Source organism: Trachypithecus francoisi, unplaced genomic scaffold (assembly GCF_009764315.1).
Source record: "Trachypithecus francoisi isolate TF-2019V2 unplaced genomic scaffold, Tfra_2.0 Lachesis_group4, whole genome shotgun sequence".
In the NCBI taxonomy this organism is placed as follows: domain Eukaryota; kingdom Metazoa; phylum Chordata; class Mammalia; order Primates; family Cercopithecidae; genus Trachypithecus; species Trachypithecus francoisi.
The window spans coordinates 22,931,827-23,076,005 of NW_022681469.1; the positions used below are offsets into that span (position 1 = coordinate 22,931,827).

At 40.3% G+C, this 144,179-nt stretch overlaps 2 protein-coding genes and 1 non-coding gene across 3 annotated transcripts; 2 read left to right on the top strand and 1 right to left on the bottom strand.

Annotated features, from left to right (window-relative positions):
• Positions 1–2,923: 2,923 nt before the first annotated feature.
• On the top strand, positions 2,924–58,739 carry MTPN (myotrophin). Its single transcript, XM_033194657.1, has 4 exons — positions 2,924–3,352; positions 28,610–28,723; positions 29,551–29,634; positions 55,514–58,739. Exons 1-4 carry the CDS (start codon positions 3,281–3,283, stop codon positions 55,598–55,600), a joined length of 357 nt encoding a protein of 118 aa, XP_033050548.1. The 5' UTR covers positions 2,924–3,280; the 3' UTR covers positions 55,601–58,739.
• On the bottom strand, positions 19,522–19,628 carry LOC117073801. Its single transcript, XR_004433368.1, has one exon. It is a non-coding gene; the product is annotated as a U6 spliceosomal RNA (small nuclear RNA).
• Positions 56,549–58,739, top strand: LUZP6 (leucine zipper protein 6). Its single transcript, XM_033192084.1, has 2 exons — positions 56,549–56,608; positions 58,044–58,739. The coding sequence occupies exons 1-2, from the start codon at positions 56,549–56,551 to the stop codon at positions 58,224–58,226; spliced, it is 243 nt and encodes an 80-aa protein (XP_033047975.1). The 3' UTR covers positions 58,227–58,739.
• Positions 58,740–144,179: the final 85,440 nt, after the last annotated feature.

A 144,179-nucleotide genomic window follows, 5' to 3' on the forward strand; every position in this document is an offset into this window, starting at 1 on the left:
TAACATCCCCATTCTGACACTAATTTCTGTGTTAGTCAAGATTGGTTCAGTGTTCCTCTAGTAATAAACACCACAATTTAAATGGCTGAAAACAATAAAAGTTAAATTCATATTCATCGTATATATCCATTATGGGATGGTGAGGGAGCTCTGTTCATTGTAGCTACGCGAGAACCCAAACTAACTGTGCAGCCACTATCTTGCATGTTGCTAGTTGCTGTAGTAGAAGGAAAGAGTTCTGAAGGGTCTTACAATGACAAGTCTGAAAGTGACTCATTTCACGTCTGCTCATAACTAATAGGCCAAAATTAGTTACATGATATTATTCAACTGCAAGCCAGGAAGAGCAATTCTCTCTTGAGCCCAGAATGGCAGACAAAGGAATTATTTGTTTAACACCATGAATACTTACCAAAATAAGTAAACAAAAAAGATGACTAAAATACTTGTGATATGTGCTGTAAATGGGGGGAAAGCTGGGCTATATAATTGAGGGACCTATTTAAAGTAGGTGGTCTGGGAGGTCTCTCTGAAGGTTTGCATTGAAACCTCAAAAGTCAGAAGGAATGAACAAGACTTAGACGAAGAACATTCCAGAGAAGAAACAAGAAGCATAAAGGCCTTAGGGTGGAATGAGCTTGGTTTAGCTTGAAACTGACAGAAGACAAGGTATTTCAAAATCAAAGAAACAATGGGGGCGCAAGGGAGTGTCATGAGATAGGAGATACTATCAACTACCATCAGCAGTCGGTGCATAGAAGGCCCTGAAGGCCATATCAAGTAGTTAGGATTTTAACCTACCTGCCGTAGGAAGTCTTTGAAAGATCTTAGGACAACAAGTGCATGTTTAAGTTTTAAAAGAGTAACTCCCAATGTTGGGGAATTCTCTAGAAAAGGATAAGTGAAAATAGGACACCAACTGGGAGGCTATCACAGCACATAGCATCATAGCAGTGTAGACACAGATGACAGTGGCAGGGGTGGGGGATATGTGAGGGTGCAGGGAGTAGTAATAGTGAAGATGGCAAGAAATGAACACATTTAAGACGTATTTTTGAAAGATTTACTGATGGGTTGAATAAGAGAAAAGTTGAGAGTGGGAAGAGCAATTATGACTCCCCTGTTTCTGGTTTTAGTGATAGGGTGGTTGGCAGGGCCATTTACAGTGATGGGTGGGGGACAACTAGGTTTAACATCTACAGGAGACCAGATCCTATTCTGGACATGTTAAGTTTGAGAAATCCAAATGAGTAAGAAGTTATATATAAGAATAGATCGCATAGGAAAAGTCTGGTTAACGGTTTATTTTTTATTTTTTATTTATTTATTTTTTTAGAGGATCTTGCTCTGTCACCCAGGCTGGAGTGCAGTAGTGCCATCATAGCTCACTGCAGCCTCAAACTCCAGGGCTCAAGTAATCTTCCCGCCTCAGCTTCCCAAGTAGCTGGGAAGGCAGATGTCTGCCACTGTACCCAGCTAATTTTTTTAATCTTTGTGTTTTGTAGAGACGGTGTCTCATTTTGTTGCCCTGGCTGGTCTCCAACTCCTGGCTTCAAGCGATCTTCCAGCCTTGTCCTCCCAAAGTGCTAGGATTACAGGTATGAGCCACTGCACCCGGCCAAAGATATAAATCAAGAGCTCTCAGCATGATGTAACTCAGAAATCACACAGGTGGGAGTGTGTTGGAGAAGGGATGGAGATTCTAGGACTTGCCTAACAAACTCCCCTTTGAGATTTGTTTCTGGAAATGTATCACTATTGGGTATGTGGACTTGTGTTTGTAATTGTCAGGGAGTAAAATTAACAAAGAACAATCTAGATAGCTATTAAAATTTGGAGGGATTTCTTTTGATTTGAAACCTATTTGCTATTCTATTCTGATAACAAAAAAAAAAAAAATACATTTCCAAACACTATTGACATCCCCATTTTACACATGTGGAAAAATGAAGCAGAAGGAAGTTCAGTAACTTGCCCAAGATGACACAAAATTAGCAAGAAGTGGGGCCTGTATCACAAACGAAGGAATTTGACTCCAGAGTCTGTTTGGAACCCCTACACTGCATGGCAATGGTGATAAAGTAGCTTGGTTAATGTGTTTTGGTGGGTCACAAATAATAATTATATATATGAGTTATATAAACAGTAAGTTATATATGTATATATATTTCTGGTTCCAATAAGAGCTTTTATTGGATCTATGTTCATGTGCGCATGCCTGGATCATTAGGGTTGTGAGGAACAATTCAGATGGTAGCTGTGCAGTATGGCATTACAACTAAACACTAGGAAGAACAGAACTGACTTCACTAGAACAGTCCTGAAGTTTCAAACCATTAAAAACAGTAAATTTAAAAAACGCAAATTGTACTAGATATTTTGGTTTGTTCCGCTTTATGGCATCAAACTGAATTCCTAGTCCTGGACGTCATTTGCTGGTCAGGAAGATGAGTTAATTTTTTTTTCCCTGCCACACACTTAAGTTTTTTGCTCCAGAGAACATTATACACAGTGTTAACAAGCTCAATTTACATTGTAGTTTTAAGTGTTTAAGATTTCCTGGATGGCAGGAATAGCGTTATTCCACCGTTTTCAGCCCAGTAATACTGGATAATGGAGAGAGGGAGGATGAAAGGGAGGGAGGGAAGGGGAAAGGAAGGCAAGAAGGAAGGAATTCAAATCAAACACTCTTATTAAACATTTTTAGAAGCTGAGCAAGATGCCCTCCAAGATTATGTTTTTTAAAAAGTAAAGTTTTTTCCATTAATGGTGGTGTAAAAGCGACATAACCCCTCGAAACTACTCTCACTCTTCCTCCACTCCTCCACTGTCTTGACCTCCCCTGGGCCCCCTTCAGTCAGCCTCCCAGTCCCGCCCACTCCTCCACTCCGGACTCCTGGCAGCCTGCATATTGCGCATGCGCACTAGTGGCGCTCGCGCCGGGGACCCAGAGAGGGGCGTTCCGCGGAGGAGAAGAGGAAGAGGAAGTTGGGGGAGGGTCCTAGTGGGGAGTGAACCGGAAGTGTAAAGGTTCCTGCCTCTCCTCGACCAGGCGGAACCTGCTCTGCTGGGCCCGGTGGCCGCAAAAGAACTTTCTTTCTCCCGCCCGAACGGTCGCCGCGGCCATCTGCCTCGCCCGCCTGGCAGCCTAACCTGCCTTCTCTTCTTCTGCTCTCCGGCTTCGCGCGGCCCTGCCTCCCTCTCGTCCGGCGGCATCCGCTTGCTGCTGCCACCGCCTCCTCATCTTCTGCCCGGCCAACCGGCCTGCCCCGCTGCAGTGATGTGCGACAAGGAGTTCATGTGGGCCCTGAAAAACGGAGACTTGGATGAGGTGAAAGACTATGTGGCCAAGGTAAGCGGGGATAAGAAGAGCAGGCGAGAACACGGAGGTGGGCTGGAGATGTGGCTGAAGAAGCTCATGGGAGCTGGACTGCGGGGATGGGGGTGGGCGGGGGGGAGAGACTTCCTGGGTGGAGGCGGCACCAAGGAGAGAGGGGCGTCTAGGGAGGAGCTAAACTGAAAGAAGGGTCCAGGTAACTTGGTAGCGTTCTGTGTCAGGTAAGTGCTGTGTTAATACAGGCAGGCTCTACCTGGCTTCTTGGCCTCTTGGGGGAGGGGAGGAGTGGTGTCTGGCTCATCCAGAGTTTCTTCTGCGCACTGATCATTTGAGTTTGGCCCTCTTCTACACCAAAGTTACTTGAACCTTTCTTTGAATGAGGTAATTCTCCATCTTGGACTTACCTATTACTAAATGAAGTAACCTAAGTAATTAGGATCAGTGGAACATTTTTTTTTGACGCTGGGCCTGGTGTGAAGTTAAAGAATTCATTGACTGTGAAAAGAGTACTGAAAATAGCAACAGTTAAAATTCTGAAACTGGGTATCACTTCACTGTGGTGTCTTAACTTTGGGTGTGGCCTTTTTCCTTTTCCCCACCACAACAAATGCATATTTGCTTCAGGTGGTAAGGTTGTCACCTGGCATCTGGAAATATTTGAGATGTCTGAATAGTTTTTAAACAAGCATGTTAACTTCAGTTATTCCATTCTTCTCCCTGATTTCACCTGAAATGCTTACATATGTAGTAAATAGCAATGCAGTTTAGTGGCAGTGTATTTGGGGGTAAAATCATGATGAAGAAAGCCAAACTCAAACCTCAGCCCCAAATACAAAACTGAATCCACATCGTGGCAGAGTGGGAAACTTGAAATTCCAAGCTAGTCTGCCTTTCCATCCTGAAACTGTGCCTTTGTAATTATGAGAGAACTTAACATGTGATTTTAATTTAGTGATATCTAAAAAGAATTTTCCAAAGCAAGGATAATTTTATGACAACCACGGATGGCATCTTGCTCACATTCTAAAAGTGTGAGAACCCAGTCTAGATTTTAATTCTTCAAAGAATAGGACCTGACCTGGGTTTTTGCTTCAGAGACTATGTTAGGAAGTAACCAGAAGCAGTTTCTTAAAACTTACCGGATTGTGTAGGGCAAACTGCTGATGGTTTTTGCTTTATTTAATGCCATTACAATTTAGACTTTTTGGATACTGCTTACCTGCTTAGTTATTTGCAGTGGAGTTTTAGGACAGGCTATCTTCTAGATACTGCCTTCTCAGCTGGTAGCCGACTGAAACTTGACTTACTGGCTATTTCAATAAAAAGCTAAAAAGAAGAAATTATTTGGTACACTTACCAGTGGTGAGACACTGCAATACTCTGGAAGTGAGTGGGCTTTTGTTTTCCTGTCATGGTGGAACCTAGGTTGTTTGATATACTTGAAATACAAAAATTAAGTACTAACTGAACTTACAGCTACCAAAATAACACAATGTATTTAGTGTTTTCCTGACACATTATTTTATATCATCCTTGTGAATATTGTGAAGTAAGTTCTATTATTGGTCCCATTTTACAGATTACTGAGATGCAGGATACTTAAGAAAAGTTATGGAGATGGTAAAGTGTGAAGCAAGCACTAAACTGCTGACTCCAAAACTGAAACTCTTTACCTGCTGCACGCACTCTCTCTCAGTCTAAGATCTAATTGTGAAAGCATATCATACGAAGATTTCTAGTAGGACATTCCCAAGGTCCACATTCAGGCAGGTAAATTGTGCCCAAAAAATTCTCAACTACACAAAAAAAGTTTATAAGAAAATATGTGCCAATAAAGATGGATTAATTTATTTCCAATTAGTTTTATAATTAAGTTAGGTTATCATGTTCAAATTGATTATTTTCCCTATATTACTACCATAGCCTGTCCTTCATTAATATAAAAAAATGTGCATAAGGGGGAGGGTTGACATTCAGAAAAAGCGAAAGGAAGTATTGAAAGTTGGACTCTGAAAAGATATGACTGTAACTGTAATGTAATCTGATGTACAGAGCATTGAGCTTTATCCTTTCTTAGTTTTGAAGATTTCATAAAGTATCTTTCAATTCATTAATGAGAAATAGTAACAAGCACTGAAGTTTGTACTGGCTCAGCTCCCTTATGGTGCCCATTTATACTTTCAGGTCCTTATTACAGTTTCTACTGCCCCACAGCTGTCTTCCCTGCTTCTTTATTGACTCACCTTTTTCATCTACCAATTTGTGAACACTCACTTTTTGAGTTTCTGTAATGTGCATCTATCTGAGTACGTATGTACAAAGAAAATACTGAAGAAACACTTAGACCTGTGTAGTCATCATTCTCAGGGGTGAGAGTCTATTTAAAAATCTCTCCTCAACATTCCTGTGAAGAGCTCTCATATCGTTAACATAAGAATCTACCTGTAAGAGTAAGAGAAGCATTTTAGTATGGCCCTCCTCCTTCTCTCTCTCTCTTTTTTTTTTTTTTTTGGAAACAGGGTTTTTTTGTTTTTGTTTTTTGGAGACAGGGTCTTTGCTTTGTTGCCCAGGCTAGAGTGCAGTGTCATGATCATAGCTCACTGTAACTTCAGACTCCTGGGCTCAAGTGGTCCTCCTGCCTCAGCCTCCTGAGCAGCTGGGACCATAGGTGTGCACCACAACACCCAGCAAATTTTATTTTTTGTAGAGATTGGATCTTACTTTGTTGCACAAGCTGGTCTCAAACTCCTAGTCTCAAGCGATCTTCTGGCCTCTGCCTCCCGAAGCACTGGGATTACACGTGTGAATCACTGGACCCAGCCCCTTTTTCCTTTATAAATTAGTATTTTTAAAAATCAGTAATTACATTTTTCTACCTGCTTCCGACTTCTCTTGAAATTTGAAGTGTGAATATCCCTAAATCATTAGTTTTAGGTGAGTTCTTGAACTTGGAAAAGTCAGTTCACAGTTCCCAAACCACTGAAAATTGTGTTTTGAAATGTAAAAGACAGTATTTAGAGAAAAATTTAGATTACTGTATTAAATGTTCATTTATAACTTTAAGTCAATACCTGAAGCAATTTTAAAGTCTTTCAGCACTACATTTGGCTTCTTGACTGACTTAAGGACCACATTTAGTTCATTCATTCATTTTTACTGGGCATCTTTCAGGTCTTAAACACTTTAGTAGTCTTGGGATGATAGTAAAGAAGTTGGGCACAGTTTTCAGGAAACGTAAGCATCTATGTTTAGCAGACCTACGTGAAAAAAAATTCAGACTTTTATAGTACTATGCAAATTATAAATAACGTCTCATTTTCATAAAATTCTGTTGTCCAATTGGAAAACAAGTGAAAGTCAGAAAATAAGGTATTCATGAGCAGCTATAAGAGATATCCATAGCCCCGTTTTTGATCTGGATGTTTCTTTTGGGTGACATTATTTTTTACTTTGTCTTACTGCCTTCATGTTCTCCTGTTGGAGTTAATTCTAGCCTTACCTGAGTTTCAGACTGCATAAGCTCTGTTCAGACAAATTCCAAATTGAGCTGTTTTCATCTCAAAAACTGTTTTTATTCCTATTGTGTCTCCATTTTGACTAATGGCATCATGACCCAACCATTTTCCCAAACTGGAAACTGGGAAGTTTTCCTAGGTTTCTGAGGGTTACCAGACTACCTTCTTAGTCTCCCTCATCCATTCCTCACTCTCCTTTCTTCTTCTCACTACTTTAGATCAGTTGCTGCTTCTTTCCAACCTGGACTATATTTTCTTTCTTGATTATTTTCTTACAGTCAAGAAAAATATAGTCCAGGCTGGAAAGAAGCAGCAAAAATTGACCCCTTCCTGGTCAGTTTACACAGTGTAGGTGGAGGGATCTCTTTATAACATGAATGTAAGCATGCAATCTTTTTCAGCCAATCTCCTTCACTGCCCTTAAAATATTAATACTTTTGTGATTTCTCATTGCTTATTTTAAAAGGGCCAACTCCTCCTTGGTATGGTGTACTAGACCACTATTATCTCATCTGGGCTTGCTTTTCTACACTTGCCTCGCTGTAAGCACTCTGCTCCAGATCCTACCATCCTGTTTCTTCCTTGTAGATCTTTTCATGTGTTCTTTCAACCTCCTTGACCAAGTCTGCTCACCTCAGTCCCTAACCCCCAACCTGGTAAACTCCTGTTTACCCTCCTAGGGTAAGTATCACCTCTTCCAGAAAAACATTTTGACTTCACATGGAGTGCTGCTGCTTTTACTGTTTTGCTCATCAGATTGCTGTGATTTTATTTACATCTGTCTTCATTAGACTCTGAACTCCTGGAGGGTAGATAATATATTCTTTTTCATCTTTCTGTCTCCAGCATAGCGCCAAGGAATTTTACCCATTAAAAGCATGTTTCTAGTAAGAAATTCATTTTATTCTTAACTTAGAAATAATTTCAACGTACTTCTTTAATTACAGAATAATAATTACCATTGACTGGATGACTTACATTGTCAGGTACCAGAAAGCACTCTGCAAGATGTTTTAGCTAAGTTTTTATTTGCTTCTTACCACAGTGTTTCAGTATAGGTAATAATCTCATTTTAAGGATGAAGAACCTGAGGCTTAGAGAACTGAAGTAACTTGACAAGGTCACAAATTAAGTAGCATAACTGGAATTTAAACCCAGAACTGTCTGAACCTACAGGCTCTGTGTGTGTGTGTATTTATAACCAGATCAGTTTGTTTTAAAATGGTTGTTTTTAGCTAACAGCACTTCGGAATTAAGAAAATGAGAAAGAGGCTTGTAAGAAGTAGGCACAACTAATTAGCTCTGACTGTGAATGAAGACAAAAATGGCGACCATATTTTTAAAATTGTAAATGTAACAATTCAGAAATAATTAGCATAGGGACAAACCTCTCTGTAAACCTAAACTCTCATCAGAGACTGTCATCACTCAAGATGTGTCCATAAGAGTGACTAATAGCCTGCAGAATGTTTTTTTGTATTTATAGTCACATATAATCTTACCTTATAATTTATGTTCCTAATTGTGATCCTACACAGTCCAGAAAAGGTTAAATTTTGTTTGCCTTTTTAGAAAGAAAAATAACTAAATTATTGAGATTTATGTTCATGATTATTTAAATAATACCAGTAACACTTTGAAAAAAGTGTGTTTATAAAATTTTATGTATTTGAGGATTGTGATGCAGTATACAGGTATTTCATTTACTTATCAACAGTAAGCCATGAGCATTATTAACAATGTTAACCCCATTTTAGAGATTTTAGAGGCAGAGATTAAATAACTTGCTCAAGATCATAAAGTTCTTAAGTGGTAAAGCTGAGATTTGAATTCACTTCCTTGGGTTCTGAAGGAGTTTCAAAGCCCCATGCTGTTAACTACTTCTGCATACCCTTGACCTTCATTTCTCAATAAGGCCAGATAACTAGGGGGGTACTATAATATTGAGTAAATAGTAAAAATAAACAATCACAGCAGGATGATAATCACACATTGAGACTACTAAAAGGTGAGCTTTGTGGTGGATTTTGAAGATCCAATGCCCTTACAGGTGAGTGCTTGTGAGTTGCATTGATAAATAGCCCCTTATAATCTTCAGCAGGTCTAATATATATATTCTCTTGTTTACGTGTACTTCCATTTCACTTGCTGTGAAATAGAAGCCTGGTCTCTAACTTCCCTTTCTGTGTGGTTTCCTTTCCTTCCAGCCTCCATTCTAATTACATCTGTCGTTGACACTCTAATAGACTTGAAAAGCAACAATTGTGCACCGTGTGAAAGGATAGAATCTCTTGAACCTGAGAAAGATATCAGTTCTAATCTTTAGAAATTGCAAGACTTATTGAGATCACTTTTCACTTTCCTAATAAAATAGCCAATTTAAAAGAGGCCCTGATTCAATCTACTTCGCATTTATTGGTTTTAGGCAGCTTCCTTTTTTTCTTCTTCTTTAAATTATTAGTTTCTTTCTTATAAAAATATATCACTATGTGTTGCCCTTTCTACGGAAGGGCTGGGCTGGTGACCCATTCAGAAAGCATATGTCAGCTTGTATAAGATACAAATGTCCTCAGTAGACAGAGAAACTTTAGTATAGATTCTTTTCTAATTATTAATGCTTTTAGTCTTTTTAAAAAATATATAAAATAGAGGAAGATCTTTTTTTACATTGGAACATAAATGTTCATTCAGATGTACAGAGGCTATATAAAGTGTTTTGGTTTGAGATTCTAAACATTGTCCTTTTATTAGTGCAGATAATTAAAATTGTAATGACTTAAGCTGATTTAAATTATGAAAATATTATGTGCTTGTTATTTTAAAAAGCAAAGCTGTATTGAATAAAGTAAAATATCCCATTGACTATTATTCCTATCTATGTGGTTCCTCTCTTTAAAATATAAAATTGATTAGGTGTTTTTAAAACAAAAAAGAATAAGGAAGACAAAAATTGGCCAAAATTTTACTATTTAGATAACTCCTAACTTTTAAAAAGTAAAATTAAATTAATTCAGATATGGATTCTAAAATGCCACAGTTAGGACTGAAAGTTAAAGGTCTCCCCTCCGCAATGCCTGTGAACAAATCAGCCATTCTTAACAGGTCCATGTAATTAATTTCAGAAAAACATTGAAAATTTACTTACTCATCTGTTTTTCCCTCTTAAAAAGCTCTGTAAACACTTCTGCACTTTGCTTTCCACATTGAAGTGTATTTATTCTTTCCTTTTTAAATGGTGAGTAGTATTCCATTTTCTGGATGTTCATTTAACTATTCCTGTGTGATAAACATTTTGTTTGCAGTGAAACAGGATTATAGTGATCACTTTTGTACATATACCTTGACAACTCTTGAGACTATATCTGCATGACTCTCTTCATGAGTTTCATCAGCTTAGGCACACATTGGCAGACATGAGACTGATGGTCCCCTCATACCATCAACAGCACTAAGCATCATCAGACTTTTTAGATTTTGCCATTTGGATAGGTGAAAAATGATTGTTTATGTATTTTGTTTATTTTTCTATTAGTTGGTCTGTTTCTTACTGGTTTGTATAAACTCTATAAATTGGGGAAATCAGTTTTTTATCATGTTTTGCAAATACTGTTCCCAGTTAGTCTCTTGACTTCATTTATTTTCTTGTTCTACAATGGTCTTTTACATTTTGTGGGGTTAAATGTATCGCTTTTTTTCTCTGTTTTGTGACTTGGATTTTGTATCCTGTTTACAAAGACCTATTCTCCTCTGTAAAATTACAAATAAATTTGCTCTTCTGGAACTTCATTTTTTCTTCCATTTTGGACATTTGACCTTTCCATTATTTATTTTGAAGTAAGGCATGAAATAAGTATATAGTTTTTGTGTGTGTGTGACAGTTCTCATACCATTTATTATTATAGTTCCTCTTTACTAATAGTTTGAACCATCATCTTTATTATAAACAGATTTCTTGCTCTTTTTCTATCTATACCAAACTAATTTAATGATGTGCAGTTTCAAAATATGTTTTAGTATCTCCCTGTCACATTCTCTTTAGGATTTTTGCAGGTGATTCCTTAAAATTTTTTTTTTCCCATAATCTCAAGAAAAATATTAGGATGATTTGAACCTACCTAAAACTTAACCTGTATCTTTTAATAAGCATTCAACATTTTTTTTTTTTCCTGGAATGCTGGGATCATGTGATCTGTGGAGCATAATACTTTAACTTTTAATTCTTTATGAATCATCTTGGGATAGGAGGTTGTCATGCACTGTGAGACTATGCCATGTCAAAGATTCAAAACAGAAGAAGTGTGTTTAGATAATCAAATCACAGCAGAGTTGGTAATTAAAGTTACTTTATGGTATTACATCAAAGGCCACCTTGTAATAAGAAAAATGACTGAAAGTAATTTTTTTGCAGCTATATCTTTACTAAATAATTCTGATAAGCTTAGAAGCTTGATTTTTTTTTTTTCAGTCCGCAGAAAATTACCAGTGTAAAAAGGAGCTATGATTACTGAAAGGAAAGAAATCAAAATGTAAGAAGCTGACCCAAGAAAGTGAAGGGCAAAGAGCCATATTTACCTTAAAGTTTCAGAGGCCCCAGGCAATAATTAATATGTATAAGTGTAACCTTGAGCTTCACGAAAAGTTTAAACTTGGTTACCTTTCCCTTATTTACAAAGTCAGAGACATGTATAACATATTTTAGGAAGATTTCAATTTGACATATAAAAAATAATGAGCATTTTGATACTTAGGCCTAAAGTAAGTATCTGAAAAATACTGAAAAATGTAGATATTAAAAAAAAAATTGTAGGCCAGGCATGATGAATCATGTCTGTAATCCCAGCATTTTGGGAGGCTAAGGCAAAAGGATCTATCATTTGAGCCCAGGAGTTCAAGACCAGCCTGGGCAACATAGCAAGACTTCCATCTCAACAACAAAAAAATTATAGGTAGTAAACACTAAACATAGTACAATAGATGCACATTATGGCACTGTCCTTTAGGGATTTGGAATTGCATTATTGGTGAAACCATAGCATAGAAGCTAAATGTGTTGGCTTTGGAATTAGATCTTCCAGGTCTGGCCTTCTTACTAACTAGACCCTTTGGGTGAATTAAGCACTCAGAACTTGAGTTTCTTCAATTGGTGAAAATGGGAATGATTTTAATGCCTACATAATAAGTGTAAACTGTGTACCATTGTGCCTGACATATGGTGAGTGCTAGTAAATGTTAGCTGTTGTTACTAAATCAGCATCCTCATAAATTTGTTTAGAAGCAAGATTACTTACAGAGCAACTAGTCCAGCTCCCTTATTTTATAGGTAAGGAAAAATTAGGTGTGAAAGCCCTTGACCAGTTCATACTGCTAATTGAGATTGAAATTTAAATGCAGTTTTCCTGAACTTGGATGAGGGTTGGTTGGTTGGTTGGTTTTCCACTACACCATTGTGTTTCCTAATGAAGTCATCTTATGCTAGATGTTACCTTTAATAAATTATTCTTTTTCGTCCCGCTACATCTGCTTGGCAAATTTCTTCTTATTCTTGAAGTTTTATATTCATGTCTATTTTGTTCTGCATAACTTTCCCTGACTGCTTGTGCAATTTATCATTTCTTGGTGACATCTAATATAGAACTTGTTTGTTGTGTTTATGTTCTGTTGTAGTTTCTTAAATTTGAGAGCTTACGGGCTTCTGGCTTGACTAACAAGTTATTAGACTTGAATTTGAAAAACAGTGGCTTAAGAAGCTTAAATCTTGTTCTGTGCGGTATGTCTTTAATTTTTAAACTGCTAAAATGAGTTTCGTCTTAATGACTGGTTAAGAAAAAACCAAGGTACATTTATAAATATGGATCAGTTATTACCATTTAGTCACTTAAATAGTGCCTCACAAACTTGAGAATTCAGAGGCTCTTCTCCACCACACCCTTCAGCCCCCTAAAAAAATGTCTGCAGATCTTTAAGCTACAGTGCTTATATTGGGGCATTTTTCTATTGACAAGGGTCACAGCACTTGAAGCTTCTTCCTGTGCTTGAGGAGTTCCCTACTTTTATAGTATGAATCTTGATCAAAGGCAAGGTCTGGTGCTCACCACAACAGAAGCCAAAAAGGGCAAATAAATTGCTTTCTCTTGCCCACACAGGAAAAGAGCTCATAACCCAAACATGACTAATGGAATGCATCTATCCAGAGCTGATACAAATGCTCAGGTACAATAAAAGATGTAGTGGCAGCAGTAAAACACCACTTTCCGAAAACAGCAGAGGTTGTGATGTGCCACTTGTAGCATCTCTTCTGTGCCCAGGTGGTTCTTGTGACAGATTTTGATTTCACAGACAGTCCCAGACTTAATTTTTTTTTTTTGACATTGCAGTGATGCAAAAGTGATAAACATTCAGTAGAAACTGTACTTCAGATTTTGAATTTTGATCTTTCAGAATCGAAGCTTTCAAAGTCAAAATCATATCACTGCTTAGGGATATGCATGGTGCAGGGAGCCGCAGCTCCCAGTCAGCACTCAATCATGAGGGTAAATAACTGGTACTCTGCTGTGTATTGTAATGCCAGCTGTTATTGCCCAATGGTAGTGTTCTGAGCACATTCAAGGCGGGCTAGGCTAAGCTGTGATGGCAGTTTAGGTGTATTATATGCGTTTTCAGTGTAACCCGATCATAAGTAGAGGAGCACTTGTATTTCTTGCTTTTAAGCATCCTTGTTTTCTGTCCATTTACTGAGTTTTGTTCTTCAGTCCTCCTCGCAGTTCTGGGAGCTATTTTTAATATCTGTTAATGTATTACATGTCTATTAATCAGTCTAATTTAGTTTCTGTTGCTTGAAATTAAGAACCCTATACTAATTTTTACCTATTTATCTCACCTAATATGCTGTGGGTTTGTTGAAGATAGCAATTATCTTTGTATCCTCAATAGTTATCACATTGCCTGTTATCTGCGATACAGTTTGTTACATTTGTATTTAATTGTTATTTGCAGAAACTATTCCTTCCTCTGTTTTCAAAGTTGGTTTACCATACACTGCTTTGTATGTTAACAGATGTTGTTAGTGTAAATGACGTTCTTTCATTTCCTCTCTTAGAAATAGTTCTAAATTTTCAAGCTCTTTGTTGTTTTAAACCCAATGAACTTTGTCCAACTTTCCACACTGTTGTAGTGACAACAGTTGTATTAGTGTAACCGCAACTTCCACTTGTAACCTCTCGTGACTATCATTTTAGAATTTCAGTTAAGAATTTTTAACACTATACAGTCTCACAAAAAGTAAAGATAGTTTTGTGCATGCTTCCTTGTGAAAAATAAGAATCATGAGTGCTTTTTACCTTGGTATTAAGAAACAAATGTTAAAACCTATGCTTAATGCCACATTACTTAGAACAATATAAAAGCATATGGACCCTAAAACTAAGTCCTTAGAAAACATTTTTTATTATTTATTATTTTGAAGTTCTCTATAAGAGATACTACACTTTCGTTTTGGATTTCAGTAGACTTGGGCTTGATTCCCAGCTCTGTCCACTTACTAACCTATTCAATTTCATCAAACCTCAGCTTTGTATCTGTAAATAGGGATTGTGATAATAATTCATGTTATGTACAAGTTTTAAAAGATAATGTAAATGTAAAATTTGCAAAGCATTGCTTAATACACTGAAATTCTGTAGTAAGTATTTGCTGTTTGTATTATTGTCTGTATAGATCTCAGAGGAGGATTAGAGAGGCCAATGCTTAATAGCAACAGTTGGCAGACATGTTTTGTAAAGGGGCAGCTAGTGAATATTTTAGACCTTGGCAGTCACACAGTCTCTATCATAACTATTCATCTCTGGTGTTGTGCAAAAGCAATCATAGATGATATGTCAACAAATGAGTCTGTCTGAGTTCCAATAAAACTTTATTTACAGAAACAGCATGCTGACTTTGACCCATGAGCCATAGGGTGCACACCTCTACATAATATTGAAGTTAGTAAAACTACTTTGTCTAATATAAGTTTCACTTTATTCTCAAGTTTTTCAGATATAAAAAATTAAAATGTATAATATAAAACTTATTTTGGGGGTCAGCATTTCCGAAAACATTATTCAGAAATCTTTATGATTGAAAGATGTTGGACTGGAAAAGCAAGGCATGGAAAGCTGCTTGTGGATAGATAGAAGAGAGAGGGAGTTTGAAAGAAATTCTCTAAAAGAAAAAGCATAGAATTTTTATACTAAATTTGAACCTTAGGCAAGAGGCCTAGATTTCTGAAAACGAGGAATCATTACTGTAATATATAAACAGGAACTAATTTAGAGTCTTAAACTGAAAGTAGATTCTGCAAAATCTTTTCAGCTGCATGAGATCACCCTTCACCAAAAACGTTCCAGAATTTTCTTCCTAGCTTTAGTGTGAGTCCCATCCCTGGCTTGATTTCCAACTCCAGAAGTGAAAGAGAAGGCTAGTTAGCAGTTTTCACTGGTTCATTCATAATTCATGCAGCAAATACCATTTGAGCACCTACAGTGTCAGCCACTCAGATGAGTTTTCTTTGGTAGGTTTAGTTAAAAGGGTTAGAGAACAAGCAGCAGATAAGATGGTTGTATGGATTCTAAATACATTATTTCCCTTATTTAATACATGAAATGTGGGTAAAACTTAGAAAGCAGCTATAAAGTTTGTTAAGATAAAGTTATATTTGGTTCCTTTCTCCTCTCTTCTTTCCCTCCCCTCCAACTGTGGAGCCATGAATTAGAATCTTATAAATGAAGGTACTTTTTGGTTGTCAGTCTTTTTTCCAAATTGACATACTACCGTAATGTTTTCAATGGATTTTCTTAATTTTGATAGTCTTTATTTATATAAACACATGTGTTTTGTTATTAAAATTTTAATTTCCCACAAGTAAGCTTTTAGAAAATACTTCACCATTTTCAGTTAGAAAATGTCTAAGTGTAATTAATTCCTTCTAAACCGTCCAAAGAAGAAAAATTGTGTGTATTTAATAGTAAATCAGCTGAAAACTAAAACTAAAATTTCTATAATTTGAATGACTGAAGTAGTCATTTTTGAAAGAAAAAAATGCCTAAGTTGAAGGTTGCAAGTAAATGTATAGATGGGCTAACAATACATAGCAAATGTATTGTTACTCATTATTTAAAATGAGTTCATATTTATATCATTGAAAGTTTGATGCATTTGGGAGGATGACATCAGCAAGAGAAAGTTCATTTGGTGTGACGTTAACATTTCAGAAAATATGTCAAGTAAGAGCAGGTTGATGTTATAACTTCGTCCTTTCAGACTTTCTTTTTTTTTTTTTTTTTTTTTTTTGAGACAGAGTCTCGCTCTGTCCTCCAGGCTGGAGTGCAGTGGCCGGATCTCAGCTCACTGCAAGCTCCGCCTCCCGGGTTCACGCCATTCTCCTGCCTCAGCCTCCCGAGTAGCTGGGACTACAGGCGCCCGCCACCTCGCCCAGCTAGTTCTTTGTACTTTTTAGTAGAGAGGGGGTTTCACCGTGTTAGCCAGGATGGTCTCGATCTCCTGACCTTGTGATCCGCCCGCCTCGGCCTCCCAAAGTGCTGGGATTACAGGCTTGAGCCACTGCGCCTGGCCCAGACTTTCTTTCTATTGTGCCATCTGTCTGTTTTTCTGTATTGTAACGTTCCAAATAAAGTATTAATGTATTGTCACCTTTCTTGTTTGCTTTGCCCCGTCAGTGGTAGATTTTACGTATAAACCCATTGCTGTGTTGTAATTTATAATTGTGGTATTGTTTGACACACTGGTATCAGTCCCCAGTACAGTAATATGTGATTCTTTTTTGCAAAGTTATATCCTAAGTAAGGACTTTTAACCTGGGGGATTGGGTAGGGAGGAGGACAAAGAGAATTAGGAAAGGAGGGACTATATTGTAACATTCATCTCAAATGGATCTGTCATTTTTATTAAACACTGCAGTCTTAAGGAATTCTGAATTCCCAGTGGGGAAGAATAATACTTAACTGTAATTGAAATTATTGGGGACTTCGACTCAACTATATAGAATTTTGTAAATTTAATACTTTTGCTGCTTGCTATTGTCAAGTGTCCAATATTTAATTTACATGCTGTGGTACAAAGTGGTTACACATATGCTAATTTAGTCTACTGTTTGTTAGGTAGCTTTTGGGACACTGATCTCTTGTGACAGTACGGTATGTACCTATGCCTTGGAACTCAGTGGCAGCAGTGCAGCAATGTGTACATAACTTACAGATCAAAGGAAGAGTATTTGTTTCTTTTCACCTGAAGAAAAGCCTAAAAAACATTCTGTGTAGGAGTCGACCATTTCACTTAGAAATAGCATAAAGAGTACTATTTCATTGTAGTGTTTATTATTCAAATAAACCTAATGCTGTATAATAGAGGCCTGTAAGAAGTACTAATCTAGTGAATAATCCCCACCAAGCCACACTGTGGAGGAGCATGAAAAGATTTTGCTGTTGAAGAGAAAATCTGAAACTGTTAAAAGCATACCACTTATTTGTTAATATGTTTGTGTTTCATTTTAAAACTAGTTAGGAGAGTAAGGGAGAAAAAATTGAAAAAAGCTGGGAAAAATCGAGTGAACAGTGGCAGTCTTTTAAAAACCATGTAATTTCATATTAATGTAACCGCCTCCAGATTGGTTTTTCACAGATTTGGTTCTGTCCATAAGTAATATTCTTGCCATTAATAGACTAATTTAATATTTTAACCTTTATTTTCAAAATGGTCTGCAATTCTAGTATTGAGTTCTTTGCTCCATCAGTAATTTAGAAGATTTAGTATTGGTTTGGTTGTATGTGTTTTGTGTGTTGTTTTTGTTTGTTCATTTGGTTTTTTTTTCTTATGTTTACTTTGTGCTAAAGCTTTTGGTATTAATTTTGCCTTATTGCATTAGGATTAGATAATGGATTCTATAAGGTTTTAGACTTTGGAATGTACTGAAGTTTTGTTTGTTCTGTTAGAATTATATTTTATTAATATTCAGTGAAATAGTAACGTACAGTTTCCATAGAGCACAAAGTTAATATACATTAACAGTCTCATTAATTATTAATCATGCCTGCTGTGTCCTTACCTGCCAAAGACTGAGATGATTATCATAGTCCCTCTGTGCAGTACTACTTTTGTCAGTTGTTTTCTTGCCGTTCTTCAGACAATTCATAACTAGCTTCACATTTTTTAAATGTAAAATGAACATCTTTCCCACTTACTTTTTTTGCTTTGATTCTACTTTATCATGTACTAATATTACTCTTCCTAGCTTTTTAGATTTATGTGCCTAGTGTGTGTGTGTGTGTGTGTGTATATATATATTTTTTTTCTTTCTGAGACAGAATCTCGCTCTGTCACCCAGGCTGGAGTGCAGTGGCCAGATCTCAGCTCACTGCAAGCTCCGCCTCCCAGGTTTACGCCATTCTCCTGCCTCAGCCTCCCGAGTAGCTGGGACTACAGGCGACTGCCACCTCGCCCGGCTAGTTGTGTTTTTTTTTTTTTTTGTATTTTTTAGTAGAGACGGGGTTTCACCCTGTTGGCCAGGATGGTCTCGATCTCCTGACCTCGTGATCCACCCGTCTCAGCCTCCCAAAGTGCTGGGATTACAGGCTTGAACCACCACGCCCGGCCGTGCCTAGTATATTTTTGACCATTAAAATTTTTTTTTTTCACATTTTCATATTTTGCTTTTAGGTATCTCTCAATAGCAGCTTCTGGTTGGCAATTTGTTTGCTTCTCTTTTTGTTGTTGTTTAACAAAATTCAAGATTCTTCTTTATCTTTAAATTTGACGTTAAGAGCCTAGCACATTGAACCTGTAATCCCAGCTACTGGGGAGGCTGGGGCAGGAGGAGTACTTGAGCCCAGGAGTTCAAATCCAGCCTGGACAAGGCAGTGAGATGTTGTCTCAAAAAAAAAAAAAAAGAAAGAAGAAAAGAGGTATATATCTCAAACTCTATCCAAATATCATTGCTATAGATAGTTTCTCTGTGTAGTCCTCTGGAATTTGGTGTTCTAAGGAAGCCACAAATATGAGACCAGTCTAATTTAATTTTTTTGGCGTTAGTGTGATTTTGACTTTTTAATTTTGGGATCTTTTTGCTTTATCTAAAGAAATTCTAAAACTGTATTTTTGGGAGGGGGGAAAATCAGCTGAATTTTTGCCTACAATACAGTGAGTTCTTACAATCTATCGGCTCAGGCGTTTCCTGAGTTCAGAAAACTTTTTAAAACTTTCTATTCTCGTTCTGGTTCTGTATCATTTGTAAGTTAGAACTTTACACTCCTAATACCAATCATCTTTTTCTTTAAACATTTGTACTACTTTATTACCTCGGTATTCTGGGAAAATTTCTTAAGTTTGTCCTCAAGTCTTTACTTGAGTTTTCTTAATTTGAATAGTGTTTCCCAACTCTACTGACTTTGGTACATATTTTAATTTTGCAATTGCAGTTTTAATTTCCTTGGTATATGTCACTTTCTCTGCAGCTTCCCTTTCCTATCAGCCTGCACCTCAGTTTGTTTACTTTGTGTGTTTGCCTGTTCTCTTCTTAAGACACCCTTATTGAGTCCATGTCTTTTGGATTCCATTTTGATTACTCTGTAGATGTTTTCTAAAGTTAAGTTTCTTTTCTTTTTTTTTAATTAAAAACCAAAAAATGGAGACTGCTTCATGAATTTGCGTGTCTCCCTTGCAGAGAGGCTGTGCTAATCTTCTGTGTATCATTCCAATTTTAGTATATGTGCTGCCAAGGCAAACACTGAAGTTAAGTTTCTTATATTAAATCATTTCAGAGGTATGTATTTCCTTAGAGTTTTTTTTCTTTATTTTCTTTTTCTACTACATTTTAGAGGAAATGATTTTCAATATATTTCTTTTGCCCTATGATTAGTTTTTATACACCTACCTCCATATTGGTTTTCTTCGTTACCTATCCTTTAAAGAGGAAATACTTTCCAGAGTTAGGGTGTGCTAGCAGTTAGGATGTGAGGATTGCCTCTGACCACACTTAAAACCTGCTTATGTACTAGAAGAATCCTAGTGCTGGTGGTTCTCTTATGTTCTCTATTGCCTAAGGCATAACTTCATTACATTGTTTTAAAAAACATGAAATCATGAAGACTGAAAAAGAGAATTTTTGTTTTTTTAAAGAAAAAAAGTATTAGGCTTAGCCCAAGCTTTATTATCTCTTCGTGGTAGCTTGATTAGAACCCTCCCAGGCTGGGCTACATCTCCTCTTCTGTATTCCCAAAACAAACTTGTAGCCTGTACCGCAGCTTTAATCACTTGATATAATTTAATCACATTGTATGAATGGTTTACTTGTTGTCTTGCCTTTTATGGCTACAAATTCCTTATAGGGAATGACTCCTTTTTCATCACTATCTCAGATGCTTGCCACAATTCCCAAAACTTTATAAGCTATCAGTAAATGTTTCATGAATGATTGAGTAACCAAATTGATGTCTTTGGAAAATATTAGAATAAACTATTTAATAAGCATAAAATACTAGAAGGAAAAAACAACTTGGCATTGTAAAGAGGAAAGTATACCATATAAGTTTCATTTCATTCTGTTGTTGCAGTAAAGCAGGAGGCAGTACACTTCTTTTATCTTGATCTTAAAAAAACAGATGTTCCCTTAAAAAAAAAAAACAAGCAGATGTTCCTCCTGAATAATACTGACAAAGTAGAAAAATCTTCCCTTTCTTGTAGTACTGTTAAAAAAAGCAGATAACTCAGTGGGGATAGCCAGGTGGCATATATTAAGCTCTAGGGATATTCCCTGTACAGCCAATAACATTGCTCTCAGAAATTAGATCTAAGACGTGTTCTATTTAATATTTAATTTCTCTTCTCTGGATTAAAAATAGTTGACGGCACACTTACCAAATTTTCATGAGAATAATATCATCAGATTGAATCAGTGAATTTCACCATTTATGTTCTTCAGAGTCAGCTTAATCTAATTCTATACTTTACACTCTAACATCTTAACCCACCCATGTATAGGTTTCAGTAGTGAAACCAGGCATAGGCAATGATTGTTAGTGTTTCCACAAGGTACATTATCAACCCGTAAGTACTTTTTCCCCCAAACTCCAAGGCAAAGTGGTGTCTGTGACCCTATTTTAGGGACATTAAAATACAGAAAAATGTGTGCTTTGGAATCAATGAAATATGGAACTGTTATGTTCTGTAAAATAAGAATTTTAGTGTTACAGGATATTTGATATTTATTGCATGTCTAGAATTAGACTAAGTAAACCACGGTACATCCATTTGATAGAATATATGTATCTTTCAAGAATGATGTCTCATGTGAAAGAACACATAGTATAATGACAACTTTTTAAAGCAACTATTTTCATAGAAAAGGATTAAACACATTTATAGCAGAGTGGTAACAATGGTTGTATTTTGGATGGTAGGCCTTGCTAAAATAATTTGTACTTTCCAGATTTTATTTTATAAGTGGGTATGTGGTGGCAATGGGGTGGTTTATAACACTTATCAGGGGATCAGTTAGAAAGCATGCTATACTGATTTTCTTTTTTTGAAGTTTCTAGACTGTTATAAAGCTAATCTGAAATACTTCACTGAAATTTGAATGTTTCAAAGATATCCTTGGGGGAATGATGGGAAAGGATGATTGGCTCAAAGTGTCATGAACTAAATCAGGGATCAGCACATGAGAGGTCTCTCTGACCCATTAGTGACTCAAATTCAGGATAACAGCAAATCAATGAAAATATTTAGTTGTAGTTACAGTGTGTTATGACTGCTAAACACAATTAATAACCTAATGTAAAAATAAGAATTGCTTGTGCCGTGTGTCTGCAAGGGATAGAACCATAACTAGTAAACAGTGAATTTTCCAGTACTGAGAGCAGGAATGGACTGATCAGCAAGGTTCTGAATTACCTTTCATTAGAGATACTCAGTTATAGGTTGGGCAGACACAGGCAAGGATGGAAACATAGAATGGGTAGCTGAATTAGATGACTTTCAGAGCCCCTTCCAATACCGAGATTGTATAACTTTCAGAGACCCTAATAACGTTTTTAAAATACCACTTTTTGAAGTAATAGCTGTTTGGTAGGCAGCAGGTTGCATTGTGACAAAGCTGTTATAAGTGTCTGTAGGAATTATTAAAATAAGACTGCTATGCACAAGTCACCCACAGACATTGTAGGCAGTATATAAACAAGTAATACATTGTTCTTTCATTGTCCTTTCTTTAATGAAGTTTTTATTAAAGTATATAAATAACAAATACCTGATCAAATAGAGGTAAATGTAATGAGATACATATAAACAAGAACTATGAGGATTAAAGGAAGGCAATTATATATCAAGAATATCAGGAAAATACCAATAATATTTAACTTTTTTAAGTTGAAAAACCTGTCCAGTGCCCAATCCTAAAATGCCACGTGTCTTAGTCCATTTAGGGTTGTTACAAAGGAATATCTGAGGCTGAATACTTGATAAAGAACAAGGTTTATTTGGTTCATGATTCTGTTGTCTAGCAAAGCTTAAGATTGGGCACCTGCATCTGTGAAGGGCCACAGGCTGCCTCCACTCATGGCAGAAAGTGAAGGGGAGCCAGGTGTGGAGAGATCACATGGTGAGAGAGGAAGCAAGGGAGGGAGGAGGTGCCAGGCTCTTATTAACACCAGCTCTCAAAAGAACTAATGGGATAAGAACTCATCCCACACCCAGTGAGAACATTAATCTGTTCATCAGAGATCCCACTCCCATGACCCAAACACCTCTCTTTAGGCCCCCACCTCCAATATTGGGATCAAATTTCAACATGAGATTTTCCTGGACACACATCAAAATTATAGCACTACACTTTGCCATTGGAATAAATGATAAAATAATTAGTTTCTCCTCTAACATGGAACTCACCAACTTATTGATGTAAACTGGTAGTGCATTGTCACTTTTTTTTTTTTTTTAATTTTTTAACAGTAAGAGGAATTCAGGTTAGGACCAAGGAAGACTCAGAGAAGCCAATCTTGGGTTGCCAGAATGTAATCTTAAGACGTTTCTTGGGTTCCATTTGGTTTAGAATTTCACATAGACTTTCTCCTTTCCACTATAATCTAAATCCTCATCTTACTCTTAGAGGCACCAGAAGTCAACCCATCCTAAAGCATGTTATGGTTTCTATGGTGGTTCCAGATAGAGTGTATGTATTTAATTTAAACTACTCACCAGAATATGCTATGAAGTAGTAGAGTTTCATATATATATTATGTGTATACATTACATACGTTACTTAGATTACATGTATGGAGTATACCATATTTAGAGAAAATAATAGCCTCAAAACAACTTAGTTTGTTTTAATATAATACAGTCTAGGTTGTGTATTTAATGACTGACAGACTTCATTTTGCAATGAAAGGAAAGAGTTTTAAGAGTAAGGGGAAGCTTTGTATTTGCAACATGGAGACCCCTGACCTCGGCATAAATGGTGATGGTAATAGTGTTGAGGGTGGAAGCCAAATTAGAGTGGACAGTGAAACACTGGAGATAGCAAATATAGACAATCCTTTTGTAAAGTTTAGCCCTGGAAGGGAGGAAAGAGAACAGGAACTGAAGGGCAGATGTCAAGTCCAATGAGAGGTTGCTGCTGTTGCTTTCTTAGTGGAAGAGCTGTGAATGGCACATGCTGGTGAGGAGCCAATGAAACAGAAGAGGTTGAAAACACCGTCAAGAAAAGAAATAAACATGAAGTTTCCCCAAAAAAACAAAGAAGGGATGATATACAGAACATAGGTGAGGGATGGCTTTTGATAGGATGAGAGGATGGGTCAGTTCCAAAAAGGTGTGGTAGAAGTTCATGAGGGAGATCATGTCTGAAGGCAGTCTTCTGTATAAAGAAGGATATGGGCTTATCTGCTGAGAATGAAGGGGAAAGAGAAGACAGAAGTCTATTGTCTGTAATAAGTAGAAGAGGTTTAAAATAGTCTCTGTGGAAAGTGGAAGAGCCAGAGGAAAAGGAAAACATGGTAACATTTCCATGTGAGCTAAGGAACGTGTTAGGATTGTGTATCTCTCTTCTCTATCCCCAGAATTTGGGAAAGAAATTAGGGTTTTGTTTTTCTCTGTAGCTGGTAATGTTTTATGAAGTTAGAGTGAAGATTACAGAATAGATGACTTTATCTCTGCTGATGTCACTAAGGCCTAGAGTATAGGCTAGAGGCAGGGAAGAAAGGAACTATATAGAGCACTATCTTCCTTTCCTATTTCATCACTGCCACCCATCAAGAGTGCTGGTGAAATTGTCATTCAGCACCCCCTAACCATGGGATCTGCAGATAAAGACAGCTTTAATTCTTCCTTTTCAAAATGGATGCCTTTTATTTCTTTTCATGCCTGGTTGTACTGATTAGAACTGCTAGTGCAACACTGAAGTGTTAAGAACAGTCATCGTTGTCTTGTTCCTGATCTTAGGAGGAAAGCATTCAGTCTTTCACCAATTAAGTATGATCTTAAATGTAGGTTTTCTGTAGGCCAAGGAAGTTTCTTTCTTATCCCAGTTTGCTAAATTCCAATGAGAAATGCATATTGGGGTTTTTTTTAATCCATTGAGATGATCAATCATATGGCTTTCTCTGTTTGTTAAAATGGTAAATTATATTCACTGACTTTTCGATTATTAAATCAACCTTATTCCTGGGATAAACCCCACTGGGTCACGGTATAATAACCTTTTTACATAGTGTTGGATTACTTTTGCTAAAATTTTGTCTAAAATTTTTCCATCGCTTTTCATGAGGAACATTGGCATACAGTATTTTCTTATAACATCTTTGTCTTGTTTTAGAATCAAAGTAATGCTGAACTCTAAGTTGAGATGACATCCCATCTCTTCCATTTTCAGGAAGAGTGGGTAGAATTGGTATTACTTCTTCCCTTAAATGTCTGGTAGAATTTACGGTGGTGCCATGTGGAGTCTGAAGGTCTCCTTGTGGAGAGGTAATCTGTCTGTCTGTAGACCGATATTGGTACGTTGTCTCTTCGCCCTGTTCCTGATGACGTTGGTAGAGGCTTATCAGTTGTATTGATCTTGAAGAATCAGCTTTTGATGCCTCTCGTTTTTCTGTTTTCTGTTTCTTTGATTTTTACCCTGATCTTTATTCTTTTCTCTTGCTTATTTTGGATTTAATTTTTTTTCTAGTTTCTTATGATGGAAATACAAAGATTATTCATTTGAAATCTTTCTATTTTTCCAGTACAGGCATTTAGTACTATAAATTTCTCTATAAGTACCGCTTTGCTAAGGCCCTGCTGACAAGGATTTTTTTCTGTCAGTCACACAAAGCCTTTTCAGTCTCATCGTCTTTTTGTCTGCTAAAATAAGAATTGTAATGTAAATGTCTGAAGGGATAAAGGAGAAAGTTTAAACTCACAGCTCCATTTCATAGGCATTTTGCACTCGTATTAAGAGTGCAAGGGAGGAAATAACATTTTTTATTTTTTGAGACGGAGTCTTGCTCTGTCGCCCAGGCTGGAGTGCAGTGGTGCAATCTCAGCTCACTGAAGGCTCTGCCTCCCGGGTTCACGCCATTCTCCTGCCTCAGCCTCCCAAGTAGCTGAAACTACAGGCGCCCGCTACCATGCCTGGCTAATTTTTTGTGCTTTTTAGTTGAGATGGGGTTTCACCGTGTTAGCCATGATGGTCTCGATCTCCTGACCTCGTGATCCTCCCACCTCGGCCTCCCAAAGTGCTGGGATTACAGGCGTGAGCCACCGCACCTGGCCCTGGAGGATGTAACATTTTTGATTCACGGAAGTATCTTTGACAAAGATCTTATTGATGATTTCTTGCACTTATTTATTTGCTTTGTCTCACTCTGAGGTCTCGTCCAGTTAATCCTGTCCAGCTAATATTAATAGAAAGGAAATGTTAATAATGGGAGGAAAACTAATTTTATCTGAATTGTTAAGCATTCTTTGCCTCAACAACATTTTTGTAGTTGTGAATAAAGACTAAGGTGGTGTGCCAGTTTGCCCTTCCTATTTAAATTTGATTTTGAATATAAAGAATGTTACAATAAATGTCTTTAATTATTCATATTTCATTATGCAGAAACCTGCCTTAATCCTATTTTGAATAATCTTTTATGTCTACTATAAGCCAGTACCAGGAATCCACAAAAATAATAGTTAACCTGTATTAAATATAATAGCCTTCATTAAACATTTATTAAACAATGTTTCAGGCACTATGCTAAACACTTTGCATGAGTTATGAAACACTGAAACCCTGTGAAGTGTAGGTATTTCTAGTCCCATTTTACAGATAAGGAAACTAAAATTTAGAAAGTACCTGGTCTCTGGTCCCACAACTAAGTGGTAGAGTTGGAGTGCTAACCTGGTCTCCAGTGATTTTAGGCACATTATACATCCTTATATATATCTTATATATATACATTATATTACATGTATATACATTATACATTCCTTCTATATCCTGATTTACAGGAGGCTCTGTTGTAATGCATATATCAGATACTGACTTAAGTAAACAATCTATTAGAAATTATTGCTTTGCATTATTGAAATAGTCTTAACTTAGATTGTTTTATCATCTAATATTTCAGAATAGGAAAATGCTTTCTGATGAAACTCTTGATCCTCCAAAAATATATATATTTGAAATACACATGTGGGCTTGAATTTGGAAACACTCTATAATTTAGTTCCCTTAGTGCTTCACTGATACCATTGGTTGCTATGGTAGACAGTTGATATCACCCTTCTCTCAGAATGCTTAAAAATAAGTAAATTCATATTTGAGTATACCTATTGTGTACATAGATAATAGCTAACCGTATTTCTATTAATATTAGCTAATATGATATTTAAGTGCTTTACATGGATCATGTAGTTTAACCCTAACAACTCCGTGAGCCGTAGGTACTGTCATCTCTGCACATAGAAAGTAACTTGCCCAAGGTCTAATGGTGATGGAGAACCTGCTCTTAACTCCCACATCATACTGTAGGATAATATAAAGAAGAAAACATAATTTCTACTGTCAAGGAATTTGCATTCTGTTGGGAAAGAAGGCGTACACGAAGTTGTAAGGGTACCATATATTTAAATACTAACTGATTCTTGTGAGTTTTACGAGAAGGAGAGCTTACCATTATCATGGAAAATTTCATAACAGAGTAAATCTTAAATTTGAGGCTTGTAGGACCTATAGTATTTAAATTAATGGGAAGGTAAGTGACAAAGGGGAGGGGGAGTTTGGAGTATGTGTGTTTCAAAGAATGGTTTATAGTGGCTGTAAAATGATAGGGCTCCAAACATCTTGATTCAGGGTATGGCTTGATGAGTTGACCAAACTATGGTAAGTGAATAATACAATTGTTGAGAAAATAAACTTTGTTTGTTTGAGCCAGGGTCTCACTCCTATAACCAAGGCTGGAGTGTAGTGGCAGGGTCATGACTCACTGCAGCCCTAACTTCCTGGGCTCAGGTGATCCTCCTACCTCACCTCCCAAGTAGATGGATCACAAGAGCATGCCATCACGCCTGGCTAATTTTGTATTTTTAGTAGAAACGGGGTGTTGCCATGTTTCCCTTGCTGGTCTTGAACTCTAGGCTCAAGTAATGCACCAGTCTTGGCCTCCCAAAGTGCTGAGATTACAGGTGTGAGCCACCACACCCACCTGAGAGGATAAACTATTTAGAATGTTTTGCTCCTCAGTAAAATCTGAACTCTCCTAAGAGGGAAGGGGCAAATACTGAAATAGAAGCAGCATGCTGGTACAGAAAGAGAATGGGTTTAAATCTCTGTTACTAACTGAACCACAGTAAAAAGTTATTTAACCTCTTTCAGCTTTAGACTTTTCATATATTAGATGGAGGTTTTCTCTTCTTGGGGTAGTTTGAAGATTAGAAATAATGGGTGTATCACAGTGCCAGATGTGTTGCAGCAGGTCCATAGAGAAAGTAGTCATCATTTTTAGTCTCTGTTAATCTTCAGTGAATGAAAATGACTTTTTTAGACTTAAGTTCATTTTTCTGGCACTATACCTCCATTCATCACCAGGATTGTCATGTTCTTCTGAAAGCCCCGAGGTCCTTTTTTTATAGCACTTGTATTTTGAAATTATATGTTTAATTATGTGATTACTAATATCTGCCCCCCAACCCCAGATGGTAAGCTTCATACAGTCAGGAGTCTTGTCTGATTTTGCTGACCACTGTCTTCCTACTGTCTAGCACAGTGCCTACCACACAATTGGGCTTTACTGAATGTTAAATGAAATAAATTCTTAATACCTAATACTGGAATTACATTATGATATTGATGACTGCCTACCTCAAAGTGGGAATACTTTCTTTGAAGAATTTAAATACGTGTAATATGAACTGTGTAAAATATCAGTGCTTGAACTCACTAGTCTGTTGTGGTCACATATTGACATTATGCTGATTGAACTCCTTAGAAATGGAGGACAGTAATGTATTTCAGTACATTTATCATTGTTGTATATTGTTTTCAGCTTAACTAATCGTGGCTTGAATTCCCATCATACTGTATGTTAACTCTTGTGCAGAATTTCAAGTTTTTGGTTATTTTATTTTGCAAGAAATGTTGTTTCATGAAACACGGCTTTAAGAAAGTGAAAATATCAGGTGCCTCGGTTCACTTCTTCAGTCTTCCATTCATATAAATATTTTTTTCATTTGCTTTTCTTATAAGGGAGAAGATGTCAACCGGACACTAGAAGGTGGAAGGAAGCCTCTTCATTATGCAGCAGATTGTGGGCAGCTTGAAATCCTGGAATTTCTGCTGCTGAAAGGAGCAGATATTAATGTACGTAGAGGACATGATCATTCTTGAAAAAAATTTCTGTTAATATGCTATAGGTAATTGTTTTCTATAGATTATAAAACAGTTATTTGTAGAAACTTCATTCTAAATAAGAATACAGTCTGAAATTATGCCAAATTGCCTATAACGTAGAAATACAGAGGTGGGATTTTTAAAAATAAGCCAAAAAACCTGACTTCTTAAAGCTGACAAAAATTGAAGGTTAGGACGTTTCCCCCGTGGCTATTGCTTTTCAAGTTCTAAAGCTTAGGGAGTTAGCACTATCTGTGGGTAACAAATGGCTATGAGGTAATAGAGCATAGGACTCTGCAGTCATAGGCTAAATCTGAACTGGATTATTGGACAGAGGTCAATGGGCAAGTGATCAGAAAAGTGCAGTCATCTTCCAACTTTAGCCTTTTGTAGCTTCTGTATTTCAAGGGATGCCATGCTATCTGGCCCTTTTACCTCGTCATTGGCTGTGTTTTACCCCTGTCTTCTCTTACTGGACCACATTGGCATTTCTACAGTTGTGGGGAATCAAGGCTTAGAGAGGCTAAATAACAGTACCACAGTAAGTGGCAGAGCCAAGATTTGAGTTGAGGTCAAAGCCCTGCTCCCTATGCTCTACTACTCCGACTCCTAAGGAAAGACATTGTTCATGGGCCTGGGTCTCTGGTGGCTCTAAGAGACTAGACACTTGACTCTGTGGATTTATTTATTTATTTGTAGAAAGGCAACTAGGTAAATCTAGTAAGAGTTTTCTAGTTAAAACTAGAAAGTAGGAAGAAATGAAAAACGGATAAGGTTATCTCTTTATTATTTCGTAGGCTCCAGATAAACATCATATTACTCCTCTTCTGTCTGCTGTCTATGAGGGTCATGTTTCCTGTGTGAAATTGCTTCTGTCAAAGGTGAGGTCAATTGCTAATTGTATTGCTTTTTCTATTACTATGTTTAAGCCAAGTATTTACTTGTTAATTTATTTGAATTTTGTGTGACAGCAGGGACAGAAAACTGGAAGCAATATACAAAATTGAGGTCTAATGCTTGCTACTCAGAATAGCTGGCCCATAAACTGTTACCAGTTTGTGGTAGGTAAGGAGCTTGGGTGAATATAAATCATCAGTCCCTTTGTCAAGAAAATATTTTACACACACAAAAATCAGCTTGAAATAACCATTGTACTTGATGATATAGAAGAATGTCATTTTGGACAGTAACGCTTTGTGGAGTGACACCAGGTTCATAACACCACGCTTTGAGTAGCACTGGTTTGAAATGAATACATTTCATTTTCTGGAATATACACCAAGCAAAATGGTTTAGAGGTAGTTTGCTGTAAGTAAGGACTCTCCAAGTTATCTGGTTTCTTGATATGCTTAAGATAGTGGTAAATTCGGAGTTTTCCTACCTTTTCTGTCTTTGCTATTATAAGCCCTTAGATGGAGTTCAAAATCCAGACTCAGAAATTAACCATTTAGTTGCAACCATTCTAGGTGTATTAGATGGATCCTACAGATGCTGGAAAGCAAGAAATCTTCAGAAAATATTACCAGTTACAGTATTATCACTAGTATTTAATTCCAGCCTTGTCATTTTATGACCATACTCTGGAAAGTGTTGTTTATACTATTTCATTTGGGATCTTAAGTCCTGCTAAAAGAAGCAAGAGAAAAACAGAAATTAAATGAGTAGATGTATATAAAGCATTTGGCCACAGTGCCTGATACATAGTAAGTACTCAATAAGTAGTAGCTTTTATTATAACTAAGGCTGAAGAGGATTTTATGCTTTGTAGTGCAGCTTCAATAAGATACAAAGAAAACTGGGAAAGAAGATAGCACATTTATCTCTTAACACTTCATTGACAACTTTGTAAAGACATGGTTCTAAACATAGTTAATTTTAGTCCTCTAATTAGAACTAGGGTTTTTCTACGCATAGCTTCTTGTTAACCACAATTGCTGGATTTCTTTAAATATGTTTGTTGTTGTTTGGGTTTGGGTTATATATCAAGAGCAATTTTTATACCTTACTGATATGAATGATGCATTTGTCCAAAAGCCAAAATAAATGGAAATATTATTATTTGCCACTAGTGGATCCAGCATCTGTGACAGGGTGTGTTCACAAAGATTTCCAGTCACTGTCTTTCTCTTTACTCTTCATCCCTCCCCAAGATCCGTGAAAGGATTACAAAGTACCTTTGAAAACTGCTAGATAATTTCATCCCTGGGAAATATTTTTGCTTACTGTATGAAAAACAGATTTGCTGTTTATGAAAGATTTACGTAATTTCAATATTGTATTAGTTAGGACTCTGTCTTGCAAGTAACTGAACCCAGCTCAGACAGGCTTAAACAGTAAAGAGACCTTATTAATTTATATAACTGTACAGTTGAGGCACAGCTTGACCCTGTATTTAAGATCCATGACCATGATCTGATTTTTTAATTTTTATTTTTGGCCTGTCTCAGGTCTCTTCCTCAGCATTGGCTTTATTTCCGTGGCTTCAGCCTATCTGCTAGCTCTCAAAAGAAATGGAGGACTCCCTCCTTACCCTTCTTTCCCTCTCTTTTCCTGACCTTTTTTTCACCCAGCCAAGGGTTTTGTTCTCTGAAAATAAAAACCCCCGTGGGATCATTTTTTGCTTAGGTCCCTGGTCATTTACTCAGCGAGCTGCCCTCAATGTACTCTTTCCTTCTAACCGTATCTCAAACTGTAGATCAGAACAATTTTTCTTTGTGTTAGACCTCTCTCTCCTCCTAGGAAAAACACAACAGGATATAATTTTTATGCTATAGAGAACCCAAACCATTGTTCTGTATTCCTTATTCCCAAAACATGAGGCTTCAGGTCATTGAGACCTTGTGGTTTTAAGTTTCCATTGTTAAAAGAGTTGAAAACACTAAATGAGTTCCTGAAAAGTTGGCTTGATTTGCATGTACATTAGGCCCTAAGATGTCATCCCGGAAGGTTCTCTATGTGTGTACTGTGTTGCTAAATTATTGATTGTGAGTTGTCTTACTTTTAACTAGTTTGTTTTTTCTTTTGCTTATGCCCATTTTGTTCTTTTGTGTCTGAACCTTGACTTTTTTTAGCCAAATAAGTGACATCTGGAGATAGCTATGTTGGTAGCAGACCATTTGTAACCATGTAGAGCTGTTGTATTATATGAAAGAGATTTTCTTCTTACCTTTTTGAAATCAGCATAGTACATTTTAGTTCTGCTTTTTCAAAATTAATTACTTTGATTTTATTATTGCATAAGCTTCTGTAATGGATACCCTGTAGTTTTTGTTAGGCAGATTTTTTTTTGAAAATTGATTATACTCTTTCAAAAATTCTTAGTTGTTAAAACAGAGCTGTTCCAGTGCATCTTTTAAAAGTTATAATCAGTGTTTATATTAAGTCTAGTTTGTTCTACCTTTTATCAAAAGTAGAATTCTTATGGATTATTATGACTTCACTTGAAAAGACTTGGTTTAAGAACTTTCCAGATTCATTGGCATTTCCAATACATTATCCAGTTGATTTATCCTTAGCGTAGGAAAAAAGGCAAAATAATAAACAGGGATTTAGAAAGTCAGTATGACCACAACTAATGGGGGAGAAATCAGAAAAACATGATTGCTAGAATATTTGAAATCAAACTTTATATGATACGCTGTATCATTTATAAATTATAAACCCAAATACTTAGGTGTTATTATCTCTCTTTTATGGATAAGGAAATAATTTATCTCAGGGTGGTCTAACTGCTTGAAAGTCAAATACAATGCAATGGAATCAAGATTTGTTCCAAGATGTAGGATTCAGCAGCCTGTTTTCTTACTATTACTTGAAATTGCCCTTCAGAATTACTGTCAGGATAGTTAATGAGAAATGGAACATGTACATATCTGCAGGTAAAAAGACTTGTGGCCTCATTTTTAATTGGCATGCTGGTAAATGAGAAAAATGTAGAGATCAACAGATGGGAGGCTTCCATTTCAAAGTTTAGGTCTGAGCACATTCTGTGGTATTCCCTTTTTGCCCCTAATGACAGAAAAGATATTTTTAAAGTGAGTTGATCAGTATCTGCTTTGGACCAGAAGAATTGGATCCATCAAACAAGAAATTATAAGGAAACCTTGAAAGACAGAAAACAGGCAGGGTAGGGCCAAAGAAATTCCCAAATATGAGCAAGACAGTATTGTTGCAAATGGTAAGAGCTGATCCAGGGCCACTCCCAGAGGTGCCCAGTACCCCCAAACAACAAATGGAGTGATAACTTGGATGCACTTCAGGAAGAAGCAAATTAAACCCAAAAGGAAAGACTGAGATGCAAGAAGGGGAACGATAAGCAAGAAGTTAGTATGAATTAGTATGTGAATAACTCTAAACAAATATTTAACACTGAAGTTTTTAAAAAATAAGCTGGAACCAAATAAGGTAAATAATATGAGATGATCAAAGCTTCTGTTATTTTCACCAAATCCAGAGTACCTGAGAAACATGGTAAAACTAGCAAGAAGAAACAAGGGAAAGGAGGCAGATAATGCAGCCTCAAGAAGCATCCTAGAAGAGGTAGCAGCAGCAGAGGAATGAGAGTGTGAAGAAGCTGATGTGAGTGTGTGAAATAGACACCCATAATAGAAAAGTAGCAACTGACCAGTACAGCAGTCTGTGGAGAGGCCAAGCCCAATGCCTGTTTTTATCAAAGCAATAATAGGCAGCCTGTATAATCATGTGTCATTTAGAATTATAATTATCTCAGTGAAATAAGTTTCCCCTTTATTTGCCCTAAAAAATCTTAACCAAGAAGTTTTTGGAAGGAAAAGGGTACTTTTTAAGGTGGTATTAAAAAAACCCTTCAATTGAAAAGTTGGCAAACTTTTTCTTTTTCTTTTTTTTTCTTTTTCTTTTTTATTATTATACTTTAAGTTCTAGGGTACATGTGCATAACATGCAGGTTTGTTACATATGTATACTTGTGCCATGTTGGTGTGCTGCACCCATCAACTCGTCAGCACCCATCAATTCGTCATTTCTATCAGGTATAACTCCCAATGCAATCCCTCCCCCCCCCATGATAGGCCCCGTGTGTGATGTTCCCCTTCCCGAGTCCAAGTGATGTCATTGTTCAGTTCCCACCTATGAGTGAGAACATGCGGTCTTTGGTTTTCTCTTCTTGTGATAGTTTGCTAAGAATGATGGTTTCCAGCTGCATCCATGTCCCTACAAAGGACGCAAACTCATCCTTTTTTATGGCTGCATAATATTCCATGGTGTATATGTGCCACATTTTCTTAATCCAGTCTGTCACAGATTTGGGTTGATTCCAAGTCTTTGCTATTGTGAATAGTGCCGCAATAAACATACGTGTGCATGTGTCTTTATAGCAGCATGATTTATAATCCTTTGGGTATATACCCAGTAGTGGGATGGCTGGGTCATATGGTACATCTAGTTCTAGATCCTTGAGGAATTCCCATACTGTTTTCCACAATGGTTGAACTAGTTTACATTCCCACCAACAGTGTAAAAGTGTTCCTATTTCTCCACATCCTCTCCAGCACCTGTTGTTTCCTGACTTCTTAATGATTGCCATTCTAACTGGTGTGAGATGGTATCTCATTGTGGTTTTGATTTGCATTTCTCTGATGGTGAGTGATGATCATTTTTTCATGTGTCTGTTGGCTGTATGAATGTCTTCTTTTGAGAAGTGTCTGTTCATATCCTTTGCCCACTTTTTGATGGGGTTGTTTGTTTTTTCTTGTAAATTTGTTTGAGTTCTTTGTAGATTCTGGATATTAGCCCTTTGTCAGATGAGTAGATTGCAAAAATTTTCTCCCATTCTGTAGGTTGCCTGTTCACTCTGATGGTAGTTTCTTTTGCTGTGCAGAAGCTCTTTAGTTTAATTAGATCCCATTTGTCAATTTTGGCTTTTGCTGCCGTTGCTTTTGGTGTTTTAGACATGAAGTCCTTGCCCATGCCTGTGTCCTGAATGGTACTACCTAGGTTTTCTTCTAGGGTTTTTATGGTATTAGGTCTAACATTTAAGTCTCTAATCCATCTTGAATTAATTTTCGTATAAGGAGTAAGGAAAGGATCCAGTTTCAGCTTTCTACTTATGGCTAGCCAATTTTCCCAGCACCATTTATTAAATAGGGAATCCTTTCCCCACATCTTGTTTCTCTCAGGTTTGTCAAAGATCAGATGGCTGTAGATGTGTGGTATTATTTCTGAGGACTCTGTTCTGTTCCATTGGTCTATATCTCTGTTTTGGTACCAGTACCATGCTGTTTTGGTTACTGTAGCCTTGTAGTATAGTTTGAAGTCAGGTAGCGTGATGCCTCCAGCTTTGTTCTTATGACGTAGGATTGTCTTGGCAATGCGGGCTCTTTTTTGGTTCCATATGAACTTTAAAGCCTTTTTTTCCAATTCTGTGAAGAAAGTCATTGGTAGCTTGATGGGGATGGCATTGAATCTATAAATAACCTTGGGCAGTATGGCCATTTTCACGATATTGATTCTTCCTATCCATGAGCATGGTATGTTCTTCCATTTGTTAGTGTCCTCTTTGATTTCACTGAGCAGTGGTTTGTAGTTCTCCTTGAAGAGGTCCTTTACATCCCTTGTAAGTTGGATTCCTAGGTATTTTATTCTCTTTGAAGCAATTGTGAATGGAAGTTCATTCCTGATTTGGCTGTTTGTCTGTTACTGGTGTATAAGAATGCTTGGGATTTTTGCACATTAATTTTGTATCCTGAGACTTTGCTGAAGTTGCTTATCAGCTTAAGGAGATTTTGGGCTGAGACAATGGGGTTTTCTAAATATACAATCATGTCATCTGCAAACAGGGACAATTTGACTTCTTCTTTTCCTAACTGGATACCCTTGATTTCTTTCTCTTGCCTGATTGCCCTAGCCAGAACTTCCAACACTATGTTGAATAGGAGTGGTGAGAGAGGGCATCCCTGTCTTGTGCCAGTTTTCAAAGGGAATTTTTCCAGTTTTTGCCCATTCAGGATGATATTGGCTGTGGGTTTGTCATAAATAGCTCTTATTATTTTGAGGTACGTTCCATCAATACCGAATTTATTGAGCGTTTTTAGCATGAAGGGCTGTTGAATTTTGTCAAAAGCCTTTTCTGCATCTATTGAGATAATCATGTGGTTCTTGTCTTTGTTTCTGTTTATATGCTGGATTACGTTTATTGATTTGCGAATGTTGAACCAGCCTTGCATCCCAGGGATGAAGCCCACTTGATCATGGTGGATAAGCTTTTTGATGTGCTGCTGAATCCGGTTTGCCAGTCTTTTATTGAGGATTTTTGCATCGATGTTCATCAGGGATATTGGTCTAAAATTTTCTTTTATTGTTGTGTCTCTGCCAGGCTTTGGTATCAGGATGATGTTGGCCTCATAAAATGAGTTAGGGAGGATTCCCTCTTTTTCTATTGATTGGAATAGTTTCAGAAGGAATGGTACCAGCTCCTCCTTTGTACCTCTGGTAGAATTCAGCTGTGAATCCATCTGGTCCTGGACTTTTTTTGGTTGGTAGGCTATTAATTATTGCCTCAATTTCAGAGCCTGCTATTGGTCTATTCATGGATTCAACTTCTTCCTGGTTTAGTCTTGGGAGAGTGTAAGTGTCCAGGAAATTATCCATTTCTTCTAGATTTTCTAGTTGATTTGTGTAGAGGTGTTTATAGTATTCTCTGATGGTAGTTTGTATTTCTGTGGGGTCCGTGGTGATATCCCCTTTATCATTTTTTATTGCGTCTATTTGATTCTTCTCTCTTTTCTTCTTTATTAGTCTTGCTAGCAGTCTGTCAATTTTGTTGATTTTTTCAAAAAACCAACTCCTGGATTCATTGATTTTTTGGAGGGTTTTTTGTGTCTCTATCTCCTTCAGTTCTGCTCTGATCTTAGTTATTTCTTGCCTTCTGCTAGCTTTTGAATGTGTTTGCTCTTGCCTCTCTAGTTCTTTTAATTGTGATGTTAGAGTGTCAATTTTAGTTCTTTCCAGCTTTCTCTTGTGGGCATTTAGTGCTATACATTTCCCTCTACACACTGCTTTAAATGTGTCCCAGAGATTCTGGTATGTTGTATCTTTGTTCTCATTGGTTTCAAAGAACATCTTTATTTCTGCCTTCATTTCGTTATGTACCCAGTAGTCATTCAGGAGCAGGTTGTTCAGTTTCCATGTAGTTGAGCAGGTTTGATTGAGTTTCTTAGTCCTGAGTTCTAGTTTGATTGCACTGTGGTCTGAGAGACAGTTTGTTATAATTTCTGTTCTTTTACATTTGCTGAGGAGAGCTTTACTTCCAATTATGTGGTCAATTTTGGAATAAGTGCGATGTGGTGCTGAGCAGAATGTATATTCTGTTGATTTGGGGTGGAGAGTTCTATAGATGTCTATTAGGTCCGCTTGGTGCAGAGATGAGTTCAATTCCTGGATATCCTTGTTAACTTTCTGTCTCGTTGATCTGTCTAATGTTGACAGTGGAGTGTTGAAGTCTCCCATTATTATTGTATGGGAGTGTAAGTCTCTTTGTAAGTCTCTAAGGACTTGCTTTATGAATCTGGGTGCACCTGTATTGGGTGCATATATATTTAGGATAGTTAGCACTTCCTGTTGAATTGATCCCTTTACCATTATATAATGGCCTTCTTTGTCTCTTTTGATCTTTGATGGTTTAAAGTCTATTTTATCAGAGACTAGGATTGCAACCCCTGCTTTTTTTGTTCTCTATTTGCTTGGTAGATCTTCCTCCATCCCTTTATTTTGAGCCTATGTATGTCTCTGCATGTGAGATGGGTCTCCTGAATACAGCAGACTGATGGGTCTTGACTCTTGATCCAGTTTGCCAGTCTCTGTCTTTTAATTGGAGCATTTAGTCCATTAACATTTAAGGTTAATATTGTTATGTGTGAACTTGATCCTTCCATTATGATATTAACTGGTTATTTTGCTCGTTAGTTGATGCAGTTTCTTCCTAGCCTCAATGGTCTTTACATTTTGGCATGCTTTTGCAATGTCTGGTAGCGGTTGTTCCTTTCCATGTTTAGGGCTTCCTTCAGGGTCTCTTGTAAGGCAGGCCTGGTGGTGACAAAATCTCTAAGCATTTGCTTATCTGTAAAGGATTTTATTTCTCCTTCACTGATGAAGCTTAGTTTGGCTGGATATGAAATTCTGGGTTGAAAATTCTTTTCTTTAAGAACGTTGAATATTGGCCCCCACTGTCTTCTGGCTTGTAGAGTTTCTGCCGAGAAGTCTGCTGTTAGTCTGATAGGCTTCCCTTTGTGGGTAACCCGACCTTTCTCTCTGGCTGCCCTTAAGATTTTTTCCTTCATTTCAACTTTGGTGAATCTGGCAATTATGTGTCTTGGAGTTGCTCTTCTGGAGGAGTATCTTTGTGGCATTCTCTGTATTTCCTGAATTTGAATGTTGGCCTGCCCTACTAGGTTGGGGAAGTTCTCCTGGATGATATCCTGAAGAGTGTTTTCCAACTTGGTTCCATTTTCCCCCTCACTTTCAGGCACCCCAATCAGACGTAGATTTGGTCTTTTTACATAATCCCATACTTCTTGCAGGCTTTGTTCATTTCTTTTTCTTCTTTTTTCTTTTGATTTCTCTTCTCGCTTCATTTCATTCATTTGATCCTCAATCGCTGATACTCTTTCTTCCAGTTGATCAAGTCGGTTACTGAAGCTTGTGGATTTGTCACGTATTTCTCGTGTCATGGTTTTCATCTCTGTCATTTCATTTATGACCTTCTCTGCATTAATTATTCTAGCTATCAATTCTTCCACTCTTTTTTCAAGATTTTTAGTTTCTTTGCACTGGGTACGTAATTCCTCCTTTAGCTCTGAGAAGTTTGATGGACTGAAGCCTTCTTCTCTCATGTCGTCAAAGTCATTCTCTGACCAGCTTTGATCCGTTGCTGGCGATGAGCTGTGCTCCTTTGCAGGGGGGAGATGCGCTCTTATTTTTTGAATTTCCAGCTTTTCTGCCCTGCTTCTTCCCCATCTTTGTAGTTTTATCTGCCTCTGGTCTTTGATGATGGTGACGTACTGATGGGATTTTGGTATCAGTGTTCTTCCTGTTTGATAGTTTTCCTTCTAAGAGTCAGGTCCCTCAGCTGTGGGTCTGTTGGAGATTGCTTGAGGTCCACTCCAGACCCTGTTTGCCTGGGTATCAGCAGCAGAGGTTGCGGAAGATAGAATATTGCTGAACAGCGAGTGTACCTGTCTGATTCTTACTTTGGAAGCTTCCTTTCAGGGGTGTACTCCACTCTGTGAGGTGTGGGGTGTCAGACTGCCCCTAGTGGGGGATGTCTCCCAGTTAGGCTACTCAGGGGTCAGGGACCCACTTGAGCAGGCAGTCTGTCTGTTCTCAGATCTCATCCTCCGTGTTGGGAGATCCACTGCTCTCTTCAAAGCTGTCAGACAGAGTCGTTTGCGTCTGCACAGGCCTCTGCTGCTTCCCCTTTTGTTGTTTAGCTGTGCCCTGTCCCCAGAGGTGGAGTCTACAGAGACAGGCAGGTTTCCTTGAGCTGCTGTGAGCTCCATCCAGTTGGAGCTTCCCAGCAGCTTTGTTTACCTACTTAAGCCTCAGCAATGGTGGGCGCCCCTCCCCCAGCCTTGCTGCTGCCTTGCGGTTAGCTCGCAGACTGCTGTGCTAGCAATGTGGGAGGCTCCGTGGCCGTGGGACCCTCCCGGCCAGGTGTAGGTATAATCTCCTGGTGTGCCCGTTTGCTTAAAGCGCAGTATTGGGGTGGGAATTACCTGATTTTCCAGGTGTTGTGTGTCTCAGTTCCCCTGGCTAGGAAAAGGGATTCCCTTCCCCCTTGCGCTTCCCGGGTAAGGCAATGCCTCGCCCTGCTTCAGCTCTCGCTGGTCGGGCTGCAGCAGCTGACCAGCACCAATTGTCCAGCACTCCCCAGTGAGATGACCCCAGTACCTCAGTTGAAAATACAGAAATCACCGGTCTTCTGTGTCGCTCGTGCTGGGAGTTGGAGACTGGAGCGGTTCCTATTCGGCCATCTTGCTCTGCCCCACTCCGGCAAACTTTTTCTTAGGCATACTCTTTTTGCAAAGGCATGCCTTTGCAAACCATATGATCACTGATGTAACATTGCCACAGACAATACATAAACGGATGGGCATGGCTGCATCCCAGTACAACTTTATATACAAAAACAAATACCCAGGCCATAGTTTGCCAACCCCTGCTCTAGCTCATAAATAGTTTGGAATTTATAAGGCACGTTGTTTTAAAACCCTGACCCTCAGTGGTAAGATGGTGCTTCCTAAGTGCTACAAGGTGAGTGTGTATCCTGCTGGATGCTTTTATTAGACTATGCTAGCACTTTTTTTAATGTAGCCAAACAAGAGTTTATAGGACAGTTATCTGGGATTTTCATTATTCATTACTAAACTGGTCTTTCTGATTAAAATCTTAAACGCTTGAATAATATCAAGGTTGCACAAACACATTAGAAGGGGGCTAGACATGAAATCATATTCTTGAATAGTGTTAGCTGATGGACTTTCCCAAGTTCAGAGTTCATTTACAGTAGTCCCCCTTTTCTGCAGTTACCCATGGTCATGATGAGTACGTTACTAAGATACTTTGTGAGACAGACACCACATTCCCATAATTTTATTACAGTTAACTTTTATTAATGTGTTATAGTTGTTCTATTTTATTATTATTTCTTACTGTGCCTAGTTTATAAATTAAACTTTATCATAGGTATGTATGTATAGGAAAAAACATAGTGCAGTCATGTGCCATATAATGTCGTTTCAGTCAACAGTGTGCTTATGGAGGAGCTGGTGTGAACAAACCTACCTCACTGCTGGTCATACATAATACTTGGTAATGACTATGTTATATGTTTATGTATTTACTATACTAGGCTTTTTATTATTATTTTAGACCAGAGTTTCTTCTACTTATTAAAAAAAAGTTAGTGTAAAAGAACCTCAGGCATGTCCTTCAGGAGGTATTCTAGAAAAAGGCATTTTTATCATAGGAGTTGACAGCTCCATGTATTCTTTTGCCCCTGAAAACCTTCCAGCGGAACAAGAGGTGGAGGTGGAAAAAGTGATATTGATGATCCTGACCCTGTGTAGGTCTAGGCTCGTGTGTGTTTGTGTGTTAGTTTTCAACAACAAAGTTTAAAAAATTTTTTTAATTAGAAAAAAACTTCAGAATAAGGATATAAAGAAAAAATATTTTTGTACAGCTGTACAGTGTATTTGTGTTTTAAGCTAAGCTTTATTACAAAACAGTCAAAATGTTAAAAACATTTCAAAATTTATAAAGTAAAAAAATTACAGTGAGCTAAAGTTAATTTATTGCTGAAAAAACAAAATTTTTGTTACAAATTTAGTGTAGCCTAAATTACAGTGTTTGTAAAGTCTATAGTAGTGTGTAGTAATGTCTTAAGCCTTCACCTTCACTCACCACTCATCTCACTCAGAACAACCTCCAGTCCTGCAGGCTTCATTGATGATGAGTACCTTATACAGGTGTACCATTTTTATCTTTTATACTGTATTTTTACCATACCTTTTCTATGTTTAGATACACAAATAGTTACCATTGTGTTACAACTGCCCATAATATTCAATACTGGATATAGGTTTGTAGCCTAGGAGCAATAGGCTATACCATATATCCTACATGTGTAGTAGGCCGTATCATCTAGGTTTATGTAAGGACACTCTCTGATGTTCACACAATGATGAAATCCCCTTGTTAAGTGACATGTGGCCGTATATATTAGGGTTCATTGCTGTCTGTGGTTTCAAGGCATCCATTGGCGGTCTTGAAATATGTCTCCTGCAGATAAAAGGAGACTACTGTATTTTTCACAGTTACATATAATTGGACATCTTAATCTAGTTTTGTGCTTTAAGAAAATTCTTTAAGAGAAATAATAGTAGTTTGCCTATAGCGTTAATACACTATATCATGTGGCACATTTATTTTCCTTTTTTTATTTATTTTTATTTTTTTGAGACGAGTCTCCCTCTGTACCCCAGGCTGGAGTGCAATGACGTGATCTCGGCTCACTACAACCTCTGCCTCGCAGGTTCAGGCAATTCTCCTGCCTCAGCCTCCCGAGTAGCTGGGATTACCACACCCAGCTAATTTTTATATTTTTAGTAGAGATGAGGTTTCGCCATGTTGGCCAGGCTGATCTCAAACTCCTGACCTCAGGTGATCCGCCTGCCTCAGCCTCCCAAAGTGCTGGGATTACAGGTGTGAGCCACCACGCCTGGCCTCATGTTGTACATTTCTAATATTAACATAATACATACAATATTTAAGATTTTATTTTCTATAATACTCATTAAAATTCCATATAATTTATATAATTCCTTATAATTTTAATAAATAATTTTAAGAAGTTCAGTATTCCTAATCCTAAGGAATACTATTTCTAAATAATCAACTATGGGGTATTATGGGGAAATATCCTAAATATTTACTTCTTTTATCAATCATTTAAAGATGTTATATTTGCTATAATTTAGAATTTAGACAGATAAGCTTTCAGTCATTTATGCTGATGTGTTTACACTCCATGCCTTACGTGGTATATACTGCTATTTAAAATGACCTCTCAATCGCCTATAGAAATACGAATTCTTATAAATAAATAGGAAAAGTTGTACCCCAGCATGAGAAAATCAGAATCTCATGAGTTGAGAACTTAATGAAAGTTTCAAAACATTGTAATTAGTTTTATTCTTAGATTACAAAAATATGCTAACAGCATACTTAATTTGTTATTATAAGCTATCATTTTGTTACTAGTGATAGTTAGCATACTGAGCTATACCTGAGAGGAGAAAGCCCAAAAGAACGGCTTTTTTGTTTTCCTTTTTTTCCTCTGCTTCTGTGTCAAAAGAATTTATCTTCTCAGGAAGCCAATTCTAATCTTACAACAACAACTATATGTGTATATATACCACTGATGGTTATGCAACGCTAATTTTAGTGACTCAGCTGCCTCAGACCACTCTGTAAGTTAACTATTCCTGGCTTGAGAACAAAGGTATACTCAACTGCATTCTTACTTAAAGGAAGTCAAAATGTTTTATGCCTTATGTATAATTGCTATAGAGATTAAAAATACTGAAATTCAGTCTGCTGGGGAAATAGAAAAAACCGTCTTGTCTGGTAACATTCATGTTTTTGATGAATGTATTTTCTGTGCTTTTTCTTTTTAGTCAAGCAGGCAGTTAGTAAAACTTGAATACCCCTCTCAAGTATCAGCATTGTTGACTCCTCAGGGAAGTGTCTGTGGTGCAGAATGTGCTACTTGAATTGGGAATCAAATTGTGTAAGATACAAGGGCTGAAAGTCAGCCCTTTTCAGCATAAGCAAATTGGTGTGCTTGCAGGCAGAACAAATGCTTACTTGAATTACTATTTGTTACTTGAATTACTACCGTACCTCCAATAAAATCTGAATAGCTTTAGATATTTTCACGCTCACATTTTAGGAGTATTTGGAACCCCAAAATTCTGTTCCATATAACATGGTCAAGTTGGGTTTCAAAAAAGTTTTAGGACTGGTATTCCTCAAAGAACTCAGCAGTGCCTTACTGAATTGTCTGGTTTTTAAGAAACTGTGTCATAAAGGGCCTACCAGAATGATACATCTACAAGATTTGCGCCATAAATAACTGAAGAACCAATTGTTAGACTGTTTTGATAGGTTTCACAAATGTCATACACAACTATGCCCATGGTGTAAGTTCATTGTCGTTAACTATTTAGCTTTTTTAGACTACAGCACATCGCTTTAGCTTCTGTTAGTGATCTATGCTATGTGCTGGGGCGCCACACACCTACACATACACAAGTTTAGTTCTCAGTTCTGCTTCTTAGTAACTCTGTGGGTATGAGCAAGTTTCTTACTATCTCAGCCTAAGCTTTCTCTTCTGTAACCTAGGCCTGTACTTACCACATAGAGTTGATACGAGGATAAAATAGCTCACAGTTAGATGACATTTCCATTATACAAGTACAGTTTTGAGGGGTTTGTGTATATTAACTCATTTAATCACCACAGTAGTCTTATATAAGAGTATTTTTTTTTATCCATTTTACCATTGGGGAAACAGGCACAAAGCAATTTAGGAAATTTGCCCAGCATCACAGAACTAGCAAGAAGGGGAGTTGGAATTCAAATCCAGTCAATTTTGCTCTAGAGCTTGTGTCTGTAACCGTTACATTATACTGCCTCTCAGTATAGCCAAGTACTCAAGTGAGATAATGTGTATAAGCCGCTTGTTGAAATGCCGAGCACATCATAAATTCTCAGCAAGTGTTAAGACTGTTCAGGATTGATGGGCTTCTCAGGAAAGACTTGCTATACAAATGAGGGTTCCCTGAAGAAAATAAGCTTTATGAGAAGAACTTTGTTTCAAGTGTGAACATACTTTTTCATCTGAAACTTAGGATGTGCCGCCTCTTAAGTAATATAACTGCAGCCGGGCAGTTATATTAACCCAGCACTTTGGGAGGCTGAGGCAGGTGAATCACCTGAGGTCAGGAGTTCAAGACCAGCTTGGCCAACATGGTTAAACCCCGTGTCTACTAAAAATGAAAAAAAAAATTAGCCAGGCGTGGTGGCAGGCGCCTGTAATCCCAGCCACTCAGGAGGCTGAGGCAGGAGAATAGCTTGAACCAGGGAGGTGGAGTTTGCAGTGAGCGGAGATCATGCCATTGCACCCCAGTCTGGGCAACGAGAGTGAAACTCCGCCTCAAAAAAAAAAAGGAAAAAAGTAGTATAACAGCTCAGTATCTGAATGTCCTTGAAGAGGAGTGCTTTGAAGGCTCATTTGTACTTTAACCCATCCTCTTAATTCCATGATGAATTTTTCTCTGAAACCTTGAAATGATCTTTCTACTCATGCTAAATATGATTGCTATAGAGATGTTAAAGTCATATTTTTACTAGGGGTACCATAAGAACAAATCCAAGACCATTATAAATGCAACTGAAAATGAACTATAGTTAACTGTTCAAATAAGGAATAAAACGAAACATAAAATGTGTCTCATTGCTCACATGTGTGTGACTCTCATTTGTTAGTTTTTGTCATTTGGACAAAGTTTGAGCAGCTGCTTGGAAAGCTTGAAGTATCTGCCTGTTTAGATTGTTTTGACTGACCTTGGGCAAGTTTCTTAACTGAGCTTGAGAGCCTGTCTACAAAATGGAGTTAACAATGCCTACTTCAGGGGACTGCTGTGAGAAAAATGTTGTTACATATTTGTACTGTTACATTAAAAACTCAAAACTGCTACAAAAAATGTAAGGGATGTAATAATCACTGTGTTTTGTATTATATTAGACCTTATAGGGTATCCAGAAGTTGTCTTTACTGTCTCCTATATCAATATGTAAATTAAATATGAAAATAAGTGTACTATGAAATCATCTTGCACCAGTAGATAAAACTGCAAAGTATATATAAGTGTAGGTATTTGAATAATTTTTTAATGCCACTAAATACCAAATTCATTTTTAGTAGTTTCTGAAATTGAATTATACATGTGAGTTCTATGGTAATGGTAATATTTAAGTATATATTTAAACAGTGTAAGGTTTTAAGATTCTGAACATTTTTCTCATAGTACCAGAGAACTACAAACAGTTGCCCCAAATCATGAGATAATGGAGTTCTTTGTGAGTATAGCACAGTTTCTCAAGACTGTTCTAAAATGCATATAAATTGATTCAAAATAGTTGACAATATTCTAATGATACAGTATTACATACTTAGACAAGATAGTATTTTTTAAAAATTAATTTTTCATTTTAATTTGGACGCTTGTGTTCACTAAGGGTAAGATTTCTGTTACTATGACCCAGATGTGAATTTTTTTCATTTATTTAATATTCATTGAGCATCTGCTGGCTACCAGGCATTATCCTAGGTATTAAAGCCACAGGGACAAATATAACAGGACCCCTTCCTTCGTGGAGCTCAGCCTAATTTGGGGAAGATACACCTGTTAACAGTTAATTACAGACTGGTAAGTTCCCTAAGAGAGGTAGAGTTTAGCCATGAGTAACAAAAACCCTTACTGCAGTGATCTAAACACAAAAGTCTGAAGGTGTGCAGTCCAAGGCTAAGTGACTGGCTCCACTGTGTATGTTGTTGCTAGCCCACACTGCAAAGGACAGACCAAAATTAGGTCAGATAGCCACCTGTAGCTTTAAGGGAGTCTGAGGATTTCATTTTTTTTCAACCTCTATAGTAGAGGAAAGCAAGGAAGAGCAGATTGGAAGTGAGTTGTGTCAGATGCTGAGTGAGCTACAGTATTGACCTGTGATCTCCAGGGCACCAGCCGCCTGGGAAATCCCAGCAGGCTTCACAGAGAATCTCACAGTTGAATGAGAGGTAATTGGGTAGTTCCAAGGAAAGAACAAAGAATGTCTTTGATCCTTTACATTTTTCGAAGTCTTCATGAGACATTTAATATCAAAAGGAAGTACACACTGTATTCATTTAAATACAGGGGATATAGGAGTTAACGAGGTAAACAGATCCTCTGCTCTTGGACACCTCATTTTCTAGAGGGAAGACAGTAAAAAGGTATACAAATAAATGTAACTTATTTTCAGGTAGAAACAAGTACTGTGGGGGGGGCGGGGAAGAAACCTTTGTAAGGGTAAAAAATAACTATTTGGATAGAAAATTTCTTAAGGGTATTATATACTTTTCTCTTAAGCAGAGTAACGGCATGGTGATTTCCTTGAAGCCTTACCAGCATCCAGCCCTCGAGGGGGTCTGTTGAAGTTTTGGTTAATTGTCCTTACACTAGCTAAGCTTTAGCCGGGCTCAATCTTGGTTTCTTTCTTACTATAGTCATGTCAAGCTCTTGTCAGATGTTACTGTTGTTAGTGTGACCGTCTTCAGTAGGCCTTCTCTCCTTTCTATTTTCTGTTTCTGATTTTATTTTGACTGAGAAAGTCTGTATTTGAAATACAAATTTCTGAGTGAGGATGCCAGCATGCTTCTATGGAATGATAAAGAGCTTAAACTCTGTAAAGCTGTTTCAATGGTTTTTTAAAGTTTTGGGGTTTTTTTGTTTTTTTTTTGAGGCGGAGTCTCGCTCTGTCACCCGGACTGGAGTGCAGTGGCCGGATCTCAGCTCACTGCAAGCTCCGCCTCCTGGGTTTACGCCATTCTCCTGCCTCAGCCTCCCGAGTAGCTGGGACTACAGGCGCCCGCCACCTCGCCCGGCTGGTTTTTGTATTTTTAGTAGAGACGGGGTTTCACTGTGTTAGCCAGGATGGTCTCGATCTCCTGACCTTGTGATCCGCCCGTCTCAGCCTCCCAAAGTGCTGGGATTACAGGCTTGAGCCACCGCGCCCGGCCTAAAGTTTTATATTCACGTCGTATCAGTTCAAATCAACATAAGGTTGCTGGAATCCTTACCTGATAAGTATGTCATAAAACCTTAAACTAGAAACATTGCAATATTCCTTGAATTGCCTTTAATCCTCAACTGCAGTCTTAGTCCTTTCAGACATTCATTTTGTATTTGATTCTAAACTGCTTTCTTTCCAAAGTGAATTGACCATTCAAAACCATGCTTGCTAAAGAAAATTTTCTGAAGTAATTGGGTTATATTCCAAGGGGGAAGGGTATGTGTGTGTTTATGTGTATATGTAGATAGGTAAATCCATATGCATATATAGAGATAACACACAGTTTGCCCTCCATAGCCATAGGTTTTGCATCCATGGATTCAACCACAGATCAAAAATAGATTCAGAAAAATAATTAATAGCACAGTAATTAAAAATAATATAAATTAAAAAGCAATACAGTGTAACAACTAGGTGAGCCTTGAACAATGCAGGGGCTTAGGGTTGCCAATCCCTGCACAGTCAAAAATCCACATAGAATTTTTGACTCCCAAAGAACTAATAGCTTCCTGTTGACCAGAAGCATATGGATGACATAAACAGTCAACACATATTTTTTGTATGTATTATATACTGCATTGTTACAGTAAAGTAAGCTGGAGGAAAGACTATTAAGAAAATCATTACAAAGACAAAATACATTTACTATTCATTAAGTGGAAGTGGGTTACCATAAAGACCTTTTGTCTTTATCCTCATTTTCTTTGCTTCAGGTAGCTTGAGGAGGAGGAAATGGGGGTTGGTCTTGCTGTCTCAGAGGAGGAAGAGGTGGAAGGAGGGATAGGAGAGGCAGGCACACTCCATGTAACTTTTATTGAAAAAAATCTACTTATAATTGGACCTGCACAGTTCAAACCCATGTTGTTCAAGGTTCAACTGTATTTATATAGCACTTACATTGTATTAGGTATTATAAGTAATCTATAGATAATTTAAAATATAAAAGAGGATGTGTGTATGTTATATGCAAATCCTAAGCTATTTTGTATAAGGGATTTGGGTATCCAAGAGGGAGTCAGGAACCAATCCCCCTCACACACAGAGGGATGACTATATATATAGATGATTGTATTTATATTTGGTTCCAGAGAGAGAGAGAGATGTCTCTGTGTGTGTGTGTGTGTGTATCCAATTAGCACTTGGATATGTATATGTGTGTGCGTGCATGTGCGCACTAATTTTCTGCCTGATTTTATAAATTTTGCATAGAAACAAAGCTGCTGGTTATTCTGTCATTTTATCAGTATAACTGTAAGCAGCATCTTCAGAAACTTTGACAAAAGCCTTTTGTCAATAGAACATCAGATAACCTCTGTAGGAGTTTGAGAGTTTATCCTTAAAATGTTACTAGTCTAGTTCTCTTGGCCTATTTGTACATGATAACAACTGATAATATACAGTGGAATTAGGCTATCTGAAGTAAGAAGTAGATAAAGATGACAAGCAGGTAAAGATACGTTCTTGTTGTTTCATGTGGGTATATCTTATCTTTCCAGCTAGATTGTAAATTATTTATGGGTGGAGATAGCATGACTTGAAGTTTTTTTAAACATTCTCCATGTTTGAACTCACACTATCAAATAATACTTAATTATCTACAAGTGTGGCATTTGAAGATCAATAAATTACTTGCAATGTCTAAAAAACGTTTACTGCCTAGAATGACAACCAACCTGTCTGGGTCGCTTTACCTTGGCCATAGCAACCTTTTTCTCCTCCAGAAAACTTCAGAAAAATCAGCAGAATCATGCTCTAAATGTAGGCAAATGAACCTAGTTCTGATTGTAATCAGATGTCAGCAATAAAGGGACTTCTATGTTGAAATTACCTGAAAATAAGTATGTTATGTAGTGTGCTAGTAGGCAGGCAGCCTATTCACAATGGAAATGCTTTGTTGATCTATTCACAGCAGTCTGTCTTTAAATCTGCCTGATTCAATACTATAATTATTTTATCAAGTTCCTTATCATATATTTTTAGTTCCCATTTGTATCTGTTTTTGTTTTGTTTTGTTTTGAGATGAAGTCTCGCTCTGTCACCCAGGCTGGAGTGCAGTGGCGCAATCTCGGCTCACTGCAACCTCCGCCTCCTGGGTTCAAGTGATTCTTCTGCCTCAGCCTCCCCAGTAGCTGGGATTACAGGTGCCTGTCACCATGCCTGGCTAATTTTTGTATTTTTTGTAGAGAAGGGGTTTTGCCATGTTGACCAGGCTGGTCTCGAACTCCTGACCTCAGGTGATCTGCCCACCTCAGCCTCCAAAAGGGTCAAGATTACAGGTGTGAGCCACTGTGCTCAGCCTGTATCATTTAATAAACATTTATTGATTACTTCTTATTGGGCCTGTGCAAGGCCTTGGGATTGCAAAGACTAATAAGCCTTGTTCCTGCCCTCAACATAGTCTGATAAAGGGAGACAAATATGTAAAACAATCAGTGCATTGAAGCATTGTGGTTGCTGTGACAAGAGTTATATGCAATATGTAAAGACATGAAGAAGAGGGCAGTTGTGGTCTTAGGAAGTTAAGGGGGTAGTGTGTTATGAATAAGAATGTCATTACAGCTCCAGGTACCACCATTGTAATTTCATAAAGCAGTTGACACTTGAGCTGAACCTTAGAAACTTAGTGTCTAAGAGTCCAGTAGAGAATTGGGGCACCATCCCAAGCAGAAGCAACAACGAGAAAAGTCACAGGGACAAGAAAGAAACCATGGCGTATTAAAGTACAGCACGTTGTTTGGCATAGCCACACAGTCAGGTAGAAAGGATTTAACAAGGCCTATGACTAAAGAGGTAGGTAGGGAACAGATTCTGCCTTCATGCATCATGTCATTTATCTTTATTCTATTTCATGAGAATGCCATTAAGGGCTTTTAGGTATTATGAACAGTATGATCAGACTGGCATTTGAGAAAGACACCCAAACATGTGGAGTCTGAATTACAGTTGTGTAATTAAAAAAAAAAAAAAAAAGGCTGGGGACAGTGGCTCATGCCTGTAATCCCAGCACCTTGGGAGGCCAAGGCGGGTGGATCGCGAGGTCAGGAGATCAAGGCCAGCCTGGCTAACACAGTGAAACCCCATCTCTACTAAAAATACAAAAAAAAAAAAAAAATTAGCCAGGCGTGGTGGTACAGGCTTGTAATCCCAGCTACTCAGGAGGCTGAGGCAGAAGAATTGCTTGAACCCAGGAGGCGGAGGTTGCAGTGAGCCAAGATTGTGCCACTGCACTCCTGCCTGGGTGATAGAGCGAGACTCCATCTCAAAAATAAAATAAAATAAAATAAATCATTGCATCAAAATGTTTATACCTGAACTAAAAAAGTGATGGTAGCAATGGAGAACCAAGGACAGATGGGAAATGTTAATAGTATGGTCTGAAGACTAAATAAACAAGAACTGCATACTGTCCTCCACATCTTCTGGAAGATGATAGTATTCTTCACCTTGTTAGAGAATATTGAAAAAGGAGCAAGGTTTATAGGAAAAGATTACAGATTCCTTTTGGGAGAGGTTAAATTCAAGGTATTTATGGAACTTAAAATAGGTAAGTCTCAAAGCCAGTCCTCAGAATGAGGACAATAAAGGTTGGACATGGATGAGATGATTAGGAAGAGCATGTTGAGCAAGTTATGAAGAGTGTTAAAGACCTGAACCCTGTATAAAGGACAGCCAGAGAAAGTAAAGGGAGGCAGGGGAGAGTAGAAGGAGTTGGTACAGGAGGGAGAGGCAGGCTAGGCAGGAGAATGTGGAGATAGTCTGTCTTCAGAGTTAGGACAATAATGAGTTGGGAATAAGACCATCATCACTGTTCAGATACCATATATATTGACTAGACTTGGCATTTAGAGGATGTTAGTGACTTATTTCAAAGTGTTTTCAGAGCAGTGTAGGTCAGGTTGCAAATTGTCTGCCATGTCTGATTTTTAGAAGGAAAACCCCAGGTTGTAGTTGTCCACATGGCAGCCTAAGTAGTCCTTGTGTCTCAGCTTTCCTTGCAGTTTTCATTATGGCTATGTGTCTCACTTTTAGGCTAATGGGATATGCACAAATGATGTGTGTCACTTCCAAATCATTACAAAATAGGAAGCCACTTGCTGTGGACTTTTCTCCTTATCTAGAAGGCTAAAAGCCACACTGCTATAAAGAACTACCCGAGACTGGATAATTTATGAAGAGAAGAGGTTTAATTCACTCACAGTTCCTCAGGCTGTATAGGAGGCATGGCTGGGGAGGCCTCAGGAAACTTACAATCCTGGCAGAAGGCAAAGGGGAAGCAGTCATATCTTCTCACTGTGGCAGGAGACAGTGTGAAGGGGGAGGTGCTACACACTTTTAAGCAACCAGATCTCATGAGAACTCTATCACAGGACAGCACTAGGAGGGTAGGGGGTGGTGCCAAAGCATTAGCACCCGTGACCCAGTCACCTCCCACCAGGCCCCACCTCCAACTTTGGGAATTGCAGTTAGACTTGAGATTTGGGTGGGGACACAGAGCCAAATCATTTTAATTCGTAAGTTTGTGGGACTGGGGAAAACTCAGGCTGCTACTGTAAGTGTTACCTTCTGATTCTTTCACTTGTGAGGATTGCACAGGTTGCAGTATTGGAACAACAGAGAGAAAATGACTAGTCATATTAGTCTGCTAGGTGCCACCATGAGCAGCATTTACCTAGAAATAATTTGAACGTCACTTATTTTAACTATAAGAATTGATAAAAACACAGTTTTTACATACCAGAATATTAGTTAATCTTGACAAAATAGAAGAGCTGACAAATTAGGAGGTGAAGGGAGTGATGGGAAGGTTGAGAAAGTATCTTATAAAATTACTTTATAAGAATTGATGGAACAAGAAATACAGGTTTAAATAAATATCATTTACATTTATAAAGAACAAAATATTTTAAGTATAAGAAATTGCGAGGGTCTAGGGAAGGGTGGTAGTGATGAGCTAAAGGCTTATCAATGTAGCAGGAAGTCAAAGATAAAATCTAAAGTTATAGCTCAAATATCAGCATGAGTATATTATTTAAAGTTATGCAAATAATTAAAAACAATTTAAAAATGGTTTCTTCAAGGAAGCGATAGGGCCAAATATACTTAAATTCTTCAGTTATTGCATCAAGTACCAAAAAAAGTTGTTTTAATATTCCTACCTATATTGACAAGACTGGTTCATCTTTTTTTTTTTTTTTTTTTTTTTTAGAGCAACTGGTTTTACTTTATTAAATTCATTCTTTCTTTATTTATTTATTTTATTTTAGACTGAGTCTTGCTTAGTTGCCCAGGCTGGAGTGCAGCGTCTTGATCTCATCTATGCTTACTGCAACCCCCGCCTCCTGGGTTCAAGTGATTTTCATGCCTTAGCCTACAGAGTAGCTACGATTACAGGCGTGTGCCACCACATGAGGCTAATTTTTGTGTTTTTAGTAGAGATGGGGTTTTGCCATGTTGGCTAGGCTGGTCTGGAACTCCTGGCCTCAGGTGATCCACCTGCATAGGCCTCCCAAAGTGCTGGGATTATAGCTGTGAGCCACTACGCCTGGCCTTAAATTTATTCTTAAGTATTTTATCCTTTTTGATGCTACTACAAATGGAATTTTTAAATTACATTTTTGAATTGTGAACGTTTTATCATTATGAAATGTCCTCTTTGTCTCTAGTAATTTTTTTTATCTTAAGGCTTCTTTTGTCTGATATAAATATAGTCACTCTACTTATAATTACTCGATCATTTTTTAAGCAAGTATATATGTATACATATTTAGAACAGAAGAGTAGAAGGAAAGACTAAGATGTTAACATTACTTGTATCTAACCTATAGAATTATGAGTTTTCTAAGTTTGCATCATAATTAGGAAAAAGGTGACATGCACATTTTAAAAATATTTTATCTAAATACTTCTGGTTGCAAATAGCAGAGATAAGTCAACAAGCAGAAAAGGAGTTTTTGAAAAGCTACTGGCCTGGTTGCAGAATCAACAGGAAAAGCTGGGAACCAGGCTGAGAAGAGACTGAGCTGTGGCAACTGCAGGGCTCTGGGTAGCAGGAACTTCTCAGCTGGTTCATCGAAGGGGATGCCCCAGAAATGAGCTCTGACTTCTTATATTCCCTCTTTTGATCTCTTCAGTCAAGATTCAAAATCTAGGAGAGAGTATTCCGCTTGAGTTAAATAAATATTTGAAATTTGGTGAGGAAAATAAGCATCTCCGTTTTATAATCCTAGGACTGTAGAGGACACTGGGAATGGGTAAGGGGAACAGAAATACACTTACAATGAATATGATCTAGTATTTGGTAGCACAACAGGGCTACAGTAAATTGTTAACTGTTATTAACAACTTATTTACAATTGTTAACAATTTACTGTGTATTTTAAAATAAGTGAAAGAGCAGAATTAGAATGTTCTAACACAAAGACGTGATAAGGGCCCTGATTTGATCATTACACATTGTATGACTGTATCACAACATCATATACCCCACCAATATGTAGAACTGTTCTGTACCCATGATAATTAAAAATTCAAATGTTAAAAAATAATAGGGGACAAATGATTCCCCGAGATGAAATTAGGGTGCTGCCATCAAATGGAGGGAAATAAACTCCGGTAGCTAAAAAGCAATAGAAGTTCACTATAATATGTAACTGTTAATGCAGAATTACAGTTTATAATGCTAGTCATAAAAACAGCCATCAAAATGAATAAGAAATAACTTTTTTGAATACAGTTATCCCAGTTGTCCCTTAACCCTTGCGACAGGACTCATAGCATTGAAGTTCTCACGCACTGACGTCCCTCGCACTTGACCCTGAATTCCATGTCTTCCATGAAGCAGTTAAATTGATTTAGAAATGAGGAAATAGAGACTTTTATAATAATACTGAGGACTTTGTGATCATTTAACACTTCCTAGAATGTCATCTCCTCCCTGGTTTACTAACCAATTAGCCTATACTCCTCGTCAAGACTCAGCTCAGGCTTTTTACCTCATCTCGGAAGACTTTCTCCCTTAAAACGCCCTCCTGCCACGTCCTGTTCTGATTATGGGCCACTCATCCCTGTTACTGTTCTCGTCTCAAGGTGTTGTGTTGGTTGAGTTGTCTGACTCTCATACCATCCAGACTGGCAGACTCTTGTCTTATTTTTCTTTGATTCTCCAGTCCTTTACACAGGATGTGCACATTAAACATTCAGTAAATATTTGTTGAGTGAATGGGTGGATTTGCCAAAGAAAAGGGTAAGGCGTCCCATGTAGAGCCCACATGGATAAAGGCGTGACACACAGCAGGAACTGGTGGGAAATTCTGTAGGATTAGAGCATGGAGAGGTTAACTGGAGAAGAGACTGGTCAAGTTTACCAGTGTTAGCCTCTAAAGGACCATATATGCCAAGTTTAAACAATTCTGTAGGCGTCAGCAACGAGCAGAAGAATGCGTGAGATTTGGCAAGGGGAGTGGGTCAGGACTCTAGAGATTATGTGATGAATAAATACTGGCTGGAGCTAGAGCTGGTGAAGAGAACCCTCAGATGGTAGGATGTTGTCTCTGGAAGTTAAGAATCAGACCTGGTTTGGGAGCAGATGAACCTACCATGCACCTAGGCACTTTTCCAGGTGCTGGGAGTACAGTGGTGAATTACTGCCCCCATGGAGCTTTCATCCAGAAAGGGCAGACAGATAAAACAACATTCAGGCACAAAAGGGCACATGCACCCTCTCAAAACCAGAATGCCGTGTTGCAGATAAAATGTTCCAAGGCAGCACTCTCCAGGTTAAGCGTTCAGAGCGGTCTGGTATCTGCACTGAATATTTCCCTACAATATCGCAGGGAACCTTCTTACAGTCCGCCTCTTAGGCATTTACTGCGAAGTGTTTACAAGTAAAATGACCAATACTGTATATGTTCTTGATGTAGAGTGCATTAAGTATTATATACAAAAAGTGTTTCAAATAAGAAAAAATAATTTGTCACAGAAATACTTTAGCAGAGTGATTTACTTTTTCCCCGTTTCATACTGTGCATAGGGATATTATTTTTAAAGCCTAATTAGATAAATATATGATAGTATAAATAAAAGCCAGTGATTGCCTGGGTTAATTTTGTAGCTTACAATTCTTAGTGCCTGAAAAATAATGGGGCGTTTTTACAACATTAATCCATAACATTGCCAGCTTTTTTGTTTTTCTGCAGTAGAATAGTCTCCACTAGTAAAGATTTTTTAATTCTTGATGTAAACATTAACCTGTGCCATGCAATCTAGTCTTACATTCTCTTCCCCCAGTTGTGGGCTCATTGAATGATAAGGACCCTTTCCTCTCTTTTCCAGGGTGCTGATAAAACTGTGAAAGGCCCAGATGGACTGACCGCCTTTGAAGCCACTGACAACCAGGCAATCAAAGCTCTTCTCCAGTGATGGATGGATGGACTGATAACTTGGGAAGAATGACTCTCCTGTGGCCTCACACTGCTGCCTGTCTGTCTGTCACTCTCTATCTGCCAGCTTCTTCAGCTAAATACTTTAAGAGGGGTGAGGGGAGAGAGAAATTCATAACAAATCAGACTACCGGGAAAAAAAAAAAAGTGTTTTGGAGGAGGGGCAAAAAGAACCATGATCAGGCTTTTACTGGGATTCCTGATCAAGTAAGCCTCTTCCCTTTCTAATACACCTTATACCCAAGGGAGAGCAAAGACAAAATACACCAGTATCATTTGACCTTTTCAGCTCCCTAGCTAATTTATTAATTGATTGTGTTGAAGGTCTGATTCTACAAAGGCCAACTCGACATATTTGGTAGCCCTAACTGTGTAAACAGTAGTGGCTGCTGTGATGTAAACTTAGGGTGCTGAGATAAGCAATTAGCTCTAGCCTTCTGCCTTAAGAATGCATTCTACTGGGGATTTCCTGGCATAGTTAAGAGCGCTGCCTATAAGGTTGGTGACCAAATCTTTCCTCAGTGACTTGAAGCTTTATGTGAAAGCTTAGTTAAGGTGAGGAGGGGCACACTCCTAAATTGCTGGATGACTGAACTTTGGATTTTCTCTCCCCTTTCACATGGATTTCATGTCTCTTTAGATAAAACTGACTAGTTTTATTTATAAAATCTTAAGTTTTGGAAGTCTAAAGGAGAAACCATTCCAGTATGCATATTTTTTTCTCCTCTAGATTCATACATTTATATAGCATTGAAACACTTTCAAACTCCTGCTGGTAGTAAAAGGGGATTTAAAAATAGAATCATAGCCATAAGCCTGTTAGTATCATATAAAGAGAGAACAGTTATCTTAGTACCTATGGATTTTCTTTATTTGCTGTTTGAATGGACCTCGGTTATGTATGGAGAATTAAGGAACATTCTTTGGAATGCCTCTCTCAGACCCATCTTGGATGCTGATTACTTATTGCACCAAAGCTATCACTGGGGTGAGATTTACTGTTTGGACAAATGTAGCCCCATCCCTTCAAAAATATACTTGTAACCAGGTTTCCCAGAGTTGCTGATAGGCTTCTGCTGAACATACGCCAACCCACCTGCATAATATATTTTTGTTGCTTTTATAAATCATGCATCGCATAAAGTGTGACAACTCCAAAATGTATTCTCTGTTCTTAGAATACAGTGCCCTAAAATGGTGTTCTTATGACCTGCAGAAAATATTTACACATATTTCCAAATATTTATTTCATGAGCAGTACAGCTAATTAAAATATATAAGCTTAAATTTTATATCTTGCATTTAAAATGTTAAGATTCCTTTGACTTGCCATCCATATAACCTTACTAAAAATATTAAGAGTTTTTTCTTAGCCAAGTCATGCAATAATTGAATGTACCTCAAATTTTTAGAGAGGGGAGGATGGGTTAGGGACTGATACTCAGATTGTGGGTAATAATTGAATTGATTTTTAAAGGCAACGTAGCATTCTACAGCAGGGTTAAACTATTACCAAGAACAGTCACCCTGGTTAATAACAAGTTTTACTGATCAGTTGCTGATGGGGCGTGTGGGCGTGTGTGGGTGTGGGTGTGTATATTTCCCCATGTGCCCTTTTTTTAATCCGTGGCTTTTTCACTTACAACTAGCCTAACCCTGTAATTTTCCTATATCCAAGAAAACAATCACAAAGTAGTGGTTTAAATACTTTGTTGTATTTGGCTAATTTTGCTGTCTTAATGCAGCCTGTTAGGAGTTGGGTTAAAAATCAGTAATCAGTACTTTATTACATCACTGAACTAAAATATGGAGACATCCTCATTGAAAATGGAGGGCACTCTGTCAGTCTATAACTATCAATGTAGTGCAACAGGGTGTTTTGATACCTTTGTTTTCACCTCTTGACATAAAGGCTTGAATTTTTTCCCTTGACATAATTTTCACCTTTGCTTTCAAAGTGTTTTGTTGTAGTTGGCTATTGCAGAGAGTGCATTGTCCTATCATTCCCAAACCTGGTCTGCTTTCTACATTCATGGTATGGAAACCATGTAATTCTTTGTACAGTTTATCCTGATGTTCCTTGTAATGCAGTAGAGGCTATTTCGCCTTCCCTCTTCTTTCTCAACCTTTTTGTAAACCCCATAATTATGAAGCTATTGCTTGAGAAAATAACATATAAACATAGAATAGAATAGACTGACCAAGATGGTTCACAGTTTCTTTTTTTAACTAGGTTATTTATAATGTATTTCTGAACCACTTGGCAGACAAATTCACAACACTTAATGTTCATATTTTGAGTAAAGGAAGCTAAAACCATGTCTGCTTTCTGGTACTACATGCATTAGCAAAAAGTTAAGTAAGTTTTGTTCTCCACTGAAGTAATACTTAACATCTCAGAAAAAATCTTGCATGTTCTGTAGTTTTGTATTAAATCAGTCATTTCATATGCACTATATCAAGTACAAACAGGTAGTTTACCTGTTTATAGTAGTGTACTAACAAAGTCTCCCTTGCAGCTTCAGACTGGTATCTATAGGCTTATCGTTCAAATACAGCACTTGAATATCCCAAGTAGTTCTTCTACGCATAGCTCACCTTTCTAAACCCAGTTAAGCATGGAAGAGAGGTAGTAGGTAGGTGCAGTGTGTGGAAGCTGCAGACAAGTAGGCCTTTTATTCATTGATTTCTTTTCCCAAGTACTGGATTTTAAATCTATGTGTATCTATTTGATTTTTTTTTCTAATATTTCAATTGAGCTGCTGTTTTCTTCCATGCAATATTGTATACTCAATTGTGTATAGAAGACGCTGGTGAGAGTGCCCTCCTACATAAATAAGCAATTGCAGTGTTTTGCATGCAAAATATAAAAAATTTAAATTGTCCTGATTCTATTTTGTAAATGGAGAAACAATCATATCTTTCTAAGCAGTAATGGAGGAAGACTAGTGCTTTGTGCATTTTGATATATTTGAGTTCATTTTTTCCACAATGTCATACTTTTGACACAATTGGGTTTCTCATAAGTATCCTAGTTCATGTACATCCGAATGCTAAATAATACTGTGTTTAAGTTTTGTGTTGCAAGAACAAATGGAATAAACTTGAATTGTGCTACAGCTAGTGTGTCAGCAGCATTTTTCTCAGTTACTATCAGTTTCATTTTGTAGTCATCTCTAAAACTATACCAGAAGCTTGATTGACTCAAACATTTAGTTAATCTAAATTAATATATCCCACTTCTAGAAAAAAAAATGAATGGAGGGAAAATAAAACATGAAGATTTAATTGAAGTAAACCTTACCAGTCTTTGAAAGGATTTGCTTTTGTGTCAGTCTCCTGACATTAATTGTTTTACCGTAACTTCAGTAATGCTCCTGGTTGATGGGGAACAAGGTATAGCCAACACATCCCAGAGCGTCAGGATCTTCAGAGGGGTTGAAGAAAATGAAGTCGTGGTTAAACCTCTTTGATCCTTTCATTGCTTACATTTCTTGGAGATCTGCATTTCCCAAACTCAGCTACAAGCACCTTTTTAGAGTGTAATTTTCAGGATGATTATTTTGAACCTTAAAACTGAACAAAATTAAATACAAAATTAGTTTGTGTTGTAATCTTGTCAACGCCAGAAGACTATTCTGCAGTTTACTTTTAATGATAGAAAAAAATATGTGCAGATACTAAGTTATAGCAAAAGCTATGTTTTAGAACTTTCACGTTGTTGACTAAAGTATAAATGGGGACCATGTGCGGCTTTAGGGGGAAGTGTTTACAGAAAATGTTTGAAGTTCTCATTTTAAGAATTGGAATCTAGGACCGGCGCAGTGGCTCACGCCTATAATCCCAGCACTTTGGGAGGCTGAGGCAAGGAACATCACTTGAGCCCAGGAGTTTGAGACCAGCCTGGGCAACAGAGGGAGACTGAGTCTCTGCAAAAAATTAAAAAACACTTAGCTGGGTATGGTGGCAAGTGCCTGTAGACCCAGCTACTTGGGAGGCTGAGGTGGGAGGATTGCTTGAGCTTGGGAGGTTTGAAGCTACAGTGAGTGAGCTGTGATTGCACCACTGCACTCTGGTCTAGGCAACAAAGTGAGACCCAGTCTCAAAAAGAAAAAAGAATTGGGCTGTATAAAGAAAGTTTAAATCTGGTTAAATACGTTTTAAAGGGAACAGAGTCCCCTTATATAATGATTGAAGAACAGACCCGCATATATAGATGGAAGGCACACATCTGGTAGAAAGAAAGAGCTTAGAGGGGAATTAGTTTGCGATTAGAGAATAGCTATCATAGAACGTCCATGCAGCACAGTATACCAGGCCACCATGAGATTATTTTTTTCCTCTTTCTGTAACATGATTCTCAAAATGTGGTCTCTACACCAACAGCATCGCCATAACCTAGAAACTTAATAAAAATGCAAACTTTTGGACCCTAACCAAGACCTACTGACTCAAACTCAGGCTGGACCCAACAGCCTGTGTTGTAACAAGCCCTCTAGGTGATCCTGATGCATGCTGAAGTTTGAGGGCCATTGAATAAGACCATAAGAGCAAGAAATAGTCAAATAGCTTATATATAGATGCCATCAGAAATAACTTCCTAAAGAGAAGGTAAATGGAAGCCTTTAACACGTGAAATGTAGCAAAACTGGCCAAGTGTTGAAGCTCCAGACACCCAGGACAATCTTTAAAAATGAATTTCAAAGGTATATTCCGGCCAAAAGAAGTCAGGGGAAAATGGAACAATGGTTCCAAAGATGTAACACTGGTGAAAATGACCCTCAGTTATTCTTAGGGGATTTTACCCCTTATGTCCCCAAAGTTGGATTCCTGAGACTCAAGCCTTACCTTTACCTTACCTTTCCTTGAATTCCAAAATAAAGTGGAGAGTGGAAGCCGGGCACAGTAGCTCATTCCTGTAATCCCAACACTTCGGGAGGCCAAGGTGGGCAGATCGATCACTTGAGGTCAGGAGTTTGAGACCAGTCTGGCCAACATGGGAAAACCCCATCTCTACTAATATAAAAATTAGCTGGGTGTGATGGCACATGCCTGTAGTCGCAGCTACTTGGGAGGATGAGGCACAAGAATCGCTTGAACCCAGGAAGCAGAGGTTGCAGTGAGCCGAGATCACACCACTGCACTCCAGCCTAGGCGACAGGATGAAACTGTGTCTCAGAAAAAAAAAAAGTGGAGGGTTGGGAGAGACATGCAAAGATTTCTTGGGACCTATGACATGAACTGCGGTCTCATGCTTTTTACATGCAGGTCATTGTGGACTGGCAGGCAGAGCCACTCTGAGGAGTCCGAAGGCTGCTTTCTTAGCCCAATGCCCTGTTTGCCATCACAGTGTGCTGTGCAGATGGATTCCCCGCTGCAGTGGGTGTGCCACTCGCTTGGGAACAGCAGCCTTGGGGCCAGGTGCCCTGGAGTGGTGTGTCCCAATTTCTCTACACAGTGGAGTGGCTTTTACCCTCCGTTTTTCTTTTTGGGTGGCCACTCATCCTATCCAACTAAATAGGTCCTGTGTCAGGTCAATGATCTTCTCCAGATACCAGCCAGATCATCACACATCAGCCGTGGGATATTTTTCTCCAAGGCTTTTACTTCTTAAAATATGGTTGCTGATTGAGAAGAGAATTTAACAGCAGCTTTAATAACACCTGGCCCGCGGTAGACGTTTCACTGTATTTGTTCTGAATGATGACGTAAATGATGACTGAATGATGACATTATACATAAAAATGTGAAAACAGCTTTGATTCAGTAAATCCTGCCATGGAAAAGACTGTTAGAAGAGCCACGAAGCTACCTGTGTCCATGGACCCAAATATTGACCATAGAGCCTACTGATAATGATTGCAAACCCAAATCAATGAAGTGAAGACATATACCACAGAGTCACAACAATTCACTGAGGAAATGCTGACCGTGGGGTCAAGTGCAGGTCACTGTGAGCCATCGTGACACATACTCGGGCACAGCTAAACATGACGAAGCAAAACAAAGCATTGGCCACTCTAGCAACTTCTATGATTCAGCAGCTGCAGCAGCAAGGATGTTCTTATTTCCACTGTTTTGATAGAACAGTGGATCACATGTCTGGCAACACTCATGGTAACATCTTGTCACACAAAGGAAAATAATACACAGACAATTCCTAGCCACCAGATGTTGGTTTTGAGTATACTACTAGAGTTTTTTTAAAAGAATTTTTTTTTTTTTTTTTTTTTTTTTGAGACGAGTCTTGCTTTTGTCACCTAGGCTGGAGTATGCAATGGTGCAATCTTGGCTCACTGCAACCTTTGCCTCCCGGATTCAAGTGATTCTCCCTGCCTCAGACTCCTGAGTAGCTGGGATTATAGGCACCCACCATCACGCCCGGCTAATTTTTGTATTTTTAGTAGAGACAGGATTTTGCCATGTTTGCCAGGTTGGCCTCGAACTCCTGACCTCAAGTGATCCACCTCCCCTCAGCCTCCCAAAGTGCTGGGATTATAGGTGTGAGCCACCACACCCATTTTTCTAAGATTTTACTTACAAATCTGGAAGTGTCTTGTACACCTATATCCCCTTTCTAGTATCTAATAATCCTCCGTATGTTTATACACATCCCCTGTGGCAAGCTACCAAATCTAACTACCTCGCTACTACTTTGTGATTTGCTAGTCAAATTTCATTAGGCTTGAAAGTCTTCCAAACGAAACTAATTTATGGTAATTTTTCAATTAATGGTTCATGAGATTAGACCACAACACTATGAACCTAGAAACTCTGTAATATAACCATTCTTAACAAAAATTATTACTTAAGGGAGTTAGGGTTTTATGACATTTTGATGTTTGTTTCACCATTTTAACTGAACATTTACTATGATCTGGGGGCCATTCCAAATATTTTGTGTGAACTGACTCATTTGATCTTCCTAATAATCCTATGAGGTGGGAATATTGCCATCCCTATTTTTAGATGATCAAACTAAAGAGAGGTTAAGTGACTTGCTTATGGTCACACAACTAGTTGGTGGTAAAGTCAGGCAGTCTGGCTGTAAAGTTTATGCTTTCTACACTTGTATTGCCTCTCCAACTCTCACTGAACCAACTAATTAAATTTTATCCTATGAACACAGCTTTTCCTAAGACTATTTGAAAGATACTTGGAAAATATTATATGGACTTGTTTATGATTTTAAACAATTAGGTGAAAAAATCTTATGCATTGATCTGGATGAAATCAGATTCTACAAAGACAACATTTAATTTTCAAGTTTGAGAAGTAACAATACTTTAGTGTAATAAACAATTTTTGACAGTCTATAAAATTGTGATATAATCAAGAATTATATCACAAACCATCATCTCAGCAAAGTATCGCAAGAACAGAAAACCAAACACCGCATGTTCTCACTCATAGGTGGGAATTGAACAATGAGATCACTTGGACACAGGAAGGGGAACATCACACACCGGGGCCTATAGTGGGGAGCGGGGAGGGGGGAGGGATAGCATTAGGAGATATACCTAATGTAAATGACGAGTTAATGGGTGCAGCACACCAACATGGCACATGTATACGTATGTAACAAACCTGCACGTTGTGCACATGTACCCTAGAACTTAAAGTATAATAAAAAAAAAAAAAAAGAAAAAAATTAGTGGATTTTTTTTAAAAAATCACATACCTCTGGCCCAAAACATTCTCATCTGATGAAATTTATTTCCATTTTCCTGAAATAGTCATGATTTTTATTACAAGTCAAATACATTACTTAATATGCCTGCTAAGTTAGAAAGGATGAAACAAAGAGAAAGTATCTTTATTTATTGTTAATTTTCTCTTGCCACAGTTCTTTATTTTGGTTAAGGATTGCCTCTTGTTTCCTGACCCATTTTTAGGAAAGGATTTTGTTTAGAGTTTTGCATGTAGTGAATCAACTTGACAACCATTTTGCCAAAAATCATGTCTGTATTTTGCTCCCACTCTTTCCCTCTGAAGTTGTTTATAACGAGAAAGCACATGTATGCTTTCATAAGGCTGGGGGCTCATTATGTCAAAGGGGATGGCATGGAAGCAGATTCCAAATGCTCGGGCTGGCCACCAAGGAGGAGCACTTCCTTCCTCCAAACTGTGTTATGTTCTCCCCTGCACACACTGAGACGTCAGTCCTTAGCACACAGATGAATTTGCATCCTTAATAAACTTGTCCATGTTTCTTGTGCTCACAGTTGACTGAGTTGTAAAGTGTTTCCCAGAGGCCCAGAGATAATTCTAACACCGGTAACTATAACTATATCCATCTGTATTAGTCTGTTCTCACACTGCTGTAAAGATACCACCCAAGACTGGATAATTTATAAAGGAAAGAGATTTAATTGCTTCACAGTTCCACATGTGAACTTGGCTCCTGAGGCTGGGAAGGCCTCGGGAAACTTACAGCCATGGTGGAAAGCAAAGGGGAAGCCAAGACCTTCTTCACAAGGTGGCAGGAGAGAGAAAGAGGAACTGCCAACCCCTCATAAAACATCAGATTGTGTGACAACTCACTCCTTATCCCAAGAACAGCATGGGGGGAACAGCCCACATGATGCAGTCACTTCCTACCTGGTCCCTCCCTCATCACACGGGGATTACAATTTGAGATGAGATTTGGGTGGGGACGCAAAGCCAAACCACATTATCGTCCAATGGAAATGAAATATAAAGATTCTCATCGTCCCCTGCTTCCCTCTCCTGAGGATGCTTAATGGGTCTAATAAGGTATAATTAAGACCACCCAGATCTCCACAGAATAATGCAAGGGCTTGATGAGCAGCATGGTGAGCCCAATTTCAACTAGACTTACTGTATTAGTCCATTCTCATGCTGCTAATAAAGACATACCCGAGACTGGGGGTAATTTATAAAGGAAAGAGGTTTAATGAACTCACAGTTCCACTTGGCTGGGGACGCCTCACAATCCTGGTGGAAGATGAAGGAAGAGCAAAGGGACGTCTTACATGGTGGCAGGCAAGAGGGCATATACAGGGGAACGCCCCTTTTTAAAACCATCAGATCTCTTAAGACTTATTCACTATCACAAGAACAGCACGGGAAAAACCTGCTCCCATGATTCAGTTATCTCCCACCGGGTCCCTCTCATGACACATGGGAATTATGGGAGCTATAATTCAAAATAAGATTTGGGTGGGGACACAGCCAGGCCATATCACTTACTAAAGGAGTTAAGCATGTTTAAAGATAATCAGGCAAGAAGAAAGCGCTGAGAGCCCTGACATCACATCGATTTTGGAGCATAAAAAGAAAAGGTATGAAACTATTTCAAGATATTTACAGATGAGCACTCTATTTCAAGAATGCAGTTGTGCTAAGTTTTAGGAGATCTAAAAGCACCCCGATTCCATTCCCAACAAATGAGGGTTCAAGGAGTGTGAAGGCATGAACAAGAATTTCCTGGAAACAAGAATGTTAGGCCAGCCTGAAATCATCCTCCTGCATCCCAACTCCTAAGGCATTTTTATCTAATTCTTAAGGAGACAATCCCCACCAGAAAAGCCCATTGCACCCTCAACAAATGTGCATCATATTAGGACAGAAGTCTTGCTCCCACTGGAAAAAAGAAGTTGTGCACAATTAGAAGTTTCCAACACAGATGCTCTAAATCAAAACTAGAAACAGCAACCCAAATGCCAGATAAGGATGCAGGTGACAACTCAAGGGCTCCTCACAGGTCTTAACTACCACCTCCAGGGGAAGATTCCTACATCCACATCTTTCTTGAAAACTCCCCATGCTTTGGGTCCTTGCCTCCAACTACCTTTTTTTTTTTTTTTTTTTTTTTTCTTAAGATGGAGTCTTGCTCTGTCACCCAGGCTAGAGTGCAGTGGTACGATCTCAGCTCACTGCAACCTCCGCCTCCCAGGTTCAAGCAATTCTCCTGCCTCAGCCTCCTGAGTAGCTGGGACTACAGGTGCATGCCATCACGCCCAGCTAACTTATTGTATTTCTAGTAGAGACGGGGTTTCACCGTGTTAGCCAGGATGATCTCTATCTCCTGACCTCCTGATCTGCCCGCCTCAGCCTCCCAAAGTGCTGGGGTACAGGCATGAGCCACTGCACACAGCTTCCTCCAACTACTTTCTACATCCAAAGCTAAACTTGCAATCTTCACAGTCCTCCTACTCACACAAAGGAAACATTTATTTCCTTCTAAATGTAATGCTTACTAAATTAATTAAATGCACGTCACAGTATCATTCTTTTAATCACAGAGATTTAAAACCTGTATTTCAACTGTGATTACTCTCTTAGTTTCACCTTCACCTGCAGGCATTTCTTTCATAACCCACCCACACCATGGCCAACCTTACCTCTCCATTCACACTGCTGCCCTATCCCCAGCAGGAAGTCCTTCCACTCAGTCATCAGCATACTACATTCAGACTAATCTCACCAACACCCCACTTGTACCAACTTACCCTTGCTATGGGTTGAATTGTGTCCCCAAGAAGGATGTGTTGAAGTCCTAAGCCCTAGTACCTCAAATGTGATCTTCTTTGGAAATAGGGTCATTGCTGATGTAATTAACAAGATGAGGTCATACTGGTGTAGGGTGAGCTGGTGAGCTCTTAATTCAATACAACTTGTGTTCTTATCAGAAGTCAGTGTGAAGATAGGAAAGGCACCATGTAAAGATGGAGGCAGAGACTGGAGCAATGCAACTGCAAGCCAAGGAATGTGAAGGATTGAAGGCCACCACTAGAAGCTAGGAAGAGGCAAAGAAGGATTCCACTCAGAGTCTCCGTGAGCGTGGCCCTGCCAACACCTTGATTCCTGACTTCTGGCCTCCAGAGCTGTGAGACAATATGTTTCCATTGTATTAAGCCACCCAGGTTGTGGTATTTTGTTATGGCGGCCCCAAGAAACTAACGCATCCCCCTTCCTTTCTAAACCTTCAGGGGCTGCCTATCCCCCACCATGTCATGTTCAATTCTTTGGCCTGGCTCTGGAGGCCCTGCCCTCCCCCATCACGTCCCCTCTTCACAAATGCATCTCCCACTATTTCCTCATGACCTTCTCCAAACTCCAGCCTGCACTTGCCTCTCCCTTCTTCAAAGTCCTGCTGCCTCAGTCTCCACTAAAGTATCTTCCCACCATATCAAGTATGTTTCTTTCTGCCTTCCCTATCAATCCATATACCCTTTGAAAAATAGGCTATGAATTACTTTTATTTTCAATCTCCCCTGAGTACACAGACACTCTAAAACTACTCACAGACGACTTGATCCAGTAGCCTTTGCACAAATGTTGCCCTTGACCCGGAATACCTGGGTCAACAGCAAACTACACGCCAGGGACCGTTGTTCTAATCTTTGTGTCCCCGGTGCCTAGCTCAGTGTCTGGCATTTCATGGACATCCAATAAAGGTTTTTAATTCATTTAGTTTATTTTTAAAATCCAGCCCCCAAGCATAAGTTCTGGGTCCCTCCCAGGTAATACCATGTCTGCCTTCTTTTAAAGAACTTGCTAATGAAAATCCTTCAAGTTCTACAGACAAAGTTGCTGAAAAGGGGTTGGGGGAGAAATATCATTTGCTTCCTCTGACTAATAACTCATTAGGTGGTCCAGGCCTGGAGCCACAGGGAGCCTTATTAGTCCATATGAACCATCTGAAAGGAGAGCCCTCCTCCCAGTGAACAGCTTCCTATTTATTAATACATGACAGGGCTTGTCCTTCACCCCCATCATTACCTGTGCTTCCAGAGCCCTTTGAAAGCATAAATAAATGATAGCTGGCTGGTCTTCTTTCCCCAGCACTTTGTCAGTGCTGAGAATCCTGACAGCTTGCCAAGACATGATTTGCCACTACAAATGCCAAGTGGGAGAGCCCCTGTCCTCTCCTATTCATAGAGACACTTGATAATTCAAAGTGCCAGCTCCTTCCAACAGAGTCAGACAGACTAATGTGCTGTCACTAGTCTCCAGGAAAGAGAGCCACACAGTGTGCTTTTCAAATAGCCCAAGACTTAGCAGGGTGGAGGACCTTTGCTCAGCAGGTAAGCCATTCAGATCCCCGAGGTGCCAGTGCCCAGAGAGCCTTCAGGGGCTGCAGCAGGACTCTGGGGCATCAGAATTCAGCAAGGGGAACAGCAAATCGTTAGCATTGTTCCAATTCTGTCATTTGCCCCTCTTCCTCCCACCTCACCTCTTCTTCCTCCATCTCCAAAGCTGGGATCCTTGATAGATGTATGGGTATTCCCTTGGTTTTCACCTGGACCTTCAGAATACAAATGCTCTGACCATCCGCTGGATGTTGGAGGGTTGGAATGGAGGAAAGGGGTGCAGTGTGGGGGAATCCAACCTTGGAAGGTGGTCAGAAGCCAAAGAAGAAAGGAAGTATAGATTATCAGAAGTTTATAGTTGATCAAATGCACATGAGAAAGAAGAGAAGAGTAGAGATCAATTAAAGGACCAGAATTACAGCAGTAGGTCAAGTCTAGGACAGACTTTTACAGGGAAACTTATTTTGGAAAGTGGATATCGAGGCCTATGTGGGCTCAAAATAGGTAATTGAAGGATTCCCTAGGTATTTTTGCCAATATTCTGTCCTCAGCAACTTTCTGACCCAAAATACTCACACAGTTTGCACATTCCCAAAAGAAAGAATGAAAGAGGGCTGCTCTCTATGTGGGAAATGTAAAAAGGTGGACTGAAGGTAGATTTACCCTTAGGGAAGTGCACAAGATAGAACAACTGCAGATGATTACCCACTTTCTCTTTAATGTCCCCCTCCCACCCCCAAGGCCATGGCTGTCCTCAGCCCTGGACTGCTCCTCTCCTTCACAGGGAACCTATTTCCACTTAGTGTTACATCATCACATCATCCTATAATCCAGGCACAGTTGCATTTTAACAGGAGACTCCACAACCTTCCAGATTCAGCAGTCCATCTCTGAGGTAGCTGGAGGATGACTTGGCTTTGATTACACAAGTTTATAGGAGACCCAGAATGCCAGGCGCGGTATGACAGGTGGGAGCAAAAACAAAAACAAAAAAACTTAGAGGGGGAAAATGTTCCTTGATCAATGGCACCCCAGTGGCTATGAGCACACCCAGCACCCTGATCTTGGTTTCTAAACATCATTCTCCAGTAAAAGAACCAAGGCTCCTTGAAGGAGTGGTTAATTCTAGGTCTGGACAGGAAAACTGCAATGTGATCCTGGAGTATCTTGCACCCAAAAGTAAGAAGTGCTCAAAAATGGATGAGACCCTCTTGAAAGGGCATAAAAACCAACCTGAAAGGCCAAACCGTAAAGGCCAAAGGTAAAACAATTTTCACAATAAAATAAATAACAATAATCCTGAATTACAATACATAGTATTTTTAAAAATTAGGTTGGTGCAAAAGTAATTGTGGTTTTTGAATACATGAATCTATTCTGATATAAATAAGAAACCAAATAAGAAAATTAGCAATAAGACATAGCTCCTCCTTACAAAAGAACTTCATTTAATAAATATAGAAGAAAGAAATAAACAATCACCATTAAAACTCCACAGTAATGGCCATGCATGGTGGCTCATACCTGTAATCCCAGCACTTTGGGAGGCTGAGGGGGGTAGATCACTTGAGGTCAGGAATTGGAGACCAGCCTGGCCAACATGGTGAAACCTCATCTCTACTAAAAATACAAAAATTAGCCAGGTGTGGTGGCACACATGTGTAATCCAAGCTACTCAGGAGGCTGAGGCACAAGAATTGTTTGAACCTGGGAGGCAGAGGTTGCAGTGAGCTGAGATTGTGCCACTGCACTCCAGCCTGAGCAAAAAAAAAAAAAAAAAAAAAAGGACGCCAAAATTAGTGGGCAAACGTTTGAGGAAAAACAAAATATTTGTATAATCTGAAAGTATCTCCCTCATATTTATTGATTACAAAAGGAAACATAATAACTTTACAGTGGAAAAGCCCTTCAGACATACCTTTACCCATGTTCAAGGAAAAAGCACCAGCAATGAGCCCTATCAACACCATGTACCCCCTGGCATAATGCTCTGAGAAGGACACATCACTTCTGAGATATTCTTGCCAAAAATACACAACTACAATCAAATCATGAAAAACAATACACAAACCCAAATTGAAGGATAGTCTGTGGAACACCTGACCATTCCTCTTCAGAAGTGTTAAGGCCATGAAAGAAAAGGAAAGACCTAGGAACTGTCACAGATTGAAGGAGATGCGGAGACATGACAGTTAAATGCAACACTGGAGCTGGATGGAATCCTGTAACAGACAAAGGACATGAATGGGAAAACAGGTGAATTCCAAAGAAAGCCTATAGTTGAGTTACTAATATTGTACCAGTGATAATTTCTTGGTTTTGACCATTGTACTACGGTTCTAGAAGATGTTGTTTACATTAGGGCAGCCAGGTGAAAGGTACAGGAAAATGCTTTGTGCTGTTTTGGTTCTGGGGAAGTTTTGGTTTTGTTTTCTTTTGTTTTTTGTTTTTTTAAAGTCTTGCTCTGTCGCCCAGGCTGGAGTGCAGTGGTGCAATCTCAGCTCACTGTAACCTCTGCTTCCTGGTTCAAGTGATTCTCCTGCCTCAGCCTCCCAAGTAGCTGGGATTACAGGTACATGCCACCACGCCCGGCTCATTTTTGTATTTTTTGTAGAGATGGGGTTTCACCATGTTGACCAGGCTAGTCTTGTACTCCTGACCTCAGGTGATCCACCCAGCTCGGCCTCCTAAAGTGCTGGGATTATAGGCGTGAGCCACTGCACCCAGCTGCTTTGTGCTGTTTTGCAACTTTTCTCAAAGTCTAACATTATTCCAAAATAAAAAGTGTTTTAAAATGTCCCTTCATATTACATTCCCTGCAATAGTGGTGAGAGTAAAGAAATAAATCATCAACAATGCTTTCATTTTGTCCCAGAAGTTGGGAAGATTCAAAGTAAAGAACAGATGTAAAAGCTGGTTTCACAGAGACAGATGTGGAACACAGGGTCTGCAACAAGGGAGATGGGGGGCTGGCCTATTTCCAGGCATCCAGATCAGAGGCGGGCAAAGTGCCTTTATTTTAAGACTGTCAGCTGTTTGTGTCCACAAAAGAGAAAGAGAGAACTCGGCTTCAACACAAACAGCTCAATGGACATCTACCACTGGCCGCACTCCCTCCCAGCTGGTGGATTCTGTGGCTCTGAAAGCTTTGTGGGTAATTATTGTAGGGATTAGCACCCAACAGTCTGGGCAGCCCAGATAATTCCTTTTATTTAGAAAACTCTGCCATAAAATGAATGGCTACCCCCCATAACCACTGCCCCCACTTTCCCAGCTACCTTTAACCTTTTCTGTAAGCACTTTTGTTTTTACTATACAAAAGTTTTGGTGAGCATTTACATTTTTAAGGCATAAATGAACCCCAAAAGACAGAAAATAACTCTGATAAGAATGGTACACTAGCCACATGGTAGGCCCTCAATACAGAGCTTGCTGAATTGACTTGTGTGCCCTTTCTATGGATTCCTTCCAGGAAGCTTTTCTATGCTTAGACTGTGGTATTTGTAGCCATAATCTCTCTTACGCACAGTGGCCAGGATATAATAGAAATGGTAGGGTTGAAGAGTAGCTGCAAAAGTTTCTAATGACGTCATCTTTATTGGAATGACTCCTCTATACAAGAGGCATTGTGAAACCTGGATGAAGAGTAAAAAGGAATAATAACAACAGATTCTGAGTGTTTACGCCACATAGGAAGCCCTCCAAACAATGGTAGCAAGTAGGAACTATCATGATCTCCAGCTGTCAGTTGACTGGCACATGCCATAGCCTAGGCAACAGGACTGGAGTCTGTGTGCTTCACATCATGCTCTGATACTTTCTTCCCCATTCCTCTGTTCTGGTCCAGCTTTACTGTGGGACTTTGGACAAGTCTTGAACCTTCTCTGGACTCCTGATTACCTGCCTAAAATACAGGGATAATAATAATCCCATTCTGCCTACTTCAAAGAGTCAAGTACACAAGAGAACATTTACAAAAGTTGAACATATGGTAGATCACAAAAGAATTTTCCTAAAATGTGAGAAACGCTATAGACAGATCACATTTTTGGCCATAATGCAATTCAGTCCAAAAGCAGCTATTAAAAGAGAGTTGAACTTTTTAAAAACTTAATGTGGTCATAAATAAGTCTGGGTTAAAGAAATTAGGTCTCTTTAAAACAACAAATTGATTTTTTAAAAACACGATATAAATCCAAAAAATCTGATCCCTAAACTGCAGTGGGTACAGCTGAGAAGCAGCCTATTTTTTTACTTTAGGACTCCCGAAGATCTGAACATTGTAAGAACCAGAAACTTCTGGAAGTGAAGATGGAGAAAGGTCTAAAAATAAAAGGAGTGGTTGTGTTACGGGAAAAGGGTCCAGATCCAGACCCCAAGAGAGGGTTCTTGAATCTTTTGCAAGAAAGAATTCAGGGCGACTCCACAGTGTAAAGCAAAAGCAAGTTTATTAAGAAAGTAAAGGAATAAAAGAATGGCTACTCCATAGAGAGCCCCAAGGGCTGCTGGTTGCCCATTTTTGTGGTTATTTCTTGATGATATGCTAAAGAATGGGTGGATTATTCATGCCTCCCCTTTTTAGACCATATAGGATAACTTCCTCACGTTGCCATGGCATTTGTAAACTGTCAAGGTGCTGGTGGGAGTGTAGCAGTGAGGACGACCAGAAGTCACTCTTGTGGCCATCTTGGTTTTGGTAGGTTTTGACCAGTTTCTTTACTACAGCCTGTTTTATGAGTAAGGTCTTTATGACCTATATTTTGTGCCGACCTCTTATCTCATCCTGTGACTTAGAATGCCTTAAAGGTCTGGAAATGCAGCCTGGTAGGTCTCAGCCTCATTTTACCCAGCTCCTATTCAAGATGGAGTTGCTCTGGTTTAAGCACCTCTGACAGTTGGAAATTCATCCTGGAAACACTTTGACCTCAAGGTGCCTTTCCCCTCTGCACAACCGGGTGACTGCTCCTCTCCCTCTCCCTAGAGGCAGCCTGGAAGTGTATTTTCTGGAACAAGTAAGGCAGAGGCCTCTGGGCCAGAGAACACCAGGCTTGGGTGAAGGTGTTAGTCATGCTGAGAACAGCAGATTCAGTAGAAACTTGTTCTAAATGTTGAGCCCTTTCTCCTCCCAGCCTCTTCCTCTCACTGCCTCTCAAAACACCAGTACACAGGTCTGTGTGCTTCAGGCAAGTCACTGAAAGAGGCTTCACTGGGGCTTCTCAGTCTAAAGGTTCTGAAATCCAGGATTCCCTAAGGAAGCAGCCCAGCCAGAACTCACAGTGGCCCTCACATTCAGTAATTCCTACCTCAGGGCTTCCATTCACTTTTTTTTCCCTGTTGTAGTAAACTATATAAAACATAAAATATGCCATTTTAGCCATTTTTAAGTTTACAATTCAATGGCATTAAGTATATTCACAATGCTGTGCAACCATCACCACTATCTATTTCTGTAACTTTTTCATTACCCCAAACAGAAACTGTACCCATTAAGCAATCACTCCTTCATCTCTTCTCCCACAAGCCCCTGGTAACTTCTAAATCTGCTTTCTGTCTCCACCAATCTGCCTATTCTAGATACATCATGTAAGTGGAATCATAGGCTACTTTTCCTTTTGTGCCTAGCTTATTTCACTTAGCATAATGTTTTCCAGATTCATCTACACCATAGCTTGTATCAGAATTGCATTTCTGGCCAGGCACAGTGGCTCACGCCTATAATCCGAGTACTCTGGGAAGCCGAGGACAGTGAATCACCTGAGCTCGGGAGTTCAAGACCAGCCTGGACAACATGGTGGAAACCTATATCTATAACAACAAAAATACAAAAATTAGCTAGGTGTAGAGGTGCACCTCATGAGTAGTCCCAGCTACTCATGAGGCTGAGTTGGGAGAATTGCTTGAGCCCAGGAGTTGAGACCAGCCTGGGCAACATAGTGAGACTCCCATCTCTACAAAAAAAAAAAAAATCAGCTGGGCGTGGTGGGTTGCACCTGTAGTCCCAGCTACTCAGGAGGCTGAGGTGAAAGGATTGCTTGAGCCAGGGAGGTCGAGGCTGCCAAGAGCTATGATCACATCACTGCACTCCAGCCCGCGACAGACCCTGTCTCAAAAAAAAAAAAAAAAAAGGCATATCTTTGAAGGCTAAATAATATTCCGTTTTATATAGATAACACATTTTGTTCAACCATTCATCAGTTGATGGACATTTGAGTTATCTCTACCTTTAGACTGTTGTGAATAATGCTGCTATGAACATTGGCATACAAATATCAGAGTCCCTGTCTTAAGTTATGTTGTATATTCTAATCACTTTTTTTTTCTTTGAGATAGAGTCTGACTCTGTCTTCCAAGGTAGAGTACAATAGTATGATCTCGGCTCACTGCAACCTCCACCTCCCTGGTTTAAGTGCGTCTCCCTGCCTCAGCCTCCTGAGTAGCTGTGATTACAGGCACCTGCCACCACACCTGGCTAGTTTTTGTAGTTTTAGTATAGATGGGGTATCACCATGTTGGCCAGGCTGGTCTTGAACTCCTGACCTCAGATGATCTGCCTGCCTTGGCCTCCCAAAGTGCTAGGATTACAGGTGTGAGCCACCATGCCCAGCCCTAATCACTTTTTAATTCCTCACACTCATGAAGTGACAGCAAAGGATCACCAGACACTTAAGGAAAGCATTTATAATGAAAGACAACACAGACAGAAAAAAGAAAAATCAACTTACAGGAAACAAAGACTATCCAGAAAAAAGAAAACAAAGCCAAACAACAACAACAACAACAAATGTGTATATATATATATATATATATATATATATATCCTAAGAAAGATACACAGAAGATATTGTCTAGGAAATAAGAATACTATGCTCTAAAAAAGAATTTTCACAAAACAGAAAAATGAACAATTCTTAGAAAATAAATGTATAAGAGCAAAAATTCAGAGCTCAATAAATAAAAGTGTTAAAAGGTTGAGGAAAATCGTGCAGAAAATAAAAAGTAAGACAAACAGATGAAAAACAGGAGGGAAAAGAGAAAAAAAGTAGAGAAACTGGAGGAGAGCTAGCATCTGAAGAAACAGGAGCTCTTCAGATAACAAACAGAAAACAATAAGAACAAAAAATCATCATAAAATATTAACAGAAAATAAATTATGATTATACTCCAGAAAATGTCCCAGAGCTGGTGCATATGAGAAAGGTCTCACTGAGTCTCCAGCACAAAGGCTGAAAGGAGGTCCATACCAAGGCACCTCGCCATGAAACTTCAGAGCTCTGAGAACAAGCAGAAGATCCTGCTGGCTTCCTGAGAGAGAACAAAATTACTGATAAAGGGTCAGCGGTCAGGGGTCAGCATGACTTCTGACTTCTCCCCAGCAACTCTGGAAACTGGAAGACAATGGAGCAATGTCTTCAAAATTCTTAGGGGCAATGATTTCCAACCTAGAAATCTCTACTATTATTAAAGGCACTTGCACTCCATGCAGCCAACTGTGATACTTCACTGGAGCCACTTTTCTAATACTTCAGTCATTCCTATATGACCGTCAGGATTTTTGCCATATCCACAGAGCCCTTGTTTTTTGTTTTGTTTTGTTTTTTGAGACAGGGTCTCTCTCTGTCACCCAGACTGGAGTGCAGTAGCACAATCTCGGCTCACTGCAGCTTCTGCCCCTGGGCTCAAGCGATACTCCCACCTCAGCCTTCCAAGTAGCTGGGGCTGCCAGTGCCTGCCACCATGCCTGGCTATTTTTTTTTTTTTTGTATTTTTAGTAGAGATGAGGTTTCACCATCTTGTCTGCGCTGATCTTGAAGTCCTGAGCTCAAGTGATCCACCTGTCTCAGCCTCCCAAAGTGTTGGGATTACAGGTGTGAGTCACGGTGTCCAGCCTACTATTTTTTAATATTTTTTCTTAAATTGAGTCGCTGTTTTTAATTAAATAATTTATGGAATTTATTATGGAAAATCAGCTGTTATTTGTGATCAGTAAGAAGTCACTGAAAAGATAAAGTGAAAAATAAATAAATAAAACAATGATCTCAAGTTTCTGGTGGCCCCTGTTGCTTCCCAAAGCTCTGAGCTCACAGCCTGCTTTCTCTGTGTCATGCAGGAAGATTAGCAAGGATAAGAGAGGTGTTAAAGACCAGCACTGCCTGATATGACTTTTGATGTCATCAAAAAGATGGAACGAGATTTGAAAGGACTAATTGTGTGAGTCAGCGTTACATAATGCTGCCTCACTGCACCACCTGTACACCCCCAGGCATTCCACCAGCTCCTCAGCTTGGAAACTCTGCACTGTAAGGACACACAGAGGCCATGTCCCTCTCTCTAACGAGTCTTAGGGATAATAGGGTGGCCTGTGCCTATGTAGAGAAAAGCACTAGGCAGCTTGAGACCTCACCATGCCAACAGCTAAGACCAGACAGGAACACTAAACCCTGTTTCGCTTTTTTAAACCTGCCCATATCTGCTCTTCAAAGATGGGCAGGTTTAAAACCTTAAACCTTTCTGCAGAAGGGCAGATTTCCTCTTGTGGGCCCAAACTGGTGCTTACTTCAACCAACCCCCATCTGCATCTCCAAGTTGACGTCCATCATCTCAGTATGCCACCCCACAGTGTGGCCTCTGCAGGCCCTCTCCCTGCAGGGTTGGGTTACATGTAAATGGTAGCTTCATGGCCCTCTACAGGGCTCTAGCAACGTTTGTGGTTTTCCTCTGTGTTAACACAACCCCTGTGGCTGGCCTCCAGAAACCAAAGACTTGCCAAACCCCGACCGAGACGGGCACCTTCATAAATATTAATCCTGCACTGAGAGTATTCTCTGGTGAGACTTGGCCAGGTGTTAGATTTGAAGATTCTCTGTAGCTTACATTGTGTGCCCTCCATGACTCACTCCAGAGGCCAAAGAGGGCTTCTAGGAGATGTGGTAATGTTAAGACAACAAGAAACCAAAAAATCATTCCTGGTCTTATCATAATAACCATCTCAGCTAAAGATTTAACTTGGAGACCTAAAAGGGGGTTGTCTTAGGGCTCTGTAATTTGGATTTTTTTCTTCAAATTAAATGGAGAAAAATGTTAGAGAACCCCAGGGCTCATACTTAGACAATCTCTTATCTTTTCTATTGACTCTCTCTCTGTCTTGTCATCTCATCCAGTCTCATAGTTTAAATAACATCTATATGTCAATGGTGCCCAAATGTGTATCTTTATACCTGAACCTCTCACCTGAAATCCAGACTTAAATATTAGCTGTTTAGTCAATATGTCCAGTTAGAATTTCAATAAACATCTCAAACTTGACATGTCCCAACCTGAGCTACTGATCTTCCCCCCAAACCGCCCTTCTCCTCCAGTCTTGCCATCTCCATAAATGGCTACTCCTTATTTTCATGTATTTGCTCAGGCCAAAACCCCTGCAGTCATCCTTGACTTTTTCTCTCACAACACCCCATCTGATCCAGTAGCAAATCCTATCAGTTCTACCTCCAAAATACATCTAGAAACACACCCTTCTCACCAGTCCACTGCCACCACCCTGATCCATTGCAGCCACCTCTACTTCTGCCCTTGCCTCATTTGGTCTCTTCCAATGCAGCAGCCAAGGGGACCCTGTAGGTTAGACCTAGTCACTCTCTGGCTTCTATGTGATCTGTTCTTTGTTGCCTCTACGCCAACTTTTCCCATTGCTCATTTACTTTCTCACATGGCTCCGGCCACACAGCTTCCTGTCTTTGAACCAAGCCAGGCACGCTCCCACCTCAGGGCCTTTGCACCTGCTGTTCTCTCTTCCTGGAATGCTCTTCCCCCAGAAAGTCACATACTGGTTCCCTCACTTCTTTCAGGCCTCTACTCAAAGGTGACACATCAATAAAGCCTTCCTTTGCCACATGTATGGGATGAATTGCTGAATTGTGTCCGCTCCTCCAAACTCGTATGTTGAAATCCTACCTCCAGCGCTGCAGAAAGTCACTGTATTTAGAGACAGGGTCTTTAAAGAGGTAATTAAGGTTAATTACCTTAATTAATGAGGTCATATGGGTGGGCCCTACTCCAATATGGCTGGTGTCCCTAAAAGAAGAGATCATTAGCACCAGACAGGCCTAGAAGGACCATAAGAAGACAGCCATCTACAAGCCAAGGAGAGAAATCTCAAAAGAGACTGACCCTGTGTATACCTGGATTTCACATTCTGGCCTCTAGAATTGTGAGGCAATGAATTTGGTTGGTTTGTTTGTTTTGTTTTTTAAGATGGAATTTTGCTCTTGTCGCCCAGGCTGGAGTGCAATGGCATGATCTCGGCTCACTGCAACCTCCACCTCCCAGGTTCAAGTGATTCTCCTGCCTCAGCCTCCCGAGTGGTTGGGATTACAGGCATGCGACACCATGCCTGACTTGCTAATTTTGTATTTTTAGTAGAGATGGAGTTTCTCCATGTTGGTCAGGCTGGTCTCGAACTCCCAACCTCAGGTGATCTACCCACCTTGGCCTCCCAAAGTGCTGAGATTATAGTGTGAGTCACTGCGCCAGGCAAATTTCTTTTTGTTTGTTTTTTGAGATGGAATTTTGCTCTTGTCACCCAGGTTGGGGTGCAATAGCACGATCTCAGCTCACTGCAACCTCTGCCTCCCAGGTTCAAGCAATGCTCCTGCCTCAGCCTCCCTAGTAGCTGGGACTAAGGCACATGCTACCACACTCGGCTAATTTTCGTATATTTAATAGAGACAGGATTTCACCATGTCGACCAGGCTGGTCTCAAACTCCTGACCTCAGGTGATCCACCCACCTCAGCCTCCCAAAGTGCTGGAATTATAGGCGTAAGCCACCATGCCAGGCCAGGCTGGGGACCAGGAATAAATGCATTTATAGGATTTCACAGTGGCTCTAGGGGAGAAGGCCCCTGCAGTCACTTTGAAACAGTGTTTGGTTGGCTAAACCCAAGTGTCATCATGAGGGGTGCCAATCAACAAAACAAGGGCAGCTTTTCAGAGCTAGTGAGGTATGCCATTTGACACCTCCTGTGTGCTGGTCAACAGTGAGAAGGAGCTGTGGCTCAGTGCAGGAAGCAATGCAGGAACACCAAATGTGTATCATCTCCGCTGTCTCCGACAATTGAAAAGGAACTACAGTTCGGCGAGGCTCTATGATGTGCCTGTGGTTTGGCGAGGGTCTATGATGTTAGACTTTGAAACTGTTTTATCATTTACTACCATAAAATATGTATAATCTATTAAAAAAAGTAAAAATCATCAAAACTATGTATATACTTACATACTGTACATGGTGTTCTTTGCAGTCAAAAGAAATGTAAACAAATATAAAGATGCAGTATTTTTTCATTTTTTTTTTTCCTTTAAATAGAGATGAGGTCTCCCTATGTTGCCCAAGCTGGTCTTGAACCCCTGAGCTCAAGAGATTCTCCTGCCTCAGCCTCCCAAAGTGCTGTATTAAGTCATAATTGCATAAAATTCGCTGTGGTACATACTATACTACTGTAATAATTTTGTAGCCACTTTCTCTGTTGCCATTGCAGTGAGCTCCAGTGCTGTGACTCTCTGCTTAAAACACCATATGACATTCACCTGTAATCCCAGCAATTTGAAAGGCCAAGGCAAGAGGATCAATTGAGCAGCCTGGGCAACATAGGAAGACCTCAGCTCTACAAAAAATAAAAATAAATTAGCCAGGTGTGGTGGTGTATGCCTGGGGTCCCAGCTGCTACTCAGGTGGTTGAGGTGGGAGGATTGCTTGAGCCAGGAAAGTTGAGGCTGCAGTGAGTGGTGATCGCACCACTGCACTCCAGCCTGTGTGACAGAGCGAGACCCTCTCTCTAAAAAAAAAAAAAAGAACCACCATGTGACATCATCTCCATGTAAGCAGTTCCTTCCATCAGTAGATTGCTGATCACAGGCCACAGTGATCTTTTGTGGCTCTCATGTATTCTTCATCATGTTTAGTGCAATACCATAAACCTTGAATAACACGATGGGACCCATATGGAGTGCCACTACTGATGCTGGAAATGCTCCCAAGAAGCAGAAAAAAGTCATGACATTACCAGAAAAAGTTGCATTGCTTGATATGCACTGTAGATTGAGGTCTGAGGTCTGCAGCTGCGGTTGCCACCACTTCAGACAGATGATTTATCGTGTAAACCATGTAAACTTACAGCATCGATAAATATAGTTCAGTACTATAAATGTATTTTCTCTTCCTTACAATTTTCTAAATAACAATCTCTTTAGCTTACTTTGTTGTCAGAATACAGCATATATCTGTATACACAAAATATCTGTTAATCAACTGTTTATGTTATCTGTAAGGCTTTAGTTAAGTTCTGGGGGCATCAGAAGTTATATGTGGATTTTCAACTGTGCAAGGGTTAGCAGCCCTAACCCCGCATTGTTCAAGGCTCAACTGTAATGTGTTTCAAACCAGATGTGTCCACAGTGCAATCCAAGTTACCAAAATAGCAATAACAACAAGTTTCCTACCTAGAAAAAGGGAGTTTACATTGGAGAGCTCTGACTTGGAGTAGAAGACTGGCTGGGCCGGGGGTGCAGAGGTGAAGCCCTGCCATCGTGTCAAGAAAACTTGCCCACCTAGAAAGCTGCTCCTATTGTCTTCCCTGCACTCAACAGGTCTTTTTGTTGTTTTGTTTTGTTTTGTTTTGTTTTGCTTTGCTTTTGCTTTTGTTTAAGGCTGTTTAAGACCTTTATGACTGCAAAAGTTGAGGCAAAGTTCTCATGTTAGAACAACCTTTGTTCTGTTGAGGAATTGGGGAACCTGGTGCCTAACTGCTGCAGCTGCTGGTAGGATTTGGATCAGTTTTAGGAATGAACACGCCTGGAGGAGATCGGAAGCAGTTACCAAAGTTGGACTTTCCCTATGTCATGAACCTGGCTGTTAAGGCCTCTCCATGCCACCCACACACAGAGTCACTTTTGCATCTCAGTTAATACTATGAACCAGACCCTCCCATTTGTGAAATGGGAATAATATAGGAATCTCCAGATGGGAAGATCCTTTCGCAGCAACCTGGTTTGTCCCCTGCTCCAGGGGCCACCAATACGATGGCGTCCCAGCGCTTTCATAAGCACTTCCTGGAGTCTAAATATTCCACAAAGAAATTCTTCCTTCTGCCTGATTTCAACTCCTCCAGGGAAATTCCAGCTCATTTTGTTCTCTAAAAAATAGAAAATCCTTTTCACAAAAGATTTGAGTATATTCAAACATCACAAAATCAAGAAAGGAAGGTTTATAAAATATTCACACATAACCTTACCAGCCTACCTTAATTTTCATTTTTCTTTATCCCCTTCCAAATATAAGCCATATGTATAAATATTTGCAACACTTATACTCCTAACATAGACACCATTTTGTAGTGTTCCTCTTCTCATTAAAACGCTTCTTCACACACCAGCTAATTTGCATCTCCGTCATTTGGGCAAATCGTCGTCACTATGCCATCCTTCCTGTACAGGTTATTCCAGGACTCCTCACCCATGCTCCGGAAAAGGCAGAATGGGTGCTTTTGTGTGGGGGGTGTGATGATAAATTTAATGCGACAACTTGACTGGCCATAGGGTGCCCAGATGAAGCATTGCTTCTGGGTAAGCCTGCGAGGGTGTTTCTGGATGGGATTAGCAATTGAATCAGTGGACTCCATAAAGCAGATTGCCCTCTCCAGTGCGGACAGACATCATCCAGTCTGTTGAGGGCCCGAATGGAACAAATGGTGGAGGGAGCAGGAATTCACCCCCTTTCTAGCCTCACTGCTTGAGCTGGGACATAGCATCTTCTCTCTGGCCCTCAGACTGGGATCTATACCATCTGCTCCCCTTGTTCTCAGGCCTTCACGCCTGTACTGAATGACACCACTGTCTTTCCTGGGCCTCCAGCTTGCACGTGGCAGATGGCAGACTGTGGGACTTCTCAGCCTCCCTAGTCCCACGAGCCAATTTCTCATGACAAATTTCCTTATATATACATAGATAAGGAAATATATATATATTTACTATATATATGGAAAATATATATATTTGCACTATATATGGAACTATATATTTAAAATATACAAATATAAATGTCCTATACATAGGAAATTTATACTGTATACAATATATAGGAAAAATTTATGTATAAATTTGTTTATATATAGTACAAATTTATATTTTTATATAGTATTATATTTTTATATAGTATAAATATGTATTTCCTCTTTATAGTATATAAGTATATATTTACTATATATGTAAGGAAATATATACTTATATCTATAAGGAAATATATATGTATATCAATAAGGAAAAATATTATTATCTATCTATAAGAAAATATATATGTATTATATATAAGGAAATATATATATATATATATATATTTGTGTGCGTGTGTGTGAAACAGAGTCTCACCCTGTCACCCAGGCTGGAGTGCAGTGGTGTAATCTTGGCTCACTGCAACCTCTGCTTCCCAGGTTCAAGTGATTCTCCTGCCTCAGCCTCCCAAGTAGCTGGGATTATAGGCACCCACCACCACAACCAGCTAATTTTTGTATATTTAGTAGAGATGGAGTTTCACCATGTTGGCCAGGCTGGTCTCAAACTCCTGACCTCATGATCTGCCTGCCTTGGCCTCCCAAAGTGCTGGGATTACAGGCATGAGCCACCATGCCTGGCCAGAAATATATATATTCTTATATAGAGAGGAAATGTATATATTTCCTTACATGTATAGTAAAATATATATATACTGTATATACAAAAATATATATTACTATATATCTATAAGGAAATATATATTTACTATATAAGGAAATATATATATTTACTATATATGAGGAATTTTTTATATGTCATGAGAAATATATTCATATATACATACAAATATATATTTTTGTGTGTCAAATACATATTTGTATGTATATATGAATATATTTCTCATGACATATAAAAAAATTTCTATGTATAGTAAAAATATACACACACACACACACACACAATGTTTAATCTGGGCACCCCACGGTCAATGTGTGTGTATATATATTCCATGTATGTGTATATATATGTGTCTGTGTGTGTATATATATATATAAATGTATATTTCTAAGTATGTGATATGGTTTGGCTCTGGGTTCCCACCCAAATCTCATCTTGAATTGTAATTTCCAGGTGTTGAGGAAGGAACCTGGTGGGAGGTGATTGGATCACGGGGACAGTTTTCCCCATGCTGTTCTCATAATAGTGAGTGAATTCTCATGAGATCCGATGGTGGGAGTTTTTTCCTATACTCTCACTTCTCTCTCCTGCTGCCTCGTGAAGAAGGTGCCAACTTCCCCTTTGGCCATGGCTGTAAATTTCCTGAGACCTCCCCAGCCATGCGGTATGGTGAGTCAATGAACCTCTTTCCTTTATAATTAACCAGTCTCAGGGAAGTCCTTTATAGCAGTGTGAACACAGACTAATGCAGTATGTGTGTGTGTGTGTGTGTGTATGGAGTGTGTGTGTATACATACAAATATACATTCATATATACATACATACACATGTGTATGTCTGTATGCACTGTACTGGTTCTATTTCTCTGGAGAATTTTGATCCCAAATGAACTCCAGTTTATTATTTGACTTGGCTGTTTCTTAGATATGTGACCTTGGGTTTGCTCTTTACCTTCCCTCACTGAGCCTGGCTCTTTCTGGGGTCATGTGTCTGTCTACTAAGAAAATGGGATAATTGAGCCAGTTCACCTAGTCTTGTCATAGCTCTCTTGAGCCCAACAACATTCACTTATGAGATAGACGTTTTGGGTTTGTCAAGGATTTTTTACTTTGGAGCCTTTGTTCCTGCTCCTTGCCTCCTACTCAACCTAGTTGTGGACCCATAATTCACCTGCTTGGTTTCTAGTATGTCCTGACCATAAACATTACTGGCTGCTTCATGCTGTCCTGGGAAGAAGACAAAGAACTTCAGGGCTATACACTATACTAAGATTCCTGCCCGGTCTTCACCAAAACAGTCATATCAACACCTCACATCTGCACACCAAGTTCTGTCTTGACATTACGGATCTGCTAAGTTCTGGGTCTATTCACATTTTAACTTTGCTAAGGACTGGGCCTCATCTGATACTGGTGTCTCCCTTACAAGACAGAATATATTCAGAACATCTTCCTACTTGAAGTTCTTACAATGAAACAGTACACATCTCATGGCCAAGGAATGAAATTGTTCTCAGTAGAACTCACTCGCTACTCCTTCCTATGACCTTAAGCCTATGACCTTCCATTATGCTTTCAATTGTGGTTAAACAAAAATAAAATACAAATATCTCTCTGACCATATCCTGGGAACTAAATGATGTTTTTTTACAAAGGTAGGAAAATTAGGGTACTAGTCATCAGAAATAGCAACAAGAGATGAATGCGTACCTGCAGGAAAGAAGTGCCAGCCCACAATTTAAAGCTGACTTCAGGGAATGCGTCCAAACTAAATAGGAGAGACTACACTGAAGGTAATATTAAGCCCCAACCCACTCCCAGACCTTCTTATTTCTGGCACATGGAAAAGACTCTACCTCTCTACTTGGAATAATTCTTATTGGCAATCCAATTTCTGAGTGTCATTGCGTGCCCTTCTCCAAGCATACAGGAATGGTATGATGACTTCCTGGCAGAAGGCCCGGAGAGTTGTCAGACATCCTGATAAATGGGAATCACTCCTGTTCTCGGTGTTTGACCACACGTCAGTGCTAACCTTCCACGATTTCCTGATGCTCATCCTAAATTTCCCCATAACCAGGCATAGAGCCAAGATAATGGAAGCATCCCTGCCCTTTGCTGTGTAAGTCCTGCTCCTTTTAGAATAACATACAATGATACGTATGTTCACAAAGGTGTGCTGGAGACAGCTCATCCCAGCTTGCAAGAGCTGACTGATAAATTTTCAGAAATTTTGTGAGCAGGTTAACACCATCTTGCGAGCTTGAAGTCAGCCATGATGAGATTATTTACACCACAAAAATTGGCAAATGTCACAAATCAGCACTGGTGGTTAAGCGTTTCCCAGCACACCACCACTGGCTACTGAACCACTGGAATTTTTTAGATACTCAGAGAGGGTCAGAGCTCGAGTTAATTCACTTTTTAATTCTCCCCAGAAAAAAGAAAAAAATAAAAAAGGAAAAACAGAAACAAAGAGTCCTAAAATGTTGGGATTAAAGGGAATGCTAGAGGCCATCTAGTAAAAACACTATGGACAAGAGAGGTGACAAGAATGTAATGCTAACAAGTATGGACAAAGAAAACGAGATCCAGAACCCTGTCTCCAGCCACTGCTCTCTGTAACATCCCACACAGACTCTACAAAAACAACAGCAAAAGAGAATAATTGCTTTCACTCCACTGTCCCTGCAGTAAATTTTCCCATTTTAAAAATGAAATATTTGATTTTTTTTTTTTTTTTTTTTTTTGAGATGGAGTCTTGTTCTGTCACCCAGCTAGAGTGCAGTGGTGAGATCTTGGCTCCCTGCAACCTCTGCCTCCCGAGTTCAAGCAATTCTCGTGCCTCAGCCCTCTGAGTAGCTGGGACTACAGGTGTGTGCCACCACACCTGGCTAATTTTTTTATTTTTAGTAGAGACAGGATTTCACCATGTCAAGCCATCTGCCCACCTCGGCCTCCAAAGTGCTAGGATTACAGGCGTGAGCCAGCGTGAGCCAGCGTGATCAGCATGAAACATTTGATTTTCACCATGCATTTCCTCAGCCTGAGAAGCAGCCAGTTCAGTAATTTCCTGAAGGTTTTACAGAAAAAGAGCCACTTCTTGCTTCTCTGAAGATTTCTAGGGAGGGAGTGAGAGCTGTTCTCAGCAACGTGGATTATCTGCCTTCAGGTGATGGGACTATTAAGGTTTCTGGAGTCTTTAAAGGGTTTATGTGAAGGAGAAACCTCTGAGCTCATGCAGCAGTGAATTCCGAGTACCTAAGATGCTGAGAAGATAAGGTCCCTGCCTGTCTACTACTAGCTGACCGGGTACAGCTGTCCTTGGGCTCTGGTGTTGACATCCATGCCTGAGGGACAGTGAGTGACCAGACGGACTGAAGTCTGTGATGCACATCAGAATTTCTGCACCTGAGATTCCTAGATCTTCATCACCCTGGAAGGCTCTGTGGAACTGGGTAGGGAGTAGACTGTTAGTCCCATTTTGTGGTTGGTACAGATAAGGTACAACTTGTCCACATTTATAAGAAAGGTAAAGTAGGCGGGCGCGGTGGCTCAAGCCTGTAATCCCAGCACTTTGGGAGGCCGAGACGGGTGGATCACGAGGTCAGGGGATCGAGACCATCCTGGCTAACACGGTGAAACCCCGTCTCTACTAAAAAAATACAAAAAAAATTAGCCGGGCGATGTGGCGGGCGCCTGTAGTCCCAGCTACTCGGGAGGCTGAGGCGAGAGAATGGCATAAACCGGGAGGCGGAGCTTGCAGTGAGCTGAGATCCGGCCACTGCACTCCAGCCTGGGCGACAGAGCGAGACTCCGTCTCAAAAAAAAAAATAAAAAAAAAATAAAAAAAAAATAAAAAAATAAAAAAATAAAAAAATAAAAAAAAAAGAAAGGTAAAGTAACCCAGCACTTTGAGAGGCCAAGGCAGGTGGATCACTTGAGGTCAAGAGTTTGAGACCAGCCTGGGCAATATGGCAAAACTTAACATTGTCTCTACTGAAAACACAAAAATTATCTGGGCGTGGTGGTGCACGCCTGTAGTCCCAGCTACTTGGGAGGCTGAGACAGGAGAATCGCTTGAGCCCAGGAGGCAGAGGTTGTAGTGAGCCGAGACTGTTCCACCGCACTCCAGCCTGGGCAACAGAGCAAGACTTTGTCCAGAGAGAGAGAGAGAGATATAAAGGTAAAACTGAAAACTTTTGACCTTATAGATTTATTAGGGAAAAAAAAACACATTGAAGCATCCTTCCAGAATAACATTGAGTGTTTTTTTTTTTTTTTATTATTATACTTTAAGTCTAGGGTACATGTGTATAACGCAGGTTTGTTACATATGTATACTTATGCCATGTTGGGTGCTGCACCCATCAACTCGTCAGCACCCATCAATTCATCATTTATATCATGTATAACTCCCAATGCAATCCCTGCCTCCTCCCCCCCCCTCCCCATGATAGGCCCCAGTGTGTGATGTTCCCCTTCCCGAGTCCAAGTGATCTCATTGTTCAGTTCCCACCTATGAGTGAGAACATGCGTGTTTGGTTTTCTCTTCTTGTGATAGTTTGCTAAGAATGATGGTTTCCAGCTGCATCCATGTCCCTACAAAGGACGCAAACTCATCCTTTTTGATGGCTGCATAGTATTCCATGGTGTATATGTGCCACATTTTCTTAATCCAGTCTGTCACAGATGGACATTTGGTTGATTCCAAGTCTTTGCTATTGTGAATAGTGCGCAATAAACATACGTGTGCATGTGTCTTTGTAGTAGAGTAATTTATAATCCTTTGGGTATATACCCAGTAGTGGGATGGCTGGGTCATATGGTACATCTAGTTCTAGATCCTTGAGGAATCGCCATACTGTTTTCCATAATGGTTGAACTAGTTTACAATCCCACCAACAGTGTAAAAGTGTTCCTATTTCTCCACATCCTCTCCAACACCTGTTGTTTCCTGACTTCTTAATGATTGCCATTCTAACTGGTGTGAGATGGTATCTCATTGTGGTTTTGATTTGCATTTCTCTGATGGCCAGTGATGATGAGCATTTTTTCATGTGTCTGTTGGCTGTATGGATGTCTTCTTTTGAGAAATGTCTGTTCATATCCTTTCCCCACTTTTTGATGGGGTTGTTGTTTTTTTTTTGTATATTTGTTTGAGTTCTTTGTAGATTCTGGATATTAGCCCTTTGTCATGAGTAGGTTGCAAAAATTTTCTCCCATTCTGTAGGTTGCCTGTTCACTCTGATGGTAGTTTCTTTAGCTGTGCAAAAGCTCTTTAGTTTAATTAGATCCCATTTGTCAATTTTGGCTTTTGCTGCCATTGCTTTTGTGTTTTAGACATGAAGTCCTTGCCCATGCCTATGTCCTGAATGGTACTACCTAGATTTTCTTCTAGGGTTTTTATGGTATTAGGTCTAACATTTAAGTCTCTAATCCATCTTGAATTAATTTTCGTATAAGGGGTAAGGAAAGGATCCAGTTTCAGCTTTCTACTTATGGCTAGCCAATTTTCCCAGCCATTTATTAAATAGGGAATCCTTTCCCCATTTCTTGTTTCTCTCAGGTTTGTCAAAGATCAGATGGCTGTAGATGTGTGGTATTATTTCTGAGGACTCTGTTCTGTTCCATTGGTCTATATCTCTGTTGTGGTACCAGAACCATGCTGTTTTGGTTACTGTAGCCTTGTAGTATAGTTTGAAGTCAGGTAGTGTGATGCCTCCAGCTTTGTCCTTTTGACTTAGGATTGTCTTGGCAATGCGGGCTCTTTTTTGGTTCCATATGAACTTTAAAGCTGTTTTTTCCAATTCTGTGAAGAAAGTCATTGGTAGCTTGATGGGGATGGCATTGAATCTATAAATCACCTTGGGCAGTATGGCTATTTTCACGATATTGATTCTTCCTATCCATGAGCATGGTATGTTCTTCCATTTGTTTGTCCTCTTTGATTTCACTGAGCAGTGGTTTGTAGTTCTCCTTGAAGAGGTCCTTTACATCCCTTGTAAGCTGGATTCCTAGGTATTTTATTCTCTTTGAAGCAATTGTGAATGGAAGTTGATTCCTGATTTGGCTCTCTGCTTGTCTGTTACTGGTGTATAAGAATGCTTGTGATTTTTGCACATTAATTTTGTATCCTGAGACTTTGCTGAAGTTGCTTATCAGCTTAAGGAGATTTTGGGCTGAGACAATGGGGTTTTCTAAATATACAATCATGTCATCTGCAAACAGGGACAATTTGACTTCTTCTTTTCCTAACTGGATACCCTTGATTTCTTTCTCTTGCCTGATTGCCCTAGCCAGAACTTCCAACACTACGTTGAATAGGAGTGGTGAGAGAGGGCATCCCTGTCTTGTGCCAGTTTTCAAAGGGAATTTTCCAGTTTTTGCCCATTCAGTATGATATTAGCTGTGGGTTTGTCATAAATAGCTCTTATTATTTTGAGGTACGTTCCATCAATACCGATTTATTGAGCGTTTTTAGCATAAAGGGCTGTTGAATTTTGTCAAAAGCCTTTTCTGCATCTATTGAGATAATCATGTGGTTCTTGTCTTTGGTTCTGTTTATATGCTGGATTACGTTTATTGATTTGCGAATGTTGAACCAGCCTTGCATCCCAGGGATGAAGCCCACTTGATCATGGTGGATAAGCTTTTTGATGTGCTGCTGAATCCGGTTTGCCAGTATTTTATGAGATTTTTGCATCGATGTTCATCAGGGATATTGGTCTAAAATTCTCTTTTTTTGTTGTGTCTCTGCCAGGCTTTGGTATCAGGATGATGTTGGCCTCATAAAATGAGTTAGGGAGGATTCCCTCTTTTTCTATTGATTGGAATAGTTTCAGAAGGAATGGTACCAGCTCCTCCTTGTACCTCTGGTAGAATTCAGCTGTGAATCCATCTGGTCCTGGACTTTTTTTGGTGGGTAGGCTATTATTGTTGCCTCAATTTCAGAGCCTGCTATTGGTCTATTCAGGGATTCAACTTCTTCCTGGTTTAGTCTTGGGAGAGTGTAAGTGTCCAGGAAATTATCCATTTCTTCTAGATTTTCTAGTTGATTTGCGTAGAGGCACTTATAGTATTCTCTGATGGTTGTTTGTATTTCTGTGGGGTCAGTGGTGATATCCCCTTTATCATTTTTATTGCGTCTATTTGATTCCTCTCTCTTTCTTCTTTATTAGTCTTGCTAGCGGTCTGTCAATTTTGTTGATCTTTTCAAAAAACCAACTCCTGGATTCATTGATTTTTTGGAGGGTTTTTGTGTCTCTATCTCCTTCAGTTCTGTTCTGATCTTAGTTATTTCTTGCCTTCTGCTAGCTTTTGAATGTGTTTGCTCTTGCCTCTCTAGTTCTTTTAATTGTGATGTTAGAGTGTCAATTTTAGATCTTTCCTGCTTTCTCTTGTGGGCATTTAGTGCTATAAATTTCCCTCTACACACTGCTTTAAATGTGTCCCAGAGATTCTGGTATGTTGTATCTTTGTTCTCATTGGTTTCAAAGAACATCTTTATTTCTGCTTTCATTTCGTTATGTACCCAGTAGTCATTCAGGAGCAGGTTGTTCAGTTTCCATGTAGTTGAGCGGTTTTGATTGAGTTTCTTAGTCCTGAGTTCTAGTTTGATTGCACTGTGGTCTGAGAGACAGTTGTTATAATTTCTGTTCTTGTACATTTGCTGAGGAGTGCTTTACTTCCAATTATGTGGTCAATTTTGGAATAAGTGCGATGTGGTGCTGAGAAGAATGTATATTCTGTTGATTTGGGGTGGAGAGTTCTATAGATGTCTATTAGGTCCGCTTGGTGCAGAGATGAGTTCAATTCCTGGATATCCTTGTTAACTTTCTGTCTCGTTGATCTGTCTAATGTTGACAGTGGAGTGTTGAAGTCTCCCATTATTTTGTGTATGGAGTCTAAGTCTCTTTGTAGGTCTCTAAGGACTTGCTTTATGAATCTGGGTGCTCCTGTATTGGGTGCATATATATTTAGGAGAGTTAGCTCTCCTGTTGAATTGATCCCTTTACCATTATGTAATGGCCTTCTTTGTCTCTTTTGATCTTTGATGGTTTAAAGTCTGTTTTATCGAGACTAGGATTGCAACCCCTGCTTTTTTTTGTTCTCCATTTGCTTGGTAGATCTTCCTCCATCCCTTTATTTTGAGCCTATGTATGTCTCTGCATGTGAGATGGGTCTCCTGAATACAGCAGACTGATGGGTCTTGACTCTTTATCCAGTTTGCCAGTCTGTGTCTTTTAATTGGAGCATTTAGTCCATTGACATTTAAGGTTAATATTGTTATGTGTGAACTTGATCCTGTCATTATGATATTAACTGGTTATTTTGCTCGTTAGTTGATGCAGTTTCTTCCTAGCCTCGATGGTCTTACATTTGGCATGTTTTTGCAATGGCTGGTACCGTTTGCTCCTTTCCATGTTAGGGCTTCCTTCAGGGTCTCTTGTAAGGCAGGCCTGGTGGTGACAAAATCTCTAAGCATTTGCTTATCTGTAAAGGATTTTATTTCTCCTTCACTGATGAAGCTTAGTTTGGCTGGATATGAAATTCTGGGTTGAAAATTCTTTCTTTAAGAACGTTGAATATTGGCCCCCACTCTCTTCTGGCTTGTAGAGTTTCTGCCGAGATCTGCTGTTAGTCTGATGGGCTTCCCTTTGTGGGTAACCCAACCTTTCTCTCTGGCTGCCCTTAAGATTTTTTCCTTCATTTCAACTTTGGTGAATCTGGCAATTATGTGTCTTGGAGTTGCTCTTCTGGAGGAGTATCTTTGTGGCGTTCTCTGTATTTCCTGAATTTGAATGTTGGCCTGCCCTACTAGGTTGGGGAAGTTCTCCTGGATGATATCCTGAAGAGTGTTTTCCAACTTGGTTCCATTTTCCCCCTCACTTTCAGGCACCCCAATCAGACGTAGATTTGGTCTTTTTACATAATCCATACTTCTTGCAGGCTTTGTTCATTTCTTTTTCTTCTTTTTTCTTTTGGTTTCTCTTCTCGCTTCATTTCATTCATTTGATCCTCAATCGCTGATACTCTTTCTTCCAGTTGATCGAGTCGGTTACTGAAGCTTGTGATTTGTCACGTATTTCTCGTGTCATGGTTTTCATCTCTGTCATTTCGTTTATGATCTTCTCTGCATTAATTAGTCTAGCTGTCAATTCTTCCACTCTTTTTTCAAAATTTTTAGTTTCTTTGCGCTGGTACGTAATCCTCCTTTAGCTCTGAGAAGTTTGATGGACTGAAGCCTTCTTCTCTCATCTCGTCAAAGTCATTCTCTGACCAGCTTTGATCCGTTGCTGGCGATGGGCTGCGCTCCTTTGCAGGGGGAGATGCGCTCTTATTTTTTGAATTTCCAGCTTTTCTGCCCTGCTTCTTCCCCATCTTTGTGGTTTTATCTGTCTCTGGTCTTTGATGATGGTGACGTACTGATGGGGTTTTGGTATAGGTGTCCTTCCTGTTTGATAGTTTTCCATCTGACAGTCAGAAGGACTGTCTGTTGGTCTGTTGGAGATTGCTTGAGGTCCACTCCAGACCCTGTTTGCCTGGGTATCAGCAGCAGAGGTTGCCGAAGATAGAATATTGCTGAACAGCGAGTGTACCTGTCTGATTCTTCTTTGGAAGTTCCTCTCAGGGGACTCCACCCTGTGAGGTGTGGGGTGTCAGACTGCCCCTAGTGGGGGATGTCTCCCAGCTAGGCTACTCAGGGGTCAGGGACCCACCTGAGCAGGCAGTCTGTCCGTTCTCGGATCTCAACCTCTGGGTTGGGAGATCCACGGCTCTCCCCAAAGCTGTCAGACAGAGTCGTTCGCATCTGCACCGCCCCGGCTGCTTCCCCTATTGGACTTCAGCTGTGGGCTGTCCCCAGAGGTGGAGTCTACAGAGACAGACAGGCTTCCTTGAGCTGCTGTGGCTCCACCCAGTTCGAGGTTCCCAGCGGCTTTGTTTACCTACTTAAGCCTCAGCAACAATGTCGGCCCCCTCCCCCAGCCTCGCTGCTGCCTTGCGGATAGATCGCGCAGACTGCTGAGTTAGCAGTGAGGGAGGCTCCGTGGCGTGGGACCCTCCCGCCAGGTGTGGGATATATTCTCCTGGTGTGCCTGTTTCCTTAAAGCGCAGTATTGGGGGGGAGTTACCCGATTTTCCAGGTGTTGTGTGTCTCAGTTCCCCTGGCTAGGAAAGGGATTTCCTTCCCCCTTGCGCTTCCAGGTGAGGCGATGCCTCGCCCTGCTTCAGCTCTCGCTGGTCAGGCTGCAGCAGCTGACCAGCACCGATTGTCTGGCACTCCCTAGTGAGATGACCCCAGTACCTCAGTTGAAAATGCAGAAATCACCGGTCTTCTGTGTCGCTCACACTGGGAGTTGGAGACTGGAGCTGTTCCTATTCGGCCATCTTACTCCGCCCCCCAGTGAAGTGTTAATGAGCTAATTAGCACTTGTGCGTGGTTTGCTAATAGGTCCTATGGGAACAGAGAACCTTTGGTATGGAAAACTTTATTCTTGACACTTAATTAGAGTATTAACTATTCAAAGGAAAAAGTTAGGTGTTGTATTATATGAGTGACTTTACTAAAAATTATATTCTATAAGAAAAGAATTTGAGTTAATTGAGTACATTTGAGTTCATCAAGTCTGAAATCCCTGATGTGCTTAGTTCCCATCCTTGAAGTGAATGTAACCACTGATCATGTTACTTTAAACAGGAGTCAATAGTCACGCAGTGGCAGACACTTTTCAATGTGTCCACAGCATCTAGTAGGATGTAACTGACTTCAGTAAAGCTAATTTTGACTTGGATTTATTTCGGCAAAAGGGAAACACTGTTGAGCTCTGAGGAGTCTGGATTGGTTTGCTGGCTCTTTTCAATTTGAGGTTTGATGAGTGCCTGCTGTATGTCAGGAAACAAGCCAGCTTCTCAAACTGCAAGGTGCATATGAGTCTCCCGGGGATCTGGCTGCTAAAATGCAGATTCCAGTTCACTAAATCTGGAGTGAGGTCTGAGCTTTGGCATTTCAAGCAAGCTCTCAGATGATGCCTGTGCTGCTGGCTCAAGGACTAAACTTTAAGCACCAAGGAGCTAAGCACTAGAAATAAAATGAGGAACAAGACCAAGTCTTCACATCGTAGGAGCTTATCAACATACACACAGGCAATTGTAATATGATGTTAGTGCTATGACAGCTATGATAGAGGTACCAAAGGCACAGGATGCTGAGACACACACACAAAGACAGGCATCTAACAGCCAGGGAGGGAGGGGTGCCAAGGAAGTATTCTGAAGAGAAAAGCAGAAACCCATCAGGGATGGCCTTGTCTCTTTGGCTACAGAGTTTAGCATTTAATTGATAAGCACAAAGCAACTACTGAGGGTTATGGTTGAATAGTATAGTATGGCTTGAGTTGCATTTAGAAAATCACTTTGGAGCTACTAATGGAGGTTGAAGGGAGACTTTCTTGATTCTTTCCTTATCAGGACTTATTGATTCTACATCCAAATTCTCTTCCAATTCTATTAATATCACTTCTTGCCATCTCTTTTGCTGCCCCCTTAAGCCCTGCCACCATCATTTCTTACTTGAATAATGCAGTCATCTCCTATCTTGTTCCCCAACTTTGAGTCTTGCTCCTACAATGCATTTTCCATGCAGCATCCAGAATGATCTGTTTTGAAGGTAGATCAAATCATATCCCTGTCCTGATGAAAACCCTTCAATGGCTCCCCAAGATACTCTAAATTCCCAAATCTACCTATGGCCTATAAAGCTCAACATGATCCTTCCTCCTCTTACACTATTATTCCCTTCACTTTAGACTGTACAGCCACAACAGCCTAGTACCTGTTCTTCAAGCACACCAACGTGAACCTGCCTCAGAACCTTCCTCTACTTGCTGTTCTTCCTACCCACAATGCTCTTCCTTCAGATCTTCTAAGACTGGCTCTTTTTCATCATCATTCAGGTCTCTGCTCGGATGTTACTGGCTCAGACAACTCTACTCTGAATATCTACCCCTTCAGTTACCTTCTATCCCATTATCTTATCTTTCAATTGGTATCTGGAATTTTCTTGTTTTATGTGTTATTTAGACACTTATATACACACACACACACACACACACATACCCACTCTCTCTCTTTTTCTCTCACCTATTATCATAGTATATGCTCAGTGACAACAGACACTGTCTCTTCTGTTCACTGCTATATCCCTAACCCCCAGAACAATGCATATGGTAGATGCTCTGTAAGTATTTGTTGAATGAATGGGTTCGTTGGAGGTAAGATGGGTGCCAGGGAAACCTAGTAGAAGCTTTTGAAGTCATCCATGCAAGAATAGAGAAAGCCTAAAGCTAGAGTTTTGGTAACAGAGATGGGGAGGTAATTTGGTTGAGAAATATTTAGGAGGTAGAACCAATAGGACTTGGTAATTGAAAAAAGAGGGAGCATATGAAGGAAGGAAGAAATAAAGATGATTTCTCTCTTACACATCTAGTGAATGGTGGTGCTACTAAGTTAGATGGAGAATCCAAGAAGTAGAAACTGATTAAATCAATTATGGATATGATACATTTGAGGTTCCTCTGGAACATCTAGATGGAGATGGATATATGGGTCTGGAGCTTGGGAGACATGTCTGCACTTACATAAATTGGGAGTTGTTATCCAGCTAGTAATTGCTCAGAAAGAATATACATAAGAAGATAAGTACACAACAGACAAAACCCCGAGGTACACCAACAATTAGAAGATTGGTGAAGGAAGTGGAGCCCACAAAGGAATAGTCAAATAGAGATTAGGAGAACCAGAACATTTTTCTATGTGTCACAGAAGCCAAGGGAACATAAAAGTTCGAAGGAGGCAGGAGTGATTAATGGTGTTAAATTTAGCAGAGAGATCAAGGAAGATAATGAATAGAAAATGCCTATTGGATTTGGCAATAAGGTGCTCATAGGCTCCTAACATTCAGTAGAACTGTGTAGGTGGAAGTCAAATTTCAGCATAATGAAGATGGAATTGGAGGTGAAGAGAATATTAAAAAATAATTCTTTTTTGAGACAGACTCTTGCTCTGTTGCCCAGGCTGGAGTGCAGTGGCAAGATCTTGGCTCGCTGCAACCTCCACCTCCTGGGTTCAAGCAGTTCTCCTGCCTCAGCTTCCCGAGTAGCTAGGACTATAGGCATGTGCCACCACATCCAGCTAATTTTTGTATTTTTAGTAGAGACAGGGTTTCACCGTGTTAGCCAGGATGGTCTTGATCTCCTGACCTCATTATCCACCTGCCTCAGCCTCCCAAAGTGCTGGGATTACAGGTGTGAGCCACCATACCTGGCTAAAAATTAATTCTTTCAAGAAGTTTGAATGAGAATGGAAGAAGAAAGAACAGCAACTGAGGAGGTCATGGGAAGGCTTTTTGGGGGTTTTTTAATGATGGAAGTAACTCAATTACTGTATGTTTGTGCTCTAAGGATAAAAAGTCCTTAAAGAGGAGGAGGTTGAATATAGGAGAGGAGAGATAAGTGATGGAGTAAGATCAAGAGAAATGGGAGAGGAGGACAGAGGATGGGACTTAGGACACAGTTGGTGGCATCAGCCTTCAGCAGAGACAGGGACACTTTATGCCCTCAGTTAAGGGAGAAAGGTGAAGCAAGATAGGTAAATGGCATTAAATAAATATAATGACTTCAGTTTTTCAATAAAATAGGCAATAGGAAGGCAGTTTAGATTTTTTACCATAAGAAGCAATAGAACAAATGAGAGCCAAGAAGTCGTGTCCTGGCAGCCTGAGCATAATGTCCTGGAGTAAGCGGACTGGAGGCAGGAAGACCCAGGAGGAGATTCTTCCAGCCAGGCATGACCAGCAATAAAAAAGAACCAGGAAGACTCGTAATGTTTTGGGGGAGGCAGAGTGCAACACCTCATCACCCTCCCTCTGGGGCATATACAGCCATACCTCGGAGATATTGTGGGTTTGGTTCCAGACCACTGCGATAAAGTTAATATTGCAATAAAATGAGTCACACAAATTTATTAGTTTCCCAGTGCATATAAAAGTTATGTTTATGATATACTATAGTCTATTAAGCATGCAATAACATTATGGTTAAAAAAATGACAATAGACACACTTTAATTTTAAAATACTTTATTGCAAAAATATGCTAACGATCATCCCAGCCTTCAGCAGTCATAGTCTTGTTGCTGGTGAAGGATCTTGCCTTGATGTTGACGGCTGCTGACTGATCAGGGTGGTGGTTGCTGAAGGTAGGGGTGACTGTGGCAATTTCTTAAAATAAGACAATAATGAAGTTCAGTGGACTCTTCATAAAAGATTTATCTATAGCATTCAATGTTGTTTGATAGGATTTTACCCACAGTAAAACTTCTTTCAAAATTGGAGTTAATCCTCTCAAACCCTCCACTGCTTTATCAAATAACTGCATGTAATATTCTAAATCCTTTGTTGTCATTAAGATATTCATGGCATCTTCACCAGGAGTAGATTTTATCTGTAGAAACCACTTTCTTTGCTTATTCATAAAAAGCAACTCCTCATATGTGCACATTTGATCATGAGATTGCAGCAATTGAGTCACATCTTTGGGCTCCACTTCTAATTCCAGTTTTCCTGTTATTTCTACATCTGTAGTTACTTCCTCCACTGAAGTCTTGAACCCCTCAAAGTCATCCATGAGCATTGGAATCAACTTCTTCCAAACTCCTGCCAGTGTTCATATTTTGTCCTCCTCCCATGAATCACGAATGTTCTTAATGGCATCTAGTATGGTGAATCCTTTTCAGAAGGTTTTCAATTTTCTTTGCCCAGATCCATCAGAGGAATCATTATCTATAGTACCTATAGCCTTATGAAATGTATTTCTTAAATAGTAAGACTCAAAAGTCAAAATTACTCCTTGATCCATGGGCTAGGGATTGGATGTTGTGTTAGCAGACATGAAGATGACATTCATCTCCTTGGACATCTCCACCGGAGCTCTTGGATGTCTATGTGCATTGTCAGTGAGCATTGTCAATATTTTGAAAGGAATTTTTTTTTCTGAACAGTAGTCCTCAACAGTGAGTTTAAAATATTCAGTAAGCCATGCTGTAAACAGATGTGCTGTCACCCAGGCTTTGTTGTTTTGTTTTAGAGCACAGGCAGAGTAGATTTAGCATGATCCTTAAGAACTCTAGGAGGCCGAGGTGGGCAGATCACGAGGTCAGGAGAACGAGACCATCCAGGCTAACACAGGGAAACCCCACCTCTACTAAAAAAAAATACACAAAAATTAGCCAGGCATGGTGGCGGGCGCCTGTAGTCCCAGCTACTAGGGAGGCTGAGGCAGAAGAATGGTGTGAACCCAGGAGGCGGAGCTTGCAGTGAACAGAGATCACCCAACTGCACTCCAGCCTGGGTGACAGAGCGAGACTCAGTCTCAAAAAAAAAAAAAAAAAAAAAAAAAGAACTCTAGGATTTCTCCAAATGGTAAATGAGCATTGGCTCCCACTTAAAGTCACCAGCTGCATTAGCCCCTAACAAGAGAGTCAACGTGTCTTTTGAAACTTTGAAGCCAGGCATTGACTTCTCTCTACCTGTGAAAGTCCTAGATGGCATCTTCTTCCAACAGAAGGCTGTTTTCTCTGCACTGAAAATCTGTTGTTTAGTGTAGTCACCATAATCAATTATCTTATTCCTTTTTTTTTAAACAATGCTCAAATTTATTTATTTATGGATTTTTGTTGGGTTTTTTTTCCAACTTTTATTTTAGATATAGGGCATACATGTCCAGGTTTGTTACATGAATGAGTGTATTGTACCCAGGAGTCAGCATAATACCCAACAGGTACTTTCTCAACCCATGCCCTCTTCTTTCCCTCCTGCCTCTAGTAACAAGCAGTGTTTATTATTTCCATGTTTATGTCCATGGGTGCTCAATATTTAGCTCTCACTTATAAGTGAGAGCATGTGGTATTTGGTTTTCAGGTCCTGGGTTAATTCACTTAGGATTATGGCCTCCAGCTCCAACCGTGTTGCTGTCAAGGACATGATTTCATTCTTTTTTATGGCAGCACATCGAGTTATCTTAGATTTTCTGGATGACTTGCTGCAGCTTTTATATCAGCATTTGCTGTCTCACCTGGCACTTTAATGTTATGGAAATGGCTTCTTTCCTTAAACCTCACGAACCAACTTTTGCTAACTTCAAACTTTTCTTCTGCAACTTCCCCACCCCATTAGTCTTCATAGAGTTGGAGAGAGAGTTTTGCTCTGGATTAGACTTTGGCTTAGGGGAATGTTGTGGCTGGTTTGATCTTCTATCTACTAAAACTCTCCACGACAGCAATAATGCTGTTTTGCTTTCTTATCACTTGTGTGTTCACTGGAATCACACTTTTAATTTCCTTCAAAAGTTTTTCCTTTGCATTGACAACTTGGCTACCAGTTTTGCATAACAGGCCTAGCTTTCAACCTATTTCAGCTTTCAACATGCCTTTCTCACTAAGCTTAATCATTTGTAGGTTTTGATTTAAAGTGAGAGACCTGTGACTCTTCGTTTCACTTGAACACTTAGTGGTCATTTTAGGGTGACTGATTGGCCTAGTTTCAATATTGTTGCATCTCAGGAAATGGGAAGGCCCAAGGAGAGGGAGAGAGACATGGGGGAACGGCTGGTCAGTGGGGCTGTCAGCACACACACAACATTGATTGATAAAGTTGCCATCTTAAGTGTGTATGGTTCATGGTACCCCAAAACAATTACAATAGTAACATCAAGGATCATTGGTCACTGATATAATAATAATGCAAAAGTCTGAAACGTTGTGAGAATTATCAGAATGTGACACAGAGACACAAAGTGAGAACATTCTGTTGTAAAAATGGCACCAATAGACTTGCTCAATGCAGGGTTGCCATAAACCTTGAATTTGTATTTAAAACAAAAAACAATATCTACAAAGCACACACACACACACACACAAAGGTATGCCTGTACAGCATTATAATATGAAGACCTGAAATTCATACCAGACACAAAATAACCATTGACTTTACTTCCTACCCTATCATGCTTCTTCCCTTATCTATTCAAATGTCTCTGAGTAGAGGTATGTGGAGAAAAGAGTTAACATGGTGGGGCGCGGTGGCTCACGCCTGTAATCCCAGCACTTTGGGAGGCTGAGGTGGGCAGATCATGAGGTCAGGAGATTGAGACCATCCTGGCCAACATGGTGAAACACCATCTCTACTAAAAATACAAAAATTAGCGCATGCCTGTAATCCCAGCTACTCAGGAGACTGAGGCAAGAGAATCGCTTGAACCCAGGAGGCGGAGGTTGCAGTGAGCTGAGATCACACCACTGCACTCCAACCTGGCGACAGAGTGAGACTCTGTCTCAAAAAAAACAAAAGAAAGAAAGAAAAGAAAAGAGTTAACATATCTGACCTGAGACTGCTGGAAAGGTCTGCTTGAAGGTTGGTGTCTTGAAACTTGACACTCAAACGTTCCTTAAATGATAAGGATGGTTTCTAGTGCCTGCCCATGCAAACAATGTGGTTTATGCTAAACACCTGCTTTCCTTCTAGGAGCCTGGAATTTTGGTGTGAGCCATGCAATAGGCGTCTATGTGACCAGCCCCTAACAAAAAACCTTGGGAGTCTCCAGGGGAACTCCCTGGGCAGAAACATCACATACACGTTGCTGCATTTTCACTGATGGGTTCAGAGTGAGCTCCATGAGACCCCTCGTAGGAGGGAGAGAGAATAAGGAAGCCTGGAGGGGATTCCTCTAGAATCTGCATGTGGATTCCTTCAGAGCTGCCTAATTTCTTTTTCCCTTACAATTGGATGTGTACCCTTATTACATTATTGCAATAAATCTCAATTATACACTGAGTCCCGCGAGGGCTTCTAACACATCTCTAAATATAGGGGCTTTGTAGACCCCTGACACAAGGTCTGTCCCTGCCTCTCACTGTGATGTCCCCTCCCACTTACTCTGCCACCAGCTCCCGTCCACACCACTTAACTGAAACAGTGTTTACCATGGATGTCTCTGCCAAACAAGATCACGTGAGTTGTAAGTGTCAGGGCACTGTAGCTACGTCAAGCATGTCAGAATGGCTTTCCAACCCTCTGGATCATGTGCTTTCAGATGTGATTCAAAACACGTCTCAGTTTCTTCAGAAAACCAGAGGGCCCTTACTCAAGAGCTGGCCCACCACCTAAAGGCTAAAATGTAGCTGTCATGACTTCAATGAATGCTGGCTAATTGATCCAAACCCTACAACAGGAGCCAGCGGGCTGTAGCCAAAATCAGCCCAGTGCCTGTTCAGGTAAAGTTTTATTGGAACACAGCCATGTCCATCTGTTACTTAGTGTCCATGGCTACTTTATCTCTACAACAACAAGATTGAGTAGTTTCAAAGGAGAAGAGTCCCAGTGACCCCAAAAGCCTAGAGTGCTTACCAACTGGCCCTTTACAGAAAATGCTAGCTGACCTTGCCTTAGATGGACAGATTAAAGTTCTGCAGAATAAGACAGAGAAAAGAAGATTAAAAAGACAGGCATTATTCATTCTACACGTTTGCCTCCATCTGAATTTTGAGACTTATTTCCACATTTTCTGGATTGTCTGACTCAAAAAAATGTAACCTTAAGCAAGAGAGGAAGTCACAGGAAATTAGAAGCCCTTTTCTCTGCTTGGTAAAAAGCTCTTGCTCAAACAGTATGAACTGCCACATATTCGATTTATTCATTCAATAAATGTCTACGGAGCAGCAACTCCATGTGAAGCACTGTGCTGAGTAATCTGGCAAAGTACAGAGATAAACCAGACACGATCCCTGCTCTCCAGGGGCTCCCAATCCAGGATGTGAGCACTTTGAGGGCAGCAGCCATGGTCTGTTCACACTCGTGCCCCTGGTGCAGAACTCTCAGTGCACCTGTACTAAGTAGGAGCCAACAACTGCGTGCTGCTCCCTGCACTGATGAAATGGGAAAGACAAATACAAGAGTGGCTCTTAACCTCTAGCCTTTTCCTTTGCTTTTATTTTTTAAATTGATAAATAATAATTGCACATATCCATGGGGTACAGTGATTGATGTATTAATACATGCAATGTATGGTGATAAGGTACGGGTAATTAGTATATCTTTAGTATCCTCTCTTGTAGCTATTGGAAAATATATACTATGTTGTTGTTGTTGTTGTTGTTGTTATTTGAGATGGAGTTTCACTCCGTTGCCCAGGCTGGCATTCAGGGCACGATCTCGGCTCACTGCAACCTCCGCCTCCCAGGTTCAAGCAATTCTCCTGCCTCAGCCTCCCAAGAAGCTGGGATTACAGGCATGTGTCACCACACCCGGCTGATTTTTATATTTTTAGTAAAGACGGGGGTTTCACCATGTTGGCCAGGCTGGTCTCAAACTCCTGACCTCAGGTGATCCACCCACCTTGGCCTCCCAAAGTGCTGGGATTATAGGCATGAGCCAGTGTGCCTGGCCTACTATGTTATTATTAACTCCAGTCATCCTACGGTGCTATAGAACACAGAACCCATTCCTCCTGTCTAGCTGTAAGTTTGTATCCTTTAACAAATCTCTCCCAATCCCTCCTTCCCCTACCCTTCCCAGTCTCTAGTATCCTCAGTTCTACTTTTTCTTCTGTGAGATCCCCTTTTTTTAGCTTCCACGGGTGAGTGAAAACATGGGTCCAACCTCTAGCCTTGACCTAGGTCAATTATTCAAAATCCATTGTATACCAACATATTCTCAGGTTGAATAAAATGTGTTTTTTAAAAAGTTTTCAACTTTCGTTTTATTTGTTTTATTTTGAGATGGAGTCTTGCTCTGTAGCCCAGGCTGGAGTGCAGTGGCGTGATCTTGGCTCACCTTAACCTCCGCCTTCCAGTTCAAGCAATTCTCCTGCCTCAGCCTCCTGAGCAGCTGGGTCTACAGGCACGTGCCAACACACCCAGCTAATTTTTTGTATTTTTAGTAGAGACGGGGTCTCACTATATTGGCCAGGCTGGTCTCGAACTCCTGACCTCAAGTGATCTGCCTGCCTTGGCCTCCCAAAGTGCTGGGATTACAGGCATGAGCCACCACACCTGGCCTCAACTTTTATTTTTGATACAAGAAGTCATATGTAGACTTGTTACATGAGAACACTGTGTGATACTGAGGTCTGGAGTATAGATCCATCACCCTGATAGTGAGCATTGTACCTGATAGGCAGTTTTTTTTTTACCACTTATCACTCTGCCTTCACCCTCTAGTACTACACAGTATCAACAGTTCCGACATTTTTATGTCTATGTGCGCTCAATACTTGGCTCCCATTTATAAGTGAGAACACGTGGTATTTGGTTTTCTGTTCCTGCATTAATTTCTTTAGGATTATGACTCCAGCTTCAACCATGTTGCTGCAAAAGACATGATCCCATTCTTTTTTATGGCTTCATTATATTCCATGGTGTATATGCACCACATTTTCTTTATCCAATCTACCATTGATGGGCACCAGGTTGATTCCATGTCTTTGCTATTGTGAATAGTGCAGCAATGAACATACAAGTGCATCTGTCTTTTTGGTAGAATGATTTGTTTTCTTTGGGGTATATACTCAGTACTGGGATTCCTAGGTCAAATGGTAGCTCTGTTTTAAGTTCTTTGAGAAATCTCCAGACTGTTTCCACAGTGGCTGAACTAATTTACATTCCCACCAACAGGATAGAAGTAGTGCCTTTTCTCCACAGTCTCACCAGCATCTATTATTTTTTGACTGTTTAGTAATAGCCATTCTGACCAGCATGGGGTGGTATCTCACTGTGGTTTTGATTTGCATTTCTTTCACAATTAGTGTTGAGGAGCATTTTTTTAATATATTTGTTGGCAACTTGTATGTCTTCTTTTGAGAAGTAACTGTTCATGTCCTTTGCCCATTTTTTAACGGAATTCTTTAGTGTTTACTTGTTGGTTTGTTTATGTTCCCTATAGATTCTGGATCTTAGGCCTTTGTTGGATGCATGGTTTGTGAATATTTTCTTCCATTCTGTAAGTTGTCTGTTTACTCTGTTGATGGTTTCTTTTGCTCTGCAGAAGCCCCTTACTTTAATTAAGTCCCATTTGCTACTTTTGTTTTTGTTGCAATTGTATTGGGGAACTTAGCCAAAAATTCTTTGCCAAGGCCAATGTCAAGAAGAATATTCACTAGGTTGTCCTCCAGGATTTCTATAGTTTGAGATCTTACACTTTGAGGGTTTTGTCTTTGTTTTCATTGTTGTTTTTTAAAAGGGCCCTCACTATGTTGCCCTAGCTGGTCTCAGACTCCTGGGCTCAAGCAATCCTCCCATCTCAGCCTCCCAAATTGCTGGGATTATAGGTGTGAGTCACCAAGCCTGGCCTGAGTTAATTTTTGTAGATGGTGAAAGACAGGGTTCCAGCCTCAGTTTTCTGCGTATGGCTAGCCAGTTATTCCAGCACCATTTGTTGAAAAGGGAGTCCTTTGACCATTGCTTGTTTTTGTTGGCCTTGTCAAAGATTAGATGGTTATAGGTATGGCTTTATTTCTGAGTTTTCTATTCTGTTCCATTGGCCTATATGTTTTTGTAACAGTACAAAGCTGTTTTGGGTACTGTGGCTTTAGAGTATAGTTTGAAGTTGGGTAGTGTGATGCCCCTGGCTTTGTTTTGTTTTTTTAGCTTAGGATTGCTTTGGCTATTTGGGCTCTTTTTTGGTTCCATATGAATTTTAGAACAGTTTTTTCTAATTCTGTAAGAAATAACCTTGATGGTTTGATAGGAGTAGCACTGAATCTGAAAATTGCTTTAGGCAATGTGGCCATTCTTATGATATTGATTCTTTCAATCCATGAGCAAGGAATGTTTTTTCCATTTATTTGTGTCATATCTGATTTCTTTTAGCAGACAAAACTTTCAGTAAGATTCAACATGCCTTCGTGACAAAAAAAAAACCTCAACAGACAAGGCATTTAAGGAACATACCTCAAAATAATAAGAGCCATCTTTGACAAACCCACAGCCAACATCATATTGAATGGGCAAAAGCTCAAACCATTCCCCTTGAGAACTGGAAGAAGACAAGGATGCCCAGTCTCACCACTCCTATCCAACACAGTACTAGAAGTCCCAGCCAGAGCAATCAGGCAAGAGAAAGAAATAAAAGGCATCCAAATAGGAAAATAAGTCAAACTATCTTTGCTCACAATATGATTCTATACCTAGAGAATCCTAAAGACTGCCAAAGGGCTCATAGAATTGATAAACAACTTTAATAAAATCTCAGGATACAAAATCAATGTAAAAGATCAGCATTTCTACACACCAGCAATATCCAGGCTGAGAATGAAATCAAGAACACAATCCCACTTACAATAGCCACACAAAAAATGAAGTGCCTAGGAATACAGCTAACCAAGAAGGTGAAAGGTCTCTATAAGAAGAAATAAAAAACACTGCTGAATAAGATGTCTTGTACATAGCTCCTTTTAAAAATATGTTTAATCAATTTTGATTACTAAATGTATTTCCATTTAAAAGCACTACTGAATACCAAGTACTATGGACTGAATATTTGTGTCCTCCCAAAATTCCTATGTTGAAGGCCTAACCCCTAGAGTGATGGTATTTGGAGATGGGAACTTTGGAAGGTAATTAGGGTTAGATGATGCCATGAGGGCAGGGCCCTGGTCTGATGAGATTAGCGCCCTTATGAAAGGAGACACTGGAGAGTTTGTGTGTGCACTCCTTTGCCAATAGCCCTCTCTCTTCTCTCTCTCTGTACCTCTGTATGCACACAAAGAGGAGAAGTCATCATGTGAAGACACAATGAGATCATTGCTACCTGCAAGCCAGGAAGAGGGCCTTCACTTGAACCCAACCATGCTGACACCCTGATCTCAGACTTCCAGTCCACAAAACTGTGAGAAAAAAATCCCTGTTGTTTAAGTCATGCAACCTATGGTATTTTGTTATGGCAGTATTATTTACAGTCCTCAGGGACAGAAGAAAAGTGGGAATTTTAAAGTTGTCACTTATCTATATATTTGATTTTATATACTTGCTGTATTGTCTCATTTATTTGAGTCATTAGCAATTTAGAAAGCTTTCTATAGCATTGTTGTAAATAATGATTTATTAAACACCAATGTTGATTCTTAAAGGAAAGAATTCTAATTTTAAAAAACAAAGAAAGAAGAAAGGAACACAACTGGATATACAGAGCTTATAAAATACAGCTCATAAAACTGCTGGTCTTTAAGTTTCTGGGCTGTGAGAGAGTCAAAAATGCATATCAAGCACTACTTTCTCTCATTTCTTGTTAGTTTATAGAAAATGTAATTCCTAAAGCTCTACTAGAACAGGTAAGATTAAGTCAAACTTGCATAAGATCCAAATATCCTTGAATAGCTTCTATAAATCTTTCTGAATAGTTTTCTTTGGAAGAGAGGGATTGTGTAGGTCAGAAAAATTAATTTGATCCTCAAAAAATTTAAATTTATTCCATCACCTAAACAGCATATCTGGATTTGGCAGGATGCCTCCTTATCTTGCTGGGGATTTGTCCATAGAGACAAAGTAAAAGTGATTCTTAGCCATAAGCATTCAGGAGCCTGCAGAGAGCTACCACCACAGTAAATCAATGAAATGTCTATTTCCCACAGCTGGAATGTTATGTCAATATGAGAAATAAAGCCTTGGCCCCTGGAAATCACTTATTTCTTCTCATCTGAATAATACCAGCTCTGTCCAGGGCTCGGCCTTGCACTTGCCGGGGGAATATGATGCAAATCTCTGGGAGGAAATTTTCCCCACTCCAAGAATCACCTCCAGTCACAGGATGATCCCTGGGATTTCACTCAGGGAGAGCCTTGGTGATCTGGGCTGGAAGAGATGGAAAGGAGAACAGGTCTGGTCACTCATCTGGGCTGGAATCTCCTTGAGAGCTGCCCCCTGACAGCCCATGGCATCTTTGGGCAGCTCTGACTCAAACAGCACCATCTTCATACTGGGCAAAAAAAGTCCCTGTACTTTTCACCCACTGTTCCTATTTCTTCCTCTTGGCGCCATGCTATTGAACAGGGCTGCCCCTTTCCTAAAAGGCATTCCACATGAGAGTGGAAGGTAGCCCTCCTTCTGCTCTTCACTCTTCCCCGAACCAAATGTATTCCATTATGTCTAGGTGCCTCTTAAAGAGAGAAGCCCAGAAGTACATGTAAAGACCTCAGGAAGCCTGATCCCCATGGAGTCGGACTGGGATTTATACCTCCTCCTTGGTATGTGTTCATATTAATGCAGCCTGAAATTATACAACTTCTTATGGCAGTCACATTGTACCATTAACTCTTTTTACAATTTGCATAGAATAACCTAACCCAATTAAATATATGATTACATGAAGAAGCAATTCCTTTAGCGTGCAAAGGCCCCTAGAAGAGTTTACATATAACCTTATAGAGAGAATCCTATAAGAATGGATTTCTCAAATCTATTTTCCCCTGTCAGCCATCTGACAATCAGGCACCAAGACAGTACTCAATCTGTGGGAAGAAGAGGTAGATTTTGTGAGAACTGGGGAAGTCAGGCCTATGGGATACCACACAGGACAGAATGAAGGGAAGGAAAGAAACGACACAAAAAGAGGAGGTGGGATGGTGTCAAGGAAAGAGTTCAACTTTTCTATAGTTTTTCCAGGGTTTAAAATTGCCTGAGCCAGCAAATCCACTATTTACACTTTTCCTTGCAATGAATTCTGTAAGAGCAGAAATGCAGTCACGCAGTGGCCTTCTCGGATGGAAAAGGGATTGTTCCCATTGATGTATTCAGCAACTTCAAATTTCACCCCCTCTTCTGGCAGGTTCTAAGCCACTCTATTGTCCCTTTAAGCCTTTTTAAAATGATCTTTACTTTTCCCCTAATCAATCTAGTCATAAACAGCTGCATGACTCCTTAGCCAAGAAATTAATCATGGCAGGGGTGGGCATGGTGGGGAGGATGGACAAACCAAAAAAACTGCCTAAGTAGCCTGAACAGCAGCTGTTGCATTGCAGACTCCCAGCATTACAGAGTTAGAAGAACATCTGAGTCACCAAACCACTGATTTTGCATGTTTTTCATGGAAAACTAGAAAGACAAGGTGCAGTGAGGTGGGGTGACTTTGCTACAGTCTGGCAACTAGTGGAATAATCAGAGAAAGGAGGGAAGAAAACGAATATATTCTGAGCACTTCAGGCACAGGCTGGGTGCTCTCCATGTATTTAACTCTCACACTAACCTTGTGAATATGCATTGTAATGCTCTTTGCATAAGTGAGCTCACAAAAGTTAAGCCCACAGACCTTGCCCAAGGTCACACAGCTAATGGGTAGATGAATGAGATTTGAACCACCTCAAAGCCCATCATATTTCAACCTTACTACACAGACCCCTTAAAGCCATGAGAAATGCATCTGCAGCCATTTGTTCCATTTGCTTCTTGGTTTGTTAAACTTTAACGCCACATGCTGAAACCCACAGATGCAACTATATAATCCTATAGCAATGAGAAATACAAAGAGGCAACGTTAGGAAAAGGCTCCATATCACCCATGTTATACAGCCTGCAAATAACAGTTTGCCTCTCCAAGCTAAACAGCCACCATGGAGGGAGCAGCAAGAGAAAACCAAGAGTTCTATATCATGTCTAGGAGCATCTTTTAACACGTTTGCAAACAAATATATCACTGGGTTTGTTGCCCAACTTACATCTCATTTCTGTGCATAGAAAAGATGCAACTTAGCCATGTTTGCTTGGCCAGGTGAAGCCTGGAGGTGTAGGTCACATGGGTGGAAAAGCACAAAGAGCCAGAGTGAGCTAAGTTTGGAGAGACGCTAGGATCAGTAGACTAGGGGATGTTTCATCCCCCAGTGAACACATGGCTGACAGCCCTCCCCAAGGACAGTCTGGAAAGAACAGGTCAATAGAGAAGCCTCAGGCGAATTAGTGACTATGAAGGAGTAACCAGTTGATTCTAAACACTTATCCCTAAAAGGAAAAAAAAAGACAATTTGGTCAGGCCTTTGACACAGATTTCTAGGGTAAGTTTAATGGCACCTCTGTCTCCTTGTGATTCTTCCTTACTGGAAAACACTAAGGATCTCAAACAGTATGCTCACACTACGATATACCCCCTAGCTTACCTGACAACAGACAAACTATGCAAGAAGAAAAAAACTAGAAGTCATAGATTCAAAAATAAGATAAACATCTTGTGGAGCTGTTGAAATGCAAAGTGATCAGGGCTGAGGACAGAAGATATAGGCTACGAAGCTCAAAAGCAGGAGGGGTGGCAAATGGCTCTGTCTCTCAAAGGAAGGTGTCTCAATCTTCTTGGGCTGCTGTAACAAAATACCAGATCGGTGGCTTACACATGTATCTCCCCACATCTGTAAAAACTGGAAGTTCCAGATCAAGTCTGGCAGGGGTCAGTGTCTGGTAAGGGCTCTTCTTCTGGCTTGCACACAGCCACCTTCTTTACCATGTCATCACGTGGCCTTTTCCCTGCACTCATGCCAGGGTTGAAAGAGAGAACACAAGCTCTCTGCTGTCTCTTTTTATAAGGGCCCCACCATTATGACCTCAATTAATCTTAACTACAAATATAACCATACTAGGGGTTACGGCTTCAACGTATGAATTTTGGAGGGGCACAAACATTTAGCCTATAACAGAAAAAAAAATGGCCTCTGCTTCACCTTTGGAATCAGGGGTAAGAAGAGGACTTGGGTTCCAGACTCATGAAAAGACGCTAAGAAACAAAGCTACCAATCTGCTGTCTGAGATGAAACTAGAACCTCATGATCAGGAATTAGGCCACTGGTTTGTATCATTCCCAATATTTCCATGGAGTAGGAACCCCAAAATACCATCCTAAGACTTGAATCTGGACTAAGAGCCTGAGATGTCAGATGAAGGCAGGAGCAAAATCATAAAACTCTAGATGTGAAAGCAAAGCGAGCAGAAATAAACACAAACCCTCATTGAAGACGACCCTGTAGGTACCTTAATGAAGATTCTTATTTGTTGCTGCCACTGCTGCTTCCAATCATCTTGAGAAGGGTGATTAGGTAGAGTATTGATTTTCACCCTTATTTTAGAATATGTGCATTTTCGTGTGATAATTTATCTTTAAGTCCTTAAACTGCATCCTACAAGTTTTGATCTGTCATATTTTCATTATGATCCAGTTCAAGATATATTTTTAGTTTTCATTGTCATTTTCTTTGCTACATGAGTTATTTGTGAGAGTATTCTTGATCTCCAAATATAAGAGACTTTGAGTCATCTTTTCTGTTTTGTTTTTGTTTTTTGCTTAATTTATGCTGGATTGGAGAGCATGTTCTATATGATCTCAATCCTTTTAAATATGCTAAGACTTCTTTTAAGGCCCAAGATAGTTTTAACAAACAACAGCTCCTATGTTTGAAAACCTAAAATGCACTCTTAAATCATGCATATGTTGAAGACATAACAATGAAATCATAAAATCTTTTATATAAACTGCAATGAAAATATTGTATATTAAAATTTCTGAGTGCAGTGTAGGTTGTACTTAGAGAACAATTTAGAACTCTGAGTACATTCAGCAAGATCAAAGCAAATAAGAAAAAGATTGAAAATTAAAAATTAACTCAAAGGGCTAGTAAAAGAATGAGAGAAGAAAGTAAATAAGAACAGAGAATATTAAAATAGAAAATTTCTGAGTGCAGTGTAGGTTGTACCTAGAGAGCAATTTAGAACTTTAAGTACATTCATCAAGATTGAAACAAATAAAAAAAAGACTGAAAATTAAAAATTAACTCAAAGAGCAAGTAAAAGAATGAGAGAAGAAAGTAAGTAACAGAGAATATTAAAACAGAAAACAAAGAGACAACTGAGAAGATAAACAATCTAAAAACTGGTTCTTTAAAATAAGAAAAATCTCTATCAAAAATAATTTTTTTAAAAATTCTGTTTTTAAAAAATAAATAATAAAAATAGGGAAAAATAACAAAAATAGAGAAAAAAGCACACAAAACTAAGGCTAGAGTATAGATTTTTTAAATCATAAGATATTATATAAATTTTAATAGAAATAAATTTGAAGGGTAGGATAAAATAATTTTCTAAAGAAAAAAGCATAACAAAATTGACTCAAGAATAAAGATAGGCCAGACTCAGTGACTCACACCTGTAATCCCAGCACTTCACGAGGCCAAGGCAGGATGATCCCTTGAACCCAGGAGTTTGAGACCAGCCTGGGCAACATAGGGAGACTCCATCTCTACAAATAATGAAAAATTAGCCAGGCACGGTGGTGCATGCCTAGAGTCCCAGTTACTTGGGAGGCTGAGGTGGGAGGATTGCTTGAGCCTGGGAGGTCAAGGCAGCAGTGAGCCGTGATGGCAGCCACTGCACTCCAGCCTGGGCAACAGAGCAAGATCCTGTCTCAAAATAATTTTTTAAATAAACATAAATCTTAGCCAGGAGTGGTGGCACACATTTATAGTCCCACCTACATTGAAGGCTAAGGCAAGAGAATTGCTTGAGCCCAGGAGTTGGAAGCTGCAGTGAGCTATAACCATATCGCTACACTCCAGCCTGAGCAACAGAGCAAAACCTCATCTTAGACAAAATAGAAGAGAGAATAAAGATAAATCCTGACAAAAATCAATAATTATTAAATAAATTGCATTAGTAACCAAAAGTTTCCCCATCACCCTCAATTCCTGAAAGAAAAAAAAAGACCCCAGGCCCATGTGGTTTTACAGGCAAGTTTACCCACCTTGAAGAAAATAATGTCTGTCTTACACAAGTTGTATCAGAGACTAGAAAAAGACAAAAATCTATTATATTGTTTTGATCCAAAACATTGTGAGAAATTAAAGGCCATACTCATTTATAAATATTGGCACAAAAATATATAAATAAAATGAAGTTTATAAATGTCAACATAAAATAACGAAAGACTACCAAATTCATCAGTTTATCCTAGTAATAAAAGAATATTTCAATATCAGAAAATGAAGTTATATAATAAAATATACTTAACACTGATTAATGAAAAAACAATATGATAAAAAAAAAGCATAGCATTTAACACACATTTATGAAAAAATAAAGTCCCTTTACAAATTAGGAATAAAAGAAAATATCCTTAATATCAAGTACATAGCAAAAGTGTATTCATTTCTTAGGGCAACTGTGCCAAATTACCACAAACTGGGTGGCTTAAAACAACAGAAATTCATTGTCTCACAATTCTGAAAGCTAGAAGTTTGAATTAAGGTGTCAGAAGAACCAGATTTCTCTGGGGTCTCTAGGGAAGGAGTCTTCCTCACCCCTTCCTCCCTTCTGGTGGTTGCCAGCACTTCTTGGGGTTCCTTGGCTTGTAGATGCATCACTCCAAGCTTTGCCTCCATAGTTATGTGGCGTTCTTCCTTTGTGTGCGTGCCTGTGTCCAAATCTCTCTCTTATAAGGACACCCGTCATTGGATTAGAACCCACCCTAACCCAGTATGGCCTAATCTTAACTTGATTACATCTGCAAAGACCATATTTCCAAATAAAGACACATTCACAGGTATCCAGAGTTAGAACTTCAACACACCTTTTGGGGAGCACAATTCAAACCACAACAAAAAGCCTACAGCAAACATCAAACTTAGTTGTAAAATATTAGAAACATTTCCATTAAAGTCAGAAATAGCACAATAATCCCATTATTATTTCTGTCATTTAATATTTTCTGTAGGCTCTAGCTAATGTAATACAGCATTCTTAAAAAGTGTTCTTAAGAGAAACAAGAGGAGTAAGAACTGAAAGGAGAGAAAACCATCTTTGTTTGCAGATGTTAGGATTATCCACATAGAATATAAAAAATAATCTATATATACTCTAATAAAAAATTCAGTAAGATGTTGGATGCAAGAGCAACACAGAAAAATCAATAGCCTTTCGGTAGACACACAAATAACAAATTAGAAAATATTCAACCAAAAAAGGATTCCATACACAATGGCCCTAAAAATGGTAAGATTCTCAAGGGATGGGGGAAGGAGAAATCTAACAAAATATGTGTAAAACCTAATGGGAGAAAGATTATGATGTATTGTTAGCAAACATGAAACTCCTAATTAAACAGTGTTATATAGCATGTTCATTGATGTGAAGACTCAATATCTTAAAGATGTCAATTCAAACCAATACAATTCAGTCAAAATCACAATAGGTTTTTTAACCAAATTTGACAAATCGATCCTCAAATTTATAAGAAAATACAAAGAGCCAGGAGAGTTAAGATTGTTTGAAGAACAGAGTTGGGAAGATTTATCTTATCAAATAAGAGATTTAGAAAATTATAGCAATTAAGCCAGTATGGTATTAACACAGAGAAAGAAACATAGACCGATAGAGCGAAATAGGTTAAGTGCAGACACAGACCTTGATATATGATAGTCATGGCTATACCAATCCACAGGGAGAAGAGTCACTAACCAATAGGAGTTGAGACAGTTAGTTGTCCAAATTATGCCTTATCCTGTTCACAAAAATCAACTTCAGCTGGGTTAAAAATCTAACTGTGAAAAACAAAACTTCAAAACTTTCAGAAGAAAATATCATATTGTGTCTTTAGAATTTAGAGATAAACAAGAGACACAAAATAAACAATTAAGATTAAAAGGCATTAAATTAATGACAAAGTGCAGTGATTTGATAAGCTGTACACTGAAAGAAGATACTTACATCACAAATAACCAGAATATATAAAGAATTCCTAATTATCAACAGATAATAGAAAATGTGTATTTTAAAACACAGAGTAGGTCAAAACAACAAAATAATCTACAGCAGTTAAAATGAATAAACTAGAGCTTCATCTATCAACACTGATAGATCTTAAAAATGTAATATTGAGTTTAAAAAAAGCAAGTTACCATATGATACAGCATATAATTTAAAAATAGGTAAAAAAGTATATGTTATTCATGGTTACGCATCTATTATAATGGTATAGAAACACGCATTAAAATAATAACCACCACATTGAAGATAGTGGCTACCTGTAACAGGAGGGAGGAGGTGGGAATGATTATCTACGCTGGGTGTTTCTAATGTGTCTAATGTATTTTGTTTCTTTAAAAACTCTTATTTACCTAAAATTACATGTTCTATCTATATATGCATAGAAAAATATGTGAGGGGAAGTTGGCTCAAATGGGCAGTGGATTTGGGGTGAGTTTTGCCTTCATCATAGCTGTATGTTCTTCTTGAAACTTCTTCAGAAGTATATTATAGACAAAACGAAAAATATATTGCCATTTTTTTAGTTCTCTTCCATCATATTGCCAATAAACAGAAAGATCCATAATATCTAGCTTGGTTGCTCACACTCTATTATTGGTAGTATAAATTGGTGCAATTTTTCTGGAAGACAATCTGGTAATAAACATACAATTTTTAAATATACAAACTCCTTGATCTATTAATTTCACTTTTAGAATTTGTCATAAGAAATAATAAAACAAGTACAAAGAGATGCATACCCAATAATATTTGCTGCAAGGTTGTCCATAAATTTCAAAAAAGTAGTTTTAATTTCTAGACAATGGTTTCAGAATTAAGAGCTGAAAATTGTTTTCTTCCAGTTATATAAATATGGTACATCCATACGGTGGAATGCTACACAGCCACTGGGCATGAATCTGAGTCTCTGCGTCTATGGACATGGGAACGTATTATTAAGTGGGAGAAGGCTATGAAGCAATAAATATGATATTGTATGTATTAAGCTTCTTCAGGTTGTAAGCAAGAAGAATTGATTCTAGCTAGCATAAACAGAAAGATAAAGGAAGGAAGATGAAAAAGTCAAGGCAAGGTAGATGGATTTACTAGGAAGATACTATGCTATTTCTTGGAATTAGCATTGAAGAACAAAAGAAATAACTAAGAATGAGGAAAGGGAAGAAACCAGAATAGCTTCAGTAACCATAGCACAAAAAAAATTTCCAATTTTTGGGGGAAAATTGATCTAGATTCGTCTAGACTGGATCAAATGTCTACCAAAACCAATTACTCTTGGCTCATCAAACAACATAAACTTGATTCTGAAGACCCATCCAACTTTGATTATTGAGATGTTCCCAAAATAAGACAATTATTGTGCAGGCACCCAAGAGGTATTTATTACCAGTATGATCTCATTTTTGTAATATAATGTGTGTGGGTGTATGTGGGTGTGCATATCATGATGGAGTAACGAATGATGCTCATTTACTTTCACATTTTTCTGGTTGTCTTTTTTTCTTTTTTTTTTTTTTAATTATACTTTAAGTTCTAGGGTACATGTGCATGACGTTTATATCATGTATAACTCCCCAATGCAATCCCTCCCTCCTCCCCCCTCCCCATGATAGGCCCCAGTGTGTGAGGTTCCCCTTCCCGAGTCCAAGTGATCTCATTGTTCAGTTCCCACCTATGAGTGAGAACATGCGGTGTTTGGTTTCTCTTCTTGTGATACTTTGCTAAGAATGATGGTTTCCAGCTGCATCCATGTCCCTACAAAGGACGCAAACTCATCCTTTTTGATGGCTGCATAGTATTCCATGGTGTATATGTGCCACATTTTCTTAATCCAGTCTGTCACAGATGGACATTTGGGTTGATTCCAAGTCTTTGCTATTGTGAATAGTGTCGCAATAAACATACGTGTGCATGTGTCTTTGTAGTAGAGTAATTTATAATCCTTTGCGTATATACCCAGTAGTGGGATGGCTGGGTCATATGGTACATCTAGTTCTAGATCCTTGAGGAATTGCCATACTGTTTTCCATAATGGTTGAACTAGTTTACAATCCCACCAACAGTGTAAAAGTGTTCCTATTTCTCCACATCCTCTCCAACACCTGTTGTTTCCTGACTTCTTAATGATTGCCATTCTAACTGGTGTGAGATGGTATCTCATTGTGGTTTTGATTTGCATTTCTCTGATGGCCAGTGATGATGAGCATTTTTTCATGTGTCTGTTGGCTGTATGGATGTCTTCTTTTGAGAAATGTCTGTTCATATCCTTTCCCCACTTTTTGATGGGGTTGTTTGTTTTTTTCTTGTATATTTGTTTGAGTTCTTTGTAGATTCTGGATATTAGCCCTTTGTCAGATGAGTAGGTTGCAAAAATTTTCTCCCATTCTGTAGGTTGCCTGTTCACTCTGATGGTAGTTTCTTTAGCTGTGCAAAAGCTCATTAGTTTAATTAGATCCCATGTGTCAATTTTTGCTTTTGCTGCCGTTGCTTTTGGTGTTTTAGACATGAAGTCCTTGCCCATGCCTATGTCCTGAATGGTACTACCTAGATTTTCTTCTAGAGTTTTTATGGTATTAGGTCTAACATTTAAATCTCTAATCCATCTTGAATTAATCTTCGTATAAGGAGTAAGGAAAGGATCCAGTTTCAGCTTTCTACTTATGGCTAGCCAATTTTCCCAGCACCATTTATTAAATAGGGAATCCTTTCCCCATTTCTTGTTTTTCTCAGGTTTGTCAAAGATCAGATGGCTGTAGATGTGTGGTATTATTTCTGAGGACTCTGTTCTGTTCCATTGGTCTATATCTCTGTTGTGGTACCAGTACCATGCTGTTTTGGTTACTGTAGCCTTGTAGTATAGTTTGAAGTCAGGTAGCGTGATGCCTCCAGCTTTGTCCTTTTGACTTAGGATTGTCTTGGCAATGCGGGCTCTTTTTTGGTTCCATATGAACTTTAAAGCCGTTTTTTCCAATTCTGTGAAGAAACTCATTGGTAGCTTGATGGGGATGGCATTGAATCTATAAATCACCTTGGGCAGTATGGCTATTTTCACGATATTGATTCTTCCTATCCATGAGCATGGTATGTTCTTCCATTTGTTTGTGTCCTCTTTGATTTCACTGAGCAGTGGTTTGTAGTTCTCCTTGAAGAGGTCCTTTACATCCCTTGTAAGCTGGATTCCTAGGTATTTTATTCTCTTTGAAGCAATTGTGAATGGAAGTTGATTCCTGATTTGGCTCTCTGCTTGTCTGTTACTGGTGTATAAGAATGCTTGTGATTTTTGCACATTAATTTTGTATCCTGAGACTTTGCTGAAGTTGCTTATCAGCTTAAGGAGATTTTGGGCTGAGACAATGGGGTTTTCTAATATACAATCATGTCATCTGCAAACAGGGACAATTTGACTTCTTCTTTTCCTAACTGGATACCCTTGATTTCTTTCTCTTGCCTGATTGCCCTAGCCAGAACTTCCAACACTATGTTGAATAGGAGTGGTGAGAGAGGGCATCCCTGTCTTGTGCCAGTTTTCAAAGGGAATTTTTCCAGTTTTTGCCCATTCCGTATGATATTAGCTGTGGGTTTGTCATAAATAGCTCTTATTATTTTGAGGTACATTCCATCAATACCGAATTTATTGAGCATTTTTAGCATAAAGGGCTGTTGAATTTTGTCAAATGCCTTTTCTGCATCTATTGAGATAATCATGTGGTTCTTGTCTTTGTTTCTGTTTATATGCTGGATTACGTTTATTGATTTGCGAATGTTGAACCAGCCTTGCATCCCAGGGATGAAGCCCACTTGATCATGGTGGATAAGCTTTTTGATGTGCTGCTGAATCCGGTTTGCCAGTATTTTATTGAGGATTTTTGCATCGATGTTCACCAGGGATATTGGTCTAAAATTCCCTTTTTTTGTTGTGTCTCTGCCAGGCTTTGGTATCAGGATGATGTTGGCCTCATAAAAAGAGTTAGGGAGGATTCCCTCTTTTTCTATTGATTGAAATAGTTTCAGAAGGAATGGTACCAGCTCCTCCTTGTACCTCTGGTAGAATTCAGCTGTGAATCTATCTGGTCCTGGACTTTTTTTGGTGGGTAGGCTATTAATTGTTGCCTCAATTTCAGAGCCTGCTATTGGTCTATTCAGGGATTCAACTTCTTCCTGGTTTAGTCTTGGGAGAGTGTAAGTGTCCAGGAAATTATCCATTTCTTCTAGATTTTCTAGTTAATTTGCGTAGAGGCATTTACAGTATTCTCTGATGGTTGTTTGTATTTCTGTGGGGTCGGTGGTGATATCCCCTTTATCATTTTTTATTGCGTCTATTTGATTCCTCTCTCTTTTCTTCTTTATTAGTCTAGCTAGCGGTCTGTCAATTTTGTTGATCTTTTCAAAAAACCAACTCCTGGATTCATTGATTTTTTGGAGGGTTTTTTGTGATTCTATCTCCTTCAGTTCTGCTCTGATCTTAGTTATTTCTTGCCTTCTGCTAGCTTTTGAATGTGTTTGCTCTTGCCTCTCTAGTTCTTTTAATTGTGATGTTAGAGTGTCAATTTTAGATCTCTCCTGCTTTCTCTTGTGGGCATTTAGTGCTATAAATTTCCCTCTACACACTGCTTTAAATGTGTCTGGTATGTTGTATCTTTGTTCTCATTGGTTTCAAAGAACATCTTTATTTCTGCCTTCATTTCGTTATGTACCCAGTAGTCATTCAGGAGCAGGTTGTTCAGTTTCCATGTAGTTGAGCAGTTTTGATTGAGTTTCTTAGTCCTGAGTTCTAGTTTGATTGCACTGTGGTCTGAGAGACAGTTTGTTATAATTTCTGTTCTTGTACATTTGCTGAGGAGTGCTTTACTTCCAATTATGTGGTCAATTTTGGAATAAGTGCGATGTGGTGCTGAGAAGAATGTATATTCCTTTGATTTGGGGTGGAGAGTTCTATAGATGTCTATTAGGTCCGCTTGGTGCAGAGATGAGTTCAATTCCTGGATATCCTTGTTAACTTTCTGTCTCGTTGATCTGTCTAATGTTGACAGTGGAGTGTTGAAGTCTCCCATTATTATTGTATGGGAGTCTAAGTCTCTTTGTAGGTCTCTAAGGACTTGCTTTATGAATCTGGGTGCTCCTGTATTGGGTGCATAGATATTTAGGAGAGTTAGCTCTTCCTGTTGAATTGATCCCTTTACCATTATGTAATGGCCTTCTTTGTCTCTTTTGATCTTTGATGGTTTAAAGTCTGTTTTATCGGAGACTAGGATTGCAACCCCTGCTTTTTTTTGTTCTCCATTTGCTTGGTAGATCTTCCTCCATCCCTTTATTTTGAGCCTATGTATGTCTCTGCATGTGAGATGGGTCTCCTGAATACAGCAGACTGATGGGTCTTGACTCTTGATCCAGTTTGCCAGTCTGTGTCTTTTAATTGGAGCATTTAGTCCATTGACATTTAAGGTTAATATTGTTATGTGTGAACTTGATCCTGTCATTATGATATTAACTGGTTATTTTGCTCGTTAGTTGATGCAGTTTCTTCCTAGCCTCGATGGTCTTTACATTTTGGCATGTTTTTGCAATGGCTGGTACCGGTTGCTCCTTTCCATGGTTAGGGCTTCCTTCAGGGTCTCTTGTAAGGCAGGCCTGGTGGTGACAAAATCTCTAAGCATTTGCTTATCTGTAAAGGATTTTATTTCTCCTTCACTGATGAAGCTTAGTTTGGCTGGATATGAAATTCTGGGTTTAAAATTCTTTTCTTTAAGAACGTTGAATATTGGCCCCCACTCTCTTCTGGCTTGTAGAGTTTCTGCCGAGAGATCTGCTGTTAGTCTGATGGGCTTCCCTTTGTGGGTAACCCAACCTTTCTCTCTGGCTGCCCTTAAGATTTTTTCCTTCATTTCAACTTTGGTGAATCTGGCAATTATGTGTCTTGGAGTTGCTCTTCTGGAGGAGTATCTTTGTGGCGTTCTCTGTATTTCCTGAATTTGAATGTTGGCCTGCCCTGCTAGGTTGGGGAAGTTCTCCTGGATGATATCCTGAAGAGTGTTTTCCAACTTGGTTCCATTTTCCCCCTCACTTTCAGGCACCCCAATCAGACATAGATTTGGTCTTTTTACATAATCCCATACTTCTTGCAGGCTTTGTTCATTTCTTTTTCTTCTTTTTTCTTTTGGTTTCTCTTCTCGCTTCATTTCATTCATTTGATCCTCAATCGCTGATACTCTTTCTTCCAGTTGATCGAGTCGGTTACTGAAGCTTGTGGATTTGTCACGTATTTCTCGTGTCATGGTTTTCATCTCTGTCATTTCGTTTATGATCTTCTCTGCATTAATTAGTCTAGCTGTCAATTCTTCCACTTTTTTTTCAAGATTTTTAGTTTCTTTGCGCTGGGTACGTAATTCCTTCTTTAGCTCTGAGAGGTTTGATGGACTGAAGCCTTCTTCTCTCATCTCGTCAAAGTCATTCTCTGACCAGCTTTGATCCATTGCTGGCGATGGGCTGCGCTCCTTTGCAGGGGGAGATGCGCTCTTATTTTTTGAATTTCCAGCTTTTCTGCCCTGCTTCTTCCCCATCTTTGTGGTTTTATCTGTCTCTGGTCTTTGATGATGGTGACGTACTGATGGGGTTTTGGTATAGGTGTCCTTCCTGTTTGATAGTTTTCCGTCTGACAGTCAGAAGGACTGTCTGTTGGTCTGTTGGAGATTGCTTGAGGTCCACTCCAGACCCTGTTTGCCTGGGTATCAGCAGCAGAGGTTGCCGAAGATAGAATATTGCTGAACAGCGAGTGTACCTGTCTGATTCTTTCTTTGGAAGTTTCCTCTCAGGGGTGACTCCACCCTGTGAGGTGTGGGGTGTCAGACTGCCCCTAGTGGGGGATGTCTCCCATCTAGGCTACTCAGGGGTCAGGACCCACCTGAGCAGGCAGACTGTCCGTTCTCAGATCTCAACCTCCGCGTTAGGAGATCCACGGCTCTCCCCAAAGCTGTCAGACAGAGTCGTTCGCATCTGCACCGGCCCCAGCTCTTTCCCCTGTTGGACTGCAGCTGTGCGCTGTCCGCAGAGGTAGAGTCTACAGATGTCTTTTTTTTCAATGAACATGTATTACTTTTATGATCTTTTTCTTGCTATTTATTTCTTCGTATACATGTGCCATGTTGGTGTGCTGCACCCATTAACCCATCACTTACGTTAGGTATATCTCCTGTTTCTTTGTTTCCCTTTTTTTCCTTCCTTCCTTCCTTCCTTTCTCCTCCCTCCCCTCCCTCCCCCCCCTCCCTCCCCCACCCTCTCTCTCTCCCCCTTCCTTTTTTTGAGACAGGGTCTCACTACATTGCTCAGACTCATCTCAAACTTTTAGCCTCAAATGATCCTCCCACCTCAGCTTCATAAAGCGTTGGGATTACAGGTGTGAACCACTGTACCAGACCTACTTTTATATATATATAAAAGTAGTGTCACCCAGGCTGGAGTGCAGTGGGGCGATCTCAGCTTACTGCAAGCTCCGCCTGCCAGGTTCATACCATTCTCCTGCCTCAGCCTCCTGAGTAGCTGGGACTACAGGCACCTGCCACCACGTCCGGCTAATTTTTTGTATTTTTAGTGGAGACGGGGTTTCACCGTGTTAGCCAGGATGGTCTCTGTCTCCTGACCTCATGATCCGCCCTCCTCAGCCTCCCAAAGTGCTGGGATTACAGGCGTGAGCCACTGTACCCGGCCAAGGCATTCTTCTTAATAGAAACAAAAGGTAGTGGGAAGTCGGATGTTAATATTGGGCCATTGAAAAAACTGAAACAAAAAGCTAAGTGGTTCACCCATCCTCAAGTCAATGGTAAAATGTCATACTGTGCTCCACTTTTAGTTCCTAGCCAGTTTCCAACCAAGTGAAAAGAGAACAGAAGGTCCCTGGGGTGAGATGAGGAACAAACAGAAAGCTGCTATGGCCTAGGACCAGCATAAGAACAAAGGAGACTATTTGCCAACCTTGGAACACAGAGCTTCACTGCAAGGATAAGAGACTTTCCAAAATGGGAATGGAAAATTACAACCTGGGAATCCCACATTTTATCTAAAAAACCAATGAGTGATTTGCTCTGTCAGGAGAACTCTCAAGAAGTGAATGGTGAGCACCTGTCTGGGGCCTCCCAAAGATATCTGTCCTCAAAGGTACCTTCTGAGCTCAGAGGGTGCTTGGTGATCACCATGAGCATTGGTGGCACTTTCACTTTCCTCTCTTGATCAACAAATAGAGAAGAACTGCTTTGTTTCTCAGATGAGCTCATTTCTGCAATTCCAGAATGTGCTCAAGCTGTCCAAAGTTATTGTATCAGAATGCAGTTCACATTTTACTCCAAGGCTGGGGCCACTTTTCTTCTTACTGATGATAACAACAAAACAAAACAAAAAAAAATAAGGATCGGAGACAGTTACCAAGATCTTGTAAGTTTGTGGTATGGTTTGACTGAGTCCTCCAAGAAGTATGCAATGCCTAATCCCCAATGCAACAGTGTGGGGAGGTGGGCCCTAATGAGAGGTGATTAGGCCATGAAGCCTCCACCCTCATAAAGGAATTAATGCTATTATTGTGGGAGTGCATTCATTATAAAAAGGTGAGTCCAGGCCGGGCACAGTTGCTCACGCCTGTAATCCCAGGACTTTGGGAGGCCAAGGCGGGCATATCACCTAGGGTCAGTAGTTCAAGACCAGTCTGGCCAACATGGCAAAACCCTGTCTCTACTAAAACTACAAAAAATTAGCCGGACATGGTGGTGGGTACCTGTAATCCCAGCTACGCAGGAGGCTGAGGCAGGAGAATCGCTTGAATCCAGGAAGTGAAGATTGCAGTGAGCTGAGATCACGTCACTGCACTCCAGCCTAGGTGACAAGAGTGAAACTCTGTCTCAAAAAAAAAAAAAGAAAAATACTTCAGTCCCCTTTTTATCTCTCACTCTTGCCCTCTTAGATTCTGCCATCTGCCTTCCTCCATGGGATGAGGCAGCAAGAAGGTCCTTGGCAGATGCTGGCCCTTTGATCTTGGGCTTCCCAGCCTCCAGAACGATGAGCCAATAAATTTCTGCTCATTTTAAATTACCCAGTTTTGGATATTCTGTTATAGTGGCATAAATAAACTAAGACAGTTTGCTTTATGGAAAAGACACTCATTTGCTAAGAAAACGAAGGGGACTGGGTAGAATTAAGTACTGCCAATGAAATTTAGGATCAAGAGTGCCGACAGATGCAATTCCTGCTCAGAACAATTAGCATCCCATTGATCGGGATGGTATCTCTTTGTCACAGATCAAACGCCAATGCCAGCAGTTCCTTCACAGATCTGTGCCAGTGTCACACTGCACTGAGGGGACTCTGTGTCAGCTGGTCTAACAAATGGAAAAACAACCCCAAATAAGGACAAACACTAAATCAAAGACCTGCCGAGGGGTCTTCCTGTGGTTCTGGAAAAGTGTTTTGCAGCTCCATTCTGCACTGTGGCCAGGATGAGCCACAGGGTATAAAGGACTATTCTGCATCAGGGCTGGGACTAGGCTGAGGCAAGGTTTTTGCCTCAGACACAAAATTTAAGAGGGCACCAAAAAACTCAGCCATCAAGATGACTGATACTCTAATTCAATATTTTTTAAAAGTCCAAATGAATGCAAAACAATCATGATAACAAAATGCCAACATTTTGAGGAAAGACAGGATCAATATTATTGATTTTTCTTGTTGCCTCGGGTTCCAATATGGCTCAATTCATCACTGTTACTGATGCTGTCTTTCTTTAAAATGTTGGGCATTTTGCTCATCATAGATTATTTTGCATTAATTTTAGGTTTTATAAATAGTGCTTTAAAATGTTATTTATCTTGATTTCCAAGATCGTGGGTGCCCCATTACATTCTGGGCCTGAGGCAAGTGTCTCGCTCTCCCCCATCTCCTTGTGTTCCTCTCTTCCCATGTTCTCTCCTTTGACAGCCCCACCTCATTTACATTTCTTTTCGACTCTTATCTCTCCTCTGTTGTGTCTCTACAGAGGAGAGAGACCCAGAAGCTGGCATCGCTGGATAGTCAAAGTCATGCTTCTCCTTGCAAACCTTCCTGACGTTCCCTGGGCTCGTGGCTTCCTATTTTCTAGGCTTGTTTTCTATGCCAGCTCCCTCTTGCTCTAATCGCATCCTCACCTGGACCTTTTCAGCCTGTGACCCCCACATTACCTTCAGCAGGAGGCCCTGAGAGCTCCCGGGTCAGCTGGGTTTTTTGTTTGTTTGTTTTTTTGTGTTTTTTTTTGTTTTTTCTTTTTCCCCTCTGCTGGAGGAATTGATTCCTCATGATCCCCTGAGCTGTAATCTCATCAGACTGGAATAACTCGACACTCCCATTTGTCTGAAACAGAAGTCATTTGTCTTCCAAACCTCAGGGCTGGAGTTGTTGTGAATTCCACCCACTGGGCTCCTCTTAGAGGACTGTGGCCACTTCACCAGCTGCTCTGGCCTGCCTCTGAGAGATTCCATTAACCGGCAGGAGAGGAAGAGCCTCCTGAGCTGAGTGAGTGAGCCCTGCAGGCAAGGAGGGGGCTGGGGAGACCCAGGACACTGCTCTGGCTGAGAGCTTCCTTCCACCTGAAGGGGGAATCTGGCTCATACGTGCTGGCCCACAGAGCTCTGGACAGGGTGCCAACTAGCACAGAGGGGCCTTCAAAGCCCTGCAAACTCCATGGAAGGATGGAAGGTACCACAGTCAAGCAAGGACACTGGGTCTTGAGTGACTGGCCTCTCTATAGCTGCACATGATATTGCCATTAGAAGCCTCCCAGCACTGTGTTACCGTCCGTGGAGCATCAAGTGAGATGTAAGAAAAACTGGGGCCAAGTCCAGCCCTGCCTGTTAGCAATTGTGCAACCTTGGGCCCTTTAAGTCTCACCAGCCTGATCTCCACGATGGAAATAATAACTAGGGGATGGTTATGACAGTAAAATGAGCTAATTATTGCAGAAATGTTTGAAAACTATAGCACCAAACAAATATGACGTTTTATTTTGACACTTTCTAACCAAAAGTCATTATGAGGCACTTTTCTGCATGAAACACAAAGAAGAAAGCTTGCCTGCTTATGATACATACGGTCTTAGCACTGGAGTTACGCTGCGGTGGTGCAGACGCCACAGGAAGCACAAAGATGTAAGGACCCAGCCCTGTTTCTTAAACCCTTTTTCTTGCTGAGTAAGGAGAGATCTGAGCTACATGGCAGGAGAAACACCATGATCCAGCATGCCTTGGGGGAGCCCTGGGCTGGGGGCATACAACAGGAACAAGGTCGAACCAGCATCTTTTCCAGACTCACCCCCACAGAAGAGAAGGGGGTTGGAGAGCATCTTGAGTAGAGGACAGGATGAAGGTCCAGTGAGTAGTGGTCCCATGGAGCTAAAGACAACCAGAAAGTTCCCATGTGGCAGGGAGCTGTGGCACATGAGAGCATATAAATCTGCAGTACATGTGACCAAATGTCATGGACATTATTTCTTTTGTGGTCACTTAGCAATTGAATCCCATTGGTGCACATTTCCTTGTTCTCCTAAGTAGAAAGCAGATCTCTTCCCACTAGAGATCCTGAAAAAAGCCAAATAGTCTTTTCCCCAGCCTCCCTTGCAGCTATGCCCAGGCAAAAGGTGATACTCATGCATCCTGGACAATCAGGCCTTAGGAAAGTCCTTCAGGCCTTCACACACAAAGAAAAGAGGCAGAGCATCCCTAGGGCATCACAACAGCAGTTTTGAATGTCTAGAGGTGGGAACATCCCATGCCCTGGGCCAACAGCAGAGGTGGTACAAACAGAGGTGTCCAGTGTCCAGCAGTGGCAAGAGCAATTGTAGGGGCCTCGCCAGGCTGTTTTTTTTTTTTGAAATGTGATTTGGGTTGTAGTCCTAGCTGATGCCTAGTTTCTTGTTCATGCCTGATTTCCAAACCTGGGTTCTATGGCCTTCTGTTATGGACTGAATGTTTGTGTTCCCCCCAAATTCATATGTTGGAGCCCTAATCCCTCATATGATGGTATTTGGAGGTGGGGCCTTTGAAAGGTAATAGATTAGGGCATGCAGGTGGGGCCCTGATATGGTTTCGCTGTGTCCCCACCCAAATCTCATCTTAAATTGTAGCTCCCATAATTCCCACATGTTGTGGGAGGGACCCAGTGGGAGATAATTGAATCAGGAGGGTGGTTTCCCCCATTCTGTTCTCATGGTAGTGAATAAATCTCACGAGATCTGATGGATTTATAAGAAGAAACCCCTTTCGCTTGGTTCTCTTTCTATGTCTTGCCTGCCACCATATAAGACATGTCTTTCACCTTCCACCTTGATTGTGAGGCCTTCCCAGCTATGTGGACCTGCGAATCCATTAAACTACTTTTTCTTTATAAATTACCCAGTCTCAGGTATGTCTTTATCAGCAGCATGAAAACAGACTAATACAGGCCCTCATGATGGGATTAGTGCCTTATGAGAAAAAGAAGATGGAGAGTCTCTCTATCTTCCTCTCTCCTCCCCTCTTCTCTCCTCTCCACAAGCACACACTAAGGAAAGGCCATACGAGCACACAGTGACAAGGCAGCTCTCTACAGACCAGGAAGAGAGCCCTCACCAAGGACCAAATCTGACAGCACCTGGATCTTGGACTTCCCAGCCTCCAGAATTTTGAGAAATAAATATCTGTTGTTTAAGCTACCCAGTCTATGATATTTTGTTACAACAGCCTAAGCTAAGATACCTTCCTAGGGTTTCCTTGATCTAGTTACTCTCCACTCAATAAATCTCCTTACTATTTACATAAGCAGAGGTAGTATCTGTCGTTTGCCTAGAAGAATTCTGGGTGACACACCAAGTCAAAAAAGCATCACAAACCCACATTCCTGACCCCTGACATATATCTCTAGGACACCCTGGCCTTTAGGTACCAACACAGGTTTTCTGGGCTCTGGAGCAGTGGCTTGAGGCATTGTTACAAGGAATGTGCTCTATGGCTGGAATCACATATGGCAAGTTGTGAATCTCCCTGCAGGGGAGGAGTAAAATAAAAATATCAAGTCCATGTCAGAAGTTAAAAAAAAATCACATTGCCAGGTGCTGTGGCTAGTGCCTCTAACCCCAGAATTTTGGCAGGCTGAGGTGGGTGGATAACTTGAGCTCAGGAGTTTGAGACCAGCCTGAAGAAAATAGTGAAATCCTGTCTCTACAGAAAAATATAAAAATTAACCAGATGTGGTAGTGCACGCCTGGAATACCAGCTACTTGGGAGGCTGAGATGGGAGGATCTCTTGAGCCTGGGAGATGGAGGTTGCAGTGAGCCAGGATAATGCCACTGCACTCCAGCCTGGCTGAGAGAGCAAAACCCTGTTTCAAAAAAAAAAAAAATCGCATAATTTGGTTTTATGTTTCAGTGGCCTTTATCTTAATAAAATAATTCTATATGGTGACTTATAAAATATTCTATATGGTGACTATATGGCCATAACCTGGATAACTTTTACAAGTTAAAATGGACCCCTGGTACATGCTACCTTAGTGAATAAATGAGAACTTGGCTTGCTAATTTAGAAGGGCTTCCAACTCCTGAATGAGAAAAATGCTAAAAACTTCCAGCCATTGAACAGAAGGAAGTTCCAGAAGAAAAGGCCTAGTCCCAAGCTAGCCAGCTCCTCAGTGCTAGTCATAGTCAAAGTGACACACAGTGGTTAGGTAAACTTGCTCTCTTCACCACCTCTCAACCTCACTGCGTAAGGTGTGGACTAATGAAAATGGCATCATTTATTTTGAGAAAATAGTATTAAATCAATACATAGTCACAGAATTCTGAAACTGGAGACAATAGTGTGCTCATCAACACTTAACAACCAAGCTGGATGTGGTGACTCATGCCCGGAATTCCAGCACTTTGGGAGGCTGAGGCAGGCAGATTCCTTGAACCCAGGAGTTCAAGAACAGCCTGGGAAACATAGGGAGACCCCGTCTCTATAAAAAAATTTTTTTTTAAAAACTTAACCAGCTCTCGGCCGGGCGTGGTGGCTCAAGCCTGTAATCCTAGCACTTTGGGAGGCCGAGACGGGCGGATCACGAGGTCAGGAGATCGAGACCATCCTGACTAACACGGTGAAACCCCGTCTCTACTAAAAACTACAAAAAACTAGCCGGGCGAGGTGGCGGCGCCTGTAGTCCCAGCTACTCGGGAGGCTGAGGCAGGAGAATGGCGTGAACCCGGGAGGCGGAGCTTGCAGTGAGCTGAGATCCGGCCACAGCACTCCAGCCTGGGTGACAGCGCGAGACTCCGTCTCAAAAAAAAAAAAAAAAAAAAAAACTTAACCAGCTCTCAAAGGGAAAAAAAAGTGAGGGTATGCACATCTCTTTGTAAGATTATAAATTTACTAATAGAAGGGATGTGTGACATAATTTACAAATAATAATAAAATACATGATAATCTTTACTGGAGATCCCATAGAATCAATTGATTCTCCCAGAATGCTTTCATTGATTTTTGCGAAGCCATGTATCTTTTACTAAACAATGGCTGCAATTTAACCATGATTTGACAAATGGAGATGCATCTCACAGTTAACTCTTTATATCTGATGAGAGGTACTGATGATGGCAGTGGCAGTCTGTCTGAAGCAGCCATTGCAATGATGCCAGCTGCAGTGGGGTACAGGAGCAGGCCATGGGTCCTCAGGTGCAGATGGCAAGGTGGGCAGTCCCCAGAGCCTGTCCCTGGGACTCTCCCTGAACCCACCACCCTGGGAACCTGCGCCTGGGAGCCGCTGCCATGGGGCCAGGCTGAGCCACCCACCAGTGGGAGAGCAGTCAATCAGGCACAGAGGAGCTGGCAGAGAGGAGCCCCAAGGCAGAGTTGGGCCCAGGGCAGTGCCATGCTTGCACATGGAGCATGGGACCAGACCTGAAATGTGGAGCTGGGGCCACACTTCAGGGACCAGGGTGGAAAGTGGGAGAGGTGCCTGCTTTGAGGACCTGGCCAGTGACATGGCCACCACACCCACCGCACTGACAGTGCCAAGTCCCTGCATCTCGGGAAGAGGTTCTGCATGGGTCCACCTGAAGCCATGTCCCCAGGATCTGCCCCTCATTGAGGTGACCACTGAGCCTGATGCTCCCAATGACCAGGTCCCGGGCCTGAGATCCACTCCCAGAGGTGCCCCTCTGGGGCAGGCAGGGCCACAAGCCAGGCAAAGGGGAGCCCCAGGCCACCGCTGAGCACCAGGGACACAGGAAGAACTCACAGCACTATCACCTCTGACCTGGACGCTGGTCCAGGCCCAGCGAGGACCTGGAACCCCCAACCCAGGCTGCAAGGAGGTATAGCCAGGGCTGCATGCTCCATGAGCTGGCAGGAGCCAGGGAAAAGTGGGAGCCTCACTCTTCCAAGTTGGCAAGGCAGGAGCTCCCCAGGTGCAGCTGCAGCCACCCTGCCATGACTGCAGACCCAGGCATCTCTGCAATCTTGGGGACCTAGGAAGGTCCTCCTGCCCCCCACAGGCTCAAAGGTTCCTGCTCCCACTCCCTGGCTTCTCTCCACTGCCAGTGCCCACTCCAATCTCAAAGCAAAGTAGTGGCCAAGCCCAGGTGCTGTAGCAGCCCAGCTGGGTGTGCACATGCTCAGGGCAGCACTGACATACCGCCCCCCCGCTGCTGAAGACCCCTCTGGACTTTAGGCACCAATAAGCATAGGAGGGAGGCTGAGGGGGAGCTGAGGACAGCCGGGCTCTGGCCTGCAGGTGCCCCTTGTCATGAACAGCCTGGATGCCATGAACAGTGGCAGGAGGCAGACAGGCTCCTGGGCGGAAGGTTGTGGGTCCCTGGTGAAGACCCACTTTCAAGCCAAGGAGGGCCTGAAGTCTGGGGGCTGGGCTGCCAGTCCCACAAACAACAGGGGAACTTGTGGTGCTTTTCCCAGGGCCCACCTATGGCCACCCATGAAGCAATCAGCATGCACTTCCTCCCCTCTGAGGCCCATAAAAATCTCAGACTCAGCCAGACTCAAGGAGAGGACAGAGAGATGATGGAAAAGCACCTGCAGAGGAGCTACCCTCTCTGCTGAGAGCTGAACACTCACTGGGACACCCTGGATAGGGAGAGGAGCTACCCACTGTGGGTCTCCTCTAAGCTGTTCTATTGTTCAATAAATCTCCTCTTCATCTTGCTCACCCTCCACTTTTCTGTGTACCTCATTCTTCCTGGACACAGGACAAGAACTCAGAACCCATCTAATGGCAGAGCTAAAAGAGCTGCAACACAGACAGGGCTGAAACATGCCCTTTGCTCACCACTTTGTAGGTGACAAGAAGGAGAGAAGAGAAAAGGAGAGAAGAGCTGCAGCCCTTCAGGGAGCCCAGACCTAGGAGATCCCTGAGCCAGGACTGTAACACCCCTTTTAGGGCTCTGTGGTTCCTATCATCTCCAAGCTTCTAGGTGCCACCACATTCCCTGGTGTCAGCTATGGAAGTTGCTTAAAGTATGCCTAGTCTAGCTGCAGCCTTCCACGGAGCTGGGGCCCATGCTAGTACCTGTAGCTGCCTGCCACACTGCAGCTGGCATGTCTGGCTGTGTGCAGTGGCCAGACGCCATGCTCACTCACACACCCCTCAGTGCTCCTGCCTGGCTCACCCTTGGCAGGTGCAAGATCCAAGCCAGTAGCATGAGCTGGGCACAGCCTGCCAGGCTGAGTGGGTGTTATGTGCCCATCAGGCCAGAGCAAAACTTGGGCAAAGGCGCCACCGGCAACAGAGGTTTCTGGCTGGCAAAGCAACACCCCAAGGATCCAGTTACCGTGATAACTCCACTCTTGTATAAATTATGTTCACTGAATTGAATTTTCTTTCAGCTTCAGCACTGGTCATAACAGATTTTTAAGTTTAATCTGAATAATTCACATTTTCCCCTTTACTTGCTTAAGTCTAGATGGTCAACAAAACAATAAATCAAGCACTGATTTATAGTATTTGCCAATTCTGGGGTGCATGCACTCCTACCATGGTCAATTTCAAGCCACCAGCGTGAAGTCACCAACCACATAGTTGAAAAGAGGTACACCGTAGCACAACACTGTATAGCATTTCCACCATATAGACACAAGAGATGTAAAAATCCTCTAAAGCAGACATAAAATGTAGGGAAATAATTAGGAATGTGTTTTGAGTATCTATGACCTTTGTAATAAATATATTTAATTGTAAATTTATCTAATTTTTATAATGGCTATATTTAACAAACAGCTTGGAAAATTCCTGAAAACTTATCATCTCTCACATGTTGTGTGAGCTGACTCCAGCACACCGGTGGATGGAGGAGACCAGGAGAGAGAAAGAGAGTCACATCTCCTTCTCCATGTAAACAAAGCATTTGGAGGTGGGAGGTACGGATGGTGGAGATTTGGATCAGGCAATCTCACTGCCCCACAAAGATATCCTGTGCACTCCCCGTGTATAACTATGTAACTAAACTGCACATTCTGCACATGTACCCCAGAACTTAAATTAACAACAAAAAAAAGATATCCTGTGCACTCCCAAGTACTATCACTATGGATATTAAAAAGCACGAAGTCTAAATTCTAGTGTGTCCCTGGCATGAAACTCTCCAACTCCTCACTGCGAGTGGACTGACCTATTTTCAGACCCCCCAAAATGCTGATTTATTCTCCAGTTGTCAACTCTGGCTACTGGTTGCGCAGACCTCACTCTATCCCTACAGACACACCCCTGGCTTTGACAGCATTTCCCATAACTCTGCAGGTCTTGAAAGAATGACACAGCTGAGGATGATTTTGAAGACAATTAAGGCTAATGAGCTGACTCAGCAAAGGCAGCCTAAAGGCAGGAAATGGCTTTGGCTAGAGGATTCGTTTTGCCTTGGTAGAGACCAGTGAGGAAGTAAAACGGGAGAAGATCCGATTTACTAGCAAAAACAAGGATTTGCTTGACCGAGTCTTGACCTTCGCTGAATAAGACGGTGTATGTCCACTGAGGCTGTGGGGAATCAGGTGCTTTTCTATACAGCCAGTAGGAGTGTAAATTGTCACAGCCTCTATGGGTGGCAATTTGACATTAAATCTCACAGATTTAAATGCACATTCCCTTTGACTCAGCTGCTCAAAGATTCATTACAGCATAGTTTGTGTTAATAATAACACTGAATTAGAGGCAAACTCTAAGTCTGTTAGTAGGTGCTTTCCAAATTTATAAATGACAATAAATCTGGCAAATGAATACTATTAAACCACTAAGAAAAATGGCAGGTCTTTATTACCTATTGTTGAACAACCTCAAAGACACACTGTTAAGAGAAAAAAGCAAGGAGAAGAACACTGTGTATAGTGTGCAACCATGTGTATATTTTAAATAATAAATTAATATACTTAAACATGCATAAAATATCTTTGAAAAGACATTCAGAGAAACTGGTTACAGTTTCCGTCCAAAGAAAAAACACTGGTGGAGGCCAAGACTGAAGAAAGACTTTCTTACCGACATATCCCTTTAAGACATTTTAACTTTGTATCACATATTAACCCTTTTTTAAAAATATAAAATAAAAAGTATTTTTAAAAGAACAACAACTACACTTGGTTATTAGAGAACAATGGGAGAAGTAAAGTGGTCTATACCAAGCCACAGTTGTTCATCGAAATCATGAGCCACTTTTGATTTATCTCTAGTCAAATTTTAAAAGAGCTCCTTCACTCTAGTTTGCATGGAACTGTCCTAGTTTTAGCACAGAAACTCTCATGTCCTGGGAAACCCTTCAGTGCAGGCAAACGGGGATGCTTGGTGAATCTGCATCAAATGTAATACATGGTGCCGTTTCTTCTAAAGCCAGATGTGAAATAAGAAGAAATATAGGCCAGGCACAGTGGCTCATGCCTGTAATTCCAGCAATTTTGGAGGCCAAGGGAGGAGGATCACTTCAGTTCAGGAGTTTGAGGTCAGCCTGGGCAACATGGTGAGACCCCATCTCTACACAAGAATAAAAAAATTAGCCAGGCATGGTGGCATGTGCCTGTAGTCCCAGCTACTTCGGAGGCTGAAGCGGGAGGATGGCTTGAGCTCAGGAGATCAAGGCTTCAATGAGCCACGATCACACCACTGTACTCTAGCCTGGATGACAGAGAAAGACCCTGTCTCAAAGAGAAAGAAAAGCAAAGAAAAAGAAAAAGAAATATACACATAGATCTCCTAAAACCTTGCAGCTAGGGATGCTAGGAGGATATTTTATATTCGATCTTCGATCCTCATTCTTGACACAGAGCTCCTTAATACCTCCAGGTTGAGGTATAGGCGGTATTTAGGAGCTGTGCGTCAGGAATATGGATCAATAGGAGTGACTGGAGCATCTCTGGTTCAAATGAGGTGACTCTTGGTGGGGCTTTTGGATGGGGGCTGCTTCCCAGGAAGACCAAGCCATGATTAGAAACTTGGAACTTTCAGCCTCATCCCCCTGTTCTCCAGAGAAGGAAGAGGGGCTGGAAATGATGTTAATAATTGATCATGCCTACATGATAGAGCCCCATAAAAACCCCTAAACTATGGAGTTCTGAGAGCTTCCGGGTTGCCTACCACATCCGTATGGGTGTGCACCCCAAATCTACAGAGACAGAAGCCCTGGCCCTTCAGGAGCTCAGGACCCTTCCAGACCTCAGGCTATGTATCTGTTCATCTGGCTTTCATCTGTATCCTTTTACAAATTCTTTATTAATATAATAAACTGGTAAACATGTTTCCCTAACTTCTAAGAGCCTTCCTAGCAAATTAAGCAAACCGAAGAAAGGGGTGGTGGAAACCCCAACTTATAGCTCGTTAGTCACAAGCATAGGTGATATGTGACAACCTACTCCTTGTAATTGACATCTAAAGGGGGTACAGGCTTGTAGGACTGAGCTCTTAACCTGTGGGATCTGACTCTAACTACATATAGGCAGAGTCAGAATTTATTGAATTATAGGACACCCAACTGGTATCCAGAGAGTTGAAGAATTGCACTGTGTGGGAAAAAAACCACACATCTGGTCATAGAAGTGTTCTATGTTGAGTGTGAGAGTAGCAAACGCCTTTGGTTTTTCCCATCTCTTACACCAGGATTCATGGGTCCACAAATCAAGAGGTAGAAATTGGAGTGGCACTACTAAATATCACTCCTAGTGACTCACTGGCAAAAGTCTTGCCTTCTATTTCCATGATTTTATGCTCTGCTGGCCCAGAGATCTTATTTCCAGAGGGAAGAATTCTTCCACCAGGAGACACACAATGATTGCACTGAACTGGAAGTTAAGACTGCTGCCCAGACACTTTGGGCTCCTCATGCCTCTGAATCAACAGGCAAAAAAGGGAGTTATAGGAGTTACAGTGCTGCCAGGGGTGATTGCTCCTGACTACCAAGGGGAAATTGGACTACTGCTCCACAACTGAGGTAAGAGTGTGGCTGGAATACAGGAGACCCCTTAGGGAATCTCTTAGTATTATCATGCCCTGTGATTAGGTCGATGGAAATCCCAATCCAGGCAGGACTGCAAATGGCCAGACCCTTCAGGAATGAGGATTGGGGTCACTCCACTAGGTAAAGAACCACAGCCAGCTGAAGTGCTTGCCAAACACAAAGGGAATATAGAGTGGGCAGAGGAAGAAAGTAGTTATAAATACCAGCTATGACTACATGACAAGTTACAGACTGAGGCCTGTAATTGTCATGCATTTCCTCCACATGTTGCTGTGAATCCATTTGTGTTTGTGTATCTCTTTTTTCCTCTTATTCCCTTACCATATAACATAAAATATATTGACTTTATATCATAGTATTTAAGTATTATTAATTTTAGATCATAGTAGTCATGTACCACATAACATTTCAGTCAATGACGGACCTCATATATGATGGTAGTCTCATAAGATTATAATGAAACTAAAAATTTCTTATTGCCTAGTGACACTGTAGCTGTTCTAACAGCAAAGTGCAATGCATTATTCACGAGTTTGTGGTGATACTGGTATAAACAGCCTACTGTGCTGCCAATTGTATAAAAATAAAAACAAAGATAAACAACTGGGACCTAATTAAACTAAAGAGCTCTTTAGTAAAGGAACAGTCAGCACAGTAAACAGACAACCCACCACAGAGTGGGAGAAAATCTTCACAATCTATACATCTGACAAAGGACTAATATTCAGAATCCACAACAAACTGAAATCAGTAAGAAAAAAACAAGCAATCCCATCAAAAAAGTAGGCTAGAGACATGAATAGACAATTCTCATACAAATGACCTACAAACATGAAAAAACGCTCAACATCGCTCATGATCAGGGATATGCAAACCAAAACCACAACGCGATACTACCTTACTCCGGCAAGAATGGCCATAATCAAACAAACCAAAAACAGTAGATGTTGGCACGGATGCGGCAATCAGGGAACACTTCTGCACTGCTGGTGGGAACGTAAACTAGTACAGCCACTATGGGAAACAGTGTAAAGAACTAAAAATAGAACCACCGTTTGATCCAGCAATCCCACTACTGGGTATCTACCCAGAGGAAAAGAAGTCATTATCTGAAAGAGATACTTGTACACGCATGTTTATAGCAGCATGATTTACAATTGCAAAATCATGGAACCAACCCAAATGCCCATCAATCAATGAGTGGATAAAGAAACTGTGGTATATATATGCACAATGGAATACTACACAGTCATAAAAAGGAAAGAATTAACAACATTTACAGTGACCTGTATGAGACAGGAGACTATTATTCTAAGTGAAGTAACCCAGGAATGGAAAACCAAACATCGTATGTTCTCACTGATATGTGGGAGCTCAGCTATGAGGACACAAAGGCATAAGAATGATACGATAGACTGTGGGGACTTGCAGGGAAGAATGGGAGGGGGCGAGGGATAAAAGACTGCAACTGTGGTGCAGTGTATACTGCTCGGGTGATGGGTGCACCAAAATCTCAGCAAACCACTACTAAAGAACTTACTCATGTGACCAAATACCACCTGTACCCCAATAATTTATGGAAAAATAAATAAAATTTAAAAAACAAAACATATAGCACATATAATTATGTACAATATATAATAACACTACACAACTGTGTTAGTGGTTTATGTATTTATTATACTATATTTTTAATCTTTATTTTAGAGTATACTCCTTCTATTTACATTTTTTTAAAAAGTTAACTATTAAACAGCCTCAGGCAGGTCCTTCAGGAGGCATTATCACCAGAGGAGATGACAGCTCCACGCATGTTATTGACCCTGAAGACCTTCCAGTGGAACAAGATGTGAAGGTGGAAGACAGTGATATTGATCCTGACCTTGTGTAGTCCTAGGCTAGTGTGTGTATTTGTGTCTTAGTTTTTAACAAAAAAAGTTGTAAAAGTTAAAAAAAAAATCGTAATGCAAAAAAAAAAAAGCTATTGAATAACGATGTAAAGAAAAAAAATCTGGCCGGGTGCAGTGGCTCAAGCCTGTAATCCCAGCACTTTGGGAGGCCGAGACGGGCGGATCACGAGGTCAGGAAATCGAGACCATCCTGGCTAATACGGTGAAACCCCGTCTCTACTAAAAAAATACAACTAGCAGGGCGAGGTGGCGAGCGTCTGTAGTCCCAGCTCCTCGGGAGGCTGAGGCAGGAGAATGGCGTAAACCCGGGAGGCGGAGCTTGCAGTGAGCTGAGATCCGGCCACTGCACTCCAGTCTGGGCGACAGAGCGAGACTCCGTCTCAAAAAAAAAAAAAAGAAAAAAAGAAAAAATCTGCCTGGGCAACACAGCGAGACCTTGTCTCTAAAAATGTTTTTAAATTATCTGGGCATGGTGATACACACCTGCGTCCTAGCTACTTAGGCGGCTGAGGCAGGAGGATTACATGAGCCCAGGAGTTTGAGACTATAGTGGTATACAACTGTGCCACTGTACTCCAGCCTGGGAGACAAAGCGAGACCCTGTCTCTAAATAAAAAAGAAAATATTTTTGTACAACGGTACAAAGCATATTTTAAGCTAAGTGTTAAAGAGTCCAAAAGCTTTTTTTTAATTTAAAAGTTTATAAAGTAAAAAGATTACAGTAAGTTAAGGTTAATTCATTATTGAAGAAAAAAATGTTTTTCTAAATTATAGTGTAGCTGAAGCATACAGTATTTATAAAATTACGGTATTATACGGTAATGTTCCAGAGCTTCATATTCCCTGACCACTTACTCAACGACTCACCTAGAGCAACTTCCTGCCCTGCAAGCTTCCTTCTTGGGAAATGCCCTACATTGGTGCACCATTTTTAAATCTTTTATACCACATTTTTACTGTACTGTTTCTATATTTAGAAATATTTAGATACACAAATACTTTTCACTGGGTTACAGTTGCCTGCAGCATTCAATACAATAGCCTGATGTACAGGTTGGTAGCCTAGGAGCAGTAGGCTATCCCAGAGCCTAGGTGTGTAGCAGACTATAGCATCTAGGTTTGTGTAAGTACCCTCTATGACGTTCATACATGATGAAGTCACCTCACACATCTCTCAGAATGCGTCTCCATTGTTAAGTGACACAAGACTCTAAGTTACAGGATATAGGGAGGGGAGCAAACATCACACGAGGACTTTCTGCCTCTTCTGGGGAAGGGGTTAGTGCATTTTCAGTTGTACACGGGATGGGTGTGTATTGTGTTAGATGGAATGATGACCTTTGATATAGTCTTTATTTGGATATGAAGTGTGGTTTAAGGAGATAGGATGGATGCCAAGGTGACAAGGGGTGGACTTATGATGGTTAATTTTATGTGTCAGCTTCGCTGGGCCAACAACGCCCAGATTAAAATTATTTCTAGGTGTGTCTGTGAGGGGGCTTCGGGATGAGATTACTGTTTGAATGTGTGAACTCAATAAAGCAGCAGATAGGCCTTCCCCACGGTGGGTGGGAGTCATCCAGCCCTGTTAAGGGCCCAAATAGGACAAAAGGCAGAGGAAAGAGAAATTTGCCCCTTTTGCTTCCTGCCTGCCTGCCTGAGCTGGGACATCCTTCTCCTGCCCTTGCACTGGGATGCACACCATCTGCTCCCTCGGCTCTCAGGCCTAAGGTCTTACACTGCATTATACCACTGGCCGTCCTGGGTCTCCAGCTTGCAGGTGGCAGATGTAGGAATTCATAGCCTCCATCATCAAGCCAATTCCTCACAATAAGTCTCCTCATATATGCATATCCTCTTGGCTCTGCTTCTCTGGAGAACCTGGCTATTAGAGTTTGTCATTCTATTCCTGTCACCAAATCCTTGCGCTACCCTTAGTGAGCAATGGTGCTTCCCACTGGCCAAATCCACCCAGACGCCAGAGGGCAGGGAGCTCTTCGCTGTAGCTCCAACAGGCCGGCCTCCTGGGCACAGCACAGGGGAAAAGAGCAGAGAGCGGCCCCGGAGAGACCCAAAGAAGACATGCTGGGGCCCCACCTTCTAAAGAGTGCTCCCTTTGGTGACGTGGCTCAAGAGCAGTAAGTGAGGACAATGAGACCAGGGATCTGGCCTCAACTCCACATTCCGCTACCTTCAATCCATCCTTTCCATTGTCTGGGCCTCAATTTTTCCATTTGTAAAATGAACAGGGGGAAAGGGGGTACCTGTCACCACCTTGGGTACCTAATTCACTCACCTCCTAGGCTTTTGGAGAGGGATTCACTACCCAGCCAGCCAAGACACAAGATCTCACATACCTGCACCGTGGTCTCTGAAGAAAAGACAGAAACCCTCCCGACTCTCAGTGCAGACTGATTTCACAGATCTGAGCTGTAAGTTTCTACCCAGAAAGCTACCTGGTCTATTTCAGGATCCAGGTGAAAGTTGTCTTCCCTTAAAGTAGCATTTCTCAACATAGGGAATTAGCTCATAATGTCAATCATGGGCCCCACCACCACAGATTCTAATTCAAGATAATCTATCGTAAGAATTCCATGCAGGTTCTCCTTGTACCACACTTTGAAACCTACTGTCTTAATGAACAATGGGTTGCATCATACTCTTACATAATAGTGTAAGAATTTTTCAGTTCATTTCCCCCTTAATGAAAACAAGCTATTATTTTGTAATGGTTATTTTTTTTAAAACAACAATAAGAGTTTGGGGCATTCAATCCAGTTAATGCACTGCAGCATAGAACTGCTTGTAGTAAAATTGCTTTTCAAAACATGATCAAACATCAGTCTAATCAGCCAGGTGTTAGGCTCTCAATCACAAGCCTCAAAACACGTAATCAAGTATCAGTAAGCAGGTGTTTTAAGTGAAGATTGAGATAAACAGTTGCCTTTGTGGTTACTTAGGAGGTTTTGCAACATTAAAATGGAGTACCTCACACTCAAGCAAGCCAACTTCAGAAGCTTCTCAGCTGAACAAATCTGGGCAATAATTAGCACGGGACATTTTAAATAGACTGCAGTTTAAAAGGCTTGAATCTTATTGAGGAAATCTGTTTTGTTTCCTTTATTCCCAACTGTCTTCAAGATTTTGCTCTGATACTGACTCTCTGAAAAAAGTCACTAGACCACATTTCACTTTTTTCAGATGGAAGATTTTGATCCCTTTAAAGAAAATTGTGTTCAGATCATATACATACATTCAATATCATTATGTTCAGATCATATACATACATTCAATATCATTATGTTCAGATCATATACATACATTCAATATCACAGTGCCAGGGCCCCACCCCACCCATCTTTCCAATGTGACAAGACTAGCACTGGGAGTTCTGAAGTAAAACCCAAGTTCCACTTTAGAAATTACTTTTCATGGCCAGGCACAATGACCCCCGCCTGTAATCCCAGCCGTTGGCGAGGCCAAGGTGGGCAGATCACGAGGTCAGGAGATTGAGACCACAGTGAAACCCCGCCCCTACTAAAAATACAAAAAAACAAAAAAATTTAGCCAGGTGTGGTGGCGGGCCCCTGTAGTCCCAGCTACTCAGGAGGCTGAGGCAGAATGGCATGAATCCGGGAGGCGGAGCTTGCAGTGAGCTGAGATCACACCACTGCATTCCAGCCTGGGCGACAGAGCAGACTCCATCTCAAAAAAAAAAAAAAGAAAGAAAGAAATTACTTCTCATTCTCCAAGGAATCAAAATGACTTCTCAGTGGTCCAATAAATAATACAACATAACTCCATGAAAATCACTGAAAGATCCAGGGGACAACATAAGGTGACCATCCTCAGCAGAAGTGCTCATTTTAAGAGCCAACATTAATCATGTAATAACAGAATCAGTTCAATGGAATTGAGCTCTATCAGTCACAAAATGTAACAAAATGATGAGTTGCTTTCAGTTGCAGTGGACCTCCAGCTTGCACATCACATAACCTGAGCCCGCCGAGATCAACCAAGCCCACCCAATTCGTGACCCTGTAGGTGTCCAGAGTGAAAACATCAACCACATATGGAACCTAAGTACTCAGATTGAAGAAGAGGGATCAAATTAAGAAGAGAGGGGTGCCCTGTTTTGTTGCATTACAGACTTACAAGGCAAGGACACCTCACCACCTCTTTGCATGGCCCAGTCAGATCGTGCCTCGTTGCATTTTCCTGTGTCTCTGATTGTTACTCCCTGTGTATAAAACCTGCTCTCAGGCCCCGACTTGGGGAGATGATTTTGAGTGTTGCCTCCAATTTCCTTGCCAGTTGGCCTTGCAATAAAGCTTTTACTTTTCTCAAAAGCCTGTGCCATAGTATTGGCTTCTATGCACGTTAAGAGGAAAGCCCACGACTCAGTAACAATCAGACTGGCCTGTCACTTAGGTTTATTCAAGTTCACCCACATGATTTATCTTAGCAAATGCTAAGAAGGGTTCCCTGCTTACAACTGTAGCTCATAAATTTCTGCTAATTTCCCTCGATTGTGAATAGCAGTTTAGTTTTGAGAGAATTTGGTTTTTGGGTTTTTGTTGTTGTTGTTGTTGTTGTTGTTGTTTTTGAGATAGGGTCTCACTCCGTTGCCCAGACTGGAGTGCAGTGGTGCGATCTCGGCTCACTGCAACCTCCACCTCCCAGGCTCAAGCAGTTCTCCTACCTCAGCCTCCTGAGTAGCTGGGATTATAGGCATGTGGCACCACACTAGGCTAATTTTTTTTTTTTTTTTTTTTTTTGTATTTTTAGTAAAGACAGGGTTTTACCATGTTGGTCAGGCTGGTCTTGAACTCCTCAAATGATCTACCTGCCTCAGCCTCCCAAAATGCTGGGATTACAGATGTGGGCCACCACACCTGGCCTTGAGAGAATTTCTTATGTTTCACTTTCTATTTCTCTTCCCTCTCCCCCTGGCCTTGTATTGCCGTCAAAATATTAGTTTCCATTCTTATAATTTTATCTCTCTAGTTAAAGGAGCATTTGCTCATACATGATACCAACTAAACAGAGTCCCAGTTGCCCTTGCCATTCAATAGGTATAGAGGTTTGTGACACAGAAAAATTTCATTCTCAATTGTGCATATCAATGTACTCCTCTGAATCAAAATTGAGAGAGTCTAACCAGGTCTGAACAAACCAGAGGTTCTGAGATTGTGGCTTCTGAAAATGAATAAACCCAAAGAACTTCATTCTTCCCTGTCACCAGTCCCTGAAACCTGTCAGTAATTGAAGAACCACATTAGGACTTCTCTTTCATATTATCTTCCTCTTTTCAGCTGTGGGATTCAGCTGGGTGCTGCTTCGTGTGTAGTTAGGGCTTTTATGTCTCAGGACATTAAAACCTGAAGTTTGAGTCTATTTGCAAAGATAAAAATTTTCCACTCTAACCCAGGGAGTCTGGCTATCTTTGGGCTTTTCTGATCTTCCTTTGTCATGTAACACCCTTCTTTCTTTGGTCTATGTACATCTCATCTTTTCTCTCCCGGCAGCCCAGGAAGCATTAACCTAGACTTCTCCTGATGCAGAGGGAACTCATCAGCACTTTCAGCAGCCTACACCATTGGAGTGGGTATTACAACCTTCAGCTGGGCTGAAAATTTCATCAGACTTTCATCATACCAATGATTCAGAACAATTCAATCAAGATTTTTCCTCTTCACTGTGCTTCAGGAAACCTCTGACCTCTTATTTCAGGGAGAAAATAGAAATCCTCAGATGGAAGCTCTATCAATTTTTTGCCTGCCTCCTCTAATCTAAAAATTGCTTTCTACCATCCCTTCTGCCCCAGTGGAATAGAGGCCCCTCTTTCCTGCTAGGCCAATTCCTTCACCAATTTTCAGACCTCAACTTCGTCAGCCTGTGTCTCCTGCATCTTCAGCTTCCCCCTCTTTATTGGTGCTGGCTCATCACCATTTGCATATAACAGAATGTTAAGTAAGAAGCTGAGACCAAGGCACCATGACGTAATAACTGCTACATTGCAATAAGTGTTTTCACACCTGCTAGACCAGGTGTGAAATTTCAGAACAGCACGACCAAGAACCAGTATTATGACTTTTTAATTATCTCATTCACGTGGAGGACAAAAAGGGTCCAAAGAGGGGGACCGAGAGTGGATTTTCAAGCAGAGCCATTAGCATGCTGTGTGTCTTATCCCCAAAGGACAGAAGGATGAAAGGGATGTCTGCCCTCACCTCAAGCTGGTGAGAAAGCTTGGCAAGATTAATATGTGCCCCCTGCAGTTGGGAGGCTGGAGGGACTGGGATCTTGACCATGCCTGACAAGGTCAGAGCAGCCTGTGGCCGCAGGGTAGAGGACAGAGTCTAAGAAGTTCTCTCACTCCCAGGGAACAAATGTAAGAATCTTCATCAGGGAGAGGCTACCTGAAAGAGGAGACCCCGGCAGTCAGGGGCTCTGGGTGATTCTGGTGGGTAGAGCTTGAGGGCAGCACTGAGGGAGGAGCAAGGGTGACAGGCCAGCTAGGAAGGTGCAGTTTGAAGGGCTCACTAGGCAAATCTTCAAGGAACCCACGAAACGTACAGTGATAGTTGGCTATAAGCATCTGCTGGCCCAGGGAAGGCAAAGCCGTCTTGCTACAGAGCCAGCTTCACTTGCATCCCTCGTCCTGGTCTGACCCTGGTGGGAGAAGCACAGTTAGCAAGCTCGGACTGAGAAGAAAGGTGAGGTTGAGAGAGAGAGGAGGACCCTGAGAGCCCCAGCATCACAGCCAGGGGCCCGCTGCGGAGAGGAGAGAAGAGGTAACGTTAAACCAAGTTCCAATTGATTATTATCTTGGAGTAGAGTTAATTAATTTAGAATTAATTAGTTAATTAATTTAGAATGAGTTAATTAGCTGCAATTCTGACCTAATGTGATTCCAAACTTTTTTTTAACATGAAAGGAGCCAGAGAAATGACAGTGTCTTGAGCAGATTTAAGGGACAATGGAAGACAAAAAGTAAGACTGCTTTGCAGAAAACCCACCAGGAGTGCTGGAGTTCCAGGGTTCCACTTACACATAGAGTAAGCCCTCCATTGCTGGCCTCTACGTCCACTTCTAGCTTTGTCTGATCCTTTTCCTCACCCTCATGCAAGACTATTAAAGGAATTTTCCATGCTCCCTGCCACTACTTGATCATCGTCCATTTATGGTTAAGCCACAGCCACCTCACTCCCACCCCTGACATCTCCGGAAAAGGTTACTGACATCTATGTACTTTCTTCTTTTTTTAATATACATATATAATTGGGTTTGTTTTCATGTGATGAAAACAAATATGCTTATCACAGAAAATTTTTAAAAGTTCAGGCAGGCCGGGCACGGTGGCTCAAGCCTGTAATCCCAGCACTTTGGGAGGCCGAGACGGGCGCAACACGAGGTCAGGAGATCAAGACCATCCTGGCTAACACAGTGAAACCCCGTCTCTACTAAAAAATACAAAAAAACTAGCCGGGCGAGGTGGTGGGCACCTGTAGTCCCAGCTAAGGTAGTCCCAGCTACTCGGGAGGCTGAGGCAGGAGAATGGCATAAACCTGGGAGGCAGAGGTTGCAGTGAGCTGAGATCCGGCCACTGCACTCCAGCCTGGGCGACAGAGCGAGACTCCGTCTCAAAAAAAAAAAAAAAAAAAAAAAGTTCAGGCAGCTAAAATGAACATTAAAAAAATAAAATTCTTAAACTCATCCACACCATGTCAACCATGGTTAGCAGGTTGATGTAGACCTAGATAACCTTCTGCGTATATCTGTATGTGTAGATAGCAAGATAAAGAGATGCACAGAGAATACACACACACCACACACACATCAACGTGTGAGTGAGAATTCTTCATTATTGCAGAATGCAAATTTGAATGAATTTGAATTCATATATACACATATATGTACTACTGAAAATATATACATATATAAATTTTATGCGTATTTTCATAGGTATTTAGTGGGTTTAAACCGGTATCTCACTAAAAAACAATACAGGATTACAGGAGATTCAGATGGTTTATTTACACAGGTGTATTCCTTATCCAGTACTACCATTTTTTTTTTTTTTTGGCATAGTGAGCTTGTAGAATGTTATAGTCCACAGCTGCTGTCTTTTCTTTACTCAGTATTTTTGTGCTTTGTTTTATCTTTGCATATCTTACATAAATCAACAGTATCTTGTGTTTTCTGCTGCTTCTGTGTTATCCAAAGATTTATAAAAGATTGTCTCCCATTAAGGAAGGGGTTCTGTGACAACTTGGTGCATCCATTTATGTGTCAGGAAACAGTGGAACTAAAGGATGTAATATTTACTTAATTCTTCATCAAATAATAAGACACTATTCATTTGTCATCTAATTGCATGTATTGTGATATTAAGATACGAAGGGACAATGGTGAAAATTCTAGGCAGACAACTTTGACATCTGCCTAGAATTTTACACTCATCTTTTACATTCATAATTATGTTAATTCCACCTTTGCCAAAATGCCACTATGTTTTGTATAATTTATATTACCAGCATAATTAGCATTACCAAGCATATTTA

What these genes read in the sequence shown, in the direction of transcription:
- MTPN (XM_033194657.1), top strand. Translation starts at nt 3,281, where the DNA reads ATGTGCGACAAGGAGTTCATGTGGGCCCTGAAAAACGGAGACTTGGAT. An exon ending in TGAAAGACTATGTGGCCAAG is followed by an intron (nt 3,353 to 28,609) that starts GTAAGCGGGGAT and finishes TTTTCTTATAAG; the next exon opens with GGAGAAGATGTCAACCGGAC. An exon ending in TGAAAGGAGCAGATATTAAT is followed by an intron (nt 28,724 to 29,550) that starts GTACGTAGAGGA and finishes ATTATTTCGTAG; the next exon opens with GCTCCAGATAAACATCATAT.
- LUZP6 (XM_033192084.1), top strand. Translation starts at nt 56,549, where the DNA reads ATGCCTCTCTCAGACCCATCTTGGATGCTGATTACTTATTGCACCAAA. An exon ending in GCACCAAAGCTATCACTGGG is followed by an intron (nt 56,609 to 58,043) that starts GTGAGATTTACT and finishes CATGTTCTGTAG; the next exon opens with TTTTGTATTAAATCAGTCAT.